The sequence below is a fragment of the Caloenas nicobarica genome, chromosome 16 (assembly GCF_036013445.1).
Source record: "Caloenas nicobarica isolate bCalNic1 chromosome 16, bCalNic1.hap1, whole genome shotgun sequence".
Classification (NCBI taxonomy): domain Eukaryota; kingdom Metazoa; phylum Chordata; class Aves; order Columbiformes; family Columbidae; genus Caloenas; species Caloenas nicobarica.
Window position 1 is genome coordinate 10079980 of NC_088260.1, and position 114592 is coordinate 10194571.

Genomic DNA, 114592 nt, shown 5'->3' on the forward strand with positions numbered 1-114592 from the left:
AAGTCCTGGCAGACAGTAGTAATTTATATTAAGCACACACTTCAAACTACCTTAGGAGGTCAAGCACCCCAAGATTATACAACAGTACAACATCAAGGATCTGTATTTTCATCTTTTTCAGATGTTGCGTTAGTTTTTGAATTGTTGCTAACTTTACTGGATGTAATAAAGCTAGAATTACCTAAAGGACAATAGAATACAAAAATACAAATCTACCATTAAAAATTCTGATCCCCCAGATACTTTAAAATATCCATTGCATTGTTTGTAATACGTATAAGGAGTAGTGGCTGTGGATATTCAGACCAGTAATACTTTCTGTACAAATCAAAGAAAAACAGATTTAGATAAATGAGAACTTACATGATGCTTGAGCTAGCTCAAGTGCCAGTAGCGGTCTGGATACAGCAACACGTAACAGCTAACTTTTCCTGCTTCTGTAACATGCCACTACAGAAGTACGTACAGAATAAATACACATATACACTAACTGTTGGGAGAAAAAGAAAACAAAAACAACATAAGCTCAGGACTAGTCTTAAATTAGCTAAAATAGAAAGGCATTCTTTAAGAACAAGTACTGCTTCTGTTTGAAGCAGATAAATATGAAGTAAAGTTACTGGGATTTTCATGTGTAAAGGTGATTTGGTGGTTAATATAAAGAAAAAAAAATAGTAGTTCAGTTGACAGAAGCAAATACAAGTCTCTACATTGGTATAACAAGTAATGTTCTTCACAACTTTTCCGCTCCTGAGCAGAATTTGCATTGCAACTGCTCTACCAAGTAAATAACTACATATGCCTTTGGAAACTCCACTGTAACAACGTGAGTGGTGTCACCTTCTAGATGGTTGTGTTTTGTGGTTTTGTGAGGGTTTTTTGTTTGTGTTCCTTCTTTTCAGCACACTGGTGGTTTTTGTTTTGGAATGTGAGGCAATTTCTCATTAAACTTTTGATTCAATACATTTTAACCCATCAGTGGTGTGTTAGGTAACTCAGTCTCCACTCTGAACAAAAGACAGGACAGCTTACGTAGAGATAACATTCCCGAAGCAGCATTTTATTTTATTCATTTAATTCCGAAACATTTAATTTAGAAGTCTGGCATCTCAGTCATCCATCTTAACACGGGCTAATATTGACATAGTGTTGTCAGAATACACAGACAACAAAACAGCCAAAGAGTTTACAAAAAAATAAATTCATGATTCTTCAAAACAACTGCAAAAGGCTACAAGTATCAAAACTCTCAGGTAGATGCACTGCATTAAAAGAAACTGTGCACATAAGTTAGAGGCAAAAAAATAAATTGCTACTGAAACCTCACATTTCAAACAGTTTATTGTAAACTGATGAACAGGGCTGTCATTTCACATCGGCTTAACTGTTTTCATTGACTGAAAAAAATTTGGGGTGGCTAATTTACTTAGCATGCACAAAATGTACTGCTCAACAGAACTGTCAGCTCATTTCAAATGGAAAAATTATAACTGGAATCTAATTATCTTCAATCACTTTCCATTATTCTTTCCCGTATTTTCCAATCAACAGGCAAACTAAAAATGCCTCATTTACTATGCATCTTTCTGCACTGCTCAAATGCAACTAAGATAAATAGGGCCAATAAACCAATCAATCCATCAATGCCCATGAAGACTCATCTGAAACTGCTTCTTGATAAAGTGGACAGCAGATCTGAACAGCTGTACAATACAGATATGCTTAGCACTAGATATTTAGTGTGACGGTGGCAAGGAAATATTGGTGATGATGGGGATGGTGAAGTGGATGAAAGAGGGATTGGAGGAAAGCTTTTTAATTATTGCCCTCTCCTGCTTCTTCATCTTGCTGATCACTCGTCCAGAGAGTGAGGTTATCTCGAAGTAGCTGCATGATGAGAGTGGAGTCCTTGTAGGAATCCTCATTTAGTGTGTCCAGCTCTGCTATGGCATCATCAAAGGCTTGTTTGGCTAAAAGGCAGGCCTGCTCAGGAGCATTCTGGATTTCATAGTAGAACACTGAGAAATTGAGTGCCAGCCCAAGCCTAATGGGGTGAGTGGGCTGCATGTGCTCTTTGCTGATTTCAAAAGCCTCTTTATAGGCAGCTTCTGAGGCTTCCACAACACTGTTTTTCTTCTCTCCAGCAGCAACTTCTGCCAAATAGCGGTAGTAATCCCCCTTCATTTTCAGATAAAAGACCTTGCTCTCATATTGGAAGTCATTGCAGTTCTTGATCAAGTATTTATCTAGGAGAGCCAACACATCATTGCAGACTGTCTCGAGCTCCTTTTCTATCTTCTCCCTATAGGCTTTCACCTTCTCCAGCTTCTTCTCATTCCCATCTGCCATAGTCTTCTGCTCGATGCTGCTGATGACACGCCAGGAAGATCGTCTAGCTCCAACTACATTCTTGTAGGCTACAGACAGCAGGTTTCTATCCTCATTTGAGAGAGGCTCATTCAGCTCAGTTACCTGAAAAACACAGACAAGGATCAAATTTAAAGGGTTTGTCTTAGACAAGAGAGTGCAAACTTCCTTCAATAATTCCATCACGAAATGCAAGATTAAAAATCCCTTCTAGATCCCAAAATTCCTTCTAGACAGGAGTCAATTTGTAACACTGAAAGTTCAAAATTGTTTCTGCAGTGAAGACTTAAAAGAATGAAAACCCCACAATTCTGTAATAGAACTGGTATTTAGAAGCCATTGCAAAGCACATTCACTGAATAAAAGTGAGTCAGGCTTGTGTAATGGAGAAGCATTCACAGAAGGAAGGCTCAGGTTTTTTAGGAAGTCTTTTTTATAATTATGCAGACTACACACTTAGCGATGAATTTAAATGTACCTAAAATACCGGTTTTATGAATCTGGAACGCAGTACAGACACTGGAAACTGATGCAGTTCTTGCATTTCTTTCCCCTGCCACTCTTTCATTCAACAGCAGACATGGAAGCGCTGCAGTCATTATGATTAAGCTCTGCATAGTACAAATGGAATTAGCATTTCATAGTATCTTTCAGACACTTAGTGAGCAATTATACAATGTAACACAAAAGTTACCCACATTCAAATTTCAGGGATAGGAGAGACATGAGACAGAGTGCATAGAAATAGAACAGGAAATAGAGAAAAAAAGCCATGATCAGCTCCAAATTCTTACTACAAAAAGCTGAGATATGGGAAGGAAAATACTTCTAATATTGTATTTAGGTCTATTTGACTTGTTATGTTAATTTAGGGAATAAAACCTATCAGATTTATAGTCGCTTGAAGTTTTTCTACTTTTGGAAACTTACAAACATGCAATTAAACTCTCAGGAATTAGGATGAAAAAACATAACTCCAGTACTTTAAGCATACTGCATTAAAATAAGTTACTAAAATTCTAAGGATTTGTACCCTGGTGTAGAAGTAAACTTGTAAAATTGTCCTTGCTCAGGCGTTGCTAAAATCATTAACTATTTCTTTTTAAAATGTGTATATTTACACTGCTTGACAGGCATCAGAATGTTTGGGACCAAATCCTTACAAACTACATATAATTAAGTGACAAAATTTTACATTATTCTGAGACTGCTGGTGTAGTCAGCAAACCACTCAATAAATGTGCATCTTTCCAAGTCCAAAAAGAATTTATATTAATTATAACTTAAAGTAAGAGAGAGCTTACTTTCAAGTTTAGTTTTCATTCTTAGAATATTCAAATCAATTAGTTTTATCTCCAAATTGCCTTTTCCCCACAGCTCAGGAACCTGAACTCCCGAAAGACACTGCTCTGCTTGGCCTAATACAGTTACAGACAATCTAGAGGGTGAAATGCACAGGAATCAACTCTAATGACATCTTCATAATCTTCTTCACAGCTTCCACTCAACATCTCCCAACAATCCCTCCCTCAGCAATCTCTACAACCCACCTGTATCATCTTCTCTAGCAAAGACATTAAAGCCCTCAATAAGTAAAGCCTCAGCTAAGACCTTTTTTTCCCTACAGTCTATTAGGACAGCACTTGGTTTTACAAAAAAAATACAGAAATCCACCAAAGAAGATTACTAATCACTTGGTCGTTCCTGCACTGTTGGAGGACTTTGCTTGAAAGTTGATTGCAAAGTTCTCAGACAGAGTGGTTGACCTAAAGGAGTCAGTAATGTTTTGCTAAAACTTAAACATAATCTAACCACACAAATAAATCTTTCCTCCCCCATCTGTCTTCATTATCTTTACAGTATTAAAAAAGAAAATTGTTAAGTGCTCATATACTACTGAGCAATATTACCCACAAAAATAAGTGAGAATGAGACTCAGTAGGACAGGACAATTGTAACAGAAATACCACCTCTTGGCTTTGCAGTCCAGACTCCATACGAAATAAATTAAAGTTACAAGAAGACTGCAACCACAGCTCCCCTAATCCTTCACCTCACACATCAACACCTACATTTTTCACCTTATCCTCCACTTACCACCTCTGTTCTTTATCCTCAGTGAACTCTCACCTTCATGTTCCTCCCTTTCCCTCTGCTTCAAACTAAATTTCCTGCTAAATGCTGGTATTTAACGATATAAAAACTAAAAAAGATATATGCAGTCATCCTAAACCCTGTTGTTATAATTATTTCTTCTACCTCCTTAAGGCAGTTTCTTAAACTTTCTAATTTAATCTTGCAGAGACCAGTGTCTTCTGTGTATTCAAAACACCCAAATGGCATTTTATAGTACATAACAAATGTCCTGGGAACCATCAAAATTTTTTTAGCACTAAACCTCAATTTTTTACTATATAGCTGGTGTATTTACTTAAGGGGAGATAAATTAATCAGTTTTCAAATTTCATCCAGTTTGCCACAAGAGACAAAATACAATCTTACAGAAATAACACCAGCCTTGAAAGAGTATTTCAGGGTTTTTTCTACTTTATTGTCTCTCTTCTGGTGTTATTCATTTTAATTGTAGAAAATGCATCATAACACCCACCCTGAAAAAGCTGATGCATAAAACCCACTCGTACAGAAGCCATTGCAACTGCAGATACATTCATGTAAAGCACAACAAAAAAAGCCTGGGTGGGGGGGAAAAAAAGCCATCTCAGGATTAACTGCAGAACGGTTGTTTAAATGTGGAAAAAGAATGTTAACTACTTAATCAAAACATGAAAGTATTTAAAAGATAAGATTAAGAGACTATTCCAGATCATCACTAGACTGCTGTATAATTTAATTCCCAAGACTGACTTAAACTCACCTTGAAACCATTTCTTAAAGTAAAAAGGAAAAATTAACAGGGAAGCTACTTCAACATGCTTAGGAGATGCTTTTAAGATCTATCAGAAGTATCAAGTCCATCTCAAAACAACTGGGGGTTTTGGTAATGAGTGAAGTCTTTTTAGACCACATACAAATAGAAATAAAGATGTGCTCTGCCAACTATGACTTTCAAAAATGTTTTCTAAACAATTAGTGACAAATTTAAAAAAATACCAACATGTAAAATTCTGGAGAGGAGACTAGAAATAATGTTTGTCAACTACACATCCCTTTGTCAAGAACACACTTTCTTATAATGGCCATTAGGAGAAACAGAAGATGAAAAGCCATTTGTAATGACTTTAAAGTAGTATTTACTTGCTCAGGTGTTACACTATACTTTCCTTGTGCAAACACACCTCTCTCACACCTAATTTTGGGGTTATTTTCAGTCCTGAGCCAGCTGATGCAATTGAACACACAGGTTATGACTGACAGTCTGGGTTTTGTAACAAGAACACAGTGTAAACCATTTTATTTCTATAATACTTACAGGTATCTCATCTGCTTTATCCCCACAAAGTTCTTTCAGTTTACTGGGGGGGAAAGGAGTATATAAAAGGAATCCTGAGTGTAACCCTGGAATTCCTAACTATACATGCTAATGAGTGTGGCAGTACTGTATCAGCTCAGAAATTACTTTTGCATGTGCGATCCCACACTGGCCACACCAAGCTGAAGGTTCCACAACCAGCAGCAGATCTACGATGCACTGCGGATTGCCTAGTAGAATTTGACCCAGGTCAATTGAATGTACGCAATTATACTTCTGGTTTGTTAGCCAAATCATGTAAGTCAGAACTAGAGCCAGTTCTTGCCAAGCTGCTGCAAAAACGACTGTACCTGAGCCAGTAAAAAGTCAGATTTAATCATTGAAATTCCCCTGATACAAAGTTACACAGTCCATAATTTTTTAACAAATAGAAACCAGACCAACGAATTTAAACCAGATCAGTTTCTTGCATCATGTGGCATCAGTACTTTATATCAAGTGTTGGACAAATCTATAGCTAGATTTATTGTATAAAAACACAGTAAGGAAGTCACACAGCAGGGGAGGATATTGTTTACCATAAAGGCATCTCATTCCCCCCTACTACACACACATACTGCGTTAACCCAAAATCAGATATTGATGTGAAGAAGTCAGTGATATAATACTAAAAATATGGAACAACCCAAACTCTTAAGTCCATTTATGTACAGAGATAAAGCCTATAAAGCCTACAAATTAAACTAGAAACTCAAGCTATTTAGCTTAAACTCTAGATCATATGAAGACTTAAAATTTATTTCACCCATGAATAATTTTAAAATTGTATATCTTACATATCTTAGACTCACCTTACCAGTTTTAAAGTGTAAATTACTCTCTACCTGCTATGTAGCTATACTAGAAAACAAAACGTAAATTAATAGAGCTCCTGAGCACTACATATTAAGGTTAATACTGTATGAAATACTAAGAGTTTATACATCTAAAACATTTAACCGGTTCTGGAAGGATCTAAGTCCAAATCAAGGGAGAACATTTAACACACTAAAAGCAAATTTCTTCCCAGTGTGCTGAGAAGTATTTTTTTACCTACCGTGTAGGGTTATTTCAAACAGTTGGAATCCTGGAGTAGCATTTAATGCAATGAGAATGCCACACCCCTTGGAAGAATGCCATTTAGTAGAGACACACTTACATGCAATTGTATTTTCTATTAAAATAGTGTTAGCTTTAAAAAAGTAAACTAAATTCATTAATTCATAACAGCAAACTAAGTGAAAGTTTCATTTTCTTCTCCTTTCTACACATTATAAGCAAAAATACCAGAATTCTTCCAAGAGAAAACAGCAACAAAAAATTGTATTGTTGAGCAGTAGTTTCCTTATTTAAGCTGCAACTGCTACTTCATCTGGCTTTTCTTTAAAAGAACGAACTGATATGACTGAAAAATAAGTGTTCCTCCTACTTTATCCTGAGAGCTGAAATGGCAGTCTTGTAATATTTTTTTATTCCTTCAGTGGCAGTCTCAAAAAAAATCAAGTAAATATGTTTTCCCTATAATAGTCTTTGTTACTTTATGTTTTAGAGTAACTATCAGGCTGTTTGCTATATCGTGTATTGTAAAAGTGTGGTGATAAATATCTAGAACGAAAATTCATAATTCAGATTATTTACACTGAAAGCATACTATTTTCACATAGCACCTTTAAAAACCATCAGATATGCTATATTCTGAGATTTTTTAAAAAATTAAAATAAATTTTTCAAATCAAGATATCCCGCATTGAGAATAGATATCAGAGTTAGAACACTGATTTCCTGTAGAAGTCAGTCTAAGGTCTCTGGAATGCAAGAAGATTATTTGAATATTATTTTATAGGGATAAAAAGTTCTCTAAAATAGCTGTTATTTACAGTCACTGAAATGGAAAGAAATATTAACTGTGTGAGAACAGACAGTCCCATACCATTTCATAAGAGCTTATGCTCAGACCTACAAAATGAACTTCTAACACTGAAGAGCACCCTGGAATTACCATGTTAGAGTGAACACCTGTGACAGCTACATTATAGGCATGCAACAGTATATGGACAGCTTAAAATAAGGACGCTGTTGCCTTTTAAATTCAGCTTTACTTTTTGTATTTTTAAAGTATCTATAACATTTTATATAAGGACAAGACTCAGCTCACTTACAAAGGGTTCTCAAGCTCCCAATTACAGAAGCTCATCATTACACAACTTATACGAGAGCAAAAGTGGCATTACAGATGATAACACCGTGACTCAAGACAAATTAAAATTGTATAGCAACTAGGACAACTTAAAAAGATAACTGGACATACACACTAGTTATGTGTACTTTATTAACATATTTCCTGCAGCAATTGTACTCTGTTCCACGTATGTTCAGAGAGCCATACATACACTATTGTTCAGTGATCTTCAGAAGAATAAAAAGTCATCTACTATATACAGCTAGCAACACAGTCTTCTAGAGCAGCAGTGGATTTTAGCAGTTTCTCAGTTTCATCTTTTAAAATTAGCAACTGAAAGATTCAAGAGATAAAGAGAGCTGTTACTACTACATGTATCAATAATTCTAGTGATACAATTAAAATACAGCTCAATGTTTAGTGCCTCTGATATTGAGATACTCAGAAGTATTGCTGCTTTAGAACTGGATTGGTCACAGTATTTATTATGACACAATAGCAAAAGTGAACAAGAGCAGCAAAACACGTCTTTTTACTGCCCTCGTTTAAGGGCCATGACAGACATCACAGCCCCTGAACAACACTAAATTGATAGATTCTTACAACAAAAATGTGAACTCCATTTGAAGTTGCTTGTTCGAACTAAAATCATCTCGTGTCTTTAAACAGCGGTACTCTCAAGGGAAACTTGACTCCTCTTGGGGTCTTTTGGTGCTCACAAAGGAGAAAGATCAAGAGCAAACCAGTTGTAATCAGACACAGTAAAGACACTGCTAAGCATTTACATTACCCTTAAAATTCAGATTATAGGAATACTTTGTTTTTAAAAAAGGGACTAGACATTTTGAGTGTGATCATTCTGCAATTTTATTATGTTTCAGTACAGACAGGTCAGTACAAGTAATTTTCAATGCTTGATTCTGAAAGGAGCAGCGTTGCAACTGTAACTTAGTGTTTAAGCACATGTCAGTATTCAACTGGGTAAAAAATGCACTGAGGATTTGTTACCCTACAAAGAAGAGGCAAAAAGGCAACGTTAAAGCTTGGGAAACGCTCTCTGTGCACTGGGGAGCTTTTATACCCGGATGCAACTACTATATCATGTTTGAGTCAGAGCGCTGATGTTTGTGGGTGAGGCCTCGATTCGTGCCGTTTATCCCGAGGCAAAATAAACGCCTAGAAAAGGAAGGGGCTCCTCCTGCCGTGTGCGGTTTCCCCCGGACACCCCCCGCCCAGCACCCCCAACCTCTCCCTAGAAGGGGAGACGCCCCCCAAGGTCAGGGCCGCCATCCCCAGCGGGGGCGGTGCGCCGGGACGGACCCGCTCTGGAGCAGGGGGCAGAGAAGCATCCCCCGCGCTCCCGCCGTGAGGGAGGCGGGCGGCATTCAAACCGCCGCACTGCGCGCCGGATTGGCGGGGTGGGGGAGAGAGGCGAGAGGAGGGCGCGGGGACAGCCACACCCCCGGGCAGCGACAGGGCTGCAAGGGCGTCGTTACGAGGGAATGAAGGAAGGGAGGAAGAACACACATTTTAAAATAAAAGGGGGGGTCCAGGTCCACTTTGGACCGGCTACTGTTCGCCTCATCTCTCCTCGAGGCAGGTAGTCCCGGCACCGTGGTGTCCCAGCGGGACGGGCTCTGCTTGCTCCCGCCCTCCTTTCTTCACCGCGACGGGTGGGACCGGGCGGCTCGCATCCTCCCCGGGACCCAATTCCGCCTCGGACCAGCCCGGATTTCCTTTCCCTTCCTCCCCCGCCGCTACCCACCCTACACACCGCCCCCCGGGTATGACCCACAGCCGCCACGCTACCAGCCCCACTCACCGACTTCATGGCCGAGGCCATGTCGTCGTATCTCTCCGCCTGCTCGGCCAGGCGGGCTCGCTGCAGCAGCTGCTCTCGGTCCCCCATAGCCGCTTCCGTGGTGGCTGCTGGGCTGGGCACTCTACGCCCCTCAGAGAGAGAGAAGAAGGGGAGGGCGGGGATCTGCGCCTCGGAACGCGCGGGTGGTGCGAGCGGGGAACCTCAGCGGAGCCACCGCCGCCTCAGGCTCTCCGGACCGCCGGGCTCCCCTCGGGCTCCCCTCAGCCGCCGCTCGCCCGCCGGCCGCGCGTGCCGGGCGACGGTTGGCGCCTCGCGCTCACAGACGGCGGCAAAGCGGGCAAGCCGCGCGCTCGCTCCGTCCCCTCCGCCGCGCCTGCGAGCTCGCGCCTCTCCGCCCGGCTCGGAGCCTCGCGCTGCTGCCGCCGCCTGCGCCTGCGCGCTAGGAAGGCAACGAGGGGGCGGAGCCGAGGAGACTGCAGGGGAGGGGAGGGGGCGCTGCTCCCCCGCGTTCTATTTCTAGGTGACGTCACTTGCTATAAATAGCTATCCCGGGGCGCCGGCCGAGGGGGGCGCATGCGCGCTGCGAGTGCTGCAGTTTACTGCTGCAAAGGTGGAGGTGGGCGGTGGGCGCGGGCATTGCGGAGCCGGGCCGGGGCCGCCGCGCCGCCCGCGCCGCGGACGGGAGAAGCTCTCGGGCCGGGCTGAGCGCCCGCGCAGCGCCTCGCCTCCCCTGCCTGCGCTCGGTGGCACGGCGCGGAGCCGCCGCCACGGGCTCCCGGCCGCGCCTGGCCCCGGGGAGGCGGCGGAGCGCGGCTGCTGCCCGGGCTGCGCTCGGGGTGGAACGACGTGCCCGACCCTGCGCCATAACCGCTTTGTGCTGCCACAGCCGCCCAGCGCGGGCTTTGTCCCGCAGTATTGACACAGTTGTGTGTCGTTCCAGTGAAATAAACGTACCTTGTACCCCAGCTGCTTCGAAACATTCCTCGTTGTGGGGGTGGTAGGCACGGCCAATTCTGCTACCTTGCCTAAAGATGCAGCTAAATTCAATGTGTCTCAGTATTTTAATTTGTAAGAGTTGAGCTCTTCTTTCATAAATTGACCAAGTACCAGCCTTACATAAAAATCATCTCAAAAGAGAAGCACTGCACCACCGACAGGGCTGCGGCTGGCGTCTGCAGAAACGCCAGCATCCACATTACTCGTCTCTTACGATAAACCGTAGATTAACTTCTGTGCAACCCACAGCCAGCATTTAAACATCATCACACCGCTGTACGTACGGGGAGCTGCTGTACATGTGAGCGAACGCTTTGCTCGCCATCAGAGCTGCTGCCCGCAGCACGACAGCGGTTTAAGCTCACTATTCTTGCCCCAAGGAAGACGAGAGAATGCAAGTCAGCACACGGCAGAGGCCAGGGACCCCGGCGGGTCTCGCTCCTGACACTGTTCTTCCACTATCCCCAGTACTCTGGCACCGTTGCAATCCAGTAAATCCAGTCCATTGTGTCAGCCGAAAGTTTTTAGCCTTAACTCTAACGTTGCTGGCTTCTGTGCATTAAGCTCTACTGCCATTTAAAATAAAAGCTGCAGTTAGTTTTAAAAGGAACTAGATAAATATTGATTTTTTTAAAAGGACATAAATATTATAACAATAATAAAAGGTAATTATATGTAATAAAGCATGAAAGATAAAAGTTGCATGTAGCAAGTTATATTCCAATTGCCAGAACATTCAGGAAACAGCTCTTTGCAGTACTGTGAAGCACCCAGTTGTACATACACACTGGCGAGCTGCACAGGGCCTTTGTCCTAACAGGATTTTATTGTCACTGTTCCTAAGAAAAGGCAGTGACATATAAAACCTTAACAGAATGGATCCCAACCATCAGTGTAATTCATTATCATAATTAATGCAAAAACTCATATTGATTTTACCTAAGGATAAAGTTTTATCTATGGACAGCAGAACACATTCTTGAAGAGGTACGATTCAATGTAAAAAATACAGATTTTAATGCATCTAACACTTAGGCAAGAATAGAGAGAGATGGGCTAATCTAGAAAGGCTAACACACTTCTCGGGTTTAGAAGCTTTGCTGTTATAATAACTTCTGAGTAGAGGTCGGTCTGCAAAGTGTTCCACTGGTTCTGAAAATGTGTAGGGTTTACCAAAAGCTTTTTCATTTCGTGCAGCAGTTTCAGACTCCCAAGGGAAACAGATTACAAAGTATTTTTAAAACCAGTTATTCACCCACTGAACTAGGCAATCTGCATTAATCTGCTAAATATATGTGGATATATCTACACATACACAAAAACATTCTCATTAAATGCTTTTGGTTTTCTTAATTGAAGCTTCTGTATCATGTCTATTTCTCAGCCTAAACCATCTCAAAAATTCTTAACCTTGAATCCACAAGGTGATAGGTAACCTCATTGCTCTAAAATCAGATACATGTCTAAATCCAACAGTTGCAAGGAAAAGTGCTAAAATAAGGCAACCTTGTATGCAGCGTTTCTACAGTCTGACTGTAACCTAAAGAAAGTGAAGATATTGCATTTCGCACATATAAGGTCTGTGGGAGAGTACCTATATTCTCCTGTGCGTGCGGTACCTAGTGTTCTGGGTCTTCGGCCATAATAGTGGCTCCACCGACCTACAGAGGTACAAATAAAAACACATCACAGCTCATGCAATGAGTTTTAATCTGCTACAATATTTATAAACTGAGTTACAACATCTTAAAAATAAAAATGGAAAGGAAATGGAAACGTCAGCAGACCTTTTACTAGTGCGCTGAATGGGGTGCAAAACATGACCCAACCTGCCGAGCTCAGATGCCAGGCATCATACACGAGGTTCCAAGCTCCTGCGATTCCCGGCAAAGCGCAGAAATACTGCTCTCATGAGGCAGGACTCAGAGCTGTTGGCAAAGTGACCACACCCAGCAAGAATTTGTAGATGGAGAAACTTATGGTACTGAAAATTGCACCATGACCTAAGGCAATGGCTCCGCTCCACAGGCATATCTGATTATTGGACAGCACCGATGTTCCACAAATAGCTCCCTGCTGAAATGCTGTTCTCATTCGCTGCTCGGCTGAGCACAGGGGCACCGGGGACACCAAGGCAGTCTCACGGGGCATCACCCCAGCACTGATGTTCAGCTGAGGGGACAGAGCTACGAGGTATGCTGGTGAAGAGGAAACACAACAAGGAAAATAGCCCACGCTGTTCCCAGCCTTTCGCCATGGCAGGAAGTCTGCCCCGTGGCTTGTTCTGGTAGCAGTGGTGGAGCACACAGCTTTTGCAGCACTCTTCCTGAGACTCACGGAACTAAAGCACTGGTACTACAAAGTCCCTGCCACTAACTAACATCCCCCTCATCCCTGAAGCAAATGATCTTCCCTCTCTTCTCTGCAGCAAGGAAATGTTTTATTTAGAGAACTGCTAAATGATGAAAATCTTAGGGACAAGACAATGAAAAACAGAGAGAGAACAGAAGCAACTACCAGTTGACAGGGGAGGTTAACCAGCTTCCACATTGCAGCAAAGGAAATAGAGATGAGTACGGCAAAAAAGAAAGATGGAGAGTTTGTGGGCATCTGATCTCGGAAACACTGTGACTGGCACTTAAATGGGTCGTGATGCTCAGCTAGTGCTGTGAGGACAGATTGTTTCACAGGCTTAGGACTGTCTATAATTTTTATTGTTAGAATCCTGGCAGCACATTTCCCCAATCAAGTGAGATAAGTGTGTCTCAGGGAGGAAGAGTGTTGTAACCAATGACTAGATCAGAGCACGAGATAGGAGTGGGTGTAGCTGAAGTGTGATGATTCTTTCCCAAACCACAAGGGACTATAACTTCAATGGTATATTTCTAGCAAAACCATACACCGCAGCTTAATGAGCAACAGAACCCTCTACACTGTCACAGTGTGTGTGAAAATATTCTACTATTTGTCATATTTCAATTTTGTATTAATCTTGAATAACCTCACAGAATCTCCCTCATAATTCAAAGGTAAAACCTAGAATGAAGGGAAGGGATTACACTGCCGGAGGTGCTGCTCAGCAGCAGTGGGGTTCACGCTGTGAACTGTGGTGAAGTACATTGTATATCTATACACCAACATAGGAAGATCCTTAAACAAAGGAGTAGTAATTTGTACAAAACCTGCAAAGCTTTTGTTCCCTCATGGGAAAGGTTAGGTCTGTATACTGAAACTTTTTTGGTATCACTGCAGTGTATTTAATACCCCTCAGCATTCACACACAGTAGCCTTTTGCATGTTCAAAATCCTGTGCAGACATGAGCTGATAAATCCTCCGAACTCTCTGGCAAAATGTGCTATTTTCAAGCACCTGCTCATTTCAGAGTCCAGTGAAGAATAAGCACTGTGTCTGAATAAAAGATTATGGCAGTGTTTTTACTTGCCAGAATGATTCAGGGATATGCACAGGAGGCTGTGAAGCATGCTCAGTTGTGGGGGTTTCTTTAAGTGGCAAGAACACAGTAGGTAATTGAAAGCAGCTTTAAGTCTTCATGAGCAGCTTCAGACCGCAGTGCTTGCTAGTCCTGTCCAGATACAAGAATGTGGTTTTATTCTTCATGTATTCTTTATGTAATCGAAGGAAAGTAACCAGAATTCAACAGTTTATACAGGAAAACATGAGAAATCCTGCTTATTAGAAGCTGTCACCAGAGCACCATATGGAATCCTACTAAATCCCAGAGTTTTTCAGAGGTGCTGAATACTTGCAGCCTACAGATAAGATCAGAATTTAGATGTCCAGCATTTCAGGAACCACCCTGAAGACACCACGTGCTGGGCATACAAAATTAGGAACTCGGCATCAGCAGCCACATTTGAAAAATAAGCCCAGATCTGTCTAAACAAATGAATTTTTACTGCTCCTCAAACTTTACCAAAGTGGATTAGTTTGACTTAGAACTGGATTAAATCCCACTGAAAATGATTGATCTGAAACAATGACCTTTCACTGTAGAACATGACATGAAAGACTTGGGGGATAAAACTAATGAAGTGCAGAGATACAACAAAATGCCTTTGCCGACATTTTCAAAAGCGGCCTCTTATTTTGGGTGCCCCACTCGAGCCACTGCGTAAGTGCTCTTTTCGTCTGAAAATGAGGCCCCAAGCAAGTTGAGCCAAGCATCCAGAACAAGAGACTGCCTGGAAATATTGGCCTTGAAGCTGTATCTCCTGACATTTGCCCCTAGCGTGTGCCCATTCAGTAACTGTGACAGCCAGCAGGAACCGTGGATGGGACTGAAAGCTGGGGAAGCTGCTGCTTGTGTCACTAATCCTCTCTAGCGCTGTAGTGGATCAGTTCAGAGAAGTTTTTCACCAGCAGCTGACACGTCGGCCATTTCTATAGCACACTTCTACCTTGGAACTACTGGTGGGCAACAGCTCAGTCCCTGACCTCGCCAGCCTTCAGCCTGTGTGTTGAGCTGCCAAGAGAAAAGCTGCCTCTTAGCAGCAGTGCTGGGAAACACGGCTGCCTGCCTATTGGGAACGTGTCCTTCGCCCCTCAGGGACACCGAAGTAACAGGCTCCTAAAAGTGCTCCTAGATTTCCATCCTCTTTCTGTGATCCATTAACACATATAAGTACTGTTCTTTGGGCCCTTATATGCATTTTAAGATAAAAATGGATTTGTTTTTTCTATCTAGGGCAAGCTCCTTCCTTTGACAGGCCATGCCATGCTGAGGAGGAGGAACGACAACAGCAGGTACAGCACATTCAGCTCAGGGCAGGTCAACCAAGGGCTCGGAGTGCTTCTAATTACAGCTCCAAGGAAGAACAACATAAACACACCCAGAGCTTGCTACATATGGTTGGACAGGAAAACCAGAACATGATGGGGATGCACATCACACCCAGGAAATGAGAACAAGGTAAGCCGCACTGAACAACTCAAATGCTAGCCCAGTATAAAGAAATCCTCTACGCCGTCCTTCAAAGCCTAACTCCATCCTGCAGCACAGGCAGAGAAGGCCAAATGCTGAGCATCACTGGCATTCAGCAGAGATCCACTCGATCACTTCTGCTGCTGCATCCCAGCTGCTCTGGCCCACGATGAGGAGGCAGCAGCTGCCTCTGAACTCGGCTCAGCTACCTGGAACTCAGCGTGGTCAGGTTCCGGGAGATCAGCTGCAGGCACAGCTTGCAAATTCTTGTCCAAATGCAACGAGCTCCTCCAAAGTGTTTTGTGCGAATTCCATATCCAGGTGGCACGGGGCAAAGACCCCAGTGGGCCAGAATATACTGTACTTCAACCACTTGACTTCTCATCTCTTAAAGAGAACTACTTTTAATTTCCTGGATTTCACATATCAAGCTTTGAATCATTGAACATAAATTTCCAGAAAAGTAATAAGTTATTTCACGTGGGAAATGACCTAGAAAATTCAATTGTACTCCAGAGAACAACTGTGCCAAATTTGGAAATGAAATTCATTAAGTGAAGTGTAAGAGAAAAAGCTTTAATTCTGCTTTAACTGCAAAGCCTTTTTCACATTAAGTTTGGAAAAGAGACTTGTTGTTCTAGCACTCCTTAAGAATTCTGGTGAATTGAGCCTCTTTAATTAAGAAGTCAAAACAACTGTATTCTCGAACTATTTTTAAAAACTTGCAAGGCCTTAGGACACTGGTATTGTTAAGATGGCAGAACAAAGGTCGGTTATCTCCATAACCAAAATACCTGCATTCCCTAGCACGGCTTGTTTTCTTAGAAAATAATCTATTTACTTTTGAATGACAGGTAACTAAATTTTCTATACAGGTGGAGCAGTGCTAATCTGATCTTTATCATCTTGCCTTGCAGGGAATGGCACTGTGTATTTGAAAGGAACTGAAAACATGTCTCATTGCCAGAGAAGCACCATTCCTCTGTACTCCAATACATCAACCTTCAACAGCAGGGAACTGCAACCAGCCTGGCTTTCATCCACATGTATTATGTACCGCTGACGAGGTAAATCACAGTAATCACACTGACGTGTCATATCATTAGCGATGAGAAATAAAGTACCTTATTTGGGATCTCAACAAAAATCTATCAAGATCCAGTGTGAACTTCCTATCAGGCTGCTGCTGCCGCCTGAAAGCTGTTTCACCAGCTGGCGCAGGGCAGCGTCTTGCTTTCTTTCCACCACAGGCCGCAGATGAGACGCAGCTCTTGCCCACAACGCAAATGCCTCGTAAACGGGCTTTGGGTGGCGTGGCGGTGCTCGGAGCAGCGTTCGCCGTTCAGCTGGAGCTGCCGCCTCTACCCGCTCCGCTCCCGCTCCCCGCGGCGCCCCCGGGCTCCCGCCTCACCCCGCCAACGGCCGCCGCGCGCCCGCTCCGCTGTTGCTATGGCTCGGCGGGAGGCGGCAGCCAATCATCGGGCGGGAAGGATATATTTGTCGCTGTTGCTACCCGCGCGGCGGCGCGGCGGACCAATGGGGAGGAAGCAGGAAGGCGGCATGGCGGCCGGAACAGCGCGTCGTCTCCGGCAGCCGAGAGCCCCGGTAGCGGCGGCGGAGGGGGGGCGGTTAGAGGGGAGCGGGTCTGTCAGGACCGGGCGGACGCGTCCCTCACAGGTTTCTGGGGCTTTGCTGTCGGCCAGCACCTTTTTCTCCGTGTGTGCCGCCTTGGATTCACACAAGGCCCCCTTGAAGGAAATAAACGTGTGTGTAACCCCAGCAAGCAGCACCGTTTTAAACACAAAACCTCTGACAACAACAGAATGGCGTCCCACCAAAATAAAGGAAATATCAGGGTCTCAACACACAAAACTGTACCCAGGGTAGCTGGTGCTAGTGTTTTAATATAACTAAATACCCCGTGTGAATAATTTCACCTTTACCTTGAAAAATAAATGCTGGAGATTCATTCATAACCTTTATTTGCTAACTTTATTACAAAAAGTACTGGAGACGTCCACTTTATGTATCTCAGGGCTGGAGTTTGGTCAAGGATTGCCCCTTTTGCAACACAGATTTAAAAAACCAGCAGTAATACTTAGGAGAAATTCCCCAAAGGCTGCCCAATGACATAAGTTTTAAACCTGCATCCAGGGTCTGCTTTGCTCCTCGCGCCCCAGCGCTCTCATACACAATTCTGCTTTTTAGTCTCCCAAGAGAAAGAAACAAAACAGGGCTCCTGATCCATGAGCAGTGCGACATGAAGGAGGGTAACGGCCGGCCTCGAGGCCGGGTTAGCGAAGGGAAAGCACCGGGCAAAAAGAAGGGAGCTACAAACGCTCCCTGGGAGAGCCGCGTGGAGCAGCTCACCCTTCAGCCGAATACTGCATTACCGACTACGGTGCGTAGCAAACGGGTTCTGCACAACTCACGCTGATTTGCAGGGCGCTCGTCCGAACAGGCCGCGCCGGCCTGCCGCTGCCGCCAGGCTGCCGCACGGGGACAAGGCTGCCTCAGCGCCTGGGGACTGAAAATGGATCAGGAACGTCCAGCAGCTCCCACCTCCTCCATTCATCCTTCTTTCCTGGGCAATCTGAGATACACGGAGTGTTAAATACTGACGACACTTCTGTGCCCTCCCCCAGGCCTGCAAGAACATTGACTTTACGGCTGGAAATTCTGCCATGCTCCAGTTGGTGTCATGTGCGGCACTGCGGAGTATGGAACGCTCCAGAAGTTACACCAGCAGTACAACAGAAATGCAGGGATGAGAAATAGCAGTGTTTTACCAGCACTGAGCTGAGACCTTATTTTCTAGGCCTGAGAAAAAGTTACCCAATATCCATGGCTAGGGAATGTAACTACATTTTTACTCCTTTTGGGTAGAGGAACTTCATTTACCTTCATGATGTAATGAAGGACTCAGATCTGACCAGTGCTATGGGTAGAAATATGTAACTGCCACAGAACCAGTGACTTGATATTTTTAGCATCTGCAGTGCAGCTTCTGATTGCTCCAGTAAAAACATACAATCCACGAAGCACCTCTGGTTTCTCCTATCCTTTGCAAAATTCTTAATAAAACTGTAACTAACTTTGTAACCATTAGAAAAGGCCTTCATCCTTCTATCTCACTCTCTTCTCTATTCATCTCCATGTCAAACCCCTCACTCATTAAAAAAAGAAAAAAAGAAAACAGGAAAGGATGGGCTGTTTCCTGGAGAGGTGCAGACAACACCGAGTGTCTCTGCAGGCAGGTCACATTCGTGCCCCAGCTGAGAATTCAAAGAGAAGCCATGCAGCCCAGAACGTGTCGTTGGCTAATGGGTCACCAGCTGGATCCTCCAAGACCTGAAAGACACAGGGAGAAATCGAAGCTTCACCACGCATGATCTTTAATGATGCTTTGCTCACGGTGGAAGAGCTCCTTTGGGCAGCCATACACTAGCGGTGGGAGGAATGTCAGTGGTGAGGGCTGTGTGCATGCAGGGACAAAGCCCTTGGTTCCCTCTACGTTTGGGTAGAGTAATCCATCTGTACAGGACGTGGGTGTAGTAAACAAGCACAATCAGTGCACAATTCAACTCGGAATTCAGAGAAGAGACGATTCCCCTCCTTTTGTCCAAGGCATTGGCTCTTATAAAAGCAAGTAAATACAGGTACGACCCGGATGAAATAATTAAGAAGGGAGTGATCACCTGAACAAGAGAGGTCTGTCCAGGGAGGGAAAGAAATGTCTCCAAAATGAATTTTTTGTTTGTTTGCTTGTGTTGTTTTACTCTCGTTTTGGCTCTGATGCAATGCATGACCTACGACAGGCAAATTGAAAGTGATGTGTAGGCAAAAGGAAGTGTACACCTGCACCCCAGTGGTTCAGGCACAGGAATCAAATATCTGCATATTCCTGCAACAAGCCCAGGGCAAGTTGATTTAGCAAGAAACAGAGTGCCCAGGAAGTCTGCAGAATGATGTAAAATCATTTACCAATTCAAGCTCTTCCTTTTCCTACAGCACACATTAAAATATGCAAAAAATGCTTTTCTGAATTCCCAAACTGAATAGTTATTACAAAGGTTTGAAGATGTTCCCTGTTGAGATCTGCAGGCATCACACAGTACCTTGGTCCCCAGCCCACATTGCACTGAGTGTCATGTTTCTATACCATTGCAAAATCAGTGCAAGAATGCAAAAATAGCAAGACGAAAACTCTACCTACAGAGACTGCATGCTCTGGAAATCTTAAAAAAGGCTCATTCATTATTAATGCCCAAAGCTTTCCTACTCGTCTGGCTCACATTATGGCTAGTAAAAGGGCCACTTTCCAAGATACGGATCTTTATATTGATGCTTTTAAAGGCTCAAAGGAGGTTCTGTTACTGCCCTCAGAGCTGCAGCCGCTTCCTATAATGAAGCCAGCAAATATGGTCTCCTGCTTTTCAAAATCTCTTTAAAAAAAAAAGTTTTCTCCAACAGCTTATGCTGCAAGAGAAACAGAAATGGATGCTAACTGATTGGTAGACCAACACAAGCAAAGGCAAAAAATAGCTCAAGGTACAGTTTAAATAGGGCTTTCTTGGGTCCTATTTTTAAGCAACAATTAATTCACAGATGTGCTCCCACCTCCTTGAAAACACCAGATTTTAAATTTCTATCCTCTACTGCCTTAAAAACACTGCAAGAAGGCATGCAGACTGCATCTAGATCATTGAAGGAAATGATAAAAGAATTTACTATCATAACACTGCTCTGTACACTGCTATCAGCCATCTTGGAATAGTACAAAACCCCTTTTCCTCAGCAATAACAGAGTCTTGGAAATTAAAATTACATGTAAGATTTTAAGAGGTCTGAGACAGCAGCGTCACGTTCTGCAGAACCCCTCAGAGAGGAGAACCCTCAAGCAGCCACCTTCCTGTCGTCTCCTTTTCACACTGCTAGGTGAGCCCTCCATTGCTCGGGATTTAAATCACACTTTAGATCTGCACAGGTTGCTTCAGCCATCATCTCAATGACACATTTAGTAAAACCAGGGTCTGGTAAGCAATCCAAGTGGAAAAAAAAAAACCCAAACAAAACAACAAAAACACTTCACCTTCTAGGACCTGCTGGATGCTACCCAGGGAATGCTCAGCTTGCTCTGAACTGGATCCCAAAAGGTATGCTTAAATCAGACATGTTTCAGACTAAATGTGACATGGGATTTCACATCTCCAGCGTGAGACGTGGATAGTGTGCTTAGGGCTGAGCTCCTTTCTCTGAACATTAGGTGTGTTCTGTTACCTGGCTTTGTCCCAAGGCTTGGCTTTCTTCCATGCAGGGTGCAGAAAGAGGTGGGCACTGAGGTTTGCCAAGCACAGTCTGACAGGAACTGGAGGAAAAGACGATATACAAATGCATTTTTATTTATGCTGTACTCACTACTTACTGTAATGTTTTGCAGCAGGACAAGAGGGGCTGCTGTCAAGACTACTCATTCAACAGAGTTCTGTTGTCTACAAACCTGCCCCATTTCTGCAAATTGTTATGACCTGAAAATACAGATTTTGCACGGGGAGGACTAGCCTGACCTGGAGCGGTGTGCAGGAATGACATCTCCATTTACAACTTTCCTTATGCCCCCAGAACACTCTCCACAAACAAGAAGATGTCTACCAAAATGTCTTTTTCCTGGAACATATTTTGAAAACACAGATCTTAAGAGTCAAAACACATACACATGTGGCTTTAGACCTAGCCACAACATTGGCTACAATTCCACTGTAGTTTTTCAAGGCCATCAGGCAGAGTCTGGGGACGTGGCTTCGCCATCCACCCGTCCCCTGGGGGCTCTGCCAGCCTCTCCAAAGAGGTCACAGTCTGCGGGCACTGGGTCAAGTAGGAGACACTGGGTACTTGATGATGGGATGTTCTCTCCCTTCATCACCAGCTCAAGTATCTCTACTCCAACGACGCTGCCCGTAGCGCTCCCAGGAATAGCCCAGGCTATGAAGGGCCACACGGGCCCAGGCAAAAAGTGCCAACTGACAGAGCGTAAGAAAAAAGTAGAAGAGACAGGGCAGGTGTCAGGTTGTCCTTCCTTGGAATGCCCCCCTAGGCTCTAGCAATCAGTCTCGGGACTCCTCTGCTGAAGCCTGTACTTGGGTAACTACATTTACTGACAACAAATGGACTCAATGCCCTGCCCCTCAATAATTTGTCTCATCCTTTTTCATAGCCCACTCACACTGGTGTGCACAATGCCCTTAGCAACAAATTCTGCAATTTAATTATGCAACATGCCCAAAAGTAGCCTCTTTTTGTGCATTTTGAACTTGCTGCTTGCCAGTGTCGGGGTGCTGGGTTATCCAGAGGGAAGAGCCTGACACCGGGAGGATTCCTTGCACTCTGAGCTGGAATCCCAAAAATGCCAGCAGAAGCGGTAAACTGCAACGAACACCTCAGCACCAATGTTTTCTGAATCGATATGTTGGCTCATAAATATATAACGTCTTGCTCCAGAGAGTTCAATGTGCTTTTCTGTTTGAAATGGGAGGCACGAGAGAGTTATATTCTGCATGAACCATTAGCTGGGCTACATTTCACCTGTCCCAACTCGAGGAGTGAAGAGGATACACCACCACTCTCTGTAAAGTCGAGCATCTGCTTGGTGTCCCACAGGGACTTCCAGTTCGCTGGCTGGATCAAACTCTGCTGCCAGGCAGCAGGAGCAGATGGAGACAGTCGGCTTCCAGCCTGGCTCCCCCTCACACTCCCACCTCACAGCCCTGTAGATCATAAGAGCTTTGGATACAGCCCAAGTGCGTAGGACCGACTGTAAAAAGCCCATTAAAGAAATCAACAGGAATTGTTCTAATAAGCTTTCAGGCCATGTTCTTTCCAGGTGAGCACCTTTAAAAATGAGAGAAACACATTAAGGGTCCTTTGGCTGACCTGTGGCTCTCCTCCTGCACATCCGAGCCACAGGTGCTGGCAAGGCAGTGAGAGCACAACACTTAAGTCCACTCCAGGTGGGTGACCTTGGCTAAATAATTTCCTTCTCTGTGCTTATCTGTAAAGCAGGGATAACTTCACTGCCCTGTCTTTCCAGGAAAGCAACACTGATTTGCCTTACAGCTTAAGCTGTTGACTCCTTCATAAGTCCCCAGATGAGTGATGCTCATTGCAATATTATTGCTAACGATGACTCTGGTGACACAATACTTCTCTCTAATTCAGTAACTGTTAGAGGGCTCTGCCTAATAACAAAGGTGATCCTCATTCACTGCCATTCACTGAGCAGTGATCTTACCCAACACTTCCCACGTGAGGTCTCCTGGCTGTCCTGAGAGAAACTGCAAATGGACTGAAACTGCAGCCTAAGCATCACTGTTTTCTAAAGAGATTGATGTTCCACAGCATTCATGGTATTTTGGGGGGTACAAGGTTTTTTGAGGAGGTGGGTCAGGCCACTAAATAGGGTTTATGAATAGAGTTCAAATAACTATAGCTTCACCAGAAGGTGTCAACAAAGCAGCAAGTCCTGCCCCTGCCAGGAATACGATAAAGGGTGTGTGGATTCCTGGCACAACTGACATACCCAACAAGGAGACATTCACCATAGATTTCTTCCGCTGGCGGAACATATCTTAAAAATAAACATGAGCTCACTCTAGAGTCAGAACATGCAATTTTAAATCCAGCCAAAATATTGCCAGCGAGCCTCACTGATCGTTCATGATCTTTAGCCACTGTTTAAAACCATGAATCCTAAACCACAGACTGAGGTGGGTTTACAATGCCCAGACCTGGGTTCTCCCCAGAAAGTCAGAGCAAGGAGTCCGACGTGAATGTGAACTGTAGGCACTGAGCCAACTGGGAAACCAGGGTAAAAGACAGAAATGTTTTTAGCTGGGAACTGGGGGGCAAAAACCCATTAATCTTTATCTCCAATGAATCACTGCCTTCCCTTGTTGCTTGACAAGCCACAAAGCCTCTCCATTCCTCTGCTTCCTCATCTGTAAAGTGTGAATAAAATTGCTTCTACCTACCCCTTTGACATATTACTGACAGTGCCGTGCCAGCACAAATGCTGGAAAGTGTCAGGCAGAAGGGTTATGAAATGGGGCTACTGCTCCTGCTCTGTCCTGCAGATCAGTAAATCAAAGGAACCTCATAATGTCTGTTTGGCAGTGTTTACTTTTATGTAACATTATGGAAGTTGCATAACATATGGAAGATGGCACAGATTTTTGTTGTTTTGCATTCTATGAATTTATCTCAAGTCCCAGAGAAAACCTGCAGACTGAAACATTTGTTACAGGTGGAAAACAGAAAGACAGAACAGTGCTTGTTCTTTCTGTCTTCTACTTTGGAAAGCTTGCACTATGGAATAATCTTGTCATAAGGTTATGAAACTACAAAAACTATTTTAGGATTAAGTACAGGCCCTATCAACCCAGCCCACAGAATCAGCTCTCACCGGATCACTATAGGTTATGATTTTCTGCCAAAAAAAACCCCAAACAGGCAAACAGCTTAGAAGCTAAACCTGCTTTAAAGACAGGGGTTCATATGTTTTCTGATGAGGCTGGTCCCGAATCGCCTTTGTGCCACCACCCTAGAACACATACACACTTATGCAGCATTTCCCATTTTCAGTGCACAGATATAAATATCTACAAAATACGATGGACATGAGGAGAGTCAGGCCCCTGGAATGAGATGCATCACTACACTCTTTCTGCAACCCTCTTCAGCAGGGGGGTGAGGACAAGGCCAGACCCACAGCATCATTGTTACTGCTGCCTTAAGAAGCCTTGTGCTTTCCACTCCCTTTACCTGTGGGGAAGAATAGATTCCAGGGTCCCTAGCTGTCCTTCTCTAAGGATGAAGCTTTCAAGCTCTAAATCTGACTGCTGAGTGATTCTTCCTGAACTGGCCTCAATACAGCCACCTTGAGGGACCCTGCTCAAGGGAGCTCTGATACCTGCTGAAATAAATGTTCGTATTAAAGACAATTACAGATAACATGGCCCCAACCTCTGACCCAGCCATTCCTCCCCTCCTTGCTCCACATTCAGCAGAGGCTGGGGGAATGGCAGTCACAGCACTTTCAGTTCTGTAGACCTACAGCAAAAGCAGGTGGACACTACTATGTATCCTATCAAGGCTACTCTGAAGAACAGGAAGAAGAAAAGAGATTGTGGGAATGCTGAACAAGACTGGACAGGAAGGAAACAGAGAGGGAGAGAGAAAGAATAGCAGGAAGCAGAAAGGAAAGTGAGAATGTGTTGCTGAAGATGAGCACCAAGTCACAATTAAGAAGTCCCAGCCTCTGCTCAAGCAACCTCTTAAGAATGACAGGCATTTAAAAACGCAGAAGCTTGCAATCTGACAAGGTGAGCAGACAACACCTGAAGGGACTCTTCCAATGGAAATGCTAAAAGGGATCCACCTTGCTGGAAAAGTACTATCTTATGGAAGGAGTTACAGTTTAAGCAAAAGAGCAGGTGAGATTGTCTGCTTCAATACCTTAAATCTACTACTCCTACATTTACACAGTCCTAAAATTATGTTTGGCCCTTTGGAGGCAACCGTGAGGCTGATGTGGCCCCCAGTGAAAATGAGTTTGACACCCCTGGCTTAAATCAACAGGTTTTCTTGTTGAGCTACTACGGAAGCACAACTCCAGAGCTCAAGATAAGCTCTGCTCCCATTTGTCATGACATCAGAAAGCCACGTAAGTGAGTGTTTACAACAAAATGAAGAGAAGCGTGAAAACTCTGGTCAACAATCTGGGTGTAGTTTTACTAACCTTCAATACTTGGGGTCCACATGGAGCCAGAGACTCCTCTGGTGCTGCAAGGCGCCTGCCACACGTCCAGCCGCTCATCTGGGAAGGTCAGGGACCCACAGGAACACAGGACAAAGTTATCCAGCTGGGGGCTGGTGTCAGTACTGCTGGCTACTTCTCTGGGCTGCAGGACAGCAGAGTTAAAGCAGGCTCCTGGTTCCAGCATAGCCTCAGTGCAAAAAGCCACAGGTTGTTCAGCATCGCGCGTGGTGAAAGCCTTGCTTGTCCTCGCTTCATACAGCTCACTGCTCTGCGTAAAGCTGTAATGATGGAGAAAATAAGTCAGCCATACATATTGCTTTGCAAACAGGGGGGACGCCCAGCTAAACCTTCGAATCTGCCCTTGACAGCTGGGGGATTAACTGCTAGATGCTCCACCTGCCTGATGCTGGGCATGGGCCATTCCCATCTATGGAGTCAAGACTCTTAGAGTGATGTCCCCTGGGAAATGACATGAAAGTCAGCTCCATGAACAAGTTTAAAGGTTGCTTCATCTCTGAACTGTCACTGTAAAGACTGTTTCATACATCACCTGGATTCCAGCATCTTTAAATATGTTCCTTCAGGAGGCTTATCCAGATCTGCAGCTGACTGCTCCCACCCCGGGTCACAAGGCATGAGGGTTATCTCCATTTGCTCAGAGCCGATGCCTACACAAGATCCATCTGAAAGGTGCAGGCCAGGCAGGTGAAGGAACACTAATAGTTACTCCAAAAAGCAATGAAATTAATCTCATTTGCCAAATGCAGCAAGACCTTATTTCCTGTGACTGATGTTTGCTCAAGATTCTGTGAAGGGGCATGGAAATGCTAGGTTTTACTGGAGTACTGCCCCGATCCCAGCATCTGAGAGCTAAAACCTGCTGCCTCCCATGTATTTGCTTTCATTTGGTGCCCCTTCTGAGATGGGCATCTCTTTTCACCTGTCCTTGCACAGGCCTTATCAATGCTTGCTCCTTCTACAGAGCGACAGCCTCTAGACAAAGTGAGGCACTCCACTGGAGTCCTCCAGTGTCCACTTGATCCATCAGCATATAGATGCTGTTCTGGAGAAGGAATATCCTTCCCTTCCTAAGGGAATTTAAGATTGGTTTTCAGCTTTCTGGACCACATCCAGAGCCCATTAGGAAGAGACAAACCTGCAGTTTGTGGAGCGTAGGATCCTTTCTCTTGCTGCTCCTTTGTGTGGTAAGCCAAAGTCCTCTCAGGACATGAGTTGTTGAGCTTTTCTGTACGAAGAAGGCTGGATTTTTGACGTCGTCGATAATTTGCAAACCAGTTATAGACCTGAGTTGGCTGCAGGTTCATGTCCCGAGCCAATCCTTCCTGCAAACGCAGGTGTAGGGAGAAATCAAGAGAAAAAGAATAAACCACATCCAAATAATGAGGTTTTTCCCTTCAGTTCCAAAAGCAGTCCAGCAAAAGAGCTTTCAAACCCAGAGGCATCTGTTCACTAGGTCTCCGATAAGTCTATGCGGATCCCATTGAGGAGACCGATTTATAAACTCAAAAGAATTGCTGGAAAACATACATTCCACCCTGCGCCCCTAGTCAATCTGTTTGCTAAAGGAAACCATATACTGCTATTTTATATTGCTACATTTAAATGTAAAATCTCATCAAAATGCGCTCTTCCCACAGAACGACAGCCTTGCATCACTAACATGACACTAATAGGATAAACACTAATGCATTCACCACCTTACATACTTTTCAAACAATATAAAAGCAATATAAAAATCTGTATCACGTTCACAAAAAAAATTCTGCTGTATTAAACTTAATTAATGAGATCATATACGTGAAGAACATATTGGGAAGTTAATGCATAAGGGATCATCATATCCTGATCTTTTAGGACTTAATTATGCAAATTCATTATGCTCCCAATTCAGACTGGTTTTTTAAAAAGAAAATTTGAAGTTGTTGCTGCTTTCACCAAGCCATCCTGCCTCATAGAAGAAGGGCATTGGAAAAATTGAGTACCAGAGAGGCAGACTTTAAAATCTGAAGCCTTCACCTTGCAAGGTAGTTATCAACAAGGATCACTGAATCACTTCACATCTCACTGTCATTACAAATCTGTCCCTATCCAAATAAGGCAGATACATGCACACATCAACACAGGCCATTGTGTTTTCAAATTCTGTGAATTTAACATGATAAGTCAGCACAAAATACACTCTGGCAAATAAAATGCAATATGATACAGGCTATAACTCAGACAAATCAGAACTATTTATCACTCTAATATTGCTCTTCTGAGTGATGTTTTTTTTGCTGCCTGTGCTCAATCACTACAAAATTAGAACTGTTAAAAGCCCAGTGAGGAACTTATTTCCCTATATCTTTTTGTCCAAAGCAAGTGAAATTACTTAGCACTAATTTGCTGATTTTTTAAGGAAACCTTTAGAGAAAGATCAAGCCCCACTGGGGCTTCTGAAAACAAGGATTTAGAACGAAACCAGTTATAGACCCCTGATCACAGAGCTCTGCTTCTCTGTGACAAGGATACTTGATCGGAAGCAGCAGATCCCTACCCGCTGTTCCTTGTTTGGATTTGCTGTCACCTCTGCAGCAAACCTGTGCAGTTGCTGACGTACTTCGTCTGAATAGTTTCGATTCTTCAAACCTTCGGGACAAAGGGAAATAGGTGGAGGATTCCTGTACATAGGAGAAAACAGGATCAAAAAGGACCCGAAGAGTCACGCTCATGGCAATTTTCTTACATTGCCGCAAGTGGCCAAAACACCAAGAAAAACCTCACTCTGAGGAGCAGCCATCCTGAGATGCTAAAACAGCCTCTGCACCTTGGCCCCCTGCATCTGCTAACTACAGCAGAGAAAAAACCTTCGGTTCCCCCACGCCGTGGTACCTCTTCCTGCAACGGAATTTCTGCAGTGGTGTCAGAAAATTCATGTGGTGTTTCTCCATAACCCTCCGGTAATGAATCTCATGCCAAAGTTGCACCAGCTCCTCCTTCTCTTCTGCCTTGCAATACTAAAACAAAATCATATGTAAGCAAACCCTTTCCAGGTAGTCAGTCAGGCTTCCTATAAAGGAGAAAACCCTCAAGAACCAGAAACTTACTCAGAGATTCCTACTGGTTTGACAAAGCTGGTAGCACTATCCAAGTATATGGCTCACTGTACCTCCTCTAACATACACAGGGACCTACCTGCTTAATTCCTTCTTTTCTCCTGGTGAAATTGGCTGTGTTACCAGGTCTGGAGGCCAAAATCCCTCACCTTGAGTGGCACCATCCAGCCTTCCTCATATCAGCCCATCCTGGCAAGCGCTCTAAATTTGGTCTCCCCAAGGCTTTTAGGTCCTGAGCCCTAAATTTGTGAAAAACTCCAAGAACTACCACCCTACAGAACAAAAACCCTGCTTTCACAAACTACAACCAACCTCGTAATCACCTGATTGCCTTCCTCCCCTCTGCTAAGTAATAGTAACTGCCTGTAGCCAAGGCTTTGTCCTGTGTTTCAGGCCAACCAGCACACACATCACCTTCCACTGCCATACGCCAGCTGGAAACGCTCCATGTGCTCCAGTTTGGGTCTACACTAGCAGCTCTAATTACTATCTTTCTAATGCTGCTTTTGTCTCCATGAAGAAACAAAGAACACATCCCTACCTCCAGGAGCCTGCAGGCTGTGTCGTGCTGCCCATTATGGATATGAAAGGACACGCAAGCTCGAACAACGTGGATGTTAGTGAGAAAATACGTCTTGTGTTCACATCCCATCATGGCCCCAATCAGCTTCTCCAGACGAGGAGGTGAGCTCTGGAGGTCCTGGCAAAGCTGTCCTGCTAGATCCAGCAGCTTGGCGGGTGGGGGATCCTTGTTTCTGTTCCTGTTTAACATGGCCATGAACCGCTTCATCCTTACGTCCTGTTGGAAGCCTTTTCTATGCAATGCACAAAGTTGTGGTTAGATAAAAACTATTTTCTCCTATTTTTAGCTTCTATGGTATGCTTCGTTTTTTAGAGGAAAGAGATTCACTGGGCTGTTAAAAGCAGCTGGAGGACCTCAAAACACTTAAAATAAAACTAAGCCTAAAGCAGCCCTAAAAGGCTAGAGCTGTACCAGGTTTCTAGTTGAGAAAACAAAGCACAGAAAGATGCATTACACTTGTCCCAAAACCCAGAGGCCAAGGCAGGAGGGCTGCTGTGGGGAACTGCACACTGGGCTGGTCCCCACCTTCCCCAGTTTGGTGTGGGTGTGCTGCTGGGGGCACTGGGGGTGCTGGCAGCTCTGCAGTGCTCCCCGCACACACACACGTGCCGCCAGACCCTCCACTCCCATTCAAATCAGGTACCCCCATATCCACACCGCAGTATGATGCTCTACATCCACAGCTTAAATGTTAAAACTACCGGAACATTAAAACCAGAAGCATTCAGATGAAACTAATGACTTGGGCTTTTTTTTTTCCTCCAAAACGGAGTGGGTCAGGCCGGGGGCAGCCGGCAGTTAGAGCAAAATGTAACTCAAATGATCGCTGGGGCCGGTTTTCGCCCATTTTCCTACGGAAAGGAGGTCCGGGTGATGCCTCCGTGCCCGGCGGGTCCCCTCGGGGACACCCTGGGCCAGCCCCGCCGAACAAAAGGAGCAAAAGCTGTTGAACACCTGCGCGCTTGAGGAGCGGGGACACCCCGGCAGCCCCGTTCCCTCCCGAGGCAGCGGGAGCGCAGCCCGGACACCAAAGGCCGCTCCGGCCGCCTCCCGGCCCCTTCCTCTCGCGGCGAAGCGCCAGAGCCCGGTACCTGCCGCGGGGCCCCGGTACGTGCCGCCGGGCCCCGGTACCTGCCGCGGGGCCCCGGTACGTGCCGCCGGGCCCCGGGGAGGGCGCGGAGGGGCCTCTCTCCTTCCCTCTCTCCCTCCGCTCCGCTCCGCTCCGCGGAGCCGGCTCTGCCCCCCGCCCCAGCCGCGCAGCCCGAAGCTCACCCTGTCCGCAGCGGGAACGGAGCTTTGCGGCTCTAAGAGCGGCCCCGGCCGGCAGGTGCGGAGCCGCCGTGCCCCCCGGGTCCCGGCAGGCGCGGGGGCTGCGGGGCTGCCCCTGCGCTCCACCCCGCCCCTCTGCAATTGCTCGGACAAAGCAACTGCTGCGCGCACGGCCGCTTTCATAGTGAAGTTACACGCAATGGATGGCAGCAAGTGGCTTTCAGAGCAGAGAGTAGTTTTTAAAACGTGAGTGGGGATCAGACACACACTGATAGTTTTGACACACTTAGAGGAACAGAACAGAGAAGTGGGTACTGGCTAGTAACAGCTGAGTCACCCAGACTCAGTGTAAGGGATATAACAAAAGCAGCTGGTTTTCCTTAAATCACACCTGAACACCACTGTGAATGTGTCAGCCCACTGCTGACTTTAATTTAGCGAGCACAGGTAACAAAATGAATGATCTCGCAGCAGGAGTCAACAGCCCCAGTGCTACTGGGTGCGCGTCCTGAGCCCACTCCGATCTGCACTAAACTAACCAGCCCATGCTACATCCATGCGCCACATGTGAGCTTTCTCCGCAAAGATAAAGACTACATACTTGAGCACAGGCATCTTCATTTTGCTGCATGCAGACATTTCCTAAAAATCTGCTCATAATCGTCCTCGTTCCTCCAATCCACAGCACTTTGTCTTCAGTTTTCATTGGTGTCTCCTTAGGCTTGGATGCTGGCCTTGCAGGACAGTAACTGGCTGCTTGCTCCCGCTGCATGACACTGTTCTGGATCCAGAGTTGGAGACATAAAGTCCCAGACGTTTAAAGGACAAAGCCCCACCACTGAACTTCGAGCATTTCATTATCAGGCTGGACATAAGACACAGTGTTTCTTTTTGGCAATTATTCCCCTTTACTCCCCAATTCTGTATTGCTGTCTGGAGTTACAACAAAACATCAGGTCACTTGATTTTCTGCATTTTTACTTATTTACATGTATGAAATTTAACAAGTGTCTCATATTTTATCTTACATATTCACACGACCAGGTACACCTCAAAAGAGAAAGAGGCAGGTTGCCCTCAGGTGCATCAGATGCAAATGGCACCAATCATTTCCAGTGATGATAAGCTGCTACCATCACACTGTGCTCAATCTAACTGCCCTTGAAAACCATTTGCACGTTCCCTCCTTCACCTCCGCTCTAACTGAAGTCTTGGCAATCAAAGACTGCAGCTACTTGAGACCAAGCTGAGGTCAGGTGATAGATATTGGCAAGCCAAGAGCTCAGATTCTTTTTCCAAGGGCTTAATCAAATTCTGTTGAATATCAACAGCAATATTGATCAGGTCCTCTTGGAGCCTCGAGATGAATCCAACAGACTTTTTTCCTGTCATCCTTCACCTCTATTTCCTTGCCACAAGGTAAAGCTTCTAGCTGTCTCCCGCAGAGATACCGCCCTGTTTCACGGGGCACTAGCATGCATCTTATCTAGACAGTCGGTCCAGAACAAAACAAGCCGGCTATCTTTGTTCCAGCAAAAGTCAGTGAAGTCTTTCAGCAACCGATCAGCAAACTTCTCATCCCCAGTGGCACTGGATCGCCACGTTTTCGTCAGCATGGTGTTGTAGGCCCAGTTGTAGCCAATGCGCTCTTCACAAAACATGTTCTGGTTGGTGGAGCTAGTGGAATTGCGCCGGCGTCGCTGCTGCCCGCAAGAAAATTTCCTCTTGGAATACGGTAGCTGCAAAAACACTGTCCCTGGAGGAAACAGACAGGCCTTTAGTTTCCAGCAGCCCTGAGTCCCTACAACTGGTAGCTGACTCATTAAATTCTGAAAAGGAAACTGGACTGAGTTCCACTTAGTTGCCTTTTAGCCCGATAAAATGGGATACACTTTTCCTCCTTTGCTTTTACGTGCTACTTCTTCCTGCGAATTACAATAGCAGGAGAGAACACACTTAGTTTTGCCTTTCTCTCGGTAGAAGGGAATGTAGCAAAGCAGTAGGCTCTGATCCAGCTTTCTAACTTTACATCCATTTCCATTCCCATTCCCTTCTGCAATTTTCCAGCCACTCTCTTCCTGTCACTGTCTTCATGTCTCAGCAATTCCTCTGAACATACTATTTACTGTAATATGCCATGCGTGGAGCTTAGAAGTGCTGATAAATCACCAACATTTATGAAGAATAACGAGAGCAAATGGATCCTAAATGCTTTATCTATCTCCCAGACAGCGTGTGGGTAGAGGCATCTACAACTGACCTTCAGCATGAGAACAGAGCCCTGACTTCTCCCAACACCTTTCCCTCCTTCTACCTTTCAGACACACATTTATTGGAATAAGCTTTGCCTTTTTTTTTTTTATTTCTCCATCTCCTGGAAAGAAAAGTTTCAGAGACACTATAAGAAAAGCCAGATTTTAAATCAATGTCACTGATCAGCAGCAACACTTTGTGCTTTCCATACTGCCTCTCCAGTTTTCTGGTTTGTGCTGGCTGAGACAGCTACTTGTCATCTGACTAGGGACATAATGAGGACCAACATCTCTGACACAAAACACAAACTGCAGGTAAAATGGTTCTTTTTTTTTTTATAATAGCCTCATCCTTGCCCCAGTGCCTGCCAAATATTGCTCACCTGTGACATGGATATACTGGGGCTTGTTCTCAGCTGGGAAGTTGAACGCAGAGGCCGAGTATTTATCTTGCACAAATCCAAATCTGGAGAAACAAAGACCAGGGGAATTAAAAGAAAAATAAAACAAAACCAAAAAAACCAGCCACTCCAGCTAGGATTCCTTCAGCCCAAGGCAGCAGCACCTGCGAAAACCTTCCACCGTCACAAAGGCTCCCTTTTCTTATGGCCTGAAGGCAAGGGGAAAAGGGATGAAGAGAGCTGAGCTTCTCCAAACATTCGTTGCCCTTGCTAGGCACAGCGTGAAAGCCTGTAACTCCACACTGATCTCTGTCCTAACTCGTGCCAGGAACAAGCACCAGCAGCTCGGCTGGGAGGGCACTCAGCAGTCTCTGACAAAACAGGGCAGCTGCACACGATGGAGGGAAGAACGATAGTCAAGACAGACATTCCTTGGGTATGTTTCCAGCTGTAACAATATTTTTCATGCTGGGCAATATTCCATGTAGAACTTTAAGCAGCTCACCTGATAGTTCTTTGCTGTTTGTAGCATACTTGTTCCTGTCTTGCCTTCTAAACTAATGAAAGCTTATTTCCAAGCTAAAGTCTATTACAAAAGGCAGACTATCATGAAAAAGACTTTGGCAGCAACACCATGAAACAGGCAGCACAAGAACACAAAGTGGTAAGGCTAGATAGTATTCAAAGCTTCCAACAATTCATTCTTAAACTGGGCCCAGCCTCCTAGGTACAGCTCACATTCCAGCCTCCTGCCTGTTGTCAATCATTGGTTGTCGTCCAGTTCAAGACTGTGGTAAGTACACATGAAAGAAACCTGCGTACAATCTGCTTCCAACTTAGAATAACAGGGCATCTTCCAAAAGCAATGCCCTCCCTAGGAGGAGAGTACATTTTGCTAATGAGCGACAGGCTGAAACATTGTCTACCTGCCCCTTGCACCCAGAGAACCACCTCCAGGCGTTCCAGTTATACTTTGGTCTAATAATCTGCAAGCAGACTTCAGAGAGGCAGATGGCACAGAACCCACACGACTCAGGAGCAACTGTTCAGCACACGTCTTCATGCGACATTATCCAGCGAGATCCCAACCTTTCAGTCGCTCTGCTCTGCACGTACCTGTACGCTATTGCTTCCTGGAGGAGATGCATACGGTCCCAGTAAGTTTCTGGTTCGAAGCCTGGAACAAACAAAAAGGTAACGATTACCTAGTAAAGCCACTTTATTTCCTTCTTTTTCAAGACTTCAGTTTTTCTCAGAAGATCTCTGTGCACTCTGTTTTTTCTAGCCATTTCTTTTAGTCACCTTTTTTCTGCCAGCTGTCCCCTGAATGCCATCTTATTAGAGACATGTCTTGTACACTGCACTAGCGGATTCACCCCTCAATTTAGCTTTTGTGTCTCTCAAAATGAAGGAGAGGAACATAATGGCATGTGTGGGAGGGGGCAAGGAAGGAGAGTGGGCTGCTGTGCATCACCACAGAGTACTCCGAAAATACTTACTTCAAAGTCAGTGGGGCTACAGTGACCTCAGAGCATACGGATTTGTCACTGATTGTTTTACATTTACAGCTGGACACTGGGTCACGAATTAATGAAAATAAAGAAAATTATCATCTTTACTACTTTAAAACAGAGCCTTTTGCTAATTGTCCCTTCTCAAGACGGAATTTTGATGCTCTGTGCTTGGGGACAGAGTTCACCGAGCTTCCACCTGAGACTTACCACAACAGCGTCACTCAAAAAGGTGAGGTCACATTGCAGAAAAGGAGATTTCAATTTCTAGCTCTTAATCTCATGTGCACTCTTACCATGAATGTAACCATGGCAACAACAACAAAAAAGATGGCAGTCGTGAAAGCCTAATCTCACTGTTGGAGAGAATAAACAAATGCAGGATACAAATACAGAGCAGCTGTGGGCAGGGTCTACTAGCAAGACAGACTCTTACAGTATATTGTCAAACAGACTGAATACTTGATATAGGGTCTGTGAGGGTCTGCAACATTATGGAGACAACCTTTCCTGTGCCTCTGTACTTCTTGCTGCCAACTTCACGCACTGCTGCCTGCTGGTTAACCTGCCAGCACCTTCCTCCGAGCTCCCCCTTCCTGAGGGGGCTGCCGAAATGCGAAAACAGGCCCTTCATCCAGCTCACGCATCGCTGGTAAACGAGGTTTTCCATGTGAGCTACATGCCAGAAGGGACCTGGTTGCAGAAAAGTATACCAAGGGGTAAAACACAGAACATTTCTTACCATCGAACAAATGCTCACTACCCTCCTTCAGCAAGCAGCTAACGTTGAGAGGGATGAACAACTGAGCTCGAAGTGGGTCTCCGTATAAGTAACTGGGCAAAGCAAACGGGCCTTCCAAGACTGGAACCAGCAAGAAACCACAGGATGTGGCTTTCCGATGCCAACCTTGAACCTGAGAAGAGATGCAAACAGTGAATCATTCCACATATGCCAAACTGAAGAAGGGCACTTATGTGCACAGGAGCAACCCGTTCCCCGAGAATAGATCAGACATGCTCAGTTCTCCACTGGCTCAGCTTGCTTTGCATGGCAAGCACACCAGCATCCTTGTAAGCAAAGCAGGACAAGCACAAGACACCAGGCTTTCCTTTTTTAAGTGCCACATCAATCAGAAAGCACTTTAAAATAGGACATTTTTCAGGAACTGATTCAACCTACTTATCATCAGTGGCTAAGCACTGCTGCTTTACTGGAACAGCGCAATAGATTTTAAATAAAAGCAAAACCAATCAACTAGTGCTATTTGGCTGGATGGGGTAAAACCTGGTGTGAAATAATTTTGGTTTTACAGAAGCTACAAAAGGGAAAACAAAACAAAAACAAAACACCAAATTAAACAATAAATGACACAAACTGCTTGCACTTTCCATTCAGAATGTTTTCAGCTTTTTTTTTTTTAAAAAAAAACCAAAAAGCTAAAAAGTATTGCTGAACAAGAACAACACACTGCCTGGAAAAGTGCTGTCATGAAAGCAATTCCACCAAGATTTCAAATTTTCAGGTTTGGAGAGAGAAGGAATGCAATGTGAAATAGATTCCTCTTCAAAGACCCAGCTCAGGGCTCAAGATCTGCCTAAAGGGGACTGAAATATCACCTTGACCTGTACTGATCTCTGGTACTGTGCATAAAATCCATTAACAGCAGATCCTGCAGACAGAATGACTGCAGATAGCATGACGAATGACGACCAGATGCAGCAATGCTAACGACCATCAGTAAAAATTACTTATGGAAATAAGGGCAGGTCCATCGCACTGTCTGTCCCCAATATTTCCCATCAGCTTCACATGACAACGTCCCCAGCAGCACAAGGGATGCAGAGGCCAGACGGGCCTTGCTGCGGCCACCCAGAACGCAAGGACGCTTACCATCTCGAAAAGAACAGCTGCAGTCACTGCCATCCAGTGTAACTTGATTTCAAAGGCAGCATTCAGGGAGAAATTGCCATGGTAATAACAACTGCACCACTCCAAGCGGTCAGTGCGGTTGTTCACATCCACATCAAGCGTCACCGTCCGTTGCTCAGGCACTGTGGCAGCTACGCGGCCAAGGAATAGGGGTATATTAAAAGCAGCATTAAAGAAAGGGTGGAAGACAGGACAAAAAGGACAGAAGAAACAAGACAAACTACTTGAAATGCATTTGTCATCCCACTCCTCCCCAAATATTTTTTGGGCTAGCAGAATAGTCCCAGAATGCTGCTCATCCAGATCACAAAAGACAAAAAAAGCTATTAAGTATTACTCATATCAGGGGTCTGTGCCACGGAATTACCTCCCCAAGCAGTCAAAAGACATTTCAGCTGCAATGATGAGACGGAACCAAGCGTCAAGCAGCTAATCAATAAGCGGCTGGTGCCATAATTAAATATGGCTAGACAACATCAGCTCCTTCATACTCGAGACATTCCAAATTGGTTTTAATCTTTCTATATGCCCCCATCAGAAATCACACCACAGTGCTGTTACAAAGGGCAGGCGCATTCCAGGACTTTCCACGGCTAATGGAGATTAGAAGTTAAACTTCTTTTCTCTTTAACCCCATATCAATATCCCACATTACCGCATTGCTAAAACTGCACACCCAACACTTTTTGTAAAAGCCTGAGAAGTCAGCCAAGCCTCATGCAGCAGCGTCAGGATCCCTGCAATACCTTCTATTGCTTTGCAGTAAGTGCTGGGATAGTGCCCGAGATCCGGCTCCTTTCCTGCCCTCCACCCCAGCATCCCGGTGAAAGAAAAATCTCAGATATCAGGCAAGAGAGGAAGAGAAGCACAGAAAGTGGAAGTGACCTGGCTGGTGTCGCACAGCGGACGGCAAGGCCAGGGACAGAACCCAGAGCTCCTGACTCGGAGACCAAAGTCCTGCTATGAACCACGTTGCCACTTTCAAATTTTCTTAGGCAAATACAGAATTTAACATTTCTATAATATTAAAAACTGACACAAAACAAAGGACTGCAATGCTATTGAAAAACCTTCACCTTTTTAAATTGCATGCATGGGGGATGGATATTGTTATTTCTTGCTTAAGTAGAAGAAGATGGGCACCCTTTCATATGGTCAGCTTTTAAATGACCTTATAATTTAATAGCTTAACAGTGTTTAAAAAAAACCAACGGTTGACGTTCTTCCTCAAGGTAGATGGAAAGTTTCCACCTTCACTTCTACTGCAAGTTAGCTAGAGACAGTTTTCAAGGTTATAAGAAAATCCTTTATATTGCTATTACTGCAGCTTAGGAACAGAAAAAAAAAAAGAAAAAAGAAACCCATAAAAATGGAAGAACATCTCCCAGTTTTGTTTTGTAAATAAGATCAATTTTTGTCTTTGGGAAATGTATCATCTGCAATGTCTGAGTTGATCTGGTATTGACAGACAGACCAACATCCAGTTATGTTCTTTTTCTTGCTCCTTTTTGGTAGAATATCACTGTGAATGCAATGCTTGTGGTTAGAAGGCTACAGTGCCAGTTTTGTAATGAAGTATGAACTCCACTGCCAGTTTTACAATGAAGTATGTTGGAAAACAACATCCCAAAAGCTGTAAAGTGAAATCAGCTCTGTCAGGTAGATGTTGGTTGTTAGCTAAGAGGTCAGTGATTACACTGCAGTCCAGTGTGCCCAAACCCGCACACTGTGAAGAATGAGCTCCCTGCTCCCTTAGACTGTTCCTTTTTCCAGAGGATGCAGCTCCCCATCAGGGCTGGAGCTTCGCTCCACCTTGCCTGCAGCTGTAATTCACAGGCAAAGCAACAGAGCACAGTCCAACCACGTGAGCTAATCAAAGGGACCTTAAAAACTGATGAGAAATATGCCTGTGTCTGAATTTAGAAGCTTCAAAACAAAACCACCTTAATTTTAATAGAATAAAGTCTGGCTGCTGTAGATCTGATTTTAAGAGGACTCACCTGCTTCCCAATTGTTCTTGTATTATGGAGTATTTAGCTAATGATTTATTGAGGAAATCAGAGAGGAGCAGGCAGGTAATTCTCCAGTCACAGACTACGCTACGTACGTGACTACAATCACTAGTGCATGCATTGCTATAAATCAAAAGGGAAAAGATTAGGTATATCACAGGTCAGACTTCCACTGGGAAGGGAAAGGGGACAATCACTGGGCAAGTGACAGGGAATTGGGAGGGATAAAGATTTTAGAGATACATGGAGCTTGTTCCAGAGCTCCCAACGCTTGCATGCAATTTCATGTCACAGCCTGACACTTAGGGAAGGTGGGGAGGGGAAGAAATAAAAACCACAACCAAATCAAAGCCAAGGGAGGAACAAATGAAGTCACGTGGACCAGAGGTCATCTGGGTTTAGTAAAGCTCCTTGCTTCAGATGAACTGGTAAAGGGGTTTTTTTTGAACACTGTTTAGAAAAGGGACAGCACAGAAACATCAACTAAATCAGTTCCTTTGTAAGAAAGGAGTTCCGTACTGGATATTTCTCCAAAAAACTCTTATTCCTGGAATAACCAGACTGCACATGAGCAATCTGGAGGCAGTTTTCCTTCATCCAAGGACTGCTAATTAGTTAAATAGCAGAATGGACATAATTCCAACTGAAATGAAAAAGGGGAGCTACACAGGTGCGTAACTACATCACACACTCAGGGAACACACTCTTTCCTGGCCGGCCTTAAGGAAAAGGCACGAGGGGCACTAAGTACCCTTCTTTCTTCAGCCCTTTTCCCAGGTCCATGCTAACTGAGCCTCAGTCCTCTAATCTCACAAAAGAGGACAGACATAGAAAAGTGAAGTGGTCTTCTTGGGCTAAGTAGCGAGTACGAGATCAAAGCTGGAGGAGGATCTGGCCCAAGTGCCTCCAGCCTTCGCACCACTTTCACGCCAGCCTACGGTCCAGCTTCAGCGCTGGCCGATCCTCGAGCGAATGAGGCTGGATACCGGCCATGGCAACAGATTTATCGTGTGACAGAGAAAAATACCCTGCATATGTTGGCTTCGGGGAATTAACCATTAGTTCAGACTTCCTACCCTTAATGCTTTCCCATTTCTGATGCTGTTCCTCTTCAAACAAGGCTTTCAGAAACACACAAGGATTACTGTAACTTCAGGTTTAACTGATGCTACACCAGCAGTAAGTCTTCTCTTCAGAGGGTCAAATTTACAAAACAGGAGAACAGCAGAATTTTGTTTTTAACCTTGATTGATAGGCCTTTAAAACATGCATCTAAATAAATCTGAAGTTGCAGTTCCATGGCGATGATTTTTCTCCTAATTTTAAACAGGGAAAGAGGAACAAAAGCAAGTGACTCAGGCTGGCCTGGAAATGCAATGAAAAGCTGACAAAGCAACACGGTCAGTCAGGCAGCCAGTGTGTTTCACGGGCTGTTAGTGGTATTTGGTGTTATACGTCACACATTACAGAGCTTTAGATGTTATAATGGTATCTTACCCAGCAGCAAGATCTTCCATTCGTAAACCCTACTGTAGCTGGGCTTCCCAGACTTGACTATAAGAAGTCTGGCTACATATGGTTCAGATTAGCTGAGAAGTCTCCAGAATATCACAGAAAACTTCTCTACCACATCTGGATCTCACTGTGGCTTTGGCCATCGGAAGGCAATTAGGCCTGAGACCTCGGGTACAGTTTGGTTGCTCTGCTGTTCTCACAACTTATCCATCCACAATCATCACAGGTTGTGAAGAGTCTCTCTGGATCCAGGAGGAGACAAAGTCAGTATTTTCCTTTCTGAATTCTTGAGGATGGTATGGGGGAGAGGTTCAGGAACAGAGAATATTTAAAGAATTCTTTTTACTGTATTCCAGTACTCAGAAGCAAAAGTTGCTTGCTCAGCCAGCGAAACACACCTCTAGCACAGAAGGACAGGTCCACATGCAAGACACATGTAAGGCCAGCATGAAATTTGCAGCTTTATTGCTGGTCCACGTGAGATCATACCCTTGGCTGGCTGCTCTTCCCCTGTCAAACTATCCCCTTGGACTTCCCCAGCTGTCACCTGTGCTGTGCATCTACCTAATAGTGCAGCTGCCTGGCTCCGTCCTCCGAAACTGCGGCTAAAGGAACTGTGCCTACTTGCATAGGAGGCTGGGCGGCTGGGCAGCCAGGGCAGGAAGAACGCCGGGATTTCCGAGTGCAGGAGCTCTTCTGCCACAAACGCCACCTCAAACCATTTCCTCTGGAAGGCGGAGAAATCATCCACAGCAGCCGTGTGCCACATCGCGGGCTGCTGCATGCCCACTGAACAAAAAGCAAAAGGGGGGACAGATCGCAGTTAGAAACAAGCGTTCAAGACCAAGAAAGAGACGTGGTTCTTTCTGAAAAAAGGGGAAGAAAAATAAAATAGATTATGTTGTCTGCAATTCCTTTATTAACAAAAAAAAAAGAGCTGAGTTTCTTTGACTCTAGAGCGGTTTTTTTGGTTGTTCCTGAAGTACATTTCTGCTGCACCCGTAAGAATCAAGTACAACAACCAATTATGCAAAGGGGTAATGGGGGAAGTCTTGTAATAATACAATGCTGACCTCTGTCTGGTTCTTTGTCCACAACAATCTTGTAAAAATAAAAGCCATAAATAAAGGTTCGTAAAGCTTCTCCAGATGCATGGACAATAAGCTGCTCTTCTAGCATTTTCTGAACAAAAAAAGAGAACAGAGCAAACAAGATAAAAAAGGAGAAGTCATTCTTCCAGTCACATAAAAAGGTCACCAGAGAACATTAGGAAATAATTTTCTTTTTCTTGACATCTTTTTGTTCGGATATGTGCCTAACAAGAAAACGAGCAATGTCATCTCTTGATACTCAGTAAATGTAGTGAGTCCTTATCTCCCTGAGAAATTGTGTTTGACCTTTCCGCATATGTCTGCCTTCCTCCCTTACCCTGCTCTGGTTTTATAGATGGATTTACAGGAAAGGTAAGAGGTTGGAAACATTCTACATTCTCTGTTAATTGATATGGGATCTCAGCAGCCTCCAAAACATTTCCAGCCTTCTGCCCTTGACACAGTTTGATAGGGAAGAAAAAAAAAAAAATTCATGAACACAAGCAGTGTATCTTGCATAAAGTATGTATACTTCCAGCACCCATAAGAGAGGTCATGTGCTGGTTTTATTACAACTTCATTAACTAATTATCAAAAGAAAACCCAAAACTCAAACCAAAACCAAATCACACTGTAGTGCCTCATCATTCTAACACAATGGAGAGTTCTTGGTAACTACTAGCTAACTAGAGGTTAAACACAGAACTGTCATCATACATAAATGGACAAAATAATATGTATTACTACTGAAGAATACATTGCTGGTTTGTGGAAAGGAATCAAAAAAATGTCACCATTACCTCATATTCTGTTGAACACTATTTTCAATACCTATCAATAGGAGCATTTTAACAAGAAATTGAAATTATTGCTATGCTTTCCTCTACAATTTTACTTTCTTCACAGAGTGTGGTATTTCTGGCCCTCCCTATACCCTGTGATATTTCTGTTACCTGCATGATGTCGATCGCCATGGCTTGGGTTTGCACGCCTTCCACGTTATTCACCAGCCAGTGCACAACCTCTGCACTGATGAAGCAGTATGGAGAGAGGCCCTTCTGTTCAGAGAGCAGCTGAATCCCTGTGCTGAATCACAGCAAGTCACACATGAAAGAGCTATCAGTTAGTCCATGTTCTCACTAGTTACAAACACAAAAATCACTGCTGGGAAAAAAAACAAAAAGGAGGGATAAAGATACAGGACAAAAAAGGCACAATGGACCCAGAGCGACATATAATTTGCTTCTGATGACAAGATGAAGAGCTGATGTTGACAGCACTTTAGTGTCTTACTGAGAATTCTTGCTTTGACAAGACTCTGGGATTCTAATAATTGAAGTCTCTGCAACAATACTCATATCTCAGTTTCTATAAAATTCCTTATTGGAGAGATTGGAACTGAATAACAAAACGAAGCTCAGAACTCTTTCAGAGCTGCCATAGGGCTCTCCTTTGAGTGACTCCATGCCTCATGTCCTCTTACAAAACATCTAGACAGATGTTAAGCATATTTATATTCAGAACTTACGTGGGGTGTTTCATGGCTTCAAGAATCTCTATCAAGGTGGAGGAGGACGTCAGAGTGCTTGCTGAACACTGCTGAGAGCTGGGAAGCAAACAGAAGCGTGTTAAAGATCAAGGAAGCTGTCAGATTTGTTAAAATATGTACATTTAAGAAAAATGCTCTCTTCTCTTCCCAACAGTAACTTTGCTGCATTTTTCATCTCAAGAAGGACAACTAAAAGCATAAGACCAGTATTTTCCCCCTGAGGTCATCAGGTCATTGCTATATTGACCCAATGCACACATACAGCTGTGCTCAGGAGCAATTGAAAGCAAACATTTTGAGGTTGGCTTTTTTTTTTTACTGTAATATACAACTGCAGGAAACAGGTGCTAATATAGTTTATTTTTAATGTTGCTTCCTCCCCGGTGTCCCACCTTCAGGTTAGAACCTCTTGGATTTCATCAACCTACTCGATCCAGCTAGATCTGCAGGGCCTCCCTTTGCTAAAACAGACAGAAGACAGATGTCAATTCAAAGCCTGTTTTTTTGGTAACAGATTTCAGAAATGGAATTTATTCATTCTTCATTTCTTGAAGAGTCAAGCTCTTTTTGTGGGTGGGGAAATCAGGCCTTGTGTTCATTTAATTCTGGAAAACTGGGTTGTGAGGCTTATTTTACCAGGACTCTTTCTGCATGTGGAAATGCTGCAGTAAGGTCTTGTGACGAGTGCCTTCTAGTGCTGACAGACACAGCACTTCTTGTTCTCAGGTTCCCATTTGTGCCATTCCTTGACACCAGAAAGGGGAATGTGACTGAACAGAACTGCAGCACAGTGCTGCTGTGCTTTTCTTACCCGGCCTCTGCAGCACCAGCTGTGGGATATCCTTGGTCTGTGACACTCTGGGAACTTCCCAAGGTCTGCGTGTTGCCCCGATCAGGTAACTGCCCCTGGTTTATCAATGTGTTGCCCTCTGACGTTGCAGGAACTGACTGGTCTACAGAGACCTGCAAGGAGTAAATACATCATAAATTTCAGAAAGATGTTGCTGTGATCTGTTTCCCATTTTCTCCCCTCCCTGCATCATCCATATCTCAGCTCAAGTTAGTTAACAACAAGCAATACTATAAGGCAAGCACAAGCAGAAAGGAAAAATACGGTCTTTTGTCATCACTACAGAGCTACTGACAAACATGGAACTCAGATCCCAGCAAAGATGAGGATAACCAACCCAGCACCAACTGTGTCGAGGCAACTACCAGCAAACCAGTCGCACCAGTCCCAACCTGATATTTCCAAGTTAACCGAGTGCCTGTGATTACAAACACACAATGAAAAGAACAGGAAACTTAATCACTACAGGAAAGTATTAAGCAGTTAGAAAAAAATAGTTTCAACTCCAACTCTCAGCCAAAAATATGCAAATGTATCACATGGAATTCAAGTTTCATAATGCACAAAATCAGCTCATCTTCCTGCCTTTCTTAGGGCAGTATCAGGAGCTGCTGGCACCCACCCACACCTATGTTGCCAAGACAACAAGAACACTTTCCTCCCGCAGGAACACTTGCGCTATTCCAATGGTAGACTGAATAGTTCACAAAATCATCATAAAATCATCTCAGGAAGAACATGAATGTTGAAAGATTCAGCAAAGTACAGGCTGTAATTGCCATCTGTCATTAACACGTATGGTTTAGGAAAGGCTTATTGTATAAAAGCCAGAGAGGTGGGGTAGAGGAACACGAACAGCAGAGTAACTCAGTAACTCAGACTGGTGTAAATACGAGGGCTGATCTGCCGTGATGAACCCACAGCACATGCACAGCTAAAAAAAAAAAAAAATTTTTTAAAAAATATTAAAAAAAAAAAAATCACAAATCCGGTAGTTTGAGTTAGGTCTGACAGCCAGACCTTTATTTATGCCATTTCTCACATTCCAAAGATCTCTTACTCTGCAATGGCAGATGTCCCTTTTTGGACAGCCAAAACCAGCAGATGCTCCAACATGTCATCTGCAGTCCCCCCAGCCAGCTAAATCCACTCTCCCTCCTCAGAGCTCCCTTCAACCAGCAGTATTTTCCAGGGACACACAGTCTGATTGCTAACTCCTAAATGGTGTTGAGTGTACTAACAACTTCTGTCACGATGACTCTTTCAAACCAAGATGACACAAATATTTTCAGCCCTCAGTTGCTTAAGAATCCAAGGACACAATTTGACTTGGATCTCCCCAGAGCCACCTGTCAGTCAAATACCACAGAAGAGATTTAGCCAAGAAGAAGATGAGTAAGCTGTTGCCATTTTGTGTAGCAAGGGAAGATGAAAAACGAGCACTTACTGGAACACAAAAAGAGAAGCTTCAGTAGTCGACAAGACAATACTGCAAAGGACAGTAAGGCAGGGCACACGAACATCCAAAGCACATCACAGACATTGAACGGTGGAAGGAAATAGTCGCATCCACCACCAGCAGCTGCTCTGTCCTGCTAATGCTGTGTTATGTCCCTCTCAACAAGCAGATCTGGAAACCAGCACAGGTTCCCCACGTGGCAAGCTCAGGATAACAAATACTCTCCATTGCCTCAGTCCAAAAGCCAGAGATGACAAGACCCCGTTCAAAACTAACCTGTGAGTAGAAGGTTGAAGTTGTACGTGGGCTGCGAACAAAATCCATAAAGAAGGCCCCATCCTGAAGGCATCAGAGGAAGCAGGCCCATTAATGGCAACAGCACCAAGGAGTTGAAGAAAAGCAAATACAAGGTTGTGCAAGTATGAAATGACCACGGAGGGAAAGTATGAGGAGAATGCAAATCCCAAACAGACCCAGGACGTCAGGTGCAGCAGAATGCAGAGCATCAGGTGTTACTCACACACATACCCTCACTTTCTCTCTGTAATAGGACACGGCTCTTCCTTAGCACAGATGCTTTTCCAAAGTTTTGAAAAATCACACTGATCAGAAGCCAATTGAAACTACAGCCTTCCCTCCACACATCAGAGGAGAAAGACTTGAGCTTTAAAGTACGTGGGCTTCCATCCTAAATGCAAAGCTGAATAGTGATACAGAAACCTGTAGAACTGCATGTGTAATGACAAATATCCAAAGAACAACAGCTTTTTTCTAGTCTGTCAGTCATTCAAATGATAAATAGGGAGAGGCAAAGCAGCTCTTTTCAGGAAGCACACTCTTCCTCTCAAACACAGGTCTGGTATGGTGCAAAGGAAAGTGAAGAAAAATTCATCACAAAGATCTTCCCAACACTGTGTTTAATACTTCATGCAAAATTAAACAGACACTGCCTGTGCTATGTTCCCCGCCTACTTGCAAACCCTGGATGAATTTATGCCCGGCTGCTATTCAAAGATGTGTCAAGACTCTCTTATCACATAAGACGATGCAGTGGAACTCAACTAGATTTTAATTCCCTATTTGCAATTCTTTATTCTGTTCCCTAGGCAAAATATTTTGTCTAGCCTGCAGTTGAGAGGATGCTTATCCCCCTATGCACATATAAAACATTCTCTGGAAAGAATCAAAGCCAGGGTTACATGGCTGGCAATTTACACGCTGCAGAAGCAGAGCCAAGCACCCTGTGTCCATAAGGGCAAAGACTTCCCAAACAGACTATGCATTAAGCGAACCGCTCTGTTAAAATCACACTGCACTGCCCAGTAACTGCCTGAAGTGACTTCATCAGTTCTGCTGTGAACCAGAGAGTAAAGGTGGAGCCAGTGGCTCAGTTTGGTTTTGGAATAACTCCAGCACTGAATAGCATCCTAGAAAAGCACTTGTTCCCTGGGCTGCTGACAGACACACAGCTGTGACAATTTGTCAGTACTTGAGCTGCAGGTCTCGGGACAGCCCATGGACATTCCCACGCTGGTGAGCCCTACAGGGGTTGTGCTGTCCCAGAAACGGGGGGCACGCCCTTGCTGATGTTTCCAAGTGAGCACAAAGTTGCCCGACGAGGCTGCCTGGCCACCAGCACCTTCCCAGCAAGTGTGAGCCATCGGTTTGGAGATCCCAGCTGCTTCTCTCCCAGTCCTTAAATGTAAATATTTATAGGAATGTTTACTACTACAGTGTGAAAGGCTTTCAATCCACAACACACTCTTCTAGATTCTCCAGTTAGGCCTTCGGAGAGGCTTTTGAACACAGTTACTTTTAAAAAAATCAGGCAAGATCACGTTTGCTTATTAGCACTTCCTGTAGCACAAAGTCTGCTACTTTGTTTCCAACAGACTAATGTGCCACCACTAAGGAAGCCGATTTTGCCCTTTTTCCTCTGCCACCAAGAACAACCAGCCACAACATTCTTCTGTCCTCTGTCCTATGTGGAATTTTCATCAGTTTTACAAGTAGAAATTTATATTTTTTGGATTTAAAGAGGGAAGTTTGATGAAATTGATTTCCAAAATGGTAGAAGAGGAAAATGGAAAGCCTGTATTATGATCTGGAAGTTTGCAAATGTGCCTCAAGTCCATTTCTGCACCTCCCTTTTCCAAGCCTCACATGACCCACTCCTCAATCTCATCCCTGCTTTGGAAACATTCTACAAACAGGTGTCAATGACTGCAGTTATTCTGTCACTTCAACTAGCAATATCCAGAATAATTCGATGTTTGTCCTTGGTGCTGGCACAAAAGGGTGGATGTTGAAACACCAGATGCTACGAGAAAAATACTGCAAGAGATAGTTAAGTTGATAGTGGGGAATCTGAGAACTTTTTCTTTGCAATACTTCAACAGTTGAAACCAAGACAGGTCACACTTAAGTGTTCCATCTTCATTCAGTTCCTTGTTACTTCTGCTGAAACACCTTCATGCCAGAATACAGAAAAATAATCAAATATTCCGGCTTGGACTCAGAGGTGGAGTTTCAGCTCTCCTGGCACTCAAGAAGGCTGAAGGACAAGAAGGTGAAAGATAGTGCAGCCTTTGCTTTAAGTGTCTGAGAGCTCCAGAAGACCGTTTGCTCCAGCCAGTGAAGAAATGACATCTAAATCACTATTCAGGAACATATCCTCACTTCTAAGCAGATGCTAAAGACTGGAGTTCCTGCTGTTAAAATTCCACTGCAGCTTCACACAGTCCTGGTCTAGAGCTTGACTTTGCTCTTAAAGGCAGGCTTAACATAGACGCAGGCAGCACTATACTGAATCTGAAAATCCAACCCTGACTAAAATGAAATGCGGTATCGGAAAAGGACTAATTAACAAACACCACTTAGATTAACAAAACACACTGAGAGCATCCCAGGGATTCCTTGTCTCAGAGTTAAAGAACTGAAGGACAGTTGTGCCCCAACCTCCTCTTGTGCCCTTGCACCAAAAGGCTTCAGGGCACCCCGCGGTACAGGACCAGTCCTTGCTGGATTAGAGAGTAAGATGTGATACGATGTAGCCATGTGCTCAGAGAAATAATATTCTGTTATTTGAGAAATTCTTATGTAAAAATAGTAGCTAAAGCAAGATCAGAAAGCCCTTACCTTCCGAGGGCTGTCCATATAGGTGGGTGTGATAGCAATGCTCCCACTCTCCGAAGGCCCAGAGCTCTTCCCAGCGAGCATTGCTGCTTGCTGCTCCCCAAGCGTCCTAAGACAAAGGGAAGAAATGCAGAGTTTGTTCAAGCACCCTCTGTGTCAGCTTCCACCTGAAGGCAGCAGTTGCAGAGGGTTACTACTGTATTATCAGACATTTGCCTTCCCACACCCTGAAGCAGAAAGTGAATCCAAGGTTCTGTAAGTATTTACCCCACATAAACAACGCACACCCTTGAACTTACTCAGTTTTATTAAAGCATGCATAATACTATCTTACCAACAAATACATTAAAATCTCTGAGGTATTTAACAGCATCAATGCTTCAAATTGTGTTTACGGGATATCTGGTATTAGTACTTTTGGTTTCTTTGAACCATTCTCAATCAATACTGAAAAAGAACTTCAGAAGTTTCGCAGGTATTTTAATAGATGTTATCAGTGCAAACAAGCTATTTTTTTTAGGTTATATTTGTTACCAGTGTTTATACTGAGACCACTCAACTCATGAGGTGTAATTGTGTACATTTATGTCCCAGTTAACCTCTTCTTATGTGGAAACACCTGTACTGGCAAATCACAAATAGATGACAAATCTGATGTGTAATGGACCAAAATGCTACTTAAGAAGATGCTCCTTCTAAATTACTGGACATTTACTTCCCTAGTCTTCATGCTCCTTCTTAGTCTTTGGTATTCATTCTACAAATGGAAACATAACACAAGGAAGCCACTGCAAAAGCCCAATATTTCACCAGCCCTGCTACAAGGACACTAGAGAAACAGAATCCCACATCCCTTTTTTCGAGGCAAAGTTCCCCAAATCTGCTTTAGCCAGCCCAGGCAGAACACGCAGAAAGGATGTTCTGGTGCTCTTCACACAGCCCAGTTTAAGGACTCACTTCTGACTGGCTTCCATCTGCAGCAGAGCCGAGAGTGCCGAGGTTCCCTTCTTCCCAATGGGAGGTCCAGGCTGCTCCAGAGAGTGGGTGGGAATTGGACCAGCGATCTGCAAGCCTTTCATGGCAGACCCTTTCTAACAAAGGACAAATGAAATCACAGACTTAGTGAAGCCAGGCTTAACTAGTAAGTGAGAATACACCACCTCACATCAGTGGGGCTTCCTTAGGTACACTTTAGGAAGAAAAAAAAAAAAAAAAGTTAAGCCACAGGTACACAAGAAATGGAACAGCCTGGTGTCCTGTGTGGATGCTATTCTCAAAATAAAACAGATGTTATTTTGGAAAAAGTGGGTTTACTCTGAAATAAATTACCCCATCCAGCGTGTGAATTGGAAGAAAATTTGCTACACACTAACCAGTTTCTCATCACCCTCTTGAATCTACTGTTCACCAGGAGTTCATCCATATGGTTCTCTTCACAATCCTTTTCCCAAATCTGCAGCACACAGCCAGTCCAGTTAGAAGTTACCAGCTCACCTAGCTCACAGATCCCTTTTTATAAATTATCTGCATCACAAGGTGCAGTAATGTGTCCAGGTTAACCCTATCCACAGCACAAAGCAATGCACGTTTGCAAAGAGGTGGCATCAGGCTTGTGGTAAGAGAAGATCGGCTGAGATACCCATTCCGAGTATATTTAATTAGTTCAAGAATAGCAAGGTGTTAACAAGGCCATACTATCAGAAACCTGTAATAGTACATTGGCCAGCACTGTGCTTTATGTACAGATTATCCACACGTACAGACACACCCCCTAACTTGCTTGGGATTGTCTCAGGGTCTCACTGCTAATGCTTCCTTAGATGGTTCAGACAGAACTGAAACTTGGCTTCTCACCCAACTAAAAGCTGACTCACTCGAATCATTCGGTCAGATCGATGGCGTCGGCGAATGCGGTTCAACCCCTCCACGAAGCGAATGAATCCGTCTAAGAGCTGCCACTCCTCCTCGTCAGAACGGGGCTTGTCACCGTACACATCGCAGTGCACTTCTCCCTCCATAATGCGTTTCGTGGCACTGATGCAGGCAGGCAGAAGCAGAAAGCGGGTCCTCCAAAATTTCAGTGATTCAGTAAGGCTGATAGAAGATGGAAGACAGGACAGAGTTCAGCACAGTTGCCTACGAAGGATTTTACAGCAAGTAAAATAGATAGATATCTGCTGTAAATCTGAGCAAGTACAGTGACAATCTTATTCTGCCATCCCGGAGTGAGAAAGAACAGATACGTGAAGGAACGGTCAGCAACATGAATATCACTGGGAAGTACTAAAACATTGATATGCAGAAGAGAAAACAAGGCTATCTTCAGAGTAATTGTATCATAGAGATATTTTCTTTTCTAAAATCTGGGCTACAAAGGCTTTTTCTCTAAAAATAAGCAAAGAAAAGGGAATTTTAAAGGTACACGATAGAGTAGTAGGCATTTTGACGGAGACCTGAAAAGAAACAAAGATACAGAAAGACTGGTTGACAGAAGATATCAAAAAGGCTATTGATACTACTAGAGATATTCCACATTGCTAATAAGAAGCTTTGCTCTACAAAGTTTAGGAATAGGACTACAGTCAAGCTAAGCCTAGGACTCAAGCAAGCCTCCAACAGATCCAAAGGAAATGGAAGGTTGAGTCAGTTCCAGAAATTAGCAAGAAAGCCAAGGAAAAAAACATCAGTGTGGCATAAAATACCATCATATTTCCTTGCATTTGAAGCAGAGGAAAAAATAGCTCATGCTGAATTTTGTGATCAAGACTTTGCATCAAAGATCAGATAATGCAACAGCAACACAGAGTAAAATTCCTACAAGGCAAGAGCTGCTAACACCATACAAATGAAAGCAGGCCAGGTACTCTCCCTGGAGCACTGAGTATTTGTGGGTTGAACTTGTTGAAGAAATTTCAGGTCAAAAAGGAAAAAAGGCAACTAGGACACAGAACAGTCTGGATGGAAAAGGAGATCTCACCTGAAATCCTCAGAGCCGGCAGAGCAGATATACTGATCCAAGTAATTCCACTTGTACTCTTCAAGTCTCTCATGGGAAAATTCTACCCAGCAAGAGACAAATTCAGAGTCAGAGTGTGAGGGGCACAAGCTGTACGTGTAGTTTATCTGAGCAGATTCATATGGATACCTAAAAGAGAAAACACAAACATTACTCTGAGTATCCTCAATAGCAGTGCTTATCTTTCTTCTCCTAAAGAGAAAGAAGGTTCTACTGTATGTTTTTTCAAGCAAGTACAGGCAGCTGGAAAAGCATGTTCATCTGAACATGGATAGCAAACTGCTCAATTAGAGAGATACTCACTTTGGCAGGTATCGGGTCACAGTAATTATTTTGTCTTTTAATGTTACTTTGTGGAAAGTACGGCCCATACTCAGCCAGTACTGATCTTCTTCCTCAGGTCGATTTCTTGATACAAGCCCTAATTGTAAAAAGCAAAACACACCTTCTTTCAGCTTACTGCTATAGTCACAATCTTGTCAACAAACTGTACCTATAGAAAGAGATTCCAGAACTGGGCTTCTGAACTCAAGACAAACTAAAAGCCATCTTTCAGGCCACCTTTTTAAGAAACATATGTATGAGCCTTTTGTTCTTACACCTAGGGTTTGCTAGGATCACAACCAAAAGGCATTTGCAATTCATACACCACAGACCTTCTCTAGTCAGGACAACCAGAGAACAGACAACATGAAGTGCTGAGAAACAGGTGGGTATGACGATGAAGCTGGGCTCCACTTTCATTTCCTCTCTGTGCTTCATTCCTGGAACTAACCGCTTAAGTTCAGCACATTACCAAAGGAGCCTTGCTGCTTCTTCCCAAACCAGTGAATAACAACCACATCCCATTCATGTGTATTCCCTGCTCTGTGAACACTGTATCACACTCACCTGCCTAGAGAATATCCAGAAAAAAAAAAAATCCAAAGCCAAACAGTAAGTCAGATTCTCTCAAAGGAATATGATACCTTCTTAACCCAGCCCAGTCCTCTGGGGTTTAACTGGGTTTAGCTGACTCATGGTTTCAGAACAATGAAGTCTACCTGTCTACCTGGGGTCTTCACAGCTATTTTAGAGTTGGGAAACTGCTTCTAGATACATACACTTGGGAGCTTTGAGTCTGTCTTCTTCTAGAGATGTGCCTGCCCTGCAGGCACCACTTGAGTTGTGTTTAAGATGTATTCACCCAAACAGCACTCAAGCCGTATTTCATTTGGGTTCATCATCATGAATATGAAGCCAGTTTATCATAGTTCAAAAAATCCTGCACCTGTCCCTTCATGGTGCAGCTGAGTTGTTCATGCTGTCCCAGATCAGGATCTCTCCCAGCAAAGATTTTCATATAACAACAACAAGAACAAAGTGCGTCAATGAGCATCTATGTCCAATTCATAGAGGTTACTGGGATTAGGAGAGAAAGACAAAAGACTGAATTGTCAATACAAAGTCACTCACCTCGACTGTAAAGGGGGCTGCTGCTGAGCGGGGGTGGCACCGTTGCGGCTGGTTTCTGTGGTTTCGATTGCACAATAATTTGATAGCCTTGCATGAGTCGCTGACAAATAAACTCCTCAAACACCTGTTGGGCTGTCATCTGCACTCCTTCCTCATCTCTCCTGAACACAAAGGTTAAGGAAACGAGAATAAGGAAGGTGACCACACACCTGTTCTTAGCCCCGCGGTACCTCATTGAGGATTTATGCCTGTGCTGGGCTCTGTGCAAGTGGAGCCCTCTGCCTGCGAAAACCAACCTGCAGGACGCGAGAGACACAGAGGCACCTTTGTTTTAAACAGGTGATGATTACCTGGCTGGCAATACTTATTCATGCCTTTGAAAGCAGTTTTGCAACTAGTAACAAATTTGGTACAACAGCTGCTAAACTTCCAATAAATGCACCACTGATCACTTTTACGGCATTTTGCAGAGAACAGTGTTGTTTGTAAATGGTCAGCAGAGCTCAGAACTGTGTGCAGTCAATGCTCCACCCGCTCCACAGCGGGAACTCTAAAACACACATCACTACAGCATCTTATTACAACTACTTCTGCTCTCAACTTTGCCTTCCTGCTATAAAGGGACATTCAACACTTGTTTTAGGTGTTTCCTCATTCATCCTGCTATTTCCTATGTATTTCAGTCACCCTGACTAATATTTTTGTTTTGTTCCCACAAAGCGGCAACATGAACAGGTCTTTCTGATATCTTACAAGTTGTGGAAAGTCTGAAAAATGTTTAAGATGATGAGACAGCTTCAGAAGAAAACCAAATCAACCCTATTAAAGAATAGTAACCAGAGACCTCCAAGACAAGCCGAGAAGTTCTCTTTATCCCACTAATACTATTTTCCACCAAGTTTCTTTAAACTAAATATCCCTGAAAGTGAGGATAAGGATCTTAAACACTGTGTGTGCACATGCATTTGCTTATTTAGTGTTTCCAAAATACCTGGTAGAAAACGGATTGAAGATGATAGCCTGAGGTTGATTTTTTTGATTGAAACACAACAGAACAACAAAAGAGACGTAAATTTTGTATGCAAACAATTTCCAACATAAAATCTACAGAATACCATCCGACAGTAACATCAGAAAAGATGCAAAGTTACCACTGAAAAGAGAAAATCTTAAGTATTCTGCTGCTATGTTAGCAATTCGTCTTTCTCTTGTACAGCCCCCAACGTGTTCCGCTTCCATCAACTGCGCCTCAAGCACTTGGATTCAAGGCAAGTTATAGAGAAGGTGCTGGCCAAACCTGTCCATGTCAGCTTCTGGGAGGAGATCATAGCAACCCTCCGTGTAATCGTTCTGCAGGCTCTGCCGGTCGGGGAAGTAGTCCGTGGTGAGCGGGAGACATGCCGGAGTAGTAAGGGATTTCCAGTCCACTCCGACTGTGCAACAGAAGCCTGGCACTACGGGGGGAGCAGACAGCGTCAGAACTGCCTCGTTGTATCATGGGGGGCAGACAATGGGGCATATATGGTGACCCACGCCAAAAACAGGGTGCAGAGGAAGATGGAAGAAATGCGTGAAGAGGAAAGTTAGAGAGAATGAGGGACACAAACAGAGATGGTGTCGACAGGGACAAAAAGAGGGTGGAATGGGAGGGAAAAGGAAAGTAGGAGGGGAAGAAGGGAGGGAGAGAAAGAGACAGAGTTTGTTAAACAACGCAGTGCACATGCTAATTCAATCCCATCATGCAAATGGCATTCAAAGTTAATACATTTAATTTTCTGCTGATTGAAAGCTAGAGCTGACATAGCCACCGCTCTTCTGAAATTACAGCAAGTCAGGTGCAGTTATTCATTATTATTATTAAACCAAACCAACATTCCAAGTCTGAACAAGAAAATCAGACCAGCTTTGCATCTTAGTCAACTGCAGAAGGAGCTGGGGATGAGGAGAGAAAGAGTGACTTTCTAGAATAGTACAACAGCAGAAAAGGGAGTATTTCTATAGTTATAAAACCAGAAGACAGACCCAGAGGGGTGGAAAGACCAGAAAAAGAGTAACTTGGAAAGCAATCCTTCCCCACATCCTTTCCTAGAGCTATGTTGCAGTTTCAAGATTACAGAGACTAAAATTAGACATTAAAAAGCAAAAGCTAACTAAACGACATCAAATCATCAGTTCACTACTGCACTACATTCTAACCTGCCTCAAATGATCCGTATCAAGGCACTTGGCCAACTACTAATTCTTAACTTCTTGTCATAGAGATCTTACAGACAGGAAGTTATTTTACTATAAAAATGTTGATATTAATGGCAGGAACACTGCACAGAAAAGTAACACAGGACAGACTGCTAAAAAGTGTTTTCTTAACTAGTCACACACTTGTTTCTGTATTAAAGACAGATATTTCTCAGTCAATGGCACCCAACTCAGAAAGTGACTGTACTACTGCTTCATCAAGCAAACTTCTCATATTGAGAGGCAGATAAGAGTTCAACAGCTTTAGCTTTTTGCATAATAGTGTTTGGTAAGCAAAGAATTTCAGATAATATGGCAACCAGTTTCACATACTCTTAAGGGATACAGAACTGCCATCACAGTGAGACACACAGAGCAGGGAGATCCTGCAAGTTACTGCAGGGCAAAAGAAACTGCTCCTAAAAGCCAAGGAGGCTCCTCAGTTTCCTGCCTACCACCTCCTGATGCCTTTGTATCCGTACATGCCCTTTCCCTCCCTGCCTTCCCACCTATGCAAACTCTTCCAAACCTTTCTCCTGCTTACTTGGATCTGGAGAGTTAGAGACGGCATCTTCAAAGGAATCCTTGTTCTGGGTTTTGAGGTTCATCCCTACGAGGAATAAATATGTATATTATTTTAAGCAATTATGCACTTTCATTTCAAATAAAAATAAATAAAAGAGCTTGCAAATGTTTTAAGAATATGGCATTTCTCTTCTTGGAAAGAACTCGGGGCTCTGCATAGCAGAAAAATAGACAAAACCAACTAACGAGGAAAAAAAATCCCAGCTTATTAGAAGTGTTCAGTAGCTGAAAAGCAAGCAAAACCAACCTCCTCAAAATGCTGAAACATCTTGAAAAGTAGATGCCATAAAAAAAGCAAACAACAAAAAGAGAAGAGTCACCTGTAATCATTTAGTTTGCTAATCTCTAGGTCTCAGCAGCTAAGTACTTTTAAATACATTCAGTACGTAAAACCAGAATCTTTTTTAATTGGTTTTCTCATTTTATGAATAAGGTTTAAGTTAAGGGGAAGAATTTCATAAAACACAGGAGCAGCAAGAAAATAAATTATAACAGACTTTTGCCTGGTGGGAGAAGAGAACCCATTTATAAGACTCTAATTATCTAAGAGTCTAAAGAGTAAGTAATTTATGAAAACCACCATACGGATTCACTCCAAATCCAACAGTTTTAGGCATAAACTGCCAGCACACATTTCACCTCTCTGCCAGGGAGTGGGGAGGAAACAACACAGTTGATCTTCTTGGTCCAGCGAATACAAACTACCTTTTTATCCCTTGCCAGGCTAAAAATTTGAAAAGTATTAATTAGGCCTTCAGTGCCCCTAAATAGGTGAGATATATTAAATATCAACTATCATGTTCTGAACAGGTAGTGACTTCCATTATGAGTCAACCTGTGAGATACATCTCGGTCCATACTTCACTAAGAAAGAATAGTAAGGAAGCTTTTATTCATTGTGAGAGAAAGTGATAGCTATGGAAGAGATGCTCAGTTTTTGAGCAAAATTCAGTTTATTCAGTTTATACTAACCTAAATGAAGACTAATAAGGGACTTAAGACTAATAAATCATATTTAAATTTTGATTAGGACTTAAGACACTATAATTTTTCTCACTATCAGACAGATTCATTCTAAGCAGCCAATCAACCTGGAAAACAGATACTAAAACTACAGCTCAGTGAACACTAAGCCAACACGATGCTATGGTACCCCTTGGCCAGTTCTTCCTAGTCCCATTTCATATGTTTGCTGCATTTCTATCAATATTGGTGTAGTGACAGAGAAACAATCCATACAGCAAAGACAAACCCCAGTTACTCTTCATTTGGATCAGATCCCTGAGCTGATTCGTCATGTAGCTGAATAAACAGCTGTTGTGGCACATGAGAGGAAACAAGCAGCTAAGGAGACAAGAAAAATCACTGGCTTGAAAGGCATTTATCAAAATACAAATTTCAGGAAGCCTCCAAACATTTACAAGGAGCCATTTTTATAAAACTAGCTTATGTAGATTTATCCAGGAAATTGATATCAACATCGTGGCTGTTACTCTAAACAGCATTTACTAGCAGAATGGATTGTTATCTCCTTCCACGATGATGCCAGTAAAACAGCAGACGAGCTGGCTCAAATTGGCATTCACCCTTCAACAGCTCTGCTGATGCCATCTGCCATCTAGTTAGGGAATTGCAAGAAGATTTATTTGCTCTGAACTATCATCTACCATCTGCTGGACAACAGAGAAAACATACTGAACGTCAACGGAAATAGATGGGGTGATTTTTCACTGTGAAGCCCATGTTGCAGCAAAACACACTGTGGGCAGCGGAGGAGAACCAGACTCACTGAGAAATCATATTTTTTGAAATCGTAATAATAAAAAAGTTTCATTGCATAGGTGACTCAAACCATAAGGGAGAAACAGAAGTCAAATCACTGAGTCACAGTGTGGCAGCTACAGATGGCTGCGGGCGGTTCGTCAGGGCAGGTGCTCATAACGACTTTCGCAATGACAGACACAGATTAACTTCTACCACATACGTGATTTATATCCCATCTACAGACACAAGAGACTTCTATAAAATGCACACGTGCTTATTGCCAGGATATGCTCTGCATCTACATCATGCAAATTGTATCCAGCCGCTGAAATGCAGCTTAGCAAATGCGAGAACAAACAAAGTCTATCTGGAAGGCAGAAAAGAAAAAAAGGAATAAAGCAAGGAAATGAAATTTATTCAGACGAAATCCACAGAAGGAAACAACAGAACAAAATCACTTTTAATGCGACTATGTGAACACAAGACGAGAGAGATACAAGAAATTAAGTCTGCTAAATTCTTTACGGCTCTTTAAAATGGTTTTGAAAAAAAGAACAGAAGTCTTGAACACTATAGTTCAAAAGTTCTTTTTTTCCCCACCATGTGCCTATCCAAAAAGCACATCCATAAAATCAGAAGGTAGGTTGCAAAACAAACCAACCAACCCCAAAAGGACAACACAACAGTATGCCTAGTGTGGCATGTTGTGAGGTGTCTGGGTCAGGTAAGCAAGACAGAGCTAATCTTCAATGGAAAGTACAGACACGTGTCTTCTCTCAAAAATGTGATGAAATATTTGGGGCTGTGTAAATAACATTTCGTATAAGCAGCGTCACATTAAAAATCCTTAAAATCTGGAGAAAGTGCATTTGCAGACAATGACAAGAAACACTAGAAAGCACTGGATGCCAGATTGTACCATGCAAAATAAACCTGCTTTTACAGCTTCTCTCAAAACCTAGATATAACCAAACTTTATTCCTTCCATCAGCTTGTATATGTGAAATATATATACATTCAAACAAGTTTCTTCATCTAAAGGGTGACACCTTAAGGCAACACCACCCAGAAAAAACATTCTGAACAATACCAGCGCATACTTAGATGTTTTTTGTGTCTGGATGTCAGTGCTTTGTTATTATGTGCCTGAGAGCTTCTTAAATGTAAACAATCAGGATCTTTCTTACTAAAGCCTATAAGGCATACCTAGAGAAGTAGAGACACATTAACCAACAACAAACACACACCAAAAAAACCACCCAAAAAACTACCACACACCAAAAAGTCCAAGAGCAAGCATTACCAGATCACTCGAAGTTGAAAACTCCTTTTCTGTAATTGATTCTTTCTACCTTGTAAAGCCTGGCCCACCTCTCTTCCACGCCTTTTGCCTCTATGACTTTGTCCCCGCTAACAGGGAAGAGGCTCCTCTCGCAGCCCCATGCTCTGGCCCTGCTTTGTTACCTGCACCGTTGCCACCCGCCAGACCGTTGGAGAACTCTTCTGTCCCACTGAAGCTCAGGAAAGAAGCACCGTCACCTGGATGCCGAGAGCTGACATGTCTGGAGAAAAACAAAGCAGCCTGTATTATACCAACCTTCCTCACTCGTGCCCTTCCTTGCTTTTAGCAAGAGCTGATAACAAATACCAAGTAATCAGCTGCTGTCTCAGCTGAGCCCGTGGTGAAACCAGGCTCTTCATGATGTTTGCGGAGATGGTGATGGGCACAAAAGCAGCACAGCAAAGGCTGTAACAATATTCCGTATCTGTCCATACTGTTTGTTCTTTGCCTCCAGCAATAACCAAGGCAGGATCTTTGCAGAACAGTGGAGAAACATCTACTCATATACCTCCCAGGAGAGAAACAAAACTTAGCTAGTTATTTACAGATCTGACTTCTCGGTCTATAAAACTAATAATCCAGATGGAGCAAATTGCTTTGGAGCGACCAAAAAGAGATCAAGAAAAAGGATTATCAAGAACATGGCACAAGAGATTGGCATCAATGACAAGATACTTTAGCACACTAGGATGTACTTATGAAGCAATAAAAAGGCAATTAATTTTTTTTAAAGTAGAACTAGGGAACAAAGATGGTGAGGATGACAAAATATTGAAATTATGCAACACAGAAAGAGATTATAGTATACTAAAGGAATACAAAGTACAAGGTAGGACAACAATTTCCCTATAAAAGGAAAAAAATGGCATGAGAGAGTTAATTAGTCAGTGCAATTTCCTGAAGGACTGCTTGAAGATGGCAAGAAAAAACACCCTGAAAAAGGCAGAAGATACCAGTGTCCTCGCTCACCTTGGACACTCAGAAACAATATGTAACAGTAATTTCTAAGCATGCAAGAGGGAAGAAACACATGGCAGAAAAGACAAAGTTAATGATGAAAGAAACAAACTTCTTGGCATTTCTGAAGTTGCTTAAGCTACCAAAATGTTTTTGGTAAACAACATTTAATAATGAGTGAAAAATGTGGATAAAATGTTGTCAATAAAAGAATAATCAGATAAAACCCAAATAAGACAGTATCTGGAGGTTGGAGAACAACTGTGCAGCTTGAAAAACAGCCTAGGTGAAGTGAACAATCTAATTTCTCTCGCTGTAAAAACAGCCTCCCCACAACCAGGCCACATCCAGTAACATCAGGATTGTTCTCACTTCTCAGAGCCAACAATCAATATAAGCTCCCAACACCGACCAAAGCGTGTTTTATAAAAGAAAACTAGTTTACGAACACAGGTACTTTCATTTGCAATCCATCCCTGATGTTTATGATGGCTGTATTTCTTACATGGGGAAGACAGGACCGAATGGTAGCACTGAAATTGCTCAACAGTTACTGTGAGGCAAAGCTACGCTCTGTGCTAAAATAACGTTCTATTCTGGGATGAAGGTCAAAGCTATTGGGATAATAAATCACGAATTAGAAGACACAGGCTTTTATAAGGCAATTTTGAACAATTCCATGAATGACGCACTGCACTGCTTGTGCACTGCAAACTCTGTGATAAACAACCACCCTCCCCAAATTGGGGAGGTAAACCATCCCCAGCCTTGGCAAAAGAGCTTTATATCTCAAAATAAAAGTATATGCTGCATATGTGGCACTGACACAACATACTGTTAAAGATCACAACCTATAACTGCCTTACTGTAACATACATAAAATTTTAAGGAACAGGGACGTTCATGCCAAATCCACAGGGATCGATCCTGAGGAGCTCACCTGCCCGTGGCCTCGTGGTAAGCCAGCTCCAGCAGCTCAGCAGAGGAATGCGTCAGATCCTGCTGCCCGCTGCCCTGCATCTCCACCATGTTCTGACGGGTTTGGTGATGGATCTGGATTGCTTCTCCTGATGGACCTACACAGTTACAGTTCGACCATTAATCGCCACATCTGTGTTGATTCCTCAGTTGCCTGTACCCTCCTTATGCCAACAACACAGGCAATGCCAACTAATGGAAATCAAGAAAGCACGTTTACGAAATCTTTAGAGACCTCTGGCATCTTCTCTGAAGCCAGGGAAGCAGAATGTTCTTTTAAACATTTTGGAGGGCCTACTTAAAAGGTGCTAAACAAACATGAGAACAATTCAGCATCTGAAAGTCAACCCAAATTATAGTTATGATTAATTTCAACGGCCTCCATCAAGTGTAAGATTGTTCCACAGTTCCTGATGCTGCAAGGTTGCCAATAGATAGTAATGTTTTCAAATATAGGATCTCTGACTTCTCAAGCCTACACCCTTAGTTCAGCCTCTGTTACAGTGCAGAGTACTTCAAGACACCAGGGTTTGCATTGGTTCTCTTGTGTTAATGCTTGGACAAGGAAAAAGTAACAGCAATCTAACATGACATGAAGGACCTACCCACAGGAAACGTGTGCATCCAACGCCTCCTGTTTGACGTCAGCTTCATGGGCATGCGGGACGGGGCAAACGGGTTGATCAGCGCTCGCTGGGGTGTGTATCCCCCCGGCCGAATGTGCAGCATGGATTCTGCGCTGCCAACATGGAACCTCCCAGGGGCACTGGAGTCACGTTGCTGAGCCTCCAGCATGTTCTCAAGGACATCTAGAAAACAAAGTCAGCACGAGATCACACAGACGCCAGGCAAAAGAGAAGCTGAAAGCAATTCCAAGCCAGTCTGCAAGTTACAACTTTAACAAGAATCCAGACAAGAAAGAATATTATTTCATGTGCCATTACAGCATTGCCGTATACTCTGTCACCTTATGCTAAACAAAGCCATAAAGAAACCACTTGCTAAGTCAACTATGAAGAATTACTCAGAGCTGTCAGAATTCCTAAGAAATCAAAAGACTGACACAAAAAACTTCAGGATGAGGACAAAAGACATGGCGGAAGCTACAACTGAGGAACATGCGGGGTTTTTTGCAACATTCGGATCTGACGACTGAAATAAGGGATTACTTCCAGAAGACATGGGACATGATCTCAGCAAACTAGCAGTTAGCCATTACTGCTCAACCTAGAACAGAAGTGCAGTTGTTTAGAAATAGGAGACAGAAATAAGCCAGATAACAAAGTAGCAATTGCTCTGTTCAACAAACAGAAATCCCAAAGAGAAGGGTCTCTGTTACAACTCTATATTGCCAACTTAAACATGTCAAAAGCTCTGACTCCTCCCCAGTCCTATTCCACACACACCCCCATCCAGCTGCACACCTTCAGCTGGCTCACAAAACTATCCTTCAAACTAAAGGAGCAGCAGAAACAACAACAACAACATCATGTGTATATTAACCGACAGCAGGGGAAAACATGAAAGGTAAATGTAATGTGCAGTACACTGTGCGACAGCAGTTCCACACCAGTAAATCCAGTTCCTGTAACAGGATAAATATGGTATCAGGTCATACAGCGTGACATAAAAAAAAAAAAAAACCACACCAAACAAAGAGCCTTCAAGGGTCAAATTTTACAGATCAAGCAATTGCAGGAGGAATACAATTTACCTAGAAATGAGTTAGGTTTATGGAAGATACCGCACAGTGTCCAGGAGCGAAGTTAAATTGGAAGGAAAAAAAAACAACAAAGACTGGCAGCACTGCTAACACACCAGGATAGCTCAGCAGTACATTGGCAAAAGGAAGGATCCAGAAAGTCACTCTTAATGACAACAAATCCCCATAGAAAGAAGCTATAAGCAGAGTCCCCCCCAGGGCTCACTACTCAGGCCAATTCTCATTTGACAAATTATAGGTGACCTGGATAATAAAAAGTTACTTGTATATGCCCACATTCACAGGCAGGCCCAGGAGAATAGTCAAATTTTAAAGAAAGCAATAGACAAGGGAAAAGTACAAATCAGTTTTGGGACACTGCTATTTAGGACAAGTTAGTTAAAAAAAAAAAAAAAAAAAAGGAATTGGATAACAAAAGGGGAATGCACACCCAGCAGTAGCTGAGCTGTGGAAAAGGTGAACCATGAATGCTGATATAGGCACCACCTGCCCTGCGCTGGCCGGGCTGTGGCCAACACAAGGTTCCATCTTCGCTCTGCCCCACAAGGTACCTCCTCCACCTCCCCCAGGCTGACCTCTGGTGCTGGTATAGCCCAAGGAGCTGCTGACTTCACACTGGTGCAGATGAGGCCGTGGGATCATCAGGATGTTGGAGATCTTGCCCAGCGAGCTGTCGTCAGAAGCCTGGCTCCTCACCTCCTCCGAGGGCAGCGTGCGGCTCTGCAGGGACGGGCTGCACGAGACGTCGTAGGAACTGGAGCTCTTTCTGGTGCGACTTTCTCTCTCCCTCACAGACCTGCTGAAAATAAACAGATATGGCCAGTGATATGAAAGAGAGATTAATTCCTGGGTTATCAAGAGGCTTCAAGAGGCCTAAGTCATGTAAAAGACTCAAAACTCAATAGGTGAACTCAAGAAGAGGACTACAAGGAAGTAATCACTATTTCTTTAAACTATGAGGGTACTATATACTATTGTGCAACATACAATAGAAGAACAGAACACTAAAACACTTCCAGCACAATGACTGGGAAAAGAGCATGCTCAACTCTTTATGCCATTCTATAGATAACACACCAAGCTGGTAATATAGGTGTGGTCTAGAAGATACTAGACCTGAGCCTACAGTGCTAGGAACACATAACTATAGGGAAACTACTTGGAATTAATAACTACATTAAATCATACTGGCATCTTCCAGCATGGATTTCTACAAGCTGCTCATATTAACAAGCGAGTCCACATGCACAGTTTCCTCAGATTTGGACAATACTACTGAAAGAAGGAAAGCAAAAAAATACTTCAAAACAAGTTCATCAATCCCATGTTCCTTAAAAAGCACTAAAATTTATAGGTTGTTCAATGAATTTGGCCAGGACCTGAGGATAATTAGCCTTTCTTCTCAGAGGAAAGGCCATGGAATATCTGAGAACCTGTACTCAGCACCTCCATTTCTTCTCACATTTGGAAAGGCATCATTTCCAGGGAAGATCCCCCATCACTCTATGTGCAGCAGTGCACATCAGTAGTGTATTATTAAGCAGTGCATCAAACTGATATTATTTCTACAACTCTGTGCAAGTCTATTGTGCAAGAACTTTCTTACCCAGCTTGAAAAATCTGCTAGGAACATAGCAAGGAAGACTAGCTTCATTCTACATTCAGACAAAATTAAAGATCTAAAGAAAAAGTATACTTATGCCTTTTCCTAGATCCCACACACTGCCTTAGAAGCAAAGCACCAGACAACCAGCCATAAATACTCACTACAGATAACACTTTGTTCAATTGTAAGCACGTGGAGCTTAACTTTCCTTATATTTCTCAAAGCATTCTATGCATCCAGAAATACACCATAACATACCTGCCCTAGAACTAGTACACTCAGAAGCCTCTTACCTGAACGTGGTACAGCGCTGGGCTCTGGAGGGGCCTGGCAGTCTGAACACCTGAGCATCGTAGCCATCATAATCCACCTGGATGGGCAAGGCATTCTCAGCATCTTTTGGAGCCCCTAATGCTGAAATAAAAGTCATTTAGCACTGGAACCTCTTTCAAGAATGTTCAAGATCTGCAAGTTAGAAGTATCCAACTCTATCCAAGAAAAGTATCTATTCCAAAAGAAATAACAAGGACAAGTCTCAGGAGCAGAACAGCTGGGGCAGCTCAATTATCAGAGTTGGTGCCTCTGAATCAGGGTTGCTGAGGCCTTAATGTCTTTCCCCCATGTATCCCAGACATTAAATTAATAATCAACAAATCAATCCCTGAATGAACAGATGCCTCAAGTTCCCTCACGAGGGAACTACACATTTTAAAGCATCTTTGGAAGAATGGACAGCCTCTTTTTAAAAATGTACACCTTCCTGAAACAAGGTGGGATTAGCAGAACGCAAGCTTCTGCCACTGTAATTCTGTGGCCAGTGCACTGACAATATCCCAAGGCAGTAAATCCCTGCCCTACTCCCATCAGCAGCACCGCTGGCACACCTGCCTGATACTGTCTGCTCCTCTAGCCAAGTGACAAGCAGCCAGGACAGAAACTTACCCCTCCTTATCAGTTATTTGCCAAGAAGGCAACTGATATAAGAACATTAACATCCTGAATAACATCTATGTGGTTTTGATGGTTTTCTGCAACAATTGTCCCTTCCTGCGTCTCGTCAGTAGTGTTTTTGCTGAAGTATCATTATCTCACTACAGCTGTTTGTTAGTTTGGGAGTCAGTAGAATAGATCATTCCAGAAAAGAATTACTCACAGGCATCTCGGTTATTTTTTGCTTTCTCAGTCAGTGGCTGGAGGGTCCAAAGGAAGCATGAAGTGACCAAAAAAAAAAACCACCACAAAAAAAAAAAAACAAAAAGGAAAAAAAAAAGAGAGAAGAGAAAAGACAGAGAGAAGGGAGACAGTCAGCATGTTCTAAGGAAATATCCCCCAGTGTGATCAAGCATCAGATTTGAAGTTTATCCCGCTGACTCAGCAAGGCAGCCAGACCACTTCAGAAGTATTAAATACTGATAGTCACAAACCTGTGTAAAAAAGCACATCTTTGCCATCACCTTTCTTCCTCTCCACAGAGTTTATTACAGAAATGAAACACTAATTTTTATGGTGGCTAAAACATTTCTCACCTGATTTCATCCTGGAAAGGACCTACAAACTAGTCTTTCATTCCCAGCCCCTAAAACAACAATTACAGGTTTGCTTTCACTGTCTTCTAACACAGAAACTTAGTTACAGCTGTTAGAATACTTGCTGGAAAGATTCTGATACTTGGCTGAGAAAAGGTATCTGACAAGCTAGTACGAAGAAAAGATAAATCAGAAAGACACCTACTTTCCTTCCTGCCAGCTTGATCCGTGGAGTGAAGCTGTTGCACAGGAGCTGGCTTTTGGATGTGTAGAAACTGAAAGGAAAAACAGGGTGGCTCAGCTGTCTTCTAAGAACTGAACATAGTTGGTTAGCGATGCAGCAAACAGCCCGTGAATTGGAGCTGGTTGTTAGATGGAGAAAAGGGGATACCTTGCTCTGCATAAGACAACATGTGGAAAACGCTGACGGATGGTTAACTTGAAAGCAGCTACTTTTGTTAACCACCAGCCTTTGATTCCCATACAGCCTCAGCCTAGATCACTTCCGAATATGCTGACATCTGCCTTCCCTGGTTCATTTCTTTCCTCTCCAGGAAGGGAACCGACCGCTTTGTCTAGACAGCACCGTGCAGTTTGTACAATTCTCTCCTTAATTTACACGACAGTAAAGACTCACATCAGCTGCTTGAAAACTACAGACCTCCTCCCATTTGAAATAATTTAGTCATTAATACCTGTTTCTTGTCATCGGAATCTTTTAAATCCTGCCTTATAATAAGCCTTCAAACACCTTTTTCATCTATGGCAAAGATCAGATGCCTTCCAGCCACTTGAATATACTGGATATAAGCAATCAATGAATGTTAATTGGTCAGGACAGTCAAGTAATGCATGCAGATAAAATGAGGTATTAAAAGAGAGAGAAAAATGTAATCCTACAGCAGAACAAGGACTGAGGAAGTAGTTTTCAACCTGATCTCTTTGTGTAGGAAAGGAAGAGAATTATGGCACAGAAAGCAGAAAGGAACCCTACCGCGTCTTGGAGTGAAGCCTCAGTGTTTCCTGCAACTGTTCCAGCATTTACCCACGTTACCCGCATTTTCTCTACCTATACCCATTCATTTGTGATGTATTTGCTTTCACTAATAACCAATCTAGTTGAAGTGATTGTATTTGTTGTTTAGCTTTCTGACTTCCTTCGAGCATAGCTAAAGGCTAGAACTAAGTTAACTGGAAAGATCAAGACCTTTCCCCTTGCAAATTGTCTGTCATCTCCGATATGTTGCATTAATGCCCAGAGCTCTGCAAGAACACTCCTAGTTCTGCAAGATTATTGCAATATATGTCTTTGCTTCACAAGGAGAACAGAGGAAATAAACAATTAAAGAAGAAAGAGAATTCACAGATTATAAAGAGGAAAGCAAAGCAGAAGTGTTTAGCAAAGGCTGATAGAGTTCACCTACCTATGGTTTATCCAGTGTGGAATATTGTAGTCATCACAGAGTCTGGAATCGCCAGGTCCACAGCGATTATGGAGCTGTAGGAGGAATTCAGAAGCAAAGCAAATAGCTGTGTTGAGCTACTCACAAAATGAGTAACTTTTCTAGTGGGAGCAGCGAGAAGGGACAAGAAGCGTTACCTTAAAGAGTGGTACAGCATGCAATGGTTGTTCTCCCATGCACACCAAGTCCACACCTATTCCTGTAAACAAAGAACAGCAGAGTTCAGCCATCTACCAAGCAGGACTGATATTCTAAGCCAAAACAGATCATCAATTTGAACTGAAGAGCGAATCTGTATTCATATCAGATCTTAAGATGTCATTATATTGAAGATAGTAGTTATCAGTCCTGTGGTATGGTTACAAACCAACAGTGCCAGTGAGGATACAAGAAATGTTTCTTCTAAACTAATGCAAGTCATGCACGATTATCCTTTAAGGGAAATGTCTGCATGGACAGATGAAGTTCTCTATCACACAAAAAAATTAAACGCCTATAATTTATCTGAAAATCTACCCATTTCAATATGAAGTGCGGACACAAGTCTTCCAGCTGTAACCCCTTTTTCCAGAGTACACAAGTTACAACAGGTACTTTTTCACAGCAAGAAAAGGCTACAGCTTTTCCAAATATATCTGTTTGCCTTCATAAAGACTGCAGTGTTGCTAGTTATTTACCATTGTCTATCATCCGCTGCTTGGTTAGAATCATAAGGAGTCGATCAACTTCAAATACACCCACACCAGGTGTGATAACCACAGACATCTGGCCAGTCCGATCAAAGTTCCGGTTTATGTAATGCTTGTCAAACACTAAGAGAAAGAATTAGAGAATACTTTAAAAGAAAAAAATGACGTTGGATTTTTTTGGGTTTTTTTCAGAGCACAGGAGGTGACACTCTATTAACAGTGGCATTAAACAAGTTTCCACAAAGCACATGCAAGCATGAGAGGGTTTGTATATAGTCTTGTTCAACCAATAAATGTTAATAAAGCGACAGGAGTGAGAAGAGCTAGGGCAGAAGATGGGAATCAGATATATGCAAAAGAGTATTTTTCTCATATGCTTAGTGTTTCCTTTACAACATCTCAAAAAAAAAAACCCAAAAACAACCAAAAAACCCACGCCAAAACCAACAACCCCCCCAAAAAAAACCCCAACAAGGTAAAGTCCATTACTAATCATTTTAAGTCCTGTGCTCCCTCCCATGAGAGTAACAAGACAGTGATTGAGGTGACAGAACAACATCTGATGTGCAGAATCACAAAACGCAGATCTCTGGGGAACCCTTCCAGCCCACCAAACCTATATCTCTGCTAAGAAAGATGGATCAGCTTCACCTAAATCACATTTGATCTAACCTGATTTTGAAATGCTTCCATAATTTAAAATTTCAACTTCTGTTCCAAGAGGTTCTCCTACATATACAGAGCTAGAAGAAAAAGTTCCATCCTGACAAGGCTCTATAAATGGTTCCTGAGGCCTGAAATACCCAATACTCACTTACTTGAGAGACACTGGTTTTCCAGCGACACATGATACGATTTATTCTGAGGCTGAAAATAACAACTTAACCACGTAATATTCCCCTCCTCTTCACAGCATTAACAAACAGGCAATGTAAGTCCACACCCATTTATCGGCAGCTGCTTTAATGGTTCATCCCCTGTGTATTTCTATCTATTGTTCCTAACTTACCATTGAATGAAAGATTTATGGCCTCCAGGTAGTTCCCTTGTGCTGAGGTAGAATTGTAACCTGGAGGAAATCCCTCTGGACAAGTGTTAGGAAGGAAAAAAAGGAAAGAATGTCATCTCTGAATAGACTAGCTTTAAAAACAAACAAATACACACCCATGCCACACTGCATTTGTAGTACATCCTACCACTACAACAAATTACAGACAAACTTGGGATTGGTGTATCTCCCAGAAAGAGCCAAGCAAAGTAGGCTAGCCACAAGAGCATTAAGTAGTACAATACCAGACTCCAACTGAAACTAAGGAGTTTACAAAGAACTTTTAAAAAGAAAGAAAAAAAAAAAGATAAAAGGATAAAAGCATGGGAAAGAAGGATTCTCGTACCTGCTTGCTCTAGTCGTACCAACACAGGATACTGGATGAAAAGCTTTTTAATGGTCACAAGCAATGATGTCCACTCTTCTCGTCTCTCATTCTGAACTACAACTCTAGAAAGAGCACAACTTAATGAGGATCATGAAAAGAAGTGAGAAGGGATGAACAAACTACAGAAAAAGGAATGCTCAAAAAGGTGAGCTTCTTCCTTGTGCTGGGCAGCACGTTAGAACTGTCATGTACTTGTAGCAATCACTAAGGTGTAGATGCACAACAAAGCTGGGCACATCTCCAGCCAGAATAATCTCTCGTTTCTAAATGTGTGACCAACACTACATGTCAAATAGCATCACTGTTCTGCAAAGCAGTAAGGTCACTTAGAAGTCCAAGATCAGAATCAAGTGATGGATTTGACACCTGTATCTGTTGTGACCACCAGCCAGAGAGCTCCAGTACCTAACTCAGAACACTTGTGGTATCAGCAATGGCACCATCTGTTCTTCAACTACTCAAGAATGTAAAGATCTGCAAAACATCTACGTCTTTCACAGAAACTACTCCCAGCACTACAGAACTTAAGCTTATTGGCAATTCCAGTCGAGCACAGACAACACAATATTCACGTGCACACAGAATACTGATTTAGCAAATATGGGTGGGCACTCACAGATGGCATGGGCACTACTCATCAATTTGCTGCCAGTTTCCAACACAGATATTTTTCACTATCTTAATTCCTTGCAAGGTCCTACAGTTCATAACAGGATATTCTCCACAAGGGTTGCACATACACTGTGGGACAAGAGGTGGAAGAACTGGGAGGAACACATACTTGTAAAAATCTTCATAAAATCTGCCCTCGTGATCCTGCCGAATTGATGCACGATGCGTTTCAGGAAACTCATCTGAAACAAGCAAAAGCATGTATTTTCCTCAGCTCTTGTATAGAAATGATTCATCTTTTCTAGTAAGGAGCTGTTATTTCCATTAAAAAAAAAACACCTTTGAAAAGTATCAGATCTCCTACACAATATTAAAACTGTTTTTAAAACAAGATGACAGCTTGAGTATGATGACAAAAATTTGCCGTATCTTATAAAGTCACTAGCAGCCTGTGACCAACTTTCAAGAGAAAAGGAGACAGGTTAAAAAATAGAAACATGAAAATACAGAACTTACATACCTATAGATTTTGCTTCATAAAACGTTCTAGAAAATAGAACCACTGTCACTTCATGGCTGCAATTCTTCTCCTGTACAGGAAAAACAGATGAAAAAAGAAAACATTAAGGGTCACTGAAACAGAAGACAGCTCTGGGTTGCTCAGCCACAAGAGGCAGCGAGGCTTTGTTTCGTTTTGAAGCAATTCACTTTCAAGAAGCTTGCAGATCATCAGTGGCCCTTATACTACAACCTGGAACCTCCTCATGCTAAAAGAGAGCAGTACTGAACAAATTACACCCTGTACCAGGGAAATATTCAGAACTGAGTCCTAGGATAACTAAAATTGCCTAAAACTGACTTATGCATCACTGCACAAGCACAAACAACGCTATCACACATTTAGTGACTGTAGTCCAGCCAGAGCCTCCACACAAACAAACTGTATGACAAAAACAAAGCAGACACAACAGATTAGTATTAGGATCATTTGGCACATACATGATTTAATGCAGACCTGCAATAACCCTCTTTTGATGCCCAGAAGTCACCTCTCACATTCCTGTAAATCTTAGCACTGACTGACACCACCCGTGTCCTCCTCACACTGACCCATCAATGGGTTCATTAGGATGGCATCATCTTGGTCTTTCAAACAGCGTGAATCAAGCAGCTACTCACCTTCCATTTTGTGAAGAGGTCAGCAAGGAAACCGTTCACAGCTTTCTCAAAGTATAGGTCCCCTGCAAAGTAAACATTTCCAAAGCATCAATAACAGCAGTTACTTCAACTGTGGGGTATGTTTAATCCTGAGATTCTAGGACAATTGTTTTTGTTAGAATCAGAGCAGCTATGTGCATAATGAACACTGATATCACTAAAACAAAGATGATAAAAAATTTAAAAGCATGACTATGGTTCAGAGGATGTAAACAAGTCTCTTACTGTCAAAAGGATCTGACCTTTAAATTATTTTTTCCAACACATTCACAGCATGCTGGGAAAGCATCTGTACCATCTTTCAAGCACAGTATGCATGACTGATCCCCTGCTCAGTTTTGAGTAGTTGCCCAGTTACATATGCCTAAACACATGGTCAAAGGAAGTGGCAAGAGGTTTGCTGAAGAATTAAGCCAGAAAAAAAAAAAAATAGAACAATGACACAGGTAAGTGATTAATTCTTAATTTCTAAAGTTTTAATACTTCTGGCTGACCCTACCTGGGCTAAGGTGGAGTTTTTGCTTCGTCACTAATCCTAAGTCAAGAGAAATCTAAACCATCGAGATCCTATTTGCACAGGACTTCCACACATTTCTGGTTTCAGGACTCACACAGGGTCGCACCTGCCCTCGTCACCAAACATGTTTATATCCACAGAAAACCTTTCCCAGGTTCAGTCAGTTGGTCCCCTTGATTTTGTCATGACAGAAATAAACAATAACAGCAGAAAGGACAGCTGCTGCCGTCCACACTGACAATCAGGCAGGTCAGTTATCTACGTACCATAAATATCAAAATCCCACATTTCACAGCTCATCTGGATAAAAATATAAACCATGGCAGAAGTGGAGCGGAAGACCACCTGCAAAGGAATGAAAGATCTTATTTAAAACAAGGTACTTTCACTAAAAGGGACAAATGCAAAGAGCTAACTACAGAGCAAACTATATGACTGTGCCCACTGCATTACAGGAAATTTCCCCTCCAACAAGCTGACATTTCAACAGCCTGAGGAATCCCTAGTGCTGCCTGCACAGAAGAGCTGAAGTTTACTAATCATTCGTTCTCCTGAATTTATTGCCATTCTTCACCTGGCAATGCCGCCAATTCAAATGATCCATACAAATCTGCAAGCAAGACAGAATCACAAGAAAACCGACAAGGAAGGGAAAAATCTTCCTTCCCCTGCTCCCTGAAATCTTACCCGGGTATCCTCACTGATGTATCCACAAGTGACTTTCTCATTCTTGACCCACAGTTCACCTGCCTGCGCCCTGGAAGAAAAGGAGCACAGAATATTTACTAACCAAAGTGAACACGAAGATCAGAGAATCAACATTTGAGCAAATAAGGGATGTACCAAAACCTGCATTCAAGGATAACTTGAAGGCAGGACAGAAGTTTAGTTGGTTAAAACCTGATATTTAATCCAAAAGAAGTCAAACAGCCATTTCTCTCTGCACATTTCCTTGTTCCTTTGTCATCTCGACAGTAACCGAAGTAACTATTAATGCATCTTGGGAAAGGGTGGAAATATTAGAAGAGGTAAAAAGAAAATTATTTGGCATTCATCAGAAGCAACAAGTGTGGTTGGCTGTCCTACTACTAGTTTCTTCCACTCCAAATCAACCCCATGGTGCAGAAAGAAGTATGTGGAAGAGTCAGGGGACAATAAAATGTGACAGGATTTTGCAGAGAAGATCCTCCAATTGGACTCTCTGGATTTATTAATCTAAAGTCATAAGTAACAGTAAGTCCTCAGAGGAAGCACTGACCTGATACCCGCAAATTCAACTTTTTGGGTGACATATGCACATGTGCTGACCTAAGAACAAACAGTTACAGGTGTTAGAAGAACAGTAGGCTCAGAGTGAGCAGATCCATTTTTTTAAGAAAAAAAATCATGCTCAAACACCTGACTTCTGCCATAAAAATCACAAAAACCACTGAACATATTTACTACTAACTTCCCAGTCTATAGGACCTCTGCAACAGAAAATAGTTTTTAACACATATGAACTTTTATTGGGTTCATTTGTCTAATTTATTGCCCTTAGAAGAGCCAAACACTGCACTTCAGAGATGCAAAACCAAAATAATTCTAGTAGTTGCTTATTAAGTAGTACTATCAGAGAGAGGATACTTCAGCGTACTTCTAACGTGAAAAATATTTGGATTAAATTCCTTCCAAAGGTAATAAATGATTAAAATTCAGAACATAAGAAAAAAACCCTTCTCAACAGCATTTCCAGCGCCCAAGGCAGTAACTAACATTACTGCGACAGAGTACGAAACGATGGGACTATTTTTTCTGCAACACATTCACATTAATTTCTCCAGCTCTGATGTACCACTTACACCATCAGTTCCCAGGAGCTGCTGGCACTGGCCTCGTCCTCAGTTTTCCGTATTTTGTAAAATGCTTATTTCCCTTTACAGCCAGCAAAGGTACACGATCTCCTCCACCCTACACATGAGGACAGTAGAGGCCTTACCAAACTTTTCTTCAGTCGCCACATATCCCCACGCCCAATATACTGATCTTTAAAGGTCAGCTCCACCAAGTCCAAGGTCACCTCCTAGGAAACAGAAGAAAAACAGTGTTTAGATTTTACTGGTTGTTTCTAAGTAGCACCCTTCAATCTGTTCTTTTAAGAACCAAATGTTACAGGGAGGGCAGTTCTAAAGCAAGTCACTACTCGTAACAGATGCAAGATAAAAGTGAAGGGACAGATGGAAAAAAGTTGCAAAGACACACACCTTTGGGTCAACAACGTTAACATGGACATCCTGGTACGGCCGCAGTCGGAACACTTGTGCAACTGTCTGATCCACACTTATAGTTTCTGCCACAAAAATGAGAAGGGACACCAGGGAAGTGAACATCCCCAAAAGGCTTCAGGTGGTTTATAAGTACAAAAGCAATACGGCGAGACTGTCATGTAACAGTTAGGGCCTCAGCAAAAGACAACAGCCTCTTTCAGTTTAAGAATCACTAAAATCAAAGGCGCAAGATAAATTCAAAGTTTAGGCTGAATTAATTCCTGCAAGATATACAGCCAGTCAGAGAATGCAGAAACAAAAATTTAAGGCTAAAAAGCCAATTTTGTTTAAACAATACTCTACATTACTCAACCAAAAGCAGATTTTAAATTGGCTATTCTGATAAAAATAAAACCCTTTCATTCCTAAATAGACAAAGCATTGATTTTCTTACAAAATTAAAATATATGCAGTCAATCACAGGTACAGCCCAATGACATAATCTTTGTCTTTGATTTTAATATGCACACTACAAGTTTTACCTTTCTGCAAATCTTCCTTAAGTGACTTCACTTGGAGCAGCAGGGGACTAGCATACAGAAAAGAAAAAAGGTAGACAAGTTGAGATACCAACAGACTACTCTGGTAAATCACTCTCTCAAAGCTATTTAGTAACACAGAGCACACGATAAGCTAAAGAAAAACAGCAACATTTTCTAGAAAGTTTCATACATCATCCTCTCTGCTTGTCACCCTGTCTTGTTCTTTATACCTATTACAAAAATCTCTTTTTTCTTAGGTAAAGATGATACTCTAAAAAGTCAGGCACGCAGGAACTTCTCAGAACCTCATTCAAGTATACTCCTGTTTTTCAGATACAGGCTACAGGATGAGCAGCTTCATAAAAGACAGTTTATGTTTTTATAGCTGACCAGGAAGTTTAATTTTGCCTAGAGTATACTATAGGATGGAAGAATAATCCTTTGGTAACAGTAGCTCTACAATGAGGATAAAGACTTTGTAAGCTCTATACTCAGGTGCTACTTGCCCCATGAAAGGTCAGCAAACTAACACCAACCACAAAGAATCCCACAAAATTCAAGGAAGAGCTCCTGCTACAGTAATCCCCTTTGCTTTGCTTCAGGTAGAAAGAAACACATGGCAGCATCCTGAAGCAAAGTTATCATAGCTCTAAGAGCCTCTCACTCTAGAAGCCACTGCATATGAACGTGCCCTCTCAGTGCCCCCAACCACATCTGACTGGTATCAGCAACAAGAGGATTTACCTGTATTCATCATTGGGATGTGCAATTTCCACAACATCCCCCAGCTTGATTTGAAGAAATACTTTAGGATTCACCACCAGTTCATCATCTACAAGACATAAACGAATGAGGAAAACTGCAACAAACAGATATACACCAAACACAGATGTTTACATGTTCATATGCAACCACTTACTCCCCATGACTGCACTAGCCCAGGACTAACGCGTCAGCCAGGTGTTAAATTCACTCGAGGACAGCGCTCCTGCCCACGCCTGTGGGCAAAACCTCTGCCTTCAAATCACAGAACTTTCACAAAAGATTTGTTCAGCAAATGAGTGTGCCTTAATTATGCAAGCAGAATCTTCTTTTGAATTTTCCATATAACAAGCATCAGCAGGAAAGTAGATAGCTACAGAATCTTAATAAGTTTTTGTAACATGCTATGATTTTAAGACTAAAAGTAGGGAACAAATAATTATTCTTAGTACACAGAAACATCTATAGACAGTCACTGACTTGTCTGTCACTTATTAATAGTGACTGAAATAAAAGTTAAATCAGAAGTGACACAATAAAAGGGGAAGAGGTAGAATAAAACATTTTATAGGTGTCATCTCATTCTGTTCTGACAAATGCAGCTTTATTCTGCTGTAACTTGCCACTAAAAAAGAACTCTCCAAACTCTGGCTGGCAATACTTCTTGTCACATCAAAGTTCCATCTTCACTGTTTTGTAAAAAGATCAATAAATCAGTTAACTGCTTTCAATGATGTAAGAGACTGCTGGTCTCTGCTGTGAACCAGGAGATACTGACCACTGCCTCCAAAACCCTTCTTATGTATGACGAGCTTGTACACCTTGTTCGTTCTCATCTTGAATTCCAGTTCTTCTCAGCTGCTTTGAGTAAAAACCACTGAAGGCATCTTGCATATCTAATCTGGAAACGAAAGCAAACACAGATCTCTTTATACTCTGTGTATGAGCAAAGGATGTTGTACCACCACGAGCCAAGAACACCACACCTGAAGGGCAGGCACATTACAAACTTCAATAAACATCAGAATGAAGGTTGAGTGATGACCTCTTCTACTGGCACTCCTGTCACAGAGCTACTGCCACTCTCTAAAATCACCTCTTATATTTCAAGGATAAGTTCTGAATTTTGTGTTAAATGCATTAAAATGAATACCCAGACTTATGCCTGCTGCCAATTATATCTTCTGGTTTTGTCATTCTTTCTCTTTCACACACCTTTTCCCACGTCTTTCGAAGATGCTGGAATCCACAACCAGATGACTTCACACCCACACAGCACAGCTTTACTGGAGCAGAGGGCAGCACTGCAGACATACGGGGCCAAGCAAAAATTTACGTCTGAGGCACTCGCGTGCATTAAATACTTCGTTGTAACTGCATCAGCCACCGTTTTTTTCTTCCAGCCACTTTCATTTGAAATAGAGCATATCGCAATTGAGAACCTTCACTTTTACAATTTACTCTTTCTAGAAGTGCATTTAAACCAGAAGTTATCAGTAGGAACAAGGTTTGCTTCATAAAACTAGAGTTGCATTATTAAGTTGAAATATAAGCTCTTCTGGTTAGAAAGCATTTGTTACAGCTGTCCTCTTACACCAAATCAAAACTCAGAGGAACACAGCAGCACGGCTTTCCAATAAAGTATCAAACTTGCAGATGTGCTTTTGGGAAAGTCAGCTCAATCACGGAGCTACAAGGGCACGGTGGGAAACACCCGTACATCCAAGCTTGATAAACTCCATAAAACCTTCAAACTTGGAACTGCGTGTCAGCAAGAGAGCGACACTCGGCTGCAGCGTGTGACAGCGGGACAGGGCCAGCGGCCGCCCCGCGCCGGGGAACGGGGAGCGAACGCGGCCGGAGCGTTCCCAGCGCGTTCCCGCCGTCGGTCCCGCTACAGAACCGCCTCGCCACCCGGTTGCGGGTCTATAGCGCTGAGGGGAGCAGCGCAGCGGGACGCCCGCTTATGCCCCGCAGCAGCTGCCGGGGCGGGCGGGCAGCAGCGGGGCCCGGCGGTAGCGCAGAGCGAGCGGCGCGGCGGCTCCAGGCACAGCCCGCCAGCCCCAGGGGAAGAGAGCGGGGACGCCGCGCAGTCCCGGGCGCGGAGGGAGCCCGGACGCTCCGCGGTGCTCCCCGCCGCCGCGGGACGAGCCAGCTCCAGGGCAGCGCCGCCGGGACCAGCCTTCCCGCGGCCGGCCTGAGCACGGCCACGGCCACGGCCACGGCCACAGCCTCAGCCACGGCCACGGCCACGGCCACGGCCACGGCCCCGGCCCCAGCCCCAGCCTCAGCCTCAGCCCCAGCCCCAGCCCCGGCCCCGCCGGCGGCCGCGGGGCCCTGACCTGCCGGCGCCAAGTCCCCCGCCGGCCGCGGCAGCACAGTCCCGACGAGGCCCCTCCGACTTCGCTCGCCACTTCCGCATCCGGGACTGCCGGGACAGCACGCGCACGTCACGTGACGCCCAACACCGAGAGAGGTGGGAGGGAAGGGCGGGGCCCCGGCAGCGACGGGCGCGGGCACCGGGGGCGGGGCGGCCGGGGGCGGGGCCACAGCAACGGCCAGCAGGGCCGGGCACGCGGCCCGGATGAGGAAGTGATGTGAGCGCGGCGGGGTGGGGCGGGCGGCGCGGCCGTGCGGGCAGGAGCGGGGCCGGGAGCCGCTGAGGTAACGGGAGCGGAGCGCGGGGCGGCGCGAGGCCCTGCGGGGGCGCGGACCCGCCTCTTCCGCCGGGTTTGACGCGGCAGCGGCGGCCCCGGTGAGGCCGGGCGGGGGGGTGAGCGGCTGCCGGGGCCCTGCCCAGGCGCGATGCGGTGCGGCGGGGGTTCTACGGACCGAACCCGACCCCCGCGGGCACCGGGGCAACCGCCGGTTGCATAGTTACCGGGAGCGGCGGCCTCCTCGGGGCGGGTGCGGATCACCGGGACGGCGGTAGCGCCTCTCGGCTCCGGTCGCGCCGCCGCTGTCCGGGCTGGAAGCGGCCGCTGCTGCTCGGAGGCAGAAGAGGGTCCGGGCTGAGCCTGCCCGGGCTGAGCCGTGTGTGCTGCCCAGCACAGGGCCGCCCGGCCCTGCCCGCTCCCGCTGGCCCGCCGTGCCGGCAGGACGGTGGTCGCCGCCCGCAGCCCGTGTCCGTGTGTCCCCGCAAGGCTGGCGCGGTGCAGCTGTCCACAGGCAGCTTTTCTTGAGCAGTAGGGAGAGCAACGCTCGCCTTGGAAGCCCGTGTTTTTGTAAACTGGGTAACTGACGCTTCTGTAAAAACCTGGCTTAGCCCGTTCCTGTTCACGCATGAATCTTCAGGAGCGACGAGACTGCAGCGTGTTCACATCGGGGTTTTCGTGATGCCACCAGTGCTGGTGCCAGGTCCATTGGAGCCCATGTCAGGTCGGTGGGAGCTCCTCTGCGCTGTGGCACGGGTGCTGCTGCGGGCCCTTGCTGGCCCGGCGGGCTGTGGGGACCAGGGCGCTTAATTCTGGGCTCAAGAGGATCCCGGTACCGGGGTTCCATGGAAAAGCAGCGCTGGCAGAAGGCGTCCTACGTACATACAGCGTGTTGGGTGCTTGTCTGAGAGGCACGGTGTATCTTGGACAATGTCTAGAAAGTGTTCCTTTGAGGCAGAAAACATATGAAGAAAAGTGGTTGGTTGGTTGGTTTTTTTCTTCCTCAAAGATTAGAAACTGAAGAAAATCGCAGGAGAACAAACAATGCTTTGGTTTTAGCTAAGGAGTAGGATGTCTAATACAAGCCCTAGCGATTTGCTTTGTAGTCTTTTTTCACGTTTTCCAGAAGATGAGGTTATATCTCCAGGGAAATGTTGGAATGTGAAAATGAGGCTTGGGAATATTTATTTGTCTGTACTCCTTTTGTTAATGAAGCATTTGCTTAGATACTCAAACATTTCCTCAGCTCCTTTCTTAAAAAGTTATTTGGAAGTGGCTTTCTTAAACACATATCCTTGAATCTTGAAGAATGAAGCTTTTCTTTAATCTAGAGATTACTCCCATGTATGTTGATTTAACATCGCTTTTATTTTTAGGGTAAACTGTGAAAAGCTCAGGACACCTGGTGTGCAGCTGCCCTGATGCTCTCAGCCGGGCTGGAATCTCTCCCCGATTCTCCCGTGTCCGCTGCAGCAGAGGAGCTGCACGCTGGGCTGCCGGCCGGCATCTCCCCTGGACTTATGGCCATGTCGGAGCCTCATGGTGGCTTGGATCCAAAATCTGATGTGTCAAGGCCTGGGCTGGCATGTGGTGACAGTCGGTCAGCTGAGCATCGAAGGACTTTCGGAGTAGAAAACTTTTGCCAGAAGACTGAGGGTTGGGGTGATACACTCAAGGTGATTTCTTGTGGGCCAACTGAATCCCTTGCTGGAGAATTACTAAAGGCTGGAGACCTTGAAGAGGATGAAAAAGACAAAAAAAGAAACTTTGGAAAACTGGACTGTTCTGGCGATGGATACTGGAAAGAAGAAACAGAGGCTGAGGAGTATCACACTGAATGCTGTGTGTTAACTCCTGGGGAAAGCTGGTCAAAACAAGTAAGCAAATGCAAAAATTCCTCCCTACACAATAGTTTGAATTTAGGGTTAGAGTGACTAGACAGAGAACTTTGTCCATGTGGTTTCATCTTATTTGGATCTTCTGGTGTATGTGTCATTATTTGGATTATCACGGGTCCAGTGACAATTTAGACTATACTTCAGTGGACCAGCAGTGTTTTAAATTATCAAGCTTTTCACTTTCTTAAATACTGTTGGAAAGGTGTGAGGCAGGTATGTAACAGAATGAAGAACAAAACTGGCTGGTGACTAAAAAGAAGAGAAACAACTTAAAAAGCTCCTTGCCCAGTATCCATGTTCTGTGCGTATAGCATGTTCTACTGGTGCTGTCATCCCCAGTCAAGGCAACAACCACTAAATAATAGTTATTTCACTCTGGTAATGGTATTATAATGCTACGGGGGCTCCAGTTTAGTATTTCAGTTTTTAATCTAAAATACTATTCTTCATTTTTATAATTATTGTTTGTAATTAGAGAGGAAATCACTGTTAGTTTCCTCTTTCAAAACAATAGACTGGCATAGTCATGAGTTGTTTTCCTACCCTTTAGCAAATGCTGATGATAAAAATATTATTTCTAGGCAAAGGCTTGTTGACAAATGAGCCAAAGAATATGCTATTAAAAACTGAAGAGTGACAAAACTCTCTATTTAAAAATTGAGATTTTTAGTTACTTTCTTGATTGGTTTTCTTTAGTTTGTAAATAGTTTTCACACACACCAAAAGAACATAGGGAGAAAAAAAGTATTGTGACTGAACACATACAAGTCAGGAAATATCTGGATAAGGTGCAGAGATGCGTGTTTTGTACTAATTACTGGATGACGTATAATACTAAAATACTTTGTGCTTTTAACTCTGGATTTTTATATCTGTTTGTTTTCACAAACTTTCAAATAAATTAAAGTTAACTAAATTTTCCACAGTCATTCAGTTTTCCAACTTTCACATATTTCTAATATGTGGGTAGGTTGGTTGTGCAGTTTCATTTTGATTTGGCTTGGGGTTTTTTTTTGCAGGTAGACTTAGGTCAGCTGTTCCTGGCTTTACGTGCTTTTGAGCAAAGGGAAAGAGTCACAGAAGGCAAGTTCTAATAGAGGTCAGAAAAAGCATCTCACCAGAGCTATGCAGGAGTGCTTTGGGGATGTGTGATAGACTTGAAGACTGGATTACTCTTCTGATTCAAATTTGCAACAATTTGCATTTTAAGGCACTTACATATTAGCTGCTTGCATTGAGAGACTTCATTGCTGCTAAATACAAATTTTTCTGGATGCATCGTTGTTTAGCAGGGAGGTGACAGTGGTTGATGGGATCAGAAAGGAATGCCCAGTCCTGGTGTGACCCTCCTGCAGTGCCAGGCTGCCTCTGCACAAGGGCTGGTGTGTTCTGAGGTTTCTGGGTGGTTTTATTCAGAACTAACCTGGCTGAGCAGCTACAGCCCCTGAAACATACTAAAGATTTCAGAAAATCCTGATCCATCTCCATTGATATTTCTGTCTTGTTTCAGGAGGATCCTCACTTAAACCAGCATGAGGTGAAGTCTTCGAGAACCTGTTGCACTCAAGTAGCGGGATCTCCCAAGAACACAGGTGCACGTTTCAGTTGTACATCCCTGTCTGCTCCCTGCTTCTCCCCAGGTTACTTTTTGTTGATTTAAAATACACGAATGATTGTAGGATAGCTAATTTATCTTGCTTTACAGTAGAAAATATTACCCTGCATAGCTAGAACAAGATGAAAATTTAATCCTCTCCTTTTTCCTGACAGCATGTGTACTTTCCTGAAGACCTTTAATGTACGAGATGTGTTTTAGTTATTTAATTCAAATACTTATTTACCCCAAAGCAGAAGGTGGCATTAATAGCAGATGTTTTGCGTTTCCGTATGTTTCAAAGCTGAATTATATGAGAGCAGTAATAGCAAAGATGTGAAAAAGTATCACTCATTCATTTTCTAATGTTTTAAAGAATAAAAATAATGCAGAATCCAAATGAAGAGGACAACAAAACTAATTCTGAATTTCACGATTATCTGTAATCTTCTAGCTCCAAATACTTTGGTCATTTTCCCTGTATCTAGATGGGGAATGTCTGCATTGAAAACGATCGCATTTGTTACATTAGGTTTGTGGTGGGGTAGTTTGTTTTTTTCTTCTAAAGGCTTGCAGGAGAATTAATAGCATCAGTTCTCATTTTAAAAAACATTTTAGTAACGGACACTGTACACAATATTGTGTACAATAGTAAAAGATACTTTGCAAGCTGAATGCCTTCTAAATTTGGTATATTGTTCTGATTTGCTTTATTTTTTCTTGTGCAGAAGAAAGCCAAGCAAATGTTCAGGTGCCGGCTGCAACTCTGCCTGAGCTCACTGAAGAAGCACAAGGTATGAAGGCTGATGGGAACAGGATATTTGGTAAAGCAGGTTACAGGAATGACAGAGTGAGTAAAGATCTTGCACCTGAGAGCAATGAATGCCCAGACATAGACACAGTCATGGCCAGAGCTGGGGTTTCAGAAACCAGCATGTTAGATTTTTTAGAGCCTTTAAAAGTCATGGACGTTGAATCAGCCACAGAGCATCCACAAGAAACAAATGAATATAATGGGTTAAAAGCCCACACTGCCATGCCATTGAGAACAGGGGGGAATGTTGTATCTGTTTTCAAGAGTGGAGAAGAAAAGTTACTCAGGCAAGATCCTGTTAATGAATTCAGTAAATCACTTGCTAATTGCCAGAGTCATCAGCAGGATGAAGAAAACAAGGCTCATGACTTCTGTACTGGTCCTTTACCCAGACATAATGAACCTCATAGGTTGTCATCAGCAGAAAGTTGTAGAGCACTCTCCATAAAAAGTTCTGAAGCTTTATGTTCAGTTTTGAAATGCATCCGTTATCTGGACTTTAGAAAAATGCCACTAGAAAACAGTAGAACTGCAGTCCATGGAATTATCAATGAAACCACATCTGTACCGCTAGAGCAGGTCTCAGTGGTAAGGAGCGAAGGATTATCTAGTGCTAAAACTAATCAGAGGGAAGGAAGTGCTAGTACAGGTGAATCACACAGCTCTGAATTTGAAGAGGCTGCTGAAGTCCAGAGAAAAATTGCTGTGAGAGAGAACGTTGAAGTTGGTAGCTGGCCTGAAGCTCAAGAAGGTGCTAATTCTGAGCATTGTCATTCTTCAGTTTTTAGTTGTGTTGCTTCATCTCCTGAAGAGTTCTCAAAAGAAAAATTAAAAATGGCTGCATCGGAAGGTGATAAGTTGAAAAAGGACAAGTGGCAATTCTCTGTCGGTGATATATGCAAGGACGATATAAAAGAAAATAGCATGTCAATGGAAATGAACAACATTGCTTCCTGTGAAACCGGACAGCCAGACCTTTGCTTTTATAATACCTCCAGTAAAAGTTCTCTTCCCGGTAGCCACAGCTGCCTGGGTCTTAGTACCAAGCTAGAAGAATATTCACCTGAGACACAACTGCTTGAAAAGGAATCTGAGAGTAACACAAGATTGGAAGAGTTGGCTGGCAGTTTAGTTGAAGCTCCAGGAGCTGATAGTAATGATAGTTTGTCCAGTAGCAAAGAAACTAATTGGATTCATACACTAAGTGTACCTCTACCTCCTGTTGCACACAAATCAAGAGAACCGCATTGTAGTGAGTGTCCTCCTTCCACTGCTAATGAGGTTTCAAGAAGGAACAAGGCTCAGGATAATCCATCTGGAAAAGAATCAGTTGGTGCTTCTGGAACAACAGGAGAACAAGTTACTGAAATCATGCTTCATAAAGACAAATTCAAGTCTTCAGTAAGTTCCAGGACTTTTGATAACCCGAGTATGACAAGCAGAATTTCCCAAAAGAACACGAAGTCTTCAGTGGGAAATAGAGAGAATGTGGTCACTGGTTTAGAAAATGAAGATAGTGACACATGGAATTGTAATAATCAAAGTATGAAAGACCAGCATACAGCTGCCAGTAATTCCTGTATTTTATCAGGGAGCACACGTGTAGATGATGTTCTCCCAAACAGTTGTTCTTTTAATGGTGAGGTTGGTAAGAAGACTGAAAATAATAATTTGGAAAGAGAAGCTTCAGCTGGGTATAATAGTAAAAAGGCAGTCATCTTTCCGGAAACACATTTCCCTTTGGCATGTGGATCTCTTCCTTGCGAAGACAACTGTGGCAATGCAGGTGAGGATCTGCATGGGGTAAATGACATTTCCACAGCAAAAAACATGTTTTGCTCAGCCTATACTGCAGAGAAGTCTATTGCTACCTCGGTAAGAGATGAGATCTCAAATAAGAATATGGAAGCTGGGAAACAATTTGATCTTTGTAAAGTAGCAGATGTCAGTGAAATTGTTTATGACGGAGATGAGGCAAAAGAACAAATTGGCACGTGTGCTCTTCAGAGAGATGAATTTGGTAAAACAAGAACTACAGATTCTCCGAAGGCCCCTGAAGGCAATCAGAGAACTAAGACTAGTGAACAGCTATTAGTCAGATATTTGAACAAAAAACCCTGTGTTCATAATTTTGGATTTTGCAGCTTTTCATTAGGCCCAAAGAAGAGAGAACTAGGTACATCTGAAAAGAAAGAAGTGTCATCACTCACGGCTGATGCCTCTGAGTATAGTGCTTCAATCTGTGATACATGTCCGTTACTCAGCAACACGAATATTCAAAGACAACATGCTAGCCAAACAAAAAAGACCCTTTGTCCAATGGAAAATCGGTGTCTTGCATGTCAGAGTGAGTTTCATGGCCCAGTTCCAGGCAGCAAGCAACAATCAGAAAGTTTAAACAAACAACCAAACATGGGCTTACAAACTAGGGCTACTTCTGTGGAAGAAACCAAAATACCAACTGGCTCTAGTCAAAGTGAAGAGATACTGTTAAAACCAGGTGACAGCCCACCTCCAGTAGTTCATAAATATGCAAGAGACGACAGTTTTCAAGGAACTCTAAAAGAGAATGTATTGGATTTGGACTCTTTAAATGGTGTGAGAAATGAAGACTGTTCAGGACACGTGGGCTTTGTCAGTGACCTGATTGAGAAGACAACTGAACCAAAAGAACACGAGAACAGACATGAAAGAGAAGATAAAGGAACTGTTGCAGAAAGCTTTTCTGATAGCAAACGGCATTGCTCACAGCATGCTTGCTTTATCGAATGGGCAAAAGAGAAATCAGAGCTAGAGTTTGCAGGAAACAAAATGCAGCAATCTTTGCCAAAGATGAAGTGGTTGGTGGAGGACCAGGAAAATACAGTTAGGGCCCAATTTTTGCCCTCCGCATCAATTCGTGGTAGTCTGTCATATAAGACAGAAAATATGAATGTGCTTTCAGAGACAGAAAACAAAAAAAGTCTGAGAGTAAAATCTACCTTGAATAACTCTTGCCTGCAGTTAACATTTGAGCCTGGCAAGGAAACCAATGCTCTACCAGGTGTAGGTCCATCCCACTTGAGAAAGTTTGACAGCCAAGGATCTTTTAATGAGACTCGGGTGGATTCAGAAACAACATCAGGTCTGCACTTGGGAATCTCTGTGCCTGAGAAAGAAAAGCTCTGTATGTCATCTGAGAATGCACAAATAGATGATTGTGATTCCTCTTCAGCTGAAGTTTTTAGCAAAGATTCTTCAGTGACAAAACCTCTTTCTGTAACGTCTGTTAAAAGAAAAGCCAGCAATACCAAGATTGCCTCTTCAGAGAATGAAACAGCAACTAGTTTTGTGAAAGATGCAAAAAGCTCACAAGCTTGCGCACACAGCAAGAGAAGTCTGAGAGGTGAGTGGCGTAGCATGGTAACTGGAGAAGATGTGACTCTGACTGCACAGAAACGTACTCGCTGTGGAGAGCAGTTTAAGAATACGTGTGTTGAAGAGAAGATGGGAAGAGAAGTAGCTCCTAGAAAAATGTTACCCGTAGGTTCTTTTTGTGATGGAGAAGATCGTCTATGGGCCTTTTCGGAAGATTCAAAAGAATCTGGTAGCAAACCAGTCCCTCTCAGTACTGGGAATTATGAAGAGGTTTCAGAAGAAATCCCAGGATCTAACCTAAATAATAATTCAAAAGAAAGAAAAAATACTACAAAGCTCACAAACTTAGCAGGTACACATCTGCCTTCAGAAACTGTGAGTGGTTGTCAAACTGAAGATGCGTCTAATGTAGAAACTTCCCCAGAATTGCCCACATTTTATCCATATATGGGTGTACTATCAAACAGGTGCAAAGAATCATCCCCAAACTGTGTGGTTTGCAGTGAAGTATGTGTGCCTTACGAATTAAATGCACAGAGCAAAGATAATGTGAAGCAGGTGACAGAAGGCCAGGGCACTATACCAACTCATTCAGTTTGTGAGGGAAACGAGGCTTTAAGTTCAGAGAGACTTGATCAAATAGAGAAATGTCAGGTACTTAAACGAAAGAAGAAGTGTGAGAAGATGAAAGTACATCCGTCAGACAAGGCACAACAAGAACAGAAGTCAAAATATCAAGAGAAAGCAAAAATCACACTGCAGCCAGGTGTGTTGCACAGTTCTGAACTCTTATACAGCTCTTCAGATGAGTTGGCGACATCAAGAAATACAAGGTTTGAAGGTCCTTCAGAAGAGACTTTTGCTGTCAGAAGCAGTGAAAATAAACTATATAGCACTTTACAAGAAGTGAAAAGGCCAAAGATTACCACAGGTATTATTAGTTCACAGTTTTTGAAGACTCAGGATTCAAAAATGGAAAACCTGAACCTTAATTTAGCATATGATGGAATCCCTGGTGCCTTTGGAACTACAAATAAACCAAAAGGACCTCTTCCATTAAAAATACAGCCTGGAAGGACATGCAAAAAAGTTCCCACATCATATCAGCCAAAAACTGTAAGAAAAAGCAAAAAAAATAAAAGTTTACCTTTTGAGATTCCCCCAGAAATACTCCCTAAGCAGGAAAGCACACTTCTCAAATCTTTGTACTTTCCACGTGAACCACCGACAATGGAAACGGAAGCAGCCATGAGATTCATGCACATGCCAAGGCAGAGGGCCAAGAGGTGCAGTTTGTTGAACAGCTTAAAATTTAGAAAAAGTACCAAAGAACTGGCACTGTTGAGCAAGCTGTCTGCAATGGCTAGCAAACTCCTGGCACCTGCCAAAAGCGTCCAGAACTTTAAACCTCTGCCATATTCTTCTGAAATTCTTCCAGTGGCTGAGAGGTACAGCCAGCGTAGATCTAAAAATCTATTGGAAGCCTTTTCTTGTATTAACAGGAGCTTACACTCCCGCTGGGCTGACAGTTGGTGCACCAAGATGTTCAGCTTTCAGCCTTTGGCACTTTATCCTGTAGAATCTACCAAAATACTTTTTTCAGACTTGAGCCACAAGCCTCCAACCTCTTTCTTGGATACCCAGTTTTTCCCAATTTCTTTTCATATAAAATTGGACGCCAGTCCTGTGACAGACCTCACAGGGATGACATCCCAGCGCTCCATACATCACACACCAGTTCGGGGAGAAATGCCAGCGCCGCCTTCAGAGTGGACTTTTTCTTTTCTGCTGTCTCAGAGCTGCTCAACAAGAGCTTTCAAGGAAGATTCCAATCTAGATAACGAGCTGCATTCCTCTCTCTCTATAACAACCCCAAGGGCTGTTGCCCTTCATGCCGACCGTGGAAGAAATGCTGTAGCTGAAAGAAGAGGAGGTTGCTCCATGCTTGGCCTTCACACAGTGTTAGCACTTTCTTCCCCTGGATGTTACAGGATTTGGACGAGAAGAAGAAACTTAACCAGTCATATTCCTACCATCCAGAGACTATTTATATCACAATTTGCACAGGGTTTGAAAGGGACAAGGTTTTCAACTTCTGTATCGGATGAGCCCGTCTCCTCATTGCCATACTCCCTGGGCAGGGCGCTATCCATGTGGAGTCAGCATGGTCCTTCTGCCCGCCCCTCCGAAATCACTCCTCTCCATTCCAGTCACTGCACGTGGCAGCCAAGTGTGGGCATCGAGAACAGGTAAAACTCATCAATTTATTTCTGAGATTAAATATGTATAGGGTATGTACTTGTTCCCTTTTGGGAGAGAGAGGGTAATTGCAGCTTGCGTTGGAAGGTCAGTTTCCCCTGTTCCAAGTCTACACGTTCTGCTCCAAAAATGGCTCAACATGAAAGATTCTTCCCTGCAGTACAGTCTGTTAGCTGAATTTAAGTATATTTGCCTTCACTTCTTTAATACTGTCCTGTTTTGGCAGAATGGCTAACTCTATTTTCTTCTCCCTTGCAAAATATACACACCATGCATCAGAATATATAACGCAGAAAGGTGAGCTACTTCGTTAGGTCTATTCAGAGTGACTGCAGAACAACTGGATTTGAGGTAGGAAAGTCTTTTTCAGAGGTTTGAGCCACAAGTGCCAGTTGGAACCACTGTAAAATGCTCAATATCAGATTAGGAAGAATCCTAAGGGACAGGGGGTGGCATTTGGTTAAACTTTTAATTGTATTCCATGACTGTTCTATGCTAATTGAAATCTCTTTATGTATACTATGCCTTTTGATATTATGTGCCCGATGTGTTGTTGGCACAAGTAAGTGTAGCTCCAGTTCGAGTTGGTGACGAATTTGTGTGTGTGTCATTCTTGTTATGAGTGGGAAGAGGACTGAAACCTACTCTGCATATTTAATGTAACTTTGCTATCAGCATTTGAGATCTTTTTACTTAGAAACAGAATGAGAAAAGAGGTTCCTAGCTCTGTTACAGGATTTTTGGATGTTCTTGAGCAAAGATTTTGCCCTTTGTGCCTCAGTTACATGGGACAGTTTGGTCCCTGATTTTAGTCTTGAGATTCCTGGACAGCAGAGGCTCATGAGCACTGTAGAAAAGTTGACTTGATTAATTCTTTTGTTTAATATGGCAGTCTCTAGAGAACTGTTGAATCTGGCTTATTTTATGTCATAGCTCGACATACGTATAGCTGTCAGTCTTGCCAGATAACTGATGCTGCCTTTTGCTTTGTATGAATGGATAACATACCTAAAAATTTATCTATATCACTGGTTAGTATAAATTCTAATATCTACCAAAGGTGTAAGGGAGTTACTACTCCATTCTGGGAGCTGTCTGCACTAAAAGAATGAAGTTGAATAATGGCGTAGAGACAACGTTGCAGCACGTTCTATTGGGCCTGCATTCTTTTCCATTCCATACAAGTCAATATATCCAGTTGAATTTTCTAGTGTACAAATTAGTACTCCGGCAATAATCGTACCAGTAAAGTACAGTTTGAGCGCTAAACTTAAGACATTGTTGCCATTCTTTAAGAACAAAACAAACACCTTTTTAAAATTTCTGTGTATGAGGTGAATTTATTCTTTTGTGTTGCTGAGACATGTTGTCCTTGGACTGGGAGATCAGAGCTGACTTTTGCTCTCGTGTTTTTTCCCACAGTTAAGTCTCTTGGCTCCCAGGCAGCTGGTTGTAGCATATCCAGTTAGCTAAAGCATAAGAGGATTTAATTCTTTGACGTAAAGGGCAATTTGAAAACCGAATGTTTTGTTATGAATGATCTTTATCCCAAAGGGGGAGAAGCCAAATCAAACCTTATCACTTCAAGTGAAAAATAACCCAAAATGAAAATAGTCTAAAACTCTGTTTTTTCTCTAAAATACCTCACACATATGTGTTTGAGGTAGCCTTAATTCTTCTGCCCCACTCAGATTTTGTTTAAAGTGAAGTTATTGTAGCATGCAGTGAATGGAAAAGAATGTTTGCAGAAGTTTAAAGAAGTGCAGCAAAAGTCAATATTAAAGGTTTGGCTATAGAACAACGTAAAGAACAAAACCCAACATTTAAAATATTTAACTCCATTTTAGATTCTATTTTGCTGAACACTGATAGCTCGTTCTCATCAACTAATAATTATTTTTTTAAAGGTATTAACAGGAACAGTGACAAAAGGATAATTCAGTAAATCTCTCTTAAATTCACGTATATTCAAAAAAAAATCTCCTATGCAATAAGTATTTGGTATATAAATACAAATAAACAAGAACTGTATAAGTGAAATCTTTTTTTCTAATTACTGCTCATTTGTATTCCAAATTTCTAAAGTGTTTTTTTTCTCTCCCTGTAATTCACGATTATTACTGCATAAACCAGTAAGCTCTGCCTCTAGCACGGAGGACTCTGATGCACTATTGATGTGGGTTCCAGTAGTCCTGGGATAGTGAGCGGAACACCAAGAAAAACCAAATGTTACAGTTCTGATGTTAAATGACAAACACAAGAAATGGGTCTTTCTGACTTCCTTATATTTTGACTTATCTGTGCTGCCAGCTGCGCGGTTGGTTTGCATTTAGCTTGTAGCGTTCCGCTCTGGCTGTAACGTCGTTGCTTCACAACAGTGAAACACATTTAGCTGTTAGTTTGGGAGAACAGCAAGTACAAGATTTGCTGTTTAGTAAAAGCTGTCCTAAAAACTGTGTGGGCACAAAAATAAAGCTTAGTATTAAAGGACTTAATGCTGCTATGCTGACTTTTATGCCATAGGATTATGGTAATTACCAGCCCTTATGGAAAGGCCTTTGGTTATTCCAATTGATTAAGAATATTCAAGTATGACTGTGGGAGTTAGAAACAACAGAGTTAATCTGATGGAAATCCTTCCTTTCACTTGTTACTGTTGCCAATATGCACTTTTTTATTTAGTAGCCAACTCCTTCAAGGTTTTTGGTTATTTAATTTTAAAAACTGGTGGTTTTGAGTAAGGAATATAGACTTTCATAACAATAATTACAACTTTCAGACTAATATTGGCTCCCTCTCTTTCTGTACTTCTATTTCCTTTCCTCATCACTACTATTTTAAATGAAAGTAGGACTATTTCCCTAACAAGCCGTCAGTGCAATTTAGGGGACTAAATGGCAGACACAGCTTGCTCTTGTATCATTTTAGTCTTTCATTCTCATTCCTGATTATACTAATAATTTTTCCCTCATCTGTTTTATAGTGTAGACCTAATTTCTGTCTGTCTTTTTTTTTTTTTCCCCCACTCTTGTTTTGAATCAGCTATGCCATGTTACCGCACTTACCTGTACAGAGTATGGAAACACTACAGACTGCAGGTCATGAGATATGGTGAGTCTCTTGGACTTGGGTATTTATTCTGAATAGTGGGATCATAAGCTTGCTCAGAAATACATTGTTTATGTCATTTTGGCTTTCAGCTCTTGGCAGTTCACTCCAAGAATAGCTTTCTGATTAAAATGTTAGTGAAATAAACTGGCTGGATCATGTAATGGAGAGAAGTTTGGAGGGGAATTAATGCAAACACCATGGAGAACATTGCACAAACAATTCTGTAACTTGCAACCATGTTGTGCCACTTCTTATGAAGTGAATATGTGAAACTATAGAAGTTTGTTTCCTTACTTGGATATATGTTCTTTCTGTCTGAGCGACTGGATGTTTGGTGCTGAAACTTCTTTCTATTCTTTTTCGGTGTTGGGATGGCAGATGTAAAAGCTATCTTTTAAATTTCTCTGTAAACAAAAAGTATTAAATTAATAGTTGTGTCAAAGAAATTTGCTGGCAGAAAAGGAGGATTAATAATTTTCTATCTGTAGTTACTAAATAGAGCTGTAAACTGTTTAACTGTATGAAAAGGAAAAGAGTAGGTTTAAAATTATGTTCAAATGCACTGGCAGTTAATTTCTATGAACTGCGTTTGGTTTTTTTGCCCATATTGCAACTTAGGAACATCACCTGAGAGCATGGACTGCTGTTGCAGCATAAATTGGATATTAATCCACATATGTTCCCTTCTTCCTCTGTTACAGTCTGGAAACTTCATTCCCCCTTCCATTCCCAAAGTCTTGCTCACTTCCAGAATCATCACCGTCTCCCCCCAAGCTTTCAGCATCTGAGCTCCAGCTCCATGCCTGCGATGAAGCTGATGCTTCTGTTCCAGCCTGTCTTAGGTCCCAGGATGACACAGAACTGAAAAAAGTGAGTTCATGTTAGATTTTGGGTATCTCAGACTCTCGGTTCCTCAGGACTTGAAGCTGCTGCTGAATATTATCTAGTAACTGCTACAAGGGGGAGATAAACCAGGCTGTTAGTCCTAGTCTGTGCTGTTTCTTTCTTTTGTTCAAGTAGAAAGAAGGTGGCAAAACAAAGAGGAATGTTTATTCTGCAGATAATGCGTACCCAATATGAAAGTGAAATCTGTAGACTAGTGTGCTCATTATTTCCTTAATTTTAACTTTTTTCTTTTTTTTTTTTTCTTTTTTCTTAAGACTGAGCCAGAGAAGAGGCCAAAGAAAGTCTCACAGATCCGAATCAGGAAAACTGTTCCTAAGCCAGACCCTAACCTTACTCCAATGGGACTGCCCAGACCAAAAAGGTGAGCAGTATCTTTAAATGGACTTGTGCTGGCTTCTGTTGCTTACATGTCCTGCACAGTAATGTAATTGTTTCCATAAATGCGTCTCTTACCACCACTATTTTGTACACTCCCAGTTGAGTGGTATCTGCTTTTTGCTTCCTTTATAAGAAAAGATCGACACAGCTGTATCAGCTGGATAGAAGACTGAAGAAAGAATCTGGTCTTTGAATGTAACTTTTTTCAAGTGGGAAAGGATAAATAAAGGACTATTGGATATGAACTATTGACTGAGTTTTAGGCAAAATGTGAAAAACTAACCTACAATGGAATGATTTTCTAAAGAAGAAATAAGTTCATATTGATAAAATTAGTCATTCTACAATGCATAGTGAGATGAAGGGATCTGTTGGGAAGTTCTGTTGATGGAAATTATGCTGGAGTTCTTCGCAGTCCCTTCTTTGTTTGTGGCATATGATCTTAGGGAAACATTCGTTCAGTGTCAATGTGGATAATCACAGTGCCAGATATTGATAAAGCTTTTCCAACCAGTCATCTAGTATTTTGTTCACTTCTGTTTTAAACAGAAGTGCCAGCTTTGACAAAGGAATGCATTTCTTCAGAGATCAGCTTGCTAATTAAGTGTCAATAACTAACTTTTAAAATCAGTCTCAAGAGCTAAACCCTTAAGTCTTTCCTTAGCTTCCACAAAAGAGTGACCTGTGAAGGGATTTCCCTTTTTCCTTCTGAGCATCTTTGTTTCAAAACATCATACAATACCAGAAGGAACACTGACCTTTGCAGAAATAGCAAGTCTTGACCCACACCTTATAAAAACACTGTATGAAATTAGGTACTTAACGGCCTCATTTTTCATTCCTCCCTATCCCCAGTTAGTTAAAGCATAATTACTTAGCATTTAAGCACAGAATGCAAACCATACTTGTTTCTCTAAATCTGCATGTTTTGTGTTAATTTTGAAATTCTTCTTTCTTGATTGATTTGTTCATTACTTTTTCAGGCTTAAGAAGAAAGAATTTAGCTTAGAAGAAATTTACACAAACAAGAATTATAAGTCCCCTCCTGCAGCCAGGTTGGTTCTGCTTCCTGATCAGAAAACTAAAATACGTGTAAATTACTTCAGCAGAGAGCAAGCAGAGATTAAAGATGTCTGGAAGCTAAGAGGCAGATAGAATTCTAAAATTGCTCTAGTTTAAAGTGGTAGAGAAAGTTATTTCAAAAGTAGTATATTTTACTATTTGGATGAAAAGCGGTGAAACAGAATATGGACTAAGAATTCATCTACACGTCCATTCGAGCCTCCATCCAAGTACAGTACTTACTTTTTCAAAATTCAAAGGCAACTAAATATTCTTTAAAATACTAAGAATAACTGCCTGTCATCAAGTATAGCATGATTATCAAAACTGCTATGTCTTTTAATGTTCAAATCTATTAATTCTATAAAGTCAAGATTCTATAATTGTGCTTTTGAACTAAAATACAGATAGAAAGAGATTCAACCTAAATGTCTGTGCACCAGTAACAAATTCTTTAGCTGGCAGTAATGCGCAGCTGTGGGAGGTGTAAGCTGTAGATAAGGATACGTTACAAGAGGTGTGGAGGGACTTTAAAAACATACAAGTTAGTAGTGCGTTTACTTTGGTTATGACGTCCACCTGTCTCCCTGCCCTTGGAAGGCGGGTAACTGCTTCTCAAGTGTTCCTGAGTTCTATCCTTTGCTTTTACCAGGAGTTTGGAAACGATCTTCGAAGAGCCCAAGGAGAAAAATGGATGCTTGATCTCCATCAGCCAGCAGAAGAGAAAGCGGATTCTAGAGTTTCAGGACTTTACTCTTCCCCGGAAAAGGAAGACACGAGGCAAAATCAAAGTAGTGGGTAGCTTCACCCGAGCGAAAAAAGCTGCGCTACAGAGTGCAGAGTTAGATGCACTTCTGAGTCAGAAGCTAATGGACCTCGAAGCCTTTTTTGCAGAGGAGGCTGAGCAGGAGCAGGTCTCTAGCATCTGAGGGAGCTGTTTAGCTGAAAATGGTCCCATCAGCTCCTTTAGTCTTTTAGTTCTCTTGGGAGAAATCTACTGACTTCATGTTACTCCACCGCTCTGTTCTCGTACCCGGTGATCGGTTTTTGGCTGTGGCCCTCTTTAAGGTGCTATTTTTTTAAAATTTTTTTTTTAATGCTATTAGAGGGATTCTTTTAGGTCCCTGTTTGAGTGTAACACAGCCACAGAGAATTTACCATTCCTTCCCCAGCCTCTGGAAGTTACTGCTAATATTTAATTACATTTAGACACCTTCTGGGGGTAGAATAGCAGCGTAAAGGAGGAAGCAGCACACCTTCAGTGATGCTAGAGCTCTGTACTCCGGATCATTTGCACATTTGAGTCTGCTGTTGTTACTGTAATGGCTATTTTGAACAACCTGACAGAAGAGATATGGTGTTTGATAAAGATGAATTCTAGCAAGCACATTCTTGATATACCACTAACTACTTAATAATTAAAAGTAGCTGTCTGGGTTTGCTTTCAATTGTTTTTTTCTTCTGTTTGCTTAGAAGGTTCCTTCTGAGTTTCTGTGCCCTTTCTGGCTTCAGGCAGCAGAAGCCCCACATAACCAGACTTTAAATAACTTGCACTTTGTATATGTTTCTTTATTTGCTGCATGAGGACACCTTTTAACACGATTGAGCTCAAAAAAGGTGATATTTCCAGAAAAAATCATGCCCAGTACTAATTTTTCCTAAATAGTAGAGTTTTTACCTAGTTGGCTGATGCCTAGCTCTTCTCCAGAGGAAAAGGTAATTAGCCTACAAGGATGTTAAGCTGCAGGATACGTGAGCAGAGGTTTTTAGTTAACTGAGCTGAGCTGCTGTATGCAGGGAACACCAGCAAAATCTTTGAGACTCATTTTTAAGTTATTTTAATTCTAGTAAAAATAATAATTCATTTTAATGTCAACGAGAAAATAATTCTTTCTCCATCTTGAGGTTTTTTTTACCATTTTAGATTCACAATTCATGTAGCTCACAGATATTCTCTGTACAGCCCTGTTGTACATAATAGCAAGTGTTGTACAAAGAGCCTCCTGGCATGTGGACATTTTTTGTTTCATTCTGTAAGGCCATTTGTAATTATCTGATGCAGCACTGGGCAATTTCTCAGCTATACCTTTTGAAGGAAAAGAGTTCCCTTCTGGAATAACTTCTGTTAAACTTGAAGCATAATTCAAAATGAATGCGAACTGCAGTTCAGGTAAAGTCTGTCCTTTAGTGCCTATAGATGTTATTCAGGCAGAGCTGTCATTGCTGGGATGCTCAAGTTTAATTAGTCTGTTCTTTCTTTCACTTGTCACTTGAAACTTGCACTTTCTTATTTACCTACCCATATAAAAGAGTTTCTATTTACCTTCAAAATGAGCAATTATCTAGCGGGTGAGTGTATTTAATAAAGTCCCAATAAATGCAGGACTGAAAATACCATCATCATCATCATCTGTTGCTCTGCCACTTCTATTACTGACCAAACAAAAAACTAAAAATTAACAAGCAATCTGTTGAATTCCAGAGCTTTGAAAGTAGAGAAACTAAAGAGGATTATTACACTGTGTGTGCCTGAGTCAAAAGAAGTGTAATCTGGGCTTGTTTTGCTCCCAGCTTATGTGCCAGGATTCCTAGAAGTTTACATTCTTGTTTTGGAGGCTAATTATCTTTAATCAGGAAGACTGAAGAAAAAAAATAGAGGAGTACACGCTTAAAGTAGTGGTGTTTGGGTTTTGAGGTAAAATAACAAGGCAGGCAAACTTTGAACATATTGAGATGCTATTTCAGCAGCAAGGTCTGGTAACCTGTTCGGGCTGCTGTTGAACATTTTAATTGATCCTCTTTATTTTTATAAAAAGAAATCTCTAAAAAATAAAGGTTGATTGCCTTTTAAAAAATGTTTGAAACTTTCCCTATACTGGTTTAATAGCCCAGTTATTGACTGGTTGGAAGCTGTATCAAGAGTGAGAGATATATTTTTATGGTTTTATGTTATAGAATGGGATTGTTACACAGCATTCACTCGCTGTTAACATGGGAGGCTTCTAAGTGCTGTGACACAACTGAGCTGTAACTTTACTGGGGCTTTTAAGAACACAAGGATATGGGTGGGGAGGGAGGAAACTTGGGTCCAGACAAATTTCAAACCTCTATTGTGCTTCAAAACATGGAATGTGTTGCGTTTTTCTGTGGGGTTCTGGTGGGTTGTTTTTTTGTTTGTTTTTGTGGGGGTTTTTTGTCTGCTTCCCTGCTTTGTCTTGTTTCTGCTTGCTTTGAAATAACATTTCTTAGCTTTCTTTTTAACAGCTACAGCAGAGAGAGCAGAGCACAGAAAACACTCAGTTCTCTTTTGTTTATGGTAATTGGAGGAGTTATAAAATGATGTTGCAGTTGCCTAGCTTTGTTTGTGGAAACCAAAATATACAGCATTATTGTGTTTTGGTTTAGCATTTGTATGATGATAGAGATGTAAGTTGAGACAGAGCATCAGTACCCACCCCCCAGCATACAGATGTCAGTCATGCTTGTACACTTTTTTAAAAATTTCCTTTCCCACCTCTGTTCCTGTTTACAGTACTCATGGAACAGCCTTGTTCCTTGAGGCTGCTGCTTGTACATGGGCAGTGGTGACTGTGCAGAAGGTATTTGCCACTCAGAGCTGCTTCTGTCACAGATAATTGAAAGAAAAAAGTATAGCGGATGCATCTTTTGGGATCTTGCGTAATTCCCTAGCTGAAGGATGTGTACACTTGCCTTTTCGTAAAGCGAACCCACTCCAGTGAGGAATTTTTTTTTTGTATTACCATGGAAAGACATTGTACATATTGCTCACAGAATCACGACTAGATCACTTTAAAAAAAAAAAAAAAAAATCTTATCATTCTACGACAGGAGCAGCTAAGGCTACTTAATGTATGTTACAGCATTTGCCTGGCTGGCCTTGTGGCTGCACACATTTTGAGTTCTGATGCTTGCTGGATATAATTGTCTGCAAGCGGATCTCATTTACTGCATTTGATTTGAGGTGGGCCTTTGATATTTTATGTTCCAGGTGCTCTTCTAGAATATGGATGGTAACTGTGGATTAAAAGTCTGTATGATGCTATCAAGTTAACAAATAACGAGAATTTGTACACTTGTGCCATTAGCCTCCATTGTGCTCTTGGCATTTTGTTTCTGTTCAATATTGTGTGGATCTAAAGTTTTACTGCTTCTTTTGTGTGTGTTTTTAATTTATGGAAATAAATTTTTCTGAGAACCTTTCAGTTTTTTTAAGGACTTCTTTAGGCTTGTATCAGTAAATACTCATGATATATCTGTCTTGCACACATGGCGGGGAAGATGTCAAATCTCCAAAGAGATTAACACTGTTAAGTACTTGTGTGCGCTGTTAGTGAGACATAGAGCGGCAACTCTAGTGCTCGTTCACCCATAGCCATACTTTGAGAGGAACAGAAACAGACCTGGGGGACTTTAGGCGTGATCCTGGCTACTATTCACAGCATCCAGCTCTTAAGGCAGTAGAGTAGCAGGAGCCAGACGGCATAGATGGCTCCTGCTGGGTTCAGGACGGAGATTCAAAGCTGAAGCACGCCAGTGGTTCATGTATTGCAATCAGACTGATGTTTTAAAGCAAAGCTGAGGCACCGGAACATCCAAACAACCTATTAAGCATCTGTAATGTCTATGTCAGAAAACAACTTCCCTCTAACCCCATAAAATCTTGCCTATAACCCAGATTTTCAATTGACTGCTGTTCAGCTGCATGCTGCTTTTGGCAAAACTAAGCTGGCAGATGTGCTTCTTCACTCTACTCCTCCCTGCCCTCTGACTAAGTGCAGTGTTCCATGGGGCCCACAGATGGCACGTCAGCTCCAGGAAAGAAAGCAAGGGAGCACCTGGGAGATCTGAACAAGCATCCTGCTGTTTCCCCGCTTCTCCAGAGCTACAGCCTGCTGGCTGCGACCCAGGATACGCGGATTTTGCTCAGGATTTTGCTCCGTTACCATCCTGGGACTTGCTTTGTTCACCGTGTGCTTCTCCCCTTTTTCTCTGAAAAGTGGATGGGTTTGGACTTGAATCCTCTGTCTCTTGTTTGATTCGTCAATGTCAACCAGTGGGGCAAATGAGAAAGAGAAGAGTCTCAGCTAAGGTGCACAGAGTCTAAACCCCTTGCTGCTGGTCAGAGTCCAAATTTTTTCTCCCTCAGGAAGTGAAAAGGAGGAGGAGAGGGGTGGCTGGAAGGGAACAGGAAAGACAAGCTGGGTATGGAATGAACTGTTTACAACCAGGTATTCTGAGCAGAGTGTTTTACAACTGAGTGCTTTACTGCTGCCTCACTTTGTTGTTTTTGGTGGAGGTGTTTGGTTTTAGCTTTTTGGTTTTGCTTGTTCCCCTTATATGGCAGATAACTCAACTATTACAGCTGGCCTGTTTTCACTATTTATATTTTATTTATTGCTAGCTGAGGTTAATACAACTGCAAAATATGTAGCCAGGACTGGAAAATTTGGGGTGAGGATTTTTTTTTTTTAGTTAACTATCTTAACCTTGCCTGGTTTGGGGTGCATGGGAGCAGAAGGGGATGCACTCATGCAAACTGAAATGAGCCTGCCCATGAAGAGCCACCCACTCTTAAATCTTTATCCAGTAACAGGCAAAACAAATACATGATACATTCTGTTCGAAAGACTTCGTATTGTGTTCAGACAGCTTCTGCTTGTAAAACCAAAGCTGTTTAATTGATAAGTCATGTTTTGACACTTCATAGAATCATAGATTCAAGGTGTTGAAGTACTATAAAGTAATGAAGTTTTTGCCAGGGCTGAATATTGCTTTCCTTCAACCTAAGGCTGCAGGATCCAGTTCTGCTGGCTGTTAGATGCTTTAATACATTGAGTTCTGAGATTAAAATGTTTTGATTTACTACTATAAAATCCTTGGTTAAAAAAGCAAATACATTCTTCCCAGTTGAACGCAGAAAAGATTACCGATTCTGGTAGCAATTACATATACCAGCTATAGTATGTATGGCTATTCAGCAAGGGCTATCTATCTGCAACCAAAATCACAAATATAGGAGGACAATGCTGCAACTAGCCAAACGGCAGTTGACTGGTGTTGCATGGAAAAAGTTTTTAAAAGGCAAGCAAGGCAAACTGCTACCAACTAACCTGTGCCACTCACGATAGTGTGTATTTTAGTCCATGGTATCGGCCCTGCTCTTTCCACAAAACTACTGATTTCTCCACGGCAGCTGTACAGAATTGCTGATCCTAATTCTGTGCTGTGGGTTATGCAGACTGGCCTGTGCTGTTCCACATGAGGCCACGCTCCAAACAAGAAAGGGGTGACATATGAGTGCTATTACATTATCATGAACATAAAGTCTGCTTAAAAAAATACAAGAGAGTATTCAGCATACATTTCGAGAGATGACTGTTTCCTTGCTGATTGCTTTGGATAGTTGGACTTGGATATTTCCTTGTTTTCAACGTGGATAGAGGTGTACATGCCATTCAAAGCCTCAGTATTAGCCATCAGTTTGATGAGGATGCACAGATATCCTGTTTGCAGAAGTCTAAGATGCCTACAAACCAGAAGAAAGTATACACTTAAAGATGCCATCAGCTTAAAAAATAAAAAATTCTTCAGATACTATTCACTAAAACAGCAGAATAGAGCTAAAATTCCCCTTTTGAATTTCACTTCTTTCACAGAAGTCTAATTTACTGTGTAATCTTAATTTACTTCAATACAAATTTTCAGATCCCAAAACAGCTTTACCCTGGCTCACAGACAGTTTTCACTTTTTGTGACAGCTAAATGCATACTTCATACAGCTTTCAGTCAAAAATAATGAAAAGGCCATCCCTTAAGTTTATAAAGGTTTTGATCTTGAATTCCTTAATGCACTCTTTTCAAAAATGAAATTATTTAACTTATTTCTAGGTTAATTTAAGAATTAAATATAAAATTTCTTATCTTTTTCCCAAGTTTGGCATATCCAAATGAACATTATATTCCCTTCTTCCCAGAACTGATCTTTGGAATTGAAGGGACAAAATTCAGAGTGGGAGTAAACCAGTCCTACTTCAATAACCTCATATTTGCTCTAAAATGAATTGGTTATTCTGTTCCTGCAGAGCTTCAGTTTCAGTGCTGTCGGACAAGAGCTGTAAGAGGCTCTAAAGGAGCTCCAAACACTGCACTCCTTGGAAAATTGTTGCTAACAGGATGAAAGGCCAAGAGCTATGCATAGAAGGCTTCCTGCTTTGCATTTTTCTCTAGCTCAACATTCAGCACTTGACTGTACCTGCAGGTGTGCAATTAAACACTGATTCTGCCAGTTGAAAGAAAGACTCTCCAAGAATTTCCCTATAGCTCATGTGACTTGCATGAACAAGGTACTGAGTAGTATCTTTGAAAAGCAGATCACTTTCACCGTACTTCCACGACTGAAAGAGATGGAATTCAGAATCCAGTTTGCTTCCCAGAGATTCCTAAACAGAAAAGAAATAAGTTCCACAGCTTGGATCACAAATAGCAAGGTTAAGGTGGTGACCCTCAGTTTTATAGCGAGATCTAGCAGAAGAAAGGTTCCACTTTCACCCAGTACCGTCCTTACTCATATGAAACGATGCAGTCTTGCAGTGGCTTATTTCTCAGCAAAAGTATGACCACTGCAGAATAGCAATTGGTGTCAAAATGCCCCTTCAGCGAATCCAAATAATTATTTTCTCAATCTCCTATGCTCATTCTTAACTCTTTCACACTGGACCTGAAGGCACTTTATGTATTTAGTATATAAAGCTTTTGACCTTGAAGGGGTTTTCAGCAGTTGCACAAAACGAGTGATAACATGCTAACCTTTTCCCAATTATCTCTCTTACCTGGGACTTCATCAGAAAGTCATAGATTTTAGTGACAGTGACCGGTCGAGTCATGACTGCGCGGGGGGGAATGGGACCAAGGTTGCAGCCTGCCCACTCTGTGACTGCAGCACGTGTTCCATCGGGACACAAGAGTTCAAAGTCAATGGCGCTATAGCCTTTTGCCCAACCAGAGCTGTCCAGATCTGAAAAGAAGATTAAGTGAAAGCAAATGCTTTTAAAAAATGAAAGAGAAGACAGGGCAAATCTCATGCAAAATGTTAAAAATTGAGAGGAAGAAGTTTAGTTAATATGTTCAAAACAAATGCAGCACGTTCTGTGGTCATTTATTAGGAATGCATAAGGAACAGGGCAGTGCTTTCACTGAAGAACTGGTTGGTGAACTTAAACAGCTCCTATCAACTGAAAACTAGAGTAATATCAAGGTATACGAACGGCTCATCATGCCTCATCTTCATCTGTAATTGGATCGCTTTCTGAAAACCAGCAATTCAGCCTGCAGGTCCTTTGCTTCCCCAAACTGCTCATCACTGCTTGAATTCCTGTGGGTTTCCAGGCCCTTATACCTCCACTTGATTTTAGCGAGATTCCTCTCTTTGAAAAGTCTATTCTGTTACTGAAATTGCCTAAAATAGAATTTCAGTGTGCGTTATCAGGCTGAACAAAATGGGGGTTCACTTTCTCTTCAGCTCTGTGAAAAGGCAGCATATTTTGGCTGTTAGAGCAGTAGGCAAAATTTAAGAGTTTGAGGGGATTTAAGCTACTGTCACCAAAACCATTTTCACCAACAAAATCCAACGACTAGATTGTTGCAAAGATCAGTATTTCCCAGAGGAAATCAAACATTTCATAGTGAAGTAACAATGTTGTTTAGAAACTGTGAAAGACAAAATAATTTGCAGTATTTTTACCTATTAAGCTATTAGGACTGTTTATTCTGTAAATGCCTGTGAAACAACATAAGGAAGTTGCCACATCACAATGAAGCCACAGAACATCTCCCAGCACAAACAGCCCACAGCATCGCCCTTATCTGCCATTGTAATTCTCGAAACTCTGATTAAAAAAAAGGGTACATGCACTATGGCTGGGACAAGATTTGGTGGGAAGAGTCACCTGCTTTTTCAAGCTTTGAGATTTCAAAAAAACAGTGCGATCTTCAGGGATAATTACCACTCAACACACACCTTGATCTTTGCACTCAGTGATTCTTCCTCTCTCCTCTCTTAAACTGAACAGTATCTGAATTTTGACCTTTACTGGAACACCCACATGCAGGAAGGTTCTTGCAATTTTCCAGTCACAAACACAACTTCATAGACCAAGATTAAACCTGTAAAAGCTGATCCTCATGAGCAATGATCACCGTGTGGGAAGTAACTGACACTAATGAACATTCTCAAAGGAAAAGAGAATATCTGCATCTCACTCTGTATGTTCTGGAGTAAGTTAGAGTGTTCCAGGAAAGCTACATCTCCAAAGCTCCTTCCACTGGGATTCCCAACTAGGCACCTAGTGCAGGAAAAAAAAAACCAAAAAAATAAAAACCCAAGAAATTGTCAGACAGCCACTACATGATGACTGATGTTTGGATAGTCATTTGAAGCTAAAACAGGAGTAGCTGGAAGTATCGTAACCCCCTCGTCTGTAATTACTTGGTTATTATATCGAACAAGTTAGTGATGTCAGTATAGATCTTGGTGAATAGTGTCCACATATTTGATAAGACAATCCCTTCATCCCTTAAAGCAGCTCCCAAGCCAGAGTTGTGGCTCAATGTCCATGCAGCCTCACCTGGGCCTAGCCAGGAAACAGAACGTAATTCAACTAAATGCATTATATATATTCTGTAAGAGTGCTTTCACCTTTAACGCTCTACCTCTGCTTCAATTATTTTTTTAATATCTCCAGTCTACCTAACTACCTCCCATACCCTACACTTCTTCTTACCACATTGCCTCTGCTCTCTGACCTTCTAACTTCTTTCCACCCCTTCTCTTTAATGAGCCAGTACCAATGCTCTAGGCCTGACATGTTTGGAAGCATTGTCTTGCTCTGGAAATGGTTTCATGACTGTTTTAAATCACCAGTAAGCTGAATATCCCATAGCAACTGCAACCAAAACAAAATACTTGCTAGCAAAAGTCACTTAATGGTTCTGGCTATTGCTCTGCGCTCCTGACTCTGACAAAAGGCTTTACCTGAGTGCTCCCATACTGCCGTAGTAACGTTCGTTGTGACCTGCGACACATCTGCTGGATACTCGAGCCCCTTCCACCTCACTCTCTCCAATACAGACTTTGCACAGGTTTCCATCTGCTCCTGGCATGCAGCCCTTCCAAAAGTAGTTCTGATAAACTGAGTAGAGAAAAGTGAGGTGAGATCAGGGCAAGGTGTTCCAAAGCCTCTTCACACATGTGAAAAGGCAGGAGTGGAATTCCATCCTGTTAGCTAGCAAGAAGAGGGCTAAATAGCGTGAAGAATCACACCCAGTCAGATAGGAGGAAGAGCTGCTTCAACACCCTCTGAGACCACAGTCATCACTCACTAGTCAGATCCTTGTGGGCCCATCTCCACTTTATTCCCAGATTTGGGGCTTCAGATTTCCATGGTCTAGTCACCAGATAACCCAGAGCAGCCCTTACCAGAGTCAATGTCGCAGTTCTCAGTAGCATTCTCCAGAGCTCCCGCTGTGTATCTGGAAGGAAGTAACCATCCTTCAGGACTATACAGGTGACTGTGGCAGGATCGCCTTCCCCTAAGGTTGCGGATGTTAATCTGTTTGGCATTTTTCTTAGCCAGGGCAACAGCATAAACTGGTGGTAGTGCTGTAAAACCATGACAACAACCAGTTATACCAAGGCAATTAAGTATTCCAGATAGGCACAGCCTCTCTCTTCCCTCCTTATCTTGTCATGAGATCTTCAGTTACAGCAGAGGACCTGCATTCTTAACTTAGCCACAGAGCTCTTGTCCTAGCTGCCCAGCGTTATCTGTAAAGTTCCTGCTGAACATGCACAGCAATTTCTTCCCCAAACTAACATGCAAATACATTCCTACACAAATCCTAGAGGCAGCCTCGGGAAAATCTAAACCTTTTGCCTTCTCAAAGTTATCCTGTTACCTTTGCGCTGAAGGTGAACGAGTTTTCCTGTTTCCTCCATGCTCTTAGCAGCCTGGGCACAATCTCCTCCTGGAGAGGAGAGACAACCATAAAGGATCTTGTGACCGCTGTCATGCCTGTCACATGGCAGCACCCCACCAAAAACCTTGCAGTCCTCTTGAGCCATGTCAGCATCTCTGTCCCTTTTACAGAAGAGATAAAATAAGCAGCCAGACGAAATGCTACAGCCAGTTAGTGGAAGAGCTGGGAAGAGTATTTGGACATATGTATTGATTCCTGCTTCCATCACAAAATATCACAGACTGTGGAAACTTAACTATACTTTTAATGGCACTTTTTTGATTCCCTCCCATATGCTGAGGTCACGTGAGAACTTACCGTAACATTCTGCAGCTACAGGCACCAATCCACACCTCCCTGCAATGTAGACATGTGTTGCGTCCAGGGTGACTGCATCGGCCTCACTACTCTGCCAACAGCGTTAGAGAAAATAACAAAACCAGGATTTGCATGAAGTGTGTAACCAAGCAGCTGTACTTCCCCACAGGCTGCAAATTCCCCTGCATAAATTCCCTCTCATTCCTTCTGGTCCTTCTGGTGTACAAGCTGTTTTTCCTCTTGTTCAGCTTGGACAAGGACATACACACCCTGTGTGGTCTTATCATACCCTCTGACCAGAGCGAGTCTCCTACCTTGATCATTTCAATGCATTTGGTCATGGAAGTTGCTTGGACACAGACTAATGGGTCGGATTTGATGCTCAGTGCCCACTCCTCACATTTGCGCAGCTCAGCATCACTGATGCAGCACCAGCGCACAATGCTGTTGTCCAAAGAGCTCCCTGCATCACAAGGAAGGAGTACAGTGAGATCATGTCACCTGTGCACCAATCTGTTCTTTGCTAAGGGGATGTTTAGGTCTATGCAGATGTGTCTGATAGGGAGGAATAACACAGAAATTTTTCTTCCCTTTCCTTAGCTACAGTCCTCTGGAAGGCCTCTTACCTTCATGGCCAAGTCCTTTAAGGAGAGCTACATAATCCAGACCAAGGACATAGGCAATCTCTAGCTGCTCCTCAAGAAGCTGCAAGTGCTGAGTGGCATCCCGGAACAATAGGTTCTTTCCCCTGAAGGGTGCTGAAGTGAAGAGTTCAAACCTGGCTCTTTCCTTTCCTTTTCGCCCAAAGAGGCGCTAGAACAAGAGCAACAACTTTCATTGCAACAAATCTGCTCATCCTTCCAGCAACAGGCAGCCTCACCCCTCCCTCCATATCGATGGTTTGTAACACTGCACTCAGGATTCCATCAGGTATTGCAGTGAGCGGATGGTTCCAGTCCTAAAAGCATCATATGATTCAGTTTTTTGAGAATTTTTTTCCATCTTTGTTATTCCAATATATTGGGCTGTACTCAATGTGTCCTACCCTGGAAAGGCAACTGAGTATAGCTGAGTGAGAAACATTTGTGATAAAGATCAGTGCAGTAAAGGGGTTCAAAATATCTTGGGCTTTAGGCTGGGGAAGTACCACGGGCAAAGTGGCTCTGTGCAGCCTGATGGCACTGGAAGAGAAGAAAGCACTGAGAAGTGTCCTAGGAACAGTGCTGCAGAGCCACTGCTATGAGTGGGGAACACAACTAAGATATGTGTTAATAAATGTGTTGACAAAGACTTGTGAAGATCTCTCAATAAAGGAGAGACTTTGTACTACTGCTGTCTGGCAGAGTCTGCATGACAGGACAACCCAGCTCACTGGGCTGAATTATTCACTGTCTGATGGACTATCTTAAGGCCCAGATGCCTTCATAAATTCTTTAAATTTGCATTTAAATATGCATTTCAGGTTCAGCTTCAAATAGACTCCTGGATGTCAAGGTAACAGATACTATTTATATGTTAAGAAAAAGAGAGGAGCAAAGGTGAACCCTGCCTCAACCTATGCATCTCTGTCAGCTACATAAGAATTCACGCAAGTTCCAGGGCAGGATGAGCACCATTAGCCAGTTTCCAGTTTGAGTGTTGTGGCATCTTTACCTTCTTTATTTATTCCCAGCCTTCAACAGCAGAACTATTTAGATGGAAGTAAAACCTTCTTCCAGAAGCCAATGCAGGATCCTTCCCCAGAACAAACAATTTTTAGTCCTTTTTCACACTAACTCTAAATTTCTCAAGAAGAAAGGCAAACTGTGTGGTAACCTCCACACAGAGATGCATGAAAAGCTCGTGTCTGGAGATATACACTTTATAATATCCACTCACTTGGATCATAGTAAGAAATTTGTTGGTGATCTTCTGGAAGTTGTGGCGGGTGACGATGCCCCGGCCCGGCCCCTTGCCCAAGTTACAGGCGCTGTATTCGGTCAGCTCAGCCGTAGTCCCATCAGGGCATAAGAGTTCATATTCCTGTTGTTCTGACTCTAAAACAACAGGACACTCATAAATCTGTGAAGTGAGACCTGCCTTGGCAGCAGGCACAGACATAGAAGGTAAAACATTTTTCAGAGGAGGTTGCTCAAAGATCAAGTGAGCAGCACAGTGCACCAAGCACACTCAGGAAAGTTGTCTTTGGTATGATCTTCTCTTAACAAAGAGAGAGACCTCAGTCAGTGGCACTCCAAAATACTCTTTAAGCTCTAATGCTGTAAATACATTTGTTTAAAAATACTCACCTGCAAATACTACTGATAACCACCAAAAATTAGTTTAAAAATACAAAACAGATATACAGGAACTGCACATTCTAGCAGCTCAATACTCTGAATTTTCCAATGAATCTTGTAACTCAGGCAATGCAAATGCTGACAGATGCATCAGAGACTTTAGAGTAAAGAAATCACCTGCATAAAAACATCTGTCTGCTCCCATTCTAAGAATCTCCTGTGAGCGATTATTGCTCACTTACTCTTTCCTTTTCTATTTCCTTCTAACTTGTGTGGAGAGCCAAGAAATACCACTGAACTCCTTGCAGGGATTGAATTTTCCCTGGAAACAATAAAAATTCAGGCATATGTCCCAACCTCCCATGCAGGAAAGAGCACAGCCAGAGTTTAAAAAGAATCTGAGTTTTTAGGATTACCTGTGGCACTCATAATTGTTAGATGATCTAAAAAGGCCACATCTGCAACTCCATTCTTCAAGCACCTGCAGGAAGACAAATGCCATCCCATTAACATGTCACCTGGCTTTTTCTCCCTCACAAGTTCTTTCACCCCAAAGGTAAATTCAGTACCAGTGTCACAGGGCTCACCTGAAGGCTCCCTCAGAGTCATAGAAGGGTTCGTTACTGCTTGTCTCACAGAAATGGTTCTTGTCTCTGACATAGGATTTTTGTCCTTGGCACAGAGCACACAGTCGAGAAGCAGCAACACCAGCCCCAGGGATGCAACTTGCATTGAAATACTCACTGATTACTGTGGATGTAGGGGGAAGAAAAACAAAAAGAAAGAAAAGAAGTCATATGGGAAAAAAACAGAAGAAAGAAAAGGAGCCAAACCTATCATGGACATAACTAGGACTATGGTGCTAAAAAAAAAATATATTGGCAAATGCAGCTTCATTGTCTAAACTTCAAATCTGAAACATTTGCTGGAAACATCAAATTTTGCTTGGTTCAAACCAGCTTTGTGCTGGCTAAATATTGGAAAGATTTGTTCCCTGTTGCATACAGAACACAAAGATTTCCTATTTTGGTAACAATTCTACTGCTTTGAGATCACTAGAAAAGAACTGAAGAGAGCTGAGAGCCAGAATCAAAGACAATCCAAGGGGATATCTCATCTACAAAGTCCTTCTGTTTCCACATAGCTCAGTTCATTCTACATCTGCTTGCATTTCACCCACTTTTGCTGAGGGCAGAGACATGGTTCCTGTCACCCACCTTGGCTCAGAGGTTGTGCCTCATCCCAGGAAAGATCATTCCTTGCAAGGAGAAAGCCAAGTGGAATGTTCCAGCCTGATGTCCATCTGGCTCCATTGTGGCAGCTGCGCACACCTCGTAGCCTCCGGATATCCAGAGTTCCTCGTTTGGCAATGGCCACAGCAAATACACAATTTCCTGTGACAGGACAAAATATGTAACAGAAATAACTAAATCCCAATTCTGCAGCTTCCATCTGTGTACAGGAGTTCAACTACTTCTGTGAACATGGCTAAAGAAAAAAAAATCTTAGGCATATGAAACACAGGTACTCATGCCAGGAGCTTTACCAAATACTGGCCACCTGCACCTTGTCAAACTAAGCAATGCAAGAGACATGCAGAGCAAGAACGTAAAAATCTGGTGGAAAAGGCTTACAAGATCATCCAGCTCCATCACCCAATGCAATTGTTTCTCAAGAATTTTCAACATTTGCATCACACTGTTTAGGTATCGTAACGGAAAGAACTCCTATGTGTTAACCTCAGAACATATTATACTTACCACCAGAAACATCAATTCCACTATGATTTCATGGCTCTTCAGCCAAAACAAAATTCACTTCTGTTCTCATACCATCCCCTTATTAGTCTCTTCCTACATCCATCTGCTAACTTGGCTACCTTCTCAGATTCGTGTCCCACAAGTATTTACTACTGAATGCTTGTTTTTGGCTCAGACTTATTTATTCTTGTTTTATAAATCATTCACTGCAAAGGCTGTTCAGGTCTGCCAGGAATTAAGAGTAATCTTACCATAACAAGATTCCTCACCTTATATTCTTGTCTCTTTAGAGTGAGGAGAAAATTAATTCATGAGAGAAGCTAACATCTTAAAGAATCACCAGTAAATGTTTAGTTACATCAGTAAAGAGCATGATATAAGAATTAACACAGACGGAGTAAAACCCTTTGTATTGCCTACAAGATATAGAACACCAGTAGACCAGTGCTACAGGCAGAGGTAGATACCTACAACTTGTCATAGTGACAGTGCCACAGGCAGAAAGGCTACTAGATACAAAGCACCACTGGTATTTTATTCATCATCAGTAAGTATTTTAGAAACAATTGTTAGTGACCTCCATAGTCCTGTAATGAAAACATACAGACTTTATTTTCAAGACTTCTTGAGCTTTGCCTTTCACCGCACAGTAATTTATCAGCCAAATCAGAAGTACACCTTATTCTTTTGCTTTATGTACCCACCTTGATCATAGATCTCCTTTGCCACCACTGTCAAACCGTATAGCTTTACAGCAGAGTAAGCATCTCCGGCATCCAAGGAGGCAGCATCTGCTTTGTTCGCCTTAAAAACAACAGCAAAACCCTCAAAACAAGTGTCTTCACAGGGAAACAAAAAAACCCCACAGCTTCAAGAGCACAGTTTCTGCCTGAGAGGTAGTAACCAGTGCTTTCTATTAGCATTTGCTTTGGTTTCAATTGAACCCCTGCTACTAACCATAGCGAAATGTTAGCAATGAAGGCTGAGTTACCTTCAAAAAATACCTATTATTTTCCTGTAACATCCTTTCTCACCCTTCCTTTATGCCTTCCACTCCAAAACCACAATTCTGATGCCAACTGAAGAAAAACACAACCCCTGTTTCCTCCTGCTGCTCCCCCAAGACCCCAAATCTCTCTTGAGTTCTCCTGACTATAATATTTCCATGACCTGGAAAGTGGAACTGAAGTCTATTAACCAAGGTTGCAGGACTGAATGAAAACAAGAAATAAATTATTCCCCGAACCAACAAGAAAAGTTTTCTTTGTTTTGTTTTCCAGGTCAGATTTGCCATTGAAGGCAACTGGGACTGAAGGGAAATGGAAATTGGGTAGTTCGGTTTTGTCCATTTATTTCCAAGCAGCTTTTTACTTATTTCCTGGAGATTGCAAGGACATTAGCAGGGTAAAATAGTACATCTAGCAGAATGCTTCTGGGTTTTCATTCTTGCCTCTCAAGCTACCATGTACTTTGTCGTATAAGCAATACCATCATTTCAGTATCATTTTATTCTCCCATGGATTCTGTTTACCAGTTCCTTCTTCAAAAGAGGACTGAGACTCAAAAATAGTTTTAAAAATCTCTGTGAACTCACCCTGATTTTATCAATGCAGTCATATGTATTGTGGGCTCTGATGCAAGAAATCCTAGAAAACGAATTGGCAGTAGCAAGGGGCAGCACAGCCATAAGTGCTTTGGACAGTTCAGCACACTTTCTCTGCTCCAGGTCAGAAAGGGTGCACCATCGGAATTTCTTCCCTGTAGGATCAAAAAAAGAAGTCAAGATTTCTAGGATTTATTGAAAAAATCCTCAGTTTAAGACCTCATGGAAGAGGGCGTTTTTTTTAGTTTATTTAACTTCACAAGTATGTTGATTCCGCACACTCACATACCCTCATATTTAGAGGCACCCAAGAGAGATGCCCGAGCAGTCCAACCGCGATCACTTTTGCCCAACATGGAGGACAAGGAATGTTTGCTGGTGAATCTTTACTATGCTTCTTTGCTTTCTCTTGACTGTCAGTGACAAACTACTTTTTAGGTAGGTTTTTCAAGAATCAATTATTATTACACCATGATCTTTTGACTCAGAATCTTTCTTGCTTCACCCTCCACGAATCTTAGGCAAGGTTGCCACTCAGAAGGAGGAAACGAAGGCAAAGACATCTTTATGGCTGTGGTCTGTTTTCCTGTTGAGACAGCAGGAGGAGGAATGGCACTCACCATGTAGGGTAACCTTGTTACCATCTCCCTGTTATCAGCCTGCAGATTTTCTCCCAGCAAGCCAAGGGTGATGTGACCTTATCAGAGCATAGACCTTCTAATCTTGATGTAAACAATGCATTCCACAGGCTTTACCAGTTTTATTGCTGTCAATGTGTCCTTAGTTATCAATACAGGCCATTCTTTTAACCTTTGCTCTGCTGTTTCCTCTGGTGCTTTCACGCACAGGTGTTCCCATGCATAATTTAGCCATACCAATTTTATTATTTCTGTTACAAAGTTCTAAAGTTTCAGAACTAAGCCTGGAAAAGAATAAGAAACGTGGAGGGAGGATGCTGATAGGGGATCAAGTTGCTTTAGCTTTGTTGAATTTAGTCTTTAGAGAGGGGACTGTTGTTTTTTAAACAGACAGTAACTGGTATTCCAAGTCCCAGATGTCTCACAGCACTGAGCTATTAATACACGCTTTGTTAGAACAGCATTTCCCACTGAGTGCCATGCTTTGTTAGAGTAGTAGTTCCTTCCCATTTTCTTTCCAGACAAAGATTACCTGATTTTAAATATTAAGACCCACATCAGAACTCCAGGGTCAGAAAACTTAGGTAAGAGGAGAAGTATGAAAATTTTGAGTTGGAAGAAATTCACAACTAAATGCTGCTTTATAATAGAGTAAACCTAACCCCTCAATCTAGCAGGTGAGGATCTGGGACTATTTGAAATTATGATGGCAATTCTGTGACTTGGATCTTTCTTCTGGTTTTGAACAATGTACTATCTAAAGTGTTTCTTCAGTTACGACAAGTAACTTGCTGGATTTCCCTCAAGATAGAGAGGTCTACCTTCCACGACAACACCCACTATGAAAGATAGGAACTAGGGACAATTTGTTTATTGACAATAAAGGATCATGTACTATATTGAATAGAGTATTGAATAAACATTAACAACAAAATCCTCAAAATCTCACCTCTTCCAAGCAGGAAGTTAGTAAGAATTATCTTCATTAGTGGATGTCAAACAAATAGATTAAATAGCCTGCACAGGAATACTGCAGAACTGTAGTAGAACTGAACTATTCAGTTGCCAGATCTTTTTCCAGATGAAAACTAAGTAACCAATTAAAAAACCAAGCAAACAACAACAAAACCAGTGCCAGCATGCCAGCAGAAACAATGGGTTAGGAAGATGCAATTAGAAGCAGAGAAGGTGAAATCTCCTTTTCCAGGAGGAGTCGAGGGTTTAGTTGGTTTAAACTGACTATAAAGCTACACCTTAAGTGAGTCCAGACAAGTCAACAACATTTCCTCTTTCCCCTAAGGTTCCAATTATTCCATCTCAGATGTACCGTGACTTATTTTGTATTCCTCTTATTAAATGCCTTCTGCTCCAAAATACATCATCATATACATCTCAAGAAGATACTATACGTTATAGGAGGAAAAAAAAAGGATTATTATATATAAAAATAGTATGCAGTTATGTAACTTGAAAGAATCTTACATCGTGTAATGAAAACCAGGACTGACTGCATAGAAAACACTACAACATCTCTAACATTGACATTTCCAGATGTTTAAGCATTTGACTCTCTGGCCATCTAGTAATATTAAACATAAATATTTCCTGGAATAAATAATGGTTACAATGAAACATTGAAGCATTTCTTCAAGCATAGCATCAGACATCAGTACTCCACTTGTTTTGACGTTAATCCAGCACAATTCCAAAATGAACTTGTTTTAGAGGGGAGCAGACTGCAATACACCGATTCATTCCTGATAGCGTTAATGAGTATGCAGATCTCAGCTATTCAAAGGAAACAAACTTTCACTGGATTACTAAGAAACTGTGTATCAAGCTGCTTCAAAACTAACAGGGTCACCATCTGCCAATGATCAAACAGCAAAAGGAAATCACAGGGGTCTGGCTGCAACTTCTTTGCACAGAAGAAAAAACCAAGCACGTATTAGCGTTTGTATTCTGGTAACCCATCCAGAGATCACCTTTCTCTTTCCCTCTTGGCATCAGCCTTACCTGAAGACAGCAAAGTGAAGATGATCAGGACAATTAAAAGCACTGTCTTCATGATCACAGCAGTTCCGCAAGGATCCTCTCTCTACCCTGACGCTCTGCCGTCTCATACCAGGAATTCCACAGTGATGACCAAAGCTTCTGGAAGATAACAAAGGGTTTTAGGCATCAACAAGGATAAACCCAGATTTAAGAAAAAACCAAACTGTCAGAGGATGGTATATCCTTGTATGTGAAGGAGAAAAGGACAGAAAATATCCATGCATTTTCTGCTTTGTTACAGACATAGGAAGAAAGGTAAGCCTCTGCTTTTGAAATAAATTGTGCTTCGACTGTTTCAAAATGCACCAAAATGCCTTTTGGAGATAGGTAAGACTTCCATCTATCTTACAAAAAAGATAACTAAAGCTAAGTGAATTGTCCAAGCTACTGATCATATCCACTTTTTTTTTCACCTGGTAATGGTTTATCTGCTGAGTAATTTTAAACAAGAAGTAATGGTATGCCTCCATGAAAATTCAGAAGAGAGCTGTGACACTGTTGACTTTCTTGACATTCTTCATTCCATTCTAGCACAGCCATCTCAGCCAACCTGGCTTATCTCCCTGTTTTCTAACACTTAGCCTGGAGTATTACCACTTAATTACTCTACAGCAGCCATGATTAGCACCATTAATTCTACAGCAGGGAAAAAAAACCCCACATATATATATAAAAGCAGAAGTGTGCATACTGAACTGATCTGATGATGCATAGAATATTGCTAATATAGTTTCATCTTTCCTGTTCAGGAAAGAATTGACTATTCCAAGAGTCCTGGAGCAAGAAAGTCTTTTTCCTAGTTTTGTTTTCCTTCTTCATCTTATGGATTTTCTTAGTACTTTCTCTGCTTCATGTATTTTTGCCAACACTTTTCCCAGATTTTTTCTGTTGCCTTATGTACTGCTCCCTAGTGATTCATTCCTTATTACCCACTTACTTCTTTCGCATCCATGTAGATGGATTCCATTGCTTATCTCTGCATTTCCTAAGTCCCCTCACTAGATCTGCAACATTTGTTGCAGTGTTGTGTTTCCCACGAATGTGATCACAGGAGTTACATTTCCCACCGCTTCCTGCACTCCCCAGACAAATGTTCTCAAGCCCTAAGATCTCCAGTCTCTCATTTGCGAAGAGAACAACGGTGGTGCTATCCCACCCTTTGGCTCAGCTCACCTGCACAGGCCTAGCGCAGCTCAGGACCCTTTGGGAAGTTTGTTTTATACCTCAGCGAGTGCAGTTTATATAATCTTTTTACACAACGTATTATCAGATGTTTTAAAAAAACAAATGTAAGAACAAAACACATGATAAAAGTAACTTTAAACTAGTTAAAGGTCCACATATTCACTTTTAATTCCAGGGAGAAAGATTAGATCAGGACGGATCATTAACCAGTTCAGTCAGTGTCAGTTAATATACACTATAAACAAGTGTGTTTCATTTAATTACACCTTAACATCTGAATCACCCCTGAATCACTCCTGAAGAAACTTGTCTGCCAGAGTGCAGTTCAGGATCAAAGCTAATGGCTCTGCAATGCTGGTAGCAAAGCACCCAACGGGATCGAATCCACCTCCTTTGAGGTTTGACTTCCTGCCAATCCCACCATTCCTTAGCTCAGGATACACATACACCCCAACAACTCACTCAGCTAATATTCTTGCTATTACATGAGGGCTGCACCTGGATCTCTGCTCAAATTCTACATATTTAAATATAAAAGGCTTTCCTGTATATGTCTAAGGTAGTTATACAGATACCGTGCTGCTGTCTGTGGTGATGTGAAAAAAGCAGAATGACATGAAGATGTTGTGGGCTTGATTTAGGCCCAGTCAGGAAAACAAACAAACATCAATCACAAATGTAAAGTAATCAGGTCAGCTGAGAGGACCATGTCCTAAAGTACTGAGGATGCGGAAACAGCAGCAGGACTCTGG

General features: G+C 42.6%; 4 protein-coding genes and 1 long non-coding RNA gene across 17 annotated transcripts; 1 reads left to right on the top strand and 4 right to left on the bottom strand.

The window, feature by feature from the left end:
* Positions 1 to 1033: 1033 nt before the first annotated feature.
* On the bottom strand, positions 1034 to 10277 carry YWHAH (tyrosine 3-monooxygenase/tryptophan 5-monooxygenase activation protein eta). Its single transcript, XM_065646533.1, has 2 exons — positions 9838 to 10277; positions 1034 to 2472 (listed from the first exon to the last, which is right to left on the bottom strand). The coding sequence occupies exons 1-2, from the start codon at positions 9922 to 9924 to the stop codon at positions 1816 to 1818; spliced, it is 744 nt and encodes a 247-aa protein (XP_065502605.1). The 5' UTR covers positions 9925 to 10277; the 3' UTR covers positions 1034 to 1815.
* Positions 10278 to 10750: 473 nt separating this feature from the next.
* Positions 10751 to 12787, bottom strand: LOC135995415 (uncharacterized). Of its 2 annotated transcripts, none has more exons than XR_010607102.1 (3): positions 12621 to 12787; positions 12428 to 12494; positions 10751 to 11399 (listed from the first exon to the last, which is right to left on the bottom strand). It is a non-coding gene; the product is annotated as an uncharacterized LOC135995415 (long non-coding RNA). The 2 variants fall into 2 exon arrangements; XR_010607101.1 differs by having other exon boundaries at positions 10751 to 11402.
* A 15406-nt stretch (positions 12788 to 28193) lies between these two features.
* DEPDC5 (DEP domain containing 5, GATOR1 subcomplex subunit) lies at positions 28194 to 77360 on the bottom strand. 8 transcript variants are annotated; one of them, XM_065646786.1, is made up of 45 exons: positions 77278 to 77351; positions 76151 to 76239; positions 75757 to 75836; positions 74918 to 75005; positions 74174 to 74220; positions 73629 to 73714; positions 73364 to 73447; positions 72644 to 72693; positions 72073 to 72142; positions 71652 to 71730; positions 70830 to 70891; positions 70171 to 70240; positions 69820 to 69892; positions 68997 to 69100; positions 68612 to 68686; positions 67591 to 67725; positions 67051 to 67112; positions 66875 to 66948; positions 65656 to 65725; positions 65078 to 65114; positions 64218 to 64338; positions 62894 to 63117; positions 61201 to 61404; positions 60558 to 60693; positions 58783 to 58880; positions 55514 to 55579; positions 54032 to 54215; positions 52735 to 52895; positions 51583 to 51700; positions 51241 to 51408; positions 50138 to 50357; positions 49221 to 49354; positions 48267 to 48372; positions 45405 to 45467; positions 43631 to 43782; positions 42799 to 42876; positions 42224 to 42356; positions 41253 to 41361; positions 40744 to 40968; positions 36614 to 36783; positions 35465 to 35636; positions 34328 to 34388; positions 33194 to 33276; positions 31160 to 32314; positions 28194 to 28271 (listed from the first exon to the last, which is right to left on the bottom strand). In XM_065646786.1, exons 3-44 carry the CDS (start codon positions 75827 to 75829, stop codon positions 32019 to 32021), a joined length of 4821 nt encoding a protein of 1606 aa, XP_065502858.1. In that variant the 5' UTR covers positions 75830 to 75836; positions 76151 to 76239; positions 77278 to 77351; the 3' UTR covers positions 28194 to 28271; positions 31160 to 32018. The 8 variants fall into 8 exon arrangements, with proteins under 8 accessions (XP_065502858.1, XP_065502863.1, XP_065502862.1 ...); XM_065646791.1 differs by lacking the exon at positions 76151 to 76239 and having other exon boundaries at positions 54032 to 54188; positions 62894 to 63114; positions 75714 to 75836; positions 77278 to 77360; XM_065646790.1 differs by lacking the exon at positions 76151 to 76239 and having other exon boundaries at positions 62894 to 63114; positions 75714 to 75836; positions 77278 to 77360.
* A 188-nt stretch (positions 77361 to 77548) lies between these two features.
* Positions 77549 to 97156, top strand: PRR14L (proline rich 14 like). 5 transcript variants are annotated; one of them, XM_065646403.1, is made up of 10 exons: positions 77555 to 77599; positions 78201 to 78313; positions 78966 to 79466; positions 80998 to 81127; positions 81810 to 87501; positions 90554 to 90622; positions 91324 to 91492; positions 91783 to 91889; positions 92890 to 92961; positions 93621 to 97156. In XM_065646403.1, the coding sequence occupies exons 3-10, from the start codon at positions 79011 to 79013 to the stop codon at positions 93895 to 93897; spliced, it is 6972 nt and encodes a 2323-aa protein (XP_065502475.1). In that variant the 5' UTR covers positions 77555 to 77599; positions 78201 to 78313; positions 78966 to 79010; the 3' UTR covers positions 93898 to 97156. The 5 variants fall into 5 exon arrangements, with proteins under 5 accessions (XP_065502476.1, XP_065502475.1, XP_065502478.1 ...); XM_065646406.1 differs by lacking the exon at positions 77555 to 77599 and having other exon boundaries at positions 77619 to 78313; positions 81810 to 81875; positions 82677 to 87501; XM_065646407.1 differs by lacking the exon at positions 77555 to 77599 and having other exon boundaries at positions 77619 to 78313; positions 80998 to 81079; positions 81810 to 81875; positions 82677 to 87501.
* Positions 97157 to 99147: 1991 nt separating this feature from the next.
* Positions 99148 to 112693, bottom strand: LOC135995286 (melanotransferrin-like). Its single transcript, XM_065646489.1, has 17 exons — positions 112617 to 112693; positions 109954 to 110117; positions 109064 to 109163; positions 107817 to 107993; positions 107187 to 107349; positions 107016 to 107080; positions 106199 to 106356; positions 104947 to 105133; positions 104635 to 104783; positions 104321 to 104411; positions 103943 to 104011; positions 103464 to 103646; positions 103020 to 103176; positions 102248 to 102330; positions 100819 to 101003; positions 100242 to 100428; positions 99148 to 99515 (listed from the first exon to the last, which is right to left on the bottom strand). Exons 1-17 carry the CDS (start codon positions 112666 to 112668, stop codon positions 99466 to 99468), a joined length of 2220 nt encoding a protein of 739 aa, XP_065502561.1. The 5' UTR covers positions 112669 to 112693; the 3' UTR covers positions 99148 to 99465.
* Between the last annotated feature and the right edge of the window lie 1899 nt (positions 112694 to 114592).

Excerpts from the sequence above, each read along its gene's own strand:
- YWHAH (XM_065646533.1), bottom strand. The coding sequence starts at position 9,924 with ATGGGGGACCGAGAGCAGCTGCTGCAGCGAGCCCGCCTGGCCGAGCAG. Across the intron at positions 2,473-9,837 it reads TGGCCTCGGCCATGAAGTCG|GTAACTGAGCTGAATGAGCC; the intron begins GTGAGTGGGGCT and ends TGTGTTTTTCAG.
- DEPDC5 (XM_065646785.1), bottom strand. The coding sequence starts at position 75,829 with ATGCAAGATGCCTTCAGTGGTTTTTACTCAAAGCAGCTGAGAAGAACT. Across the intron at positions 71,731-72,072 it reads ACATCAGTGAGGATACCCGG|GTGGTCTTCCGCTCCACTTC; the intron begins GTAAGATTTCAG and ends ATTCCTTTGCAG. Across the intron at positions 51,409-51,582 it reads GTGACCCGATACCTGCCAAA|GTATCCATATGAATCTGCTC; the intron begins GTGAGTATCTCT and ends TTTCTCTTTTAG.
- PRR14L (XM_065646404.1), top strand. The coding sequence starts at position 79,011 with ATGCTCTCAGCCGGGCTGGAATCTCTCCCCGATTCTCCCGTGTCCGCT. Across the intron at positions 90,623-91,323 it reads ACTGCAGGTCATGAGATATG|TCTGGAAACTTCATTCCCCC; the intron begins GTGAGTCTCTTG and ends CCTCTGTTACAG. Across the intron at positions 92,962-93,620 it reads AAGTCCCCTCCTGCAGCCAG|GAGTTTGGAAACGATCTTCG; the intron begins GTTGGTTCTGCT and ends TGCTTTTACCAG.
- LOC135995286 (XM_065646489.1), bottom strand. The coding sequence starts at position 112,668 with ATGAAGACAGTGCTTTTAATTGTCCTGATCATCTTCACTTTGCTGTCT. Across the intron at positions 110,118-112,616 it reads CTTCACTTTGCTGTCTTCAG|GGAAGAAATTCCGATGGTGC; the intron begins GTAAGGCTGATG and ends TTGATCCTACAG. Across the intron at positions 107,994-109,063 it reads AAAGGAGATCTATGATCAAG|GAAATTGTGTATTTGCTGTG; the intron begins GTGGGTACATAA and ends GTCCTGTCACAG.